Source organism: Lucilia sericata, unplaced genomic scaffold (assembly GCF_015586225.1).
Source record: "Lucilia sericata isolate MDLA Ls3-8-SP2 unplaced genomic scaffold, ASM1558622v1 Contig000575F_arrow, whole genome shotgun sequence".
Lineage (NCBI taxonomy): Eukaryota > Metazoa > Arthropoda > Insecta > Diptera > Calliphoridae > Lucilia > Lucilia sericata.
Window position 1 is genome coordinate 8426 of NW_023994583.1, and position 126575 is coordinate 135000.

The 126575-nt window shown below is 32.6% G+C and overlaps 5 protein-coding genes across 13 annotated transcripts in view; 2 read left to right on the top strand and 3 right to left on the bottom strand.

The window, feature by feature from the left end:
* Positions 1–22044: 22044 nt before the first annotated feature.
* Positions 22045–22948, bottom strand: LOC119606374 (splicing factor 3B subunit 4). Its single transcript, XM_037959808.1, has 3 exons — positions 22724–22948; positions 22133–22636; positions 22045–22055 (listed from the first exon to the last, which is right to left on the bottom strand). Exons 1-3 carry the CDS (start codon positions 22845–22847, stop codon positions 22045–22047), a joined length of 639 nt encoding a protein of 212 aa, XP_037815736.1. The 5' UTR covers positions 22848–22948.
* A 7674-nt stretch (positions 22949–30622) lies between these two features.
* LOC119606390 lies at positions 30623–37137 on the top strand. 4 transcript variants are annotated; one of them, XM_037959834.1, is made up of 8 exons: positions 30623–30758; positions 32621–32742; positions 32806–32898; positions 32958–33164; positions 33232–33567; positions 33963–34122; positions 34182–34409; positions 36890–37137. In XM_037959834.1, the coding sequence occupies exons 1-8, from the start codon at positions 30674–30676 to the stop codon at positions 36895–36897; spliced, it is 1239 nt and encodes a 412-aa protein (XP_037815762.1). In that variant the 5' UTR covers positions 30623–30673; the 3' UTR covers positions 36898–37137. The 4 variants fall into 4 exon arrangements, with proteins under 4 accessions (XP_037815762.1, XP_037815761.1, XP_037815764.1 ...); XM_037959833.1 differs by having other exon boundaries at positions 34182–37137; XM_037959836.1 differs by lacking the exon at positions 30623–30758 and adding an exon at positions 31790–31949 and having other exon boundaries at positions 34182–37137.
* Positions 37138–44647: 7510 nt separating this feature from the next.
* Positions 44648–84941, bottom strand: LOC119606375 (homeobox protein 5-like). Its single transcript, XM_037959809.1, has 4 exons — positions 84264–84941; positions 72301–73060; positions 70031–70883; positions 44648–44688 (listed from the first exon to the last, which is right to left on the bottom strand). The coding sequence occupies exons 2-4, from the start codon at positions 72898–72900 to the stop codon at positions 44648–44650; spliced, it is 1494 nt and encodes a 497-aa protein (XP_037815737.1). The 5' UTR covers positions 72901–73060; positions 84264–84941.
* Positions 84942–97573: 12632 nt separating this feature from the next.
* Positions 97574–119840, top strand: LOC119606378 (PTB domain-containing adapter protein ced-6). Of its 2 annotated transcripts, none has more exons than XM_037959813.1 (5): positions 97574–98289; positions 116102–116339; positions 116405–116838; positions 117853–118535; positions 118599–119840. In XM_037959813.1, the coding sequence occupies exons 2-5, from the start codon at positions 116166–116168 to the stop codon at positions 118832–118834; spliced, it is 1527 nt and encodes a 508-aa protein (XP_037815741.1). In that variant the 5' UTR covers positions 97574–98289; positions 116102–116165; the 3' UTR covers positions 118835–119840. The 2 variants fall into 2 exon arrangements, with proteins under 2 accessions (XP_037815741.1, XP_037815742.1); XM_037959814.1 differs by lacking the exon at positions 97574–98289 and adding an exon at positions 101246–101949.
* Positions 119841–126186: 6346 nt separating this feature from the next.
* The window catches only part of LOC119606379 (pyruvate dehydrogenase (acetyl-transferring) kinase, mitochondrial), a 25829-nt gene continuing 25440 nt past the window's right edge, over positions 126187–126575 (bottom strand). For all 5 annotated transcript variants that reach the window (XM_037959817.1, XM_037959818.1, XM_037959815.1 and 2 more), the window contains one exon: positions 126187–126378. In XM_037959817.1, coding sequence (XP_037815745.1) covers positions 126313–126378 — 66 coding nt within the window. In that variant the 3' untranslated portion in view covers positions 126187–126312. The remainder of the gene's footprint in view (positions 126379–126575) is intronic.

Genomic DNA, 126575 nt, shown 5'->3' on the forward strand with positions numbered 1-126575 from the left:
ACCAATACATCACATTTTGCATTGACGACAATTCTGCTTTAGCACAAAACGATATAAGTCTTCCTAAGTGGAATGTTAGGAAACTTAAAGAGGATAAATTAGTTGACTATATACTTAGAATAAAAGCGAGAAATTTAAGAACCCCAATAGAAGACAATGTTCAGTGTGCCGTAAAATCACTGACTGATATATTAACAAAGGCTTGTAATGTAGGAATGACGAGAGTCCAACCATACCGAAGCAAACCATCCGTGTACTGGTGGAACGATGAAGTGCGAGAGCTAAGGAGAAGGTGTTTAATAGCACGCAGAGAAACTACGAGAAACCATGACGATCTCACTCTTAAATTAGAATACAGAAGATGTCGTAAAGTGTTGAGAAAAGCCATTAAAAAGAGCAAAAGAAGATGCTGGCTAGAACTCTGTAATGAAATTGATTCAGATCCCTGGGGTAAACCCTATCAGATAGTCAGAAAAACACTAGGTGTCATAAAACCTATACCTGGAATCAAAGAACCAGAGTGGGCAAATAAAATAGTCGAAACACTCTTCCCACTTGACAAAGACAAGAAGAGTAGAGAAGAAGCATTACAACAACCAAATGGTTTCTACCCTCTAAGTGAAGAGGAACTAAAAATAGCAGCAAAAAAGCTAAAAGTTGGGAAATGTCCCGGGCCAGATGGCATTCCAAACATAGTTTTAAAATTAGTAAGCGAAACCTGGCCTGATTTGTTACTACGCACGTTTAACTTATGCCTAGCAACAGGAAAATTCCCCGCGAAGTGGAAAATACAGAAACTTGTTCTCCTGCGAAAAGGAGACAAAGCATTAAACGAACCAAGCTCATACAGACCTTTATGCATGCTTGATTCACTAGGAAAACTATTTGAGAGCTTAATACTCAACAGACTTACAAAACGTATAGATGAACTTGGCGGCTTATCACGTAATCAGTATGGCTTCAGAAAGGGAAGATGTACTGTTGATGCCATTAATGACGTTGTAAAAACAGCGATGGAATCTAAATTCGCAAAAGGTTTCTGTGCTATAATAACCTTAGATGTTAAAAATGCCTTTAACACGGCCAAATGGAGAGTGATATTAGAAGCTCTCAAACACAAAGGGGTGCATGATTATATGTACACAATAATAGCGGACTACTTGGATAACAGAATCCTACTGTATGATACAGATGATGGACAAAAAACCTACCAAATAACAGCCGGTGTTCCACAGGGGTCAGTACTGGGCCCTTTCTTGTGGAATGCCATGTATGACGGCCTGTTAAATATGAAATTACAAAATGGCGCCAAACTTATAGGATATGCAGATGATATTGCGTTGGTCGTATCACAGCCTACAGCTGAACTCATAGAAATAGTCACGAATGATAGTTATAGAATTGACAAAAGCCGGACTACAGTTAGCAGCAACAAAGACAGAAGCCATACTTGTTACAGTAAGGAGGAGTTTCGTTACCCCGAGGATCAGGCTGCAAGAAAATGATATTGTTTTTAAACGTAACCTATGTTACCTTGGTATACAGTTAGATGACAAGTTATGCTTTAAACAACACATCACTAATGTTAGAAACAAAACTATAAAAACCGCAGCATCACTGGCCAGAATAATGCCAAACCGTGGTGGCCCAAAGCCATACACAAGAAAACTAATAAATAGTGTCGTCCATTCACAAATTCTGTATGCAGCCCCAACATTTGCAACAGTGATGGACAAAAACTGTAGAGTAAGAGTGCTACAAAAACCACAAAGAATCAGCGCGCTAAGAATTATTTCGGCATATCGCACAGTACCAACATCAGCAGCTCTGGTGATTGCTGGGCTCTTACCTATCGACCTTCAAATAATAGAAAAAGATGAAATATACAAGGAGTTAAACATAATTCAATCCAGCGATATGAACCAAGCAGAAAAACGAAAACGAGAAGTGGACATAAAAAATAACGCTAGAACACGAATGCTGAATATGTGGCAGCAAAGATGGTCACATGAGACAACGGGAAGATATACCTACAATCTGATACCAAACATCAAAGAATGGATCGAAAGATCTCATGGAAATGTTAGTTATTACATGACCCAATTCTTGACAAACCATGGAGCCTTCAACCAGTATTTATACAGGTTTAATTTGAGAAGCAGTGCCAGTGGAGCATATGAAGAAACGTCAAAACATGTACTATTTGAATGCCCAAAGTGGATAAATGAAAGAAGGGCATTAAGCTCTAAGTTATGTGAGATGATTTCAGCAGATAATATAATAAGAATTATGCTGAAATCGAAGCAAGAGTGGAATCATTGTGAAAACTATATTAATGCAGTTATCAAGAAAAGATGCTTGAGAGTTCCGAACCTCCCACAATAGGAGGATGTAGGAATGAAAAAGAAAAAAACTAAAGAAGAAAATAAACTTAAACCACCCACCCTGATGAAATGCTGACGCGGTGCCGGGGTGGATTGGAGATGTCGTGGGGCCACTAGATGATAGGTTACTATCACTACGTCCAAAAAAAAAAAAAGATAGATAGATAGATAGATAGATAGATAGATAGATAGATAGATAGATAGATAGATAGATAGATAGATAGATAGATAGATAGATAGATAGATAGATAGTAGAGATAGATAGATAGATAGCTAGATAGATAGATAGATCGCTAGATCGCTAGATAGAGATCGCTAGCTCGATAGCTCGCTCGATCGATCGATCGCTAGCTCGCTCGCTCGCTCGCTAGCTCGCTCGCTCGCTCGCTCGCTCGCTCGCTCGCTCGCTCGCTCGCTCGCTCGCTCGCTCGCTCGCTCGTCTCGCTCGCTCTGCTCGCTCGCTCGCTCGCTCGCTCGCGCTCGCTCGCTCGCTCTCTCTCTCTCGCTCGCTCGCTCGCTCGCTCGCTCGCTCGCTCGCTCTCTCTCGCTCGCTCTCTCTCGCTCGCTCGCTCGCTCGCTGGCTCGCTCGCTCGCTCGCTCGCTCGCTCTCGCTCGCGCTCGCTCGCTCTCGCTCCTTCTCTGCCCCCCCCTTCGGCTCCTCGCGCCCCCTCCTTCCTCCTCTGTCCTTCTCCCTTTCGTCTGGCCCCCGCTCTCTCCTGGAAGTCTAGAGGAAGTCCATATCGTCTTTCAAGCTGTAGTATTTTAATGCCAGTAAACTTGTCATTTACAAGCTTTAAATGACACGAATTGTTAACGATATACAATTTCTTTAATATTTTCCACCATTGAATAAGAGTTTGATGGATTTTTCCCACTACTCGCATAAATTTCAAACACTTTTAACATTTCAAATATATTTAACAATAAAATTCCCAAATATTTCTTTCTTAGATCAACAATAAATTTTATACAAAGACTTTTTTTGTGAAAACTGATTGTTGAATATTTTATAAGACTGACTTTTTAAATTGACGTGCAGTTTTAACACAAAAAAGTCAAGCAAAACAAACAACCCAAAACTTCCTCAGGTGAGACAGTAAAGAAATGGAAAAAAAAGAAGAAACGAGAGGTTAAATTTGAACTCCCAATTGTTCGATGTCGACATCAACATCATCATCAAAACCAAAGCCAGAGACGAGTAGTTAAACCATGAATACAATTTAGTAAATGTGAGAGTGTGTTAGGGAGGGTGTTTTTTGGTTTTTGGAAACAATTGTCAAATAATGGTTAAAAAAGATGATATCAATGAAACCAACCACAAACACACAAGGAGCCACAAAAAAACATGCTCTACAATGGGTAAAACACAGATTTTTCTGTTTCTTTTTACAAACAATTACAAGGAATATATATAGTGAATCCTTCCTGACCTCCCCATTAAATCCTGTTAATTGTGACAAATGTGCCAGAACTTTTATGCAAAAATGTGCAAGAGAAAACAAAACAAAAAAAAAAATATGTTAAAAAATTCAACTTAAAACAACTTAATTTTGCAAGTGATCTCAAGAGGCCAGGTGACAGTAGTATTGCAACCGAAACAAAAATAAAAAAGAAACAACCAAACTTTTAACAGGATTAAATACAAGTATGAGAAAAAGTGGAAAGGATTTTATTCACCTCAGTTTGGCTGGCATTAAGTTGTATTTAAAACAAATGATTATTTAGTTGTTTTACGAGTAACTAAAATTTAACAAGTTACTTTTGTAGTTTTAATACTTTTTATTTTCACTTTTTTTTGTTTTCCAAGCGGTTAAACTAATAAATTTTGCGTTAAATAGAAATATGGTAGTAACAAACTAAATAAACCTTGTTTTACTTTTTTTTACAAAACAAAAGTTTATTTCGAAGCAAGAAGTGTGAAATTGGTTTTAGGAAATTGTTGTAACACAGGAACAAACAAATATAACTTCAGGAAGAGATTAGTTGTCACAGTAAGGACTTTAAAATTCACTTTGGGGTTTTTGTTTATGTTTTTGATTTAGTTTAAACTAGAGTTTATTTAGTTTTAGTTTCAGAAATTAAGTATTTTGCTAAAGAACAATAGTCCAGTCCAACCGATTTTAAAGAAAAAATATTTTACTAAGAATTAATATTCAATTATATCCTCACGAACACGGACATGTCTGAGGTAAATATCATATTTTTATATCTGTTTAAAACCAATGAATAATGAATATTAGATGACTCAAGTCACATCACCGGCGTTCATTCAAGTCATATGGATTAGAGTCAGTCTGACGATATTCCAGATTGAAATATCGAAAGGAGTTTATATTGACAAAATAGATACACTTTTGTTGGATACACTTTTAATGTAAAATCAAAGAATAGACAGAAGTCCGAGTACTGTACGTGAGTTATCAATCACGGGGTAAGCTTTAGACTTACCACTACTGCAAGGTCCTGAGTCCTGCAAGGAAATCGAAGCTGACAATTTTTGTAAATGACTGTAAATGGCTGAATAGGAATACCGTACATCCATCAACATTCAACTTATAATACAACTGAGACATTCACATCCTACTCGCGTAACCCGCATACATTGACTGCATTGATCTTGTCGCCAATTTTCACAATAAAAAGTTGGCGAAACACAAATTAGTGGATTCTGCGACTTAGTCCAAATGCCTTGACTTCAGCTTTAAAGTCAAAGAATGTCCCTTTATAGAAATTCGATTCTATAGGAAGATAGAATCATTGCAGGGACGGAAAATTTGTCTGTAACCATATGTATCCTATCGGAAGCGAGTTTAATTGTCTCTGATTCCTCGATATTCTCACACATCTCATAATATTTTACCATTTTTCAGAAAAAAATGTAACTGAGCAGTTGTCAAGCTGGGTGGGAGTCAAGCTCAATCTAACCCCGACAAAGGAAAAAGCAATCACTAGTTATCGACTCTAAGGGACGGACCCAACATCAGATGAAAACACCCTATTGATGTTATGAGGAATGTCATGTCCCTACTTACATTCTCATCATCTAAAGTCTCACCCCAGTGCATTTCTGGAATTCTTAAAGTCGCCCAACCACACTACTGAGATGGCTCTGTTGATCCAGCAACAATCACCGAAAAATTAAAGATTAAGGTATTAACAACTCCTCCAACATCTCAACCAACACTCCAACATCGGCCACCACAACCGTCAGGAACTTATTCCGAAAAATGTATATTTCACCGCGTATCAATCTTTTAACGCGCGAATTTGGGTTTAAACCACTGCCACTACGTGGATTCCGAAGGAACCTCAATCAACTGACCAGCCCGGACAAAGTGATACGTAGTACCAGATTATGTTGTGCTCTGGTTCGACCCCATGTCAAATAATTTCAAGGAAAGGCCGAGAATACATTTGATTATCACTAGTTTATAGTCCCGGCAGACTAGAGGTACTGGTAGCACCTTTATACCCTGGGATTGCAATACACCAAGATGGGGTCATTCATTAAGGAAACATGCCCCCTTCGTGAAGACGATTTATATAAGTTTGTCATTCCATTTGTAATTTCCACAATATAATTTTCCGACCCTATAAAGTATATATATTCTAGATCCTTATAGATAGCGATTAAGCCATGTCCCTCTGTGTGCCTGTCTGTTGAAATCAATTTTCTGAAGACCCCAGATATCTTCGGGATCCAAATCTTTAATAATTCTGTAAGACATGCTTTCAAGAAGTTGTCCGTCTGTGTGTCTGTCTGCCTGTCTGTTGAAATCAATTTTCTGAAGACCCCAGATATCTTTGGGATCCAAATCTTTAATAATTCTGTCTTACAGAATTATTAAAGTCTTACTGTCTGTCTTACTTTCAAAAAGTTTCCTATTTAAAATCAGCAAAATCCTTCCATAAATAACGGCGATATGAGTAAAAATCCGAGAAAATTTTTGGCATGCTTTGATAAAAAAAACAACAACAACATTGCTTATTGGGAAAAAAACGTATGTTAGGATGTGTGTTGGTTTCATTGCTTTGTATGTTTTGTTTCGCTATTGCTGAAGTAATGAAATAAAAATGTAAAAAACTGGTAAAGTCGGGATACACTATGGTGAAGAATTGCCATTTATTACCATATTTGTAGGTAATATTTACCATAGATAATTTATTGGCCTTTTAAAGGTATTTGAAAATAATTTATTATTACACTTACTAAATATTTTGTTTATTCAAACAACTTTTAAAGAAATTACTTACACAAATAGTAAAAATATTTAAAATATTTTCTGAATAAAAAAGAACTTATTTACACATTAGCAAAAAAACTATACTTTGTAGACTTAGTAATAACTACAATTTGTTTTCACTTAGTCTGTCATAATTGAAAAATCATTCATTCTATTTATGACATTTTCTCTCATGTAGATGGACAAAAAAGCCTCTAAATTGTTTTAAAATTCCTTACAGGTGCTCAAATACTATCATTTTCTTCCTTTTAGTACATATTTCCTTTATTTAATGACAGAAGAAATTGTTATAGAGCTCATAATTCATTTGGTATTTTTCATTACGAGCAATTAATTAATAATTAATCTCTTCAAGCTTCAACATGGTAGTGGAATCATCATTATCGTCATTATCTTTTAACACAGACACAAATTAATCATCATTTAATGTCACACAGCCTTAAAGTCAACTTGTTGGGTGAGTTAAAGAAGTAGGATAACTTCCGTGGGGTGGTAAGAACAAAATCCAAATGAGATTTTTACATTTAAAATGTTAAATAAATACAATTTTAAAAGTATTTGGTTAAGAGAGAAGAGCTATAGAGAGGTATGAAGTATTTTAGATTAGAGGATAGTTTTGGCAACAACTGCATGGACAAGGATTAGCATGGTCTGATTAGGACAGCAATATAGCTCATTGTTAGAAAGTGTCCATTCTTTCTAGCTGAAAGGTTTATTATTTTTTGTTTCCTACTTGGGTCCGTTTATTCAATACTCCATATTTTAACTGCGATACTGACCCATGCACTTCGTATTGGATCAAGTCCTCTCAGATTGTCTGTTCAAATTCACCACCGCCTGTTCTTATATTTGGTGTCTTGCTGGTCTGCCAACCCGATTTGTCCAAGAAAAACGAGAGCCATGTATCCCGGGGGTGTGAACATATCGTAAGAATCTACTGCGAGACAGAGTGCATCAAACTCTCATATAGAAATCCTATCTGTGTTAATAGGTGAACGAACAGACTAAAAGTGGTTTGAGCCTCGAGGAATGGAACATTGACGTTCTAATCGATGTCTCGTTTTAGCTACCATTAGCTATTCTTGAGAGTGATTACCCAGGTTTTCTCTATGCCTTTTTTAAATAAGCAGCCAATAACTTCACTACATTTCTTAATATCAAGGGACCAACAGCTGAAACTTAAAATAAAGAATTTTCCAAAACATTTCAGATTCGCTAGCAAAACGAATTGCATTTTAGTTTTCTTTTAAGTTTTAGATTTGTGATTAAGTTGTCATCATTTTTTGTAGAAATTCTATACTCCAGAAAAACCAGAAAAGCACCCAAAATGCAAACATACAAAAACACCAGTTCAAATATTCCATATGCCTCCGTTTACATTAAGTTTAGTAAAAGATGAAATGTTGTAATTTTGTCTTTTAATGTCAGTTACTGCCACTACCGCCACACTACTTAAATAGTAGTTATTCCTGCTGCCATTTCTTTTTTTTTTTTTATTTTAACCCAAAAACACCGTATAAAAAAGGGGCAAAAAAACACTCATGTGGTAATAAAAAATTCAAAATGGTCACATAAGGACTTGTCAAAGATCACGTACTCAATAAATATTGCTTATTCGTTTGGTTACAGTTATTTCTTTTTCATTTTAAATGTTTTTCCCTTCCAATCGCCGTTTTTAGTGATTTTTATGTGACATTTTTTTAAGTACGTCTTTTTTAACAATTGTGTCCTTTATTTTTGTGAAGTATTAAAAGTTATAGATTATTTTTGTGTTCTTTGAAGGGATTAGGATTTCTGCGAAAAACACAATTTAATAAAAGAAATTTATCATATTTAATGATGAAATCTTGAAAACATATTAAGCAATAAATTATACTAGATTTGAAAAAGTCAAAACATAAACTTCTAATTGGATTTCTTGAAACAAATTTTCCTAGAATTTCTTTCAAGTTTTCAGTAACTGATTTTCAAAATGTTATTTCTAGTCCAAATTGGAGTTTAGGCTATAGACAATACTATAGACAAGACTATAGACCAGACTATAGACAAGACTATAATCCAGACTATAGACACGATTATAATCCAGACAAGACTAAAGTCCAAACTATAGACAAGATTATAATCCAGACTATAGACACGATTATAATCCAGACAAGACTATAGTTCAAATTATAGACAACATTATAGTCCAGACTATAATCCAGACAATATGATAGTCCAGACTATAAACAAGACTATAGTCCAGACTATAGACACGACTATAATCCGGACAAGACTATAGTCCAGATTATAGACAAGACTATAATCCAGATTATAGACAAGACTATAATCCAGACTATAGACAAAACTATTGGTCAGACTATAGACAATATTATAGTCCAGACTATAGACAAGACTATAGTCCAGACTATAGACAAGACTATAGTCCAGACTATAGACAAGACTATAGTCCTGACTATAGACAAGACTATAGCCCAGACTATAGGCAAGATTATAGTCCAAACTATAGACAAACCTCTAGACCAGACACACTATATACAATACTATAATCCAGACAAGACTATAGACAAGAATATAGTCCATACTATAGTCTAAACTATAAACAAGACTACAGTACAGACTATAGACTAGACTATAATCCAGACTATAGCAAATACTATACTCCAGACTATCGACAAGACTGTAGTTTAGACTATAGTCCAGACTATAGACAAGACTATAGTCCAGACTATAGACAAGACTATAGTCCAGAGTATTGACAAAACTATAGTCCAGACTATAGACAAGACTATAATCCAGAGTATTGACAAAACTATAGTCCAGACTATAGACAAAACTATAGACAAGATTATAGTCCAGACTATAGATAAGACTATAGTCCAGACTATAGACAAGACTATAGTCCAGACTATAGACAAGACTATAGTCCAGACTATAGACAAGACTATAGTCCAGACTATAGACAAGACTATAGTCCAGACTATAGACAAGACTATAGTCCAGACTATAGACAAGACTATAGTCCAGACTATAGACAAGACTATAGTCCAGACTATAGACAAGACTATAGTCCAAGACTAGTCCAGACTATAGACAAGACTATAGTCCAGACTATAGACATTACTATAGTCCAGACTATAGACAAGACTATAGTCCAGACTATAGACAAGACTATAGTCCAGACTATAGACAAGACTATAGTTCAGACTATAGACAAGACCATAGTCTAGAGTATAGACAACAATATAGTCCAGACTATACACAAGACTATAGTACAGACTATAGAAAGGACTATAGTCCAGACTATTGGCAATACTATAGACAAGACTTATAGTCCAGACTATAGACAAGACTATTGTCCAGACTATAAAAAAGACTATAGTAAAGACTACATATGAACAAGAACATAGTACAGATTATAGACAATACTATAGTCCAGACTATAAACAAGACGATAGACAAGACAATAGTCCAGACTATAAACAAGACTATAGACTATATTATAAACAAGACTATAGTCCAGACTATAGATATGATTATAGTTGATGCAGACTATAGTGCAGACTATAGGCAAGACTATAATCCGTACTATAGTCCAGACTATAGACAATATTATAGTCAAGACTATAGACAAAACTATAGTCGTAGTGGCTCTCGGTTGGTTAGTATTCCAGTCTGGTAGACCGAATGTTCTTCGGATTGGTGTTTATACATACTTCTGTCAAACTAACATAGGCCAGACTATAGATAAGTCCAGAGAATAGGGAAGACTATAGTCCAGACTATAGTCCAGACTATAGAGAAGACTATGTACAAGACTGTATACTGGACTATAGACAAGACTATAGTTCAGGTTATAAATAAGACTATAGACCGGACTATAGACCCCACTATAGTCTAGACAATAAATGAGACTACAGATTAGACTGTAGTCTGAATTATAATATTGTTTACAGTCTTAATAATACCAGAAGTAGTAAAGATCTCGAAAAATAATAAATCGAAAATTAGTCTTTAAAGAAAGTAGTTTGATGTACATAATTGGTGCATTTTAAATATAATATTTCCATGTTTCTTTTTAACCAATGTCAAACTTAAACATTTAATATCTTTTACAAAAATATATTTAAAATGTAAAAACAAAAATGTATTTTAAATTCAACCATTTGGGGCGTAAAATCATAAAATATTTAAAACACCACAAGACAAATAAAATCTTATAAAAGCTAAAAAAAACTTACAGAAACAAAACTACATAAGTAGCTGAAAATATTTTTTATATAAATATTACAAAAAAAAAAATTAAAAGAACTGAAAATAATACACACTTGACCAACAAAAAATTACAAAACAAACAGGTGAAATGATAATAATACCATAATATATGAAAGTATGTTTTTTTTTCGTAAAATTTTACTAAAAAAACAATGAGACAACAATGCAATACAATAAAATATTATTGTTTAGAAAATAACAATACAATTACAAAAAAAAAGAAAATATTCTTACATACATTCTACTACACCCTTACATACTTGAATACATTTGTAGTTATTTAAACCAAAACAATGCAAATTGTTTAAAATTATGATCATAAACAAATAAATGTGTATGAATACAACAAACTACTTGGGACCTAAAAGATACATTAACACACACACACACACATGTTACTACTATTACCCACAAATTCACAGACAGACAGAGATACTTACATCCATAAATAAATATGAATACGTATTTGAATTCGTATAACTAAGTATATAAAAGGCTATTTAGGAAGACAAACAAAACACATTTTACAAAACACACAATCACATTTATTCATTCACTTGTTTTTATATTTAAGTTTTAGCTGTGTTTTGTTTTTAGTAGGCTCAAAAGTCCTTTTTTAGAAAATGTCCTTTAAAAGCAGTACAACACACACACAAAAAAGTGTTAACACACATTTTACCCACCAAACAATAAGTAGCAAAAAAAGGAAAAACAAGTTTAAAAGGAGTCAGTGCTTAAAAGGAATTAATTCATTTGCTTTAGTTGATGATAAATTTTAAAGTATCTTCTAACAGAAATAGATAATAACTTGCCGAGTAAATCCAGCGTTGATCTGGCACAAGTGAGATCGGCATGAAGCAGCAGGCTCAACGCCTACTGCACCCGCATGGGCCATGCTGTCCCCAATATATGCGCAGCATGCGGTCAGGGTCTCCATGATACCCACCACATATTCAACTGTCCAGCCCTACTTCACTTAGCCCAATGAATTTATGCACTAATCCTCTAGAAGTAGTCCAATTTCTTAATACAGAAACCCCGGATAAAAATTGTATAGTTTAAGCTGTTACAACAACAAAGAGAGTTCTCTAGAGTTTCATTGTCGTCTCCACCCTATAGGATCTTCATTATTCCGAGAGACTTTGTATGATTATCTCGACCATATTTTTAAATCTGCCCTGGTTGCATCGAATGGTTTTGCGTTCGTCAGGTTAACTATCTCCAGATCCCGTCCCTTTAGAGCTAATACATTCGCTCTTTCGTTGCCGACTACTCCGAAGTGGTATCCATATGATGTAAACTTTACTACTGGAAGAGTCTTCGGTTACAGCTTTCTTACAGTTCACTAGCGTCTAAGATTTAACCTTATCACCTTATATCGCTCTAATTGCCTTCTGGCTGTCGGTAAATATGTTAACCCCTGTAAGCGTCATATTTATTCGAATAAAATTTAGGTATTTCGTTATTGCTCGGATTGTGATTAGGTTGAAGGAAGTATATTTCTGTTTCTGCGTCTTCAATATAGAACCCCAGACCCGTTTTGTTCCCCAGTTTAGATTCATCCGGGTAGCAACGGATTGCTACGGTTATTTGCTCTTTACCTCTGCTGCTGATAGTATGTTAAGAGCGGCTGTGGAGAAAATGAACATCTTCGGTCGCCTAGCGATCACGACCTTTATTTGGTAGCGTCTGTTCACTTAGTTAGGGCGGCTACCAAATCCATCTCTCACCGATTTTCTTTTCGATGTCGGTTCGGGACTGTGATTTGGGTTACCTAGGCAACATAACCGTACCTTTCCAACGTATGTTCCCTATGTTAAGGGCAGCTGGAAAGTACAATCGGGTTCTGTCAGTCCGAATTTAGCGTAATTCTGAGGAGCAGCAGTGTTGTACCTGTGGTACAAGTACATATAAACTACCAAACCCTCCATGATAAGTAAAGATGTCCATCGTACATCGGGTATGGTAGTCGAAGATGCTACTGGGGTAGACAAATCAGGTCAGGTTTTTTACCAGACAGGACAGAGTAACCTCGGACGACAGTCAGTACAGCCTCTCTTAAAGGATTAAAGCTTTATGAGACTCATGAGAAGGACGTACGCATGGTGAAAAAAACGGACAGAATCCGGAGGCCCAGAAAATGTTAAGGGAGACCAAAAACAGATAAACAAGAGACCTGATAAAGAACGGAAAAGGTTGGCGGGCTACAAACGCTCTCTTAGGGAAAAACGTTTGCGGCGCAAACACACCTACCACATACAGAAGTATGAAGCCATGCTAAATACTATTGTTGGGGAGGTCTAAGACTGAACCAAACCAGAGCAGGCATGTGATCACATCTAAACACGTGACTCATGCCAACACTGGATCGAACTCATTCACCGTCTCGGAGAATCTTGGCATACAGTCATCTTCATCAAAGAAGGCCACGTCGGACCAATGCGGCACGACGAAGTCTGCTAACTGTCTGCAATCTCATCTACTCGAGGTGCAGCGACGGTTACCAAAAGTAAAGCAACCAGGCCTAGTATAAAGCGAAGTATAAAGAAAAGGGATATTCACACTGACCCTATCAAAACTGGGCTTTGATTGAGACGTAACACAGGTGGTCAAATATCACCACTTGTAGAATATGGAGACTGCTCTGGCCCACTCTGACAACGGATAAGACTAGGACTCTTTTAGTAAGAACTTGATTAGGCTTCTCACTGGTATAATTACTGGGCACTGTATGATTGGACATTTGTCGGAACATATGGGCTACCCACGTTATAGCTGTTATAGAAGCTGTTTGAACGAGGAAGAAGAGGAATCGGTACAACACTTTATATATGACTGCCCAGCCTTTCAAGAGCATAGACTACTCTATCTTGGTAGAGCCCATGATCTGGACTGTCTCAGAGATGAGTCAATAGTAAACATGATGGGTTTTATTATAAATACCGGCAAGTTTTCACGGGGAACGCAAGAACCAAATAATCAATGAAATTAGGAAAGGAAACCATTCTCTCAACATAAGGGAATGGCAATTCTAGGGGTATCACAATGGGCTACAAGGCCTCCGAGTGAACTCGCTAACTAGCGAGTAGCCCATGTAACCTAACCTGCTCTTATTTTCCGCTTGTCCATGACATTTTATCTGGGTTCAGAGTTTCAAAGTTCCCAATATATTATGTGACTCTGTAATATTTCCAAACATATATCTTTAATAAAGATTCTTTATAACATCTATTTTTAACCACCTATCGGAGGTACAAATGTTCCGATACGTATGAGTAATATTTTCATATTTTTCTATTCATTTCAAAGTTTCTATAATCTTATAAGAATGTAAAATTATTCCTTTAACAAACTGATGTAAAAATTGAGTGTGTTTATTATATTTAGTCGTTGTTGTATGAAATTAAGCGCCCCCTATAGACAAACAACGAATAAAAACAAAAACAGCAAATAAACACACAATAACATCATAACAAACACATTAAATTGTCTCAAAGCCATTTTTACAAGCAACTAAATATACAATACAATCATAAAAATACACACAGATATACGTTTATAAAAGTTGATTAGTACCCTGCAGTTCGGAGTGTTTATAACAAATAAGTTAGTATTATTTAGAAAAGAACTAACTAACTTCTTACTAATTATGTATAGTTATTCTAAAAAGGCGTTTCCTAGCAAAACAATTGATCCATTACAAAACAAAACAATACTTCACATCGATTTTGTAATAGATTACTTGTAATAGGTGGAATAATTACTTTGTAAGGTACTAGGCTTATATTCTACTATTGTCTAGATTACTTCAGGCACAAAAGTAGCAATTGACTTTCTATATAATTTACATTCATTATCAAAAATCGAATCTAAAATTAAAATAAGGATTTTCTCTCCGGAACAACCCGAGTTATATTCGCCAAAGATTGTGAACTCAGTTGGATCAGTCAAAAGTCGAACTCTAACAACAACATTTGATAACAATATTGTCTAAAACGAATACTCAGCGACATCAGCCGAAAGTTTGTTTCCCCAGGAAAGAACTATAGGCCACAGTCGAACTGATACAACATTAACAACATTTGATAACAATATTGTCTAAAAGGGATACATTGGCTCTTCAACAAACTGCTAGATACTTTATATGTTTGTATGCATTCCAAAATTATAATGGGTTATAAAAGAGACACATTTTCCATGCATTTTACAAACAAATCTACACATGGACAGACAACAACCTGTACTTGGGTTTTTGAACACTGAGTAGGGTACTCGCATGTTAATAGAAGTATTTTGTATGAACGTGTAATTGTGTGTGTGTAAGTTAATACAAAAGAAAAAAATTAAATAGCTAGTGGGGGTTTAATACAATAAACTTTTTTAAGATTTTATAACGCACACACAAACAAATATAATAAGGTGAAGTTTTTTAGACAAATCGTATAATGTTCTTCCGTATCGACTCTTTCAGCAGTTAAAAGTTTAAACCCATAAAATACAGAGCATTACCTTAGCGCCATGGATATTTTGTTTGGAGTACGATTAACCGGACTTCAGTATATTGCTGTGGATCTATCTTTAATCTCAAAGTAGTGTTTTAAGGTCTCTCGGCTTCAATTTTCTGCTTTTGGATAAATTTTTTGCAAATCTTTTCCCTCAAAATTACATAGAAATTACTGAACACAAAACCCTCGTCCAAAAGCTGCCATTTGTTTTGAATCCCGAGTTTTGAAGTTATACACCCAATATTTAATTTCGATTAGGATAACGAAGCATATCGAGAACTTAAACGATTCTGCTCATATCCGTTTTATTTTAAATTTTGAACGTTCAGAAACGTTAGAAAACATCACCCTAATGTGTATATCTTCTTAACTGTTAAAAATATGTTGCTTATAAAAAAAAATCACCAACAAGCAACAACTTAAAAAAAGACGCACTTGAAAATAAAACAAAAACAATCAAAAGTTTTTGTTTAAATTGTGAAAAAGTTGTGTAAGCAAACAAACTGTTACACACACACAAACAACGGTGACATTTTAATTACATTATTATTGGCATTGTTAAGATTGTTTTTGTTGCTACTGTATGGTTGTTAATGTTATTTGTTGTACAATGTTGAAAAATTATTAACATTTTGTTGCAATAAATTTTTTAAAGTAAAATTTTTATATTCACCACGCACCGATTTATGGTGCGTGGTGCACATTTTAAACTAACTGAAAGTTTAAAATGTGCAACTTAATTTCATAGCGACCACAGACCCCTTAGTCATTATAAAATTCTAATACGAACTCTTTACGGAAAATTCAAGATCCTCGTAAATTACTCTCTCCCGCTTAACAATAATACAAACAATTGTCGAGTCATTCTGGATTAAAAGAGCACTAAAACATAATCAAAAATGTGTAGAGATGAGCAATTAAAAGCTCTTCTAATGACACTGACACCCTTCGTACTATGATTAATGATTTTTATTTGTCTTGATGAATCGTTCCAAGGGCTAAAGCGTTACTTTCTATGGATATGCGACCATGCTCAATAGTCTGAAGGAATTTCCAGACAATATTGATTTATGCACCTCCGAACCATTTATTGATAAGCGCCATGAAATCCCGGTAAAAAGAGTTGCTACCAATAACTCTAGTCTGCCGAGACTATAAACTGGTGATAATCAAATATCTCCTCGGTCTATCCTTGGAATAACCTAACATGAGGTCAAAGCAGAGAACCACATAATCTGGTATCACGAAAACCGGTAGCCCACAGACAGAGTTTCGGACATTGTCTTTCTTCTCTAGAAGAAAATGTTGTCTAAAATTCGGTATATGTTGAGAGTTGTTGGCGAAACAACAGATACCCCACAGAGAAGTGACTGTGGGACAAGGCGTTGGAAATAAGTTGGTGTCTAGTGTATATGTTTTTCTCAATGAGAATTGCGATGGTTATGTTCAGGGTTTGCTCTCTGTTCATACCAGACTGTGTTCTTTGTGAGTAAGAACAAGTCCTCGGCATTCGTATTTCGGACAATCGATTACGTCTCTAGGTGCTGTTGCCGACTCAAGAGAACCCATCCATCTGTGTGCTTGTAAACGGATGTGATCGAAAGTTAAGCAACACGACAGCAATAATCAGAGATTAGATAGCTCGAGTAAAGTGCTTGTACGTGGACCCGCAGAACCATGTATAAAAATTTCCACCGGCGTGTATGATTCAGGGCAGTAGTGCTTACCATGTGGATGAAAAAGTGATGTTTTTGTCTCTCGGAAGTAAAGCAATGGTCAGATAAAAAAGTACTTGTACAGGGACCAGTAGATGCACAAAGTTGCGATGGTAAGTCGTCTAATAAGCTCACCCTGTGGTTGTAAAAGTACAACCGTGAAACAAGTGCAACACAGCATGTGTTCACTAGGTAGGTAGACCCTTTTTAGACTTTCGGAAAGATTAGTCCATAATGAATATCTGAATGATTCCTGCTTCAATGTACATAATTTGTTTGGATACGAATCATAACCTTGGTCGAAGTATACTAATATGCAGTTACTTCTCATTTTTGATATTACAAAGGGAATAGTATTGATGGACCCAAGTAAGGTAAACTTGCTCAACTAACACCAAACTAGGTGTTAGGTTAGGTTGATAGTACACCAAATCAGAAGAAATACATCTAGGCCACTATCGGGCCTGTTTGTTCACTGAGTATATTATTTTCTAATGTTCAGAAACTCAGTTTCCTGGACGTAATTCCTAAGAATTTTCCAATCAGTGTTTGTCAGGAATGATATTTCCGGAATAACATCACTTCCAAGATACTTGGATCTAACTTCGACGAATGCTTCACAGTGGCAAAGAAAGTGCTCCAGAGTTTCGCTGTCCTCTCCATATGCTCTACATTCGTCTGAATCCTCACGGCCAATTTTGTATAGATGTGCTCGTAAGCCTGTGTGTCCACTCAGAATACATACCATCATACTAACTTCAGACTTCTTCAGACTTGCTCATTTTGAGGATATTTCTCGTCTTGTTCTCATCAGGGTCACCCCATAGGATCTTTGTGGTTTTACCCACCGTTTCATTATTTCAAGAGGCCTTATGGGATTCTCTCAACCATATTTTTAATTCAGCTTTTGTTGCGTCAAATGGTTTTGCGTTCGTCAGGTTAACTATATCGAGCTCCCTTCCCTTTACTCCCGAGTGGCCTGGTACCCATATAAACTAGGTGTTAGTAGAGCAATTTGTCCGTGTAGTAAAGGTACAATAGGGCGACAATTTTATAAAAATTACCTTTTTTAGTGTAGAGAAGTCAATATTGTGGTTTTGATAGGGCATTCAAAATACCGACGGTGTTCATTAATGAAGGGTTTTAATTCTTTTTACGCTCTATATTACACTTGTTTTATAATTATTTAATTAAAATTAAATAATTATAAACATGTTCTCTGATAATATTGCTAATAAATAAATTAATGTTAGAGTTAATTATATGACCCCTTGCACCCTCTCAACAAATTTTATTAACCTTAAACATTAAAGTATGCAAATAAACTTGGTATTTGTAATTGAAATACTTGCCAGGAAAAAAATGTTAAGTAACCCGATCGTAAAAGTGGTTCCTATTTATTGCTTTAAAAGACAACTATTTAAAAAGTTCCTTTTTTATTCCTAACAACAAAAGTATATACGTAAGCGATTGTTTTCTGTGAATCTATTTCTCTGACTACTTTGACATTTTCTTCCATTTCATTAAATTTTATTTTAAAATGTTTTCCTGTAATTCACACATCGTTACCGCACGGATAAACGCGTACTTTACATTGTCTTGCAACATTCTTTGGTGTGTTGAAAACACACGACACCTTAACACACACACACACACATACACTTACATTCACATAAATGTTTAATACAATAAGGAAAAAATAAACATATTTCGACTAAAACGATTTCAACGACAATACAGACAGACACATTGACACAACCGAACAACAATTTAAAGGAATGAAAAAATAATAATGTATATAGTGAGACCAAACAACAAACTAAAGAAGACTTTAGCAAAAGTTATAGACAGACAGAGAGACAGACTTATGGTCGGTAATGACGACGATGACGTCAAAGACGGAAGGATAGACAGACGTTTAGGGAAATTTAAGGACAAAACCCCATCATACACACACATGAAGCAAAAGTCAACATAGAAATCAAAACAATAAAAACAACAAATGAAAAAAATCTACATAAAACAACAAATGCTAAAGAAGAAGCATAACTTTTGTTTTGTTGTCCTTTTTTTGTTGCTTTTTGTTTAACGGTTGCAATCATTTTCTGTGGTCTATTGAAAATCTGTTTTTTGTTTCTAGTTGCTGATGGTGATCATTTTTTTTGGTTAACCATCGTACGTATGTAAAGGATTTTAAAGGAAGAGTGTTAAATTTCTTTTCGTTATACACACTTTCCAAAAAGGGGTTTTCGACCCTACAGATTGAGGTGACAATTGACTCTTCATCCAATACACTTCGATTACAATTGATGGACAACTGACTCCAGATATGGCTCCTACTTAAGACAATATAACCTTGAAAACTGATCTTAATATATCATATTGGAGTTACATGATAAAGAAGGGTTCTATGCCCCGATTGGGGCCTCAGATAGTTGCCCAGGTCAATTAATAATCCCACAAATGCTATAATCCAGTTTGTGACATTACCCGACCTTTTGCCCTATGATGATAAGGACCAGATCGGAACCCGACTTTCTAACAACTGTCACAAATATTCTTACAGCCTTCTTAATATTCTGAAAACCTTTTTAAATGAAAACAGTGACTTGTACGACCTTTTGTCACTACAGCAAGGCAAACTTGCAAAAGCAAAAATGCTTACTAGACCCTATTTCCTATCAAAGATTTCAATTCCTTTCAAACTAGGACATTGATTTGTCCCTCAGTACTGCAAGACTTGTTTGTGTATGTGTCTTGCTTAAAAAAAATGTTGTTTTGTATGTTAAAAAAATATGTCACATGTTGCTTGTAGTATTATTTTAAACTTAATACTTATATGGGCAAATCTTAAGTTCTCAAATCTTCAATATAAGAACCGGCGAAAATAAGTATGTTTCTAAAATGGGACAGATGATGTTTGTAACGCAAAAAAATATTGGTACTACACCCACCTTAAAGTATACCGATCAACTCAACACTTTCTGAGTCGATTAAGACATGTCCGTCCGTCTGTCCGGCTGGCTGTCCATGTAAACTTTGTGCCCAAGCTACAGGCCACAATTTAGGTCAAATAATGTACCATTTTCAATTGACATCGTTGTCCTTGTGCCAAAGAAACACGTATGGTCCAAATTTTAGCAAAATATCTTGAAAATTGTGGCCTGTGGCTTGCGCACAAGGTTTACATGGACAGCCAGCCAGTCGGACGGACATGTCTTAAACGACTCAGAAAGTTATTCTGAATAAATAATTTTTAAAATATACTCATGGTGTAGAGTATAATACAGTCGGCCATGTCCGACTATAGTTTCCTACTTGTTCCAGCTCTATTTTTCGCCCAGTACTCATGTTTAAAGAAAATCACAATTTACAACATTTTCCTTGGAAAAAAGTTTATCCAAAGTTGTGCATGTGGAAAATCGAATCATTTTTCGGGGAAATGCGTAAACGAATACGGACAAGAATAGTTATACTTAGGAATACATGCTAGACACAACATATTTTATTTCATTGCCCTTCTCGATAAGACTCAGACTGAGATTATCTGAATTGTCCCAAATCGAAGCAAAATTAGTTTAAAGTACCGAAAGATTCTCTATGGGACCATAGGAATTAAAAGACCACTCAAATGTTTTATGATTGTTCTGGCTTAATCACGCTTATCCTATATAACCTATGTGAAAGATCAGCCACGAATTACTTTAGGGTCTATGTGTGTGACGAACTTTATGCTCGAACTTCCGTACAGCATTTACGTCATTTCGCCCAGAACTAATTCATTTAACACAATCATCCTTGGAAAAATGTTTTAACAAGAGCTAAGATTATTTGAATTGACCAAAATCAAAGTAAAATTAGTTTCAAGTACCGGAAGATTCTCTCTGGGACCATATGAGTTAAACGACCACTCAAATGAGGGAGTCACAATGGGCTTTTGTTCTCGCTTAATCACGCTCTTTCCATACAACCTAACTTAATCACTAATGATTACATTATTACCCTAATTAGTCGAGGTATTACTAGTCGCACTTCTGTAATTTAGTACGACTTTAAACGAAGACTTTTAAAACTATAATTTTATTGATCTACGCAGAACACTAAGCTTAATTTTGATTTTTTTTCGGAGCAATATAAAATCTCTCAAAATAAGCGACTAAATAAGAATAGGGCCATAGATAGTAAAATGCGTTTTCTCATTTTTTGACTAAATTTTCAGAGCTTGTCTCGGATTTTTTCCGTTATTTATGGATTGAATTTGTTGATTTTACAGACTTCTAGAAAGCATGCCTGATAGAATTATTGAAGATTTAGAACCCAAAGATATCTGAGGTCTTCAGAAAATTGACTTCAGTAGACGGAGAGACAAATATGGCTTAATCGGCTCTGCTATCTATAAGGCTCCAGAATATATACACATTTGGGGATCGAACGGAATGACAAACTTATATATACCCTTCAGGTCCAAAAGAAATAAAGTAATAGTAAAATCATATAAATTCGTATAATGTTTAATAAGAGATATAGGTAAGGAAAGAACCTGATTTGTATAACCTTTGATTAATATCTCACTTAATTAACACGGGATCATTGATAACTCCATTCCATTTTTAACACCCCTTTCGACGTTTAAAGCATTTTGTTATAATAAATTTTGAAATAATTTATCTTTCGAAATTAATTATAAGTTTTAAACACATGTTTTGCTGATGGACTTGTTTAAATTTATTAAGTATTTTCTAAATATATATTTATGATTAATTAAAAATCAAAGAAATTAAATAACATCATGTTCTTAGATAAAAGAATTTCAAAAATGTATACCAAAATATTTACAAAACAAATTTGTGACACAATTCTTATTTTGTGACAAGTTAAGCAAATATTTATTTGACAAAATCCCCCAAAACATGAAAAAAATTTAAAATAAATCTGGAGAAATTCCATGGTTATAGTACTTTTATCTTGAAATTTTTTATAAAAAAACTAAAGAAAATATGTGTACTTACTAACACCCAGAGGCATAATGGCACTTTGCATGTGACTAAATAACTGGCGATGATGGGCATGTCCCGCCAAACTGGTACCACTAAAGAAGAGATTCTGATGCAGAGCAATCTGTTGATGGGCATGAGGATGATGCGGATGAGCGTGATGATGGTGATGATGATGATGCGGGTGATGGGGATGTTGGGCTAAATGATGGTGAGGATGATGTCCAGCCATCAAGTGTTGCTGATGTTGTTGATGCTGCTGTTGCTGCATTACCGAACGTTGTTGATGATGCACCAGCTGCTGCTGTTGTTGTTGCTGCTGATGTTGGTGCGCATTTTGTTGTGACGACTGTAACTGTTGTTGTTGCTGCTGGGCTTGCTGATGTCCCAGTCCTAGGTGGGTGGTGGAGGCCGTGGGTAGAGGTGGTGGTACCGGTGGCGCTGTTGCTGAACCAGTTGCAGCATATTGCCGGGCCGTAGCAGTTGCTACTGCTGCTGCCGCTGTGGCCGTTGCTGTAGCTAAAATATGATGAGTAGTTGAGCGTTGATTTTGTACTGTATTTAAACTGTGTATGGAGGCGTGTACCGCCGATTGATAGATAATACCATTATTTGACATAGCCGTCATCGACTGATGATGATACATGGTCGGTCCATTCGGTTGGGCCGTTACCGCAGCCATGGCTGTGGCAGAAACAGGAGCCAACGGTAGAGAACGATAACCGGCCATTATTTTTTAAAAACACAAATTATTTCACAAAAAAAACACTTTCTTTTGCGAATAAAAATTAGAAACGCGTGTTTTTATTCACTTGGTAGCTTACATAATTGTTTAGCTAAACGATATTATTTAAATTTCTTTTTTTCAAACATTTAGTATTTTTATTTTTTTATTAAAACTTCTCTGTAAATTTAAAGAAAATAGGCTTGTGATTCGCCAAAACCTAAAAAACGTGCGACTTAACTTCAATAACACGTTTTATACAACTAAATATTTTTTCGTTACATTTCTTAAAATTTGAAAACATTTCATTCGTTTATCTTAAAACTAAGTACAAACTTAAGATACAGTGGGGAACAAAAGTATTAAACTTAAAGTTAAATTATTTGTTTACTCTTCCACCTTTTATAAAAACTATTTTTTTACTTTAAAGTCATTTCAACTAAAAATTAATTGTTGCCAGTGTTGTTATTTTTTTCTAATGCACTGTATTCATTATAATTTATATTCAATTCTCACAAAAAAAAGTTATTTTATTTTATAAGATAACAAAGATAAACAATAATCTTTGTATGCAAGTAATAGTGAAGATGATAATGAAGATGCTCATCATTATAATCTCTTATTTTTAGTTAGCATCTGTTAACCCTCTCTCATCAGATATAAATAACTGTCCCGTCAAAAGCTTTTTTCTTCTTTTTTACGGAAAATGTTGCAATCAAGAACTTGATTTTTTTTGTAATTAATAAACAAAAGGATGTGAATTGAGAAAACGGAAGTTTGGGGAAATAAAGTTAAGGGATCAATATTTTATGCGGATAACTTGCGTCGTAAGGTGGCTTGTCATAATTTTCATGGAAGTCCATTGACGTTGTGACAATTGTGACACGTCTATGGACATTAAACTCTGGGTTATTTCGACTCTTTGAAATCCATGGACTTTATCAAAATTTGCGTCCATGGAACCTATGACTCATGGGCATTATGATTATAATTATAAATGAAGTTATAATCCACTTCCAACTTGGTTTTCGCAACTTTAACAGCTTCGCAACTTTAACAGCTTGAAGATAAAAAACTTTCGAAAAAAGTCTTAGCTGGAGTGTGTTCCATTGTCCGGAAAAATTCTTCTAATGATAAATCCCAAGTATATATTTATCTGTTCGGCCTGGTCTAAGTCAATACGAGTATCACAACTTCTAGACCTTAACCCTATATTAGAATCAATAGGAATAAAAATATGGCGACCCTCGAGATTAAATAAATACCGCAAGGGGTCTGTGAAGAAAAAAAGGTGGAAACCCCTATTCTAAACTATAGCATAGTTAGTCTATTGTCGGGATCAGGGATTCCACCGGTAGAGACCAAACAGGTAAAATATCAATTATATTTCAAACATTTAAAGATCTATCCTAACAATCCTTGTAATATATAAGAGGAACATTCTTATCCTCTTGCATTTCTCATCTTTGTGGAAAGATCTGATGAAGTAAAAATTTCGGGTAATTGATAGACGTCAAACGGATTTCATCATCCATAAAATATCACTTGAACTCTTGTTAAAACAAGTCCCGCTATAACTAAGACAAATAATAACTGTTTGAAGATACAGTCTGGGCTACACTCATGTCTATAATATGGACTACAATATAGTATATAATTTCGATTATAGTCTGGACTATGTTTGAGTCCATAGTCTGGACTATTGCTTATAGTCTCGACTTTACTGCCATCGTAGATACGTTCATGATTGTGAGTCACTAACATTGGTTTTTAACCGCTCCTTTGAGGTTATGATAACTGATAGGAACCGGATTATAACGATAGAGTAGACCAAACAGGTAAAATATCTATTATATTTCATACCTTGTCTTTCTCATCTTCGTGTAAAGATCTGAGTAAGTAAAAAGTTCGGGTAATTGATAGACGCAATGTAGTCTATAATTTAGATTATAGTCTGGGCTTTATTTTAGTCCATAGACTGGACTATTGCTTATAGTCACGACTTGACTGCCGTCTATGTTTTGGATTATAGTATAGGCTGTTGTCTGAACTATAGTTTAGACTATGGATTATATCGTAGACGCGTTCGTGATTGTGGGTCACAAACATTGGTTATTAACCGCTCCTTTGAGGTTATTATAACTGACAGGAACCCTAGTGTAAACTATATCATACTTAGTCTATTGTCAGGATTAAGGGATTATACCGGTAGAGTAGACCAAGCAGGTAAAATATCTTTTATATTTCATACATTTAAAAATGTTTCCAAACAATCGTTGTGATATATTAGGGGAATTTTATTTTCCTCTTGCATTTCTCATCTTCTTGTAAAGATCTGAGTAAGTAAAAAGTTCGGGTAATTGATAGATGCAATATAGTCTATAATTTAGATTATAGTCTGGATTATATTTAAGTCCATAGTCTGGACTTTTGCTTATAGTCTCGTCTTCACTGCCGTCTATGCTTTTGACTATAGTTTAGACTGTTGTCTGAACTATAGTTTAGACTAAGGACTACATCGTAGACTAGTTTATACTTTAGAACATAGACTAGTATATAGTATGAACTAATATCTAATCTATAGTCTGGAATATAGTTATTGTTATACTAAAATATAGTCCAGAATATATATGTACATAAATTATAGAAATTTTTTATAAATTCAATCACTTCTATCATTCTTTTATTTATTTTATCAATTGTATTTTTGCTTCACATTTTCGATTAAAATAATTTTTTTAACAATCTCTCACCAAAAGATTTTAAATAAGTATAAAATGTAACGAAAAACATTGAAATCTTTTAAATATTTTAATGTCAAGATAAACAGTTTTATTTTTAAATTTTTCTTTTAACTTTTTTAATATTTACCAAAGAAATCTTGCAAAATCTTATCAGATAAATTTTAGAAAAAAAAATAAAAAAAATTATTTTATTCAATGTTATTATTGTTGCTTTAATATATAAACAAATTTCGTATTAAAAATGAAATGTCCTACATAAAAAATCCGAAAAGAGAGTGAGTGTAAGTGGATAAATAGCGAGTGCATGCCTCAAATAAGTGACACACATTGTAAGTAACTAAGACAAAGGTCGGCAACAAGAGAAAGCAGAGAAAACTTGGAAGCAAAACTACACGACTAGACAATAAAAACTTTAAATTTCTGTTTTAATCATAAGTAAATAACTGATTTCATTCGTTCCCTGTGTACTATAGAAGCCGAACGCCATATTAAACACATGTGTTTGCACTTCATGTCCGACTAGACGACATGAAGTGAAGGTAAATTGTAAATTTGTATTTATTTTTCTATAAAAATTTTGTTGTAAATGCCAACCCATCCATCCATCTAGTAGTCCATTCTTGGTTTATTTATTTTATGTGTTTTACTACTACTTCAGTAAATATTTATTTAGTAATTAAGTTAATAATTTGTTTTACATTTTAATTTTGGTTTCTGTAAAAAATGCTACTGATTTTTTTTGTGTGCGTTTTGTAACTGATAACCGAGTAAATATAAGAAATAATAAAGTTAACGTTTGTCAAGTCATTTTAATGTTACAAATTTTGTGGCTCCAATTTTTTTTATAAGAAAGTTAAATTGTAAATTTACAAGCGATTGATGATAATACAAATATGAAATTTCAATCGGAACTGGAACAAATTCAGCTGAAAACGGCGATTATTTTCTGAAGCTTATAGCGAATGTGTTTCATCGATTTAAACGGGCGAGAGATGTTTTGTTCTCTTCATAAGTGATGAATTTGACACAGAAGTCGAAATATCGCCAAACAGTTCGAAGACCAATATTTGGAGTCATTACTCCATGAAGGTTGTTTTTAAACTTAATAAAAGCTTACAAAATCGTTGCTAGCTACTTAAGTAGCAATTTTAAAATGATTGCGAGGAGAAAGATTCATCCAAAAGCAGAGAAATCGGATACCATATGAATTAAAGCCGAGAGACTTTGCAAAATCATTTTTGAACTGAATCATTACTTGCGATAGAAATGGATCAGTTACGATGAGCTAAAGAAATCTGACCAGACTATCCCAGGAAATATTTACCGCATGCAATGATTCGCTTGAAGTGAGCGAGAGTTTTGAATGACTCCAATGAAGACAATAGAAAAACTACTTGAAAATTACATTAGGGAAACATATCGTCAAAAGAACTCAATTCACTAGTTTCAATTTGCCTACCAATCTACGGTGACTTCGGTTTCCCTACATATGGTTATGCCGACGACCTTATCATATATACATATTACAGGGTTCGACGACAACCAAGTGGTGTGAGGAAAGTGGGCTAAAAATAAACCCCTCAAAACCATTCTTGTCCCATTTACTAGATTTAGATCTCTGGGACTTATCGAACAAACTCTAAATGGTGTTTTTATTAAGTTCTCGAAGGAAGTCAAAGACTTAGGGATCATTTCCAACAAAACCCTAAATTGGAACCCACATGTATTCAGTACGATCAATAGAGCCATTAGAGCATTATATGCCTGTCAAAGGCTATTTGGGAGTACGTGGGGTCTAAAACCGAATATGATCCCATGGAATTTTAATCTATATAAATAAAAAAGTAATATTTGTTCGTAAACTCAGCACTAAGGCACCTGATAGCACAAAATTTCAAATATCTGTTACTGGGATCTTGAGAAGTGTTCATGTAAAGTTTTAAATTTGTCCAACAGATGGTGAAGAAGTTTTAATTTTTAGTCAATTACCCCTAAACCACTAAACCGATTATATTAAAATTTGATGGGTAGAGTCCACATAGCTAATCATGGGCCTGCAATGCGGACCGGGCACCACTAGTATCATAATAAAGCCCATTTTGACTTATGCTGCCTTAGCCTGGTGGGAAAAGGTGGAACAGGCAACCACTCGAACTTCTCTGGACAAAATTTATCGTCTAATCTGTGTCTCTATTACAGGGGACATGCGAAAATGTCCTACCATTGGAGCTATTTTTCACATTCCACCTATGAATATCTTTATTAATAATGACGCTTGCAAATCGACAATTTACCTACCGAAATCGCTAGTCTATAAACTGGTGACTTGGAAGGGTAAATTATTATCAACGACACATATACTCGCGTTCATGATTGTGGATCACCAAAATTGTTTTTGGCCGCTCCTTTGAGGTTATGATAACTGACAGGAACCAATGGATCAATCAAACATGTTGGCAACAGCGTTCTGATCAAGTTTTGTTTACTGATGGGTCCAAACAAATAGATGGTGAAACCGGAGAAGGTATTTGTGGATCTAACTTCCAGAAAGCCGTTTTCATGGGAAAAAAATCCAGGCGGAAATCTACACCATTTTTATCTGTGCTATGGAGTGCGTGAGGAGAAGCACAAGAGGAGTATAACAAATACATAATGTCAGACAGTCAAGCAGCGCTCAAGGACTTACTATCATATGAAGTCAGGTCGGGTGTCGTAATGGACTATGTGACATCACTAAATGAATTGGGTAAATACAACAAATTAACTTATGTTAGATACCTGACCATGAAGGTCATTCTGGCAACGAACGTCCGGACTGCCTAGCAAACAGGGGTGCCCATCGCTCTTTTATCGGCCCGAACCATTCTTTGGCATCCCACAAGGGTATGTCAGAGAAAGATGCAAATCGTGGGTCGAATCGGAATTTGAAGCTACAACAGGGCTCAGACAGAACGCTTTATTAGGCTATCTTAGGAGAAATCTCAAAAGTTATTATCGCTTAACAAAAACGGTCTTAGAATACTAACGGGATTACTCACGGGACACTCAAATATTACCAATTCATACTATTTAACGCCATATTAAAGTTATGCAGATTTTGTGTCTATCAGGAAGAAACCTTTGAACACATATTGTGTAACTGTCCAATGCTAGGATTATGTCGAGCTGGAATATTGGGTGCTGCTTCACTAGCTCCGAAGGATCTATTCAACCTCTCATCAATCAAACCCGTTATTTTCATGCTTGAATAAAACCTGATATAGTAGACTTATAGACTGCATAAAAGATCCAAAACAGGGTCGTGGAGCATTTAGAGTAATGATAAATAAGAATAAAACACTAAAAATCTTGAAAAAAATATTATTTTTTTAACAATAAGAAAGTTTTTCTACTTTAAGGATATAATGATAATATACATACACACTTATTTACATACATTTAACAATATATTTACATACATATTTATAAATTTAATAAAATAATACAAAATACATTTAAAGCACATAAGGAATATACATACATATTTATATAAGTCTGTTTATGAATATTTTTTTAGTTTTAAGTCATTTATAAACCCTTTATAAAAATAAAAATTACATACATATAAATACATAATACACTTAAAACACATCGATTATAAACAATACAATAACAAAATTAAAATTTCTAGACATTGAATATTAAAAAATTAACATATACACACAGAAATATACACATTTAAAACACACATACATACATACTTGTAGACTTAAGTATTAAATTAAACTTAAAACAACTGGAAAATGTACAATGAATAAAGACCAAGAGTCTCTTAAAATGGTTAAATTGTTTACTAGTAGATTTTTTTCAATACAAATATTAAAATAACACAAATTTTTTTTCATTTCCGCTAGGAAAACTTTCAGTGCTGTAATTACTTTTTGTAATCAATTTAGTTTATTTCCAAATTAATTTTCCTTAATTCTTAGTAGAATATTGAAAAAAAAATTAAAGAATTTGTTTCACTTTCATTTGCAAAAGAATTATGTAAAAGGTTTAAATCCTATTACAAATTTGAATTAATTGAAAAATGCGAAATTTATAAACAAAGAACTTCATATCACGATTAATTGAAAGTAACTTTCATTAATAAATGTTTATGTAAAAAATCCTATTATAAAAGAAATATAATTCTCATTTAGTTTAAAGTATTTGTAGCATAACAGCACTAAGCTAATAATAATTCTGTAAAATAAATCTGTAATTTCTAAATGCTAAGGACACATTTTTTAAAAAGTTAAAATATAGCCATAAATATTGTATAGGCTTAGCGAAATATTGGAGGTCAAAGGTTATAAATATATATTTTTGGCGAATATCTCTCATATATTACGTCGTATACCCTGCCAGCAAATTTAAGTTTAATTTTGGATACATGAACTAACTAGTCTCTATTTAGGCTCAAAATTATATTCGTTAGCGCTAAATAAAAATATTTACAAAAACAATATACATTATTTTTTTAATTTTTATCCTATTTTTGTTAAAGTTTAGTTCGAATTAATATACCAAAAGGAAACGTAAATGATAATAATTAGATAGAATAAAAATGTACACAGAAAGAAAAACGCCGAAGTAAAATCAACTTTTCTATTCTCAATTTTAGCCACAAAACGAGCTTGAAAATTGAACTCCATTTTTGTTGCCGTTGGCTTAAAATAATCCAAAATCTGGATTGATTTAAAAAATTTTGCCTTTTATTACTAAAATCAACACTAAAACGCTCAAATTTATTTCAAAAAATGTAATTTTGATTCCAAAAAAGGATTAATTAAAAATTGATCAGTATTTTGATTGAATTAACCAAAAAAGGGTTAAATCAATCCCTGAGAGAAAATAAGAGAAATAAAACTTACTCTCTCATGCGCTCTAATAATCTTTTTATGCTGTTTTACATTGAAATCAAGTTACTAGTTATTTTAAAGGGATGAAATGTATCAGTCTATTTTGTGCGTTCGTTGAGTTCATTGTTGTGTTTCATTGTTGTGTTTTAAAGAATTTGTAGTGTTGCATACAATTTGTTGTTTTGTGTTAATTAATTAATTAATTATGGATGATCAAAACGATGACGATTCCCTTTTACAAGTGCTTCTGAAAAGCTTTAATTTAGAGGAGGCATATCAATACCTAAAAGGTAAGTAAATTTTTATAGAATTCATTTTAAGTGAAGCATGTTTGGGGTCTAATTTTGTTTCGGGATGGAAATTTTAATTTAACATTTTGTATAAAAATATTCACTTTTTGAGTATTTTTTAGATTTTAATGATAAATACCTATAAAAGAAACGTTAGAATAATGTATCCATCTAACATAAGCCCATAAACTTGCAACAATTTATTTTGGCGTAACTTTGTGTAACTGTACATATACATTAGGGAACCCAAAAAAGTAGTTAATGTTACAAAAAATTTAGTTAAATATAAGAACATGTTTTTAAATCTATTTGTTCTTGTGCCAAATTTGTTATCATTTTAAAAGACTTTAAAATCGCTTTTAAAGACATATAGGTATAATAAGTCCAAGAATATTCGAAATTATAATTAAAAAATGCATTAAAAGCGCCTTTAAAAGACCTTTCATGTGATACTAAATTTGTATTAACTTATAGGCTTATTGGGAATATCAGAAAGTTTTGTTTTTGGGCCACTCTAATATGCATACACCAAAAATTCCCTACTAATTTTAACTTATGCAAAAAAAAAAACACAACAACAACCTGCACAGAAATGCCACCATAAATTCCTTGCTTGGCAACATTCAGCATGTTCTATTTTGTTGAAAAATAAGTAAGTTGTTGTATTGTTGTTGTTTTTTTTTTTCCATAAGTTAATATTAGTAACGGCTTTTGGTGTTTAGGCAATTGAAGAAAACTACAACAACACGCTTGTAAACATTGACAAAAAAATCTTTAAGAAAATCAAGTAATAAAAAAAGAAGTAAAACTCTCTTGTTTATTCTCTTCTTTTTTCTATTGCGTGTTTGGTGGTGGTTTTTCTGATCTTGCTCTCCTCGTTTGAATGTGTTTTTTATGATGCAATATTTGCAGTAAAAAAACAAGTTCTTGTTGTTATGCACATCAAACGAGAACAAAAAATGAGATTGTAAGAAAATAGCAAGACATTGTAAAATTCCTTTGTGAAATGCGTAGTTTAGTTTTCATTTCTGTTGTATAATTTGCGAAGAGTGGTTGCAAAAATTTTAAGTTAGAGAATGTGTATTAAATAACTAAATGAATTGTTTAAAAATATTTTAAAAAATAATTTCATTCAAAACAAGTGGTCATAAAGAAGTTAATTATAATTAAAAAACTTAATTTTAAAAATATGTGAGTGAAAATTAAAAAAATAGTGAGAATTAAAAAAAAATAATGAAAATCTAAATTTACTGAAAATCAAAAAAAAAAAAAAATTATTGAAAAATTTCCTATTGAAGATATAATAACATTTATCTGCAGAAAGAACATTATCTTTCTTACAAATCTATTGAAAACAAGTAGAAAATTTTAAATTTTGTGTTTGTTTTCAATATATTTATAAGAAAGAAAATGTTGTTTCGATATTGTCAAACAAACAGTTAAATAAATTATTTTTTATTTGTTTTCAATTAATTTTTTTTATTTTCTGAAGTTATACTCCCTGTTTTACAATATCCATCAGAGATTGATTTTTTTTAAATTTTCAGTATGTGAACAAAAAAATACAATAAATAAAAAATGCAGAAAATAATTATATAAATTAAAATAACTAAATTTTTATAACATGTGGAAATTTATTGAAAACATTATCAAATTTTTTTAATTTTAAGAAGATATAAATTAATTTAAAATTTTTAATAAATACATTTAAAAAAAATCAATATATTGAAAACAAATAGTAAATATAAAAATTTCAATAAAATAAAATATAAATATGTTAAAAATTTTTAAAAACATTTTTTTAATTGATTAAAAATGTTTCTATAATGCTTTTATTAATAATGTTTTATTTATTTCTACAGCTGCTAAGGTAACGTACAAAAGCTTGCCATATATTCAAAAAGAAGAAATAAAAGAAGCCATACCACCTCTTGGCCTCCGAATTGAATTTCGGGAGAAGCTCTTTAAATGGAAAAAACAGCAGGTAAATCATAAAAAAATGTGTTATATACTTGATCGTATCATTTTATATAATCCAATTTTACAGTTCGAAATTGATGACGAAACGATTTCAGTCGATTCGAAGGTCGACAATTGGATGTCTGATGAAGGTTTCAGTGGCAAAAGAGTTTTAAATAAGGTATAACATATTTTATTCTATCATAATTATTATCCTTAACCGTGTTTATTATCGTTAAGTGTTTGATAGATATTTTAAAAGAAACGGCAGGCGGAAGGGCGATATTAGAATACAGAACGAAAAAGCTAACTATCGATCAAAGGGATTTCCTTATAAAAATAATAGTTGAAGAAGTTATGTGCAGCCAGATTATAATAAGAGTTCCAGATTTTCCGTTATTGGTAAATGAAATAGTCTCGATATTTCCATCAGAAAAAGAAGTTCAGGTGACTAAAATAATTTATCAACTTGAGAAAACATTGTTATAATTAAATTTTTTCTTTAAATTTTAAGGGTTATTATTTTATTTCAAGAGGCTGTAAAGGCAGTCCAAGTGGAAAGTTATACTTTAAGTATAAAAACTGTCGCCGTAAACGTGGAATATTTGATTCCTCTGTGTCCAGTCAAGACGAAGCAGAAAACACATCAGAGCATATAGATGAAGAGATAGATGAATCTGTTGCTACAGCTTTTAAAACATCTTTAAATAGAGATTCATCAGATTGGGCAGATGTTTGTGAGAAATGGAAAAGAACATATAAAATACGTCGCCGGGAATTACAGAATCTAAATAACATCGATTTTCTACAATCATGGCCCAAACTATGCCATGCGAAAGCTTCCGATTTGGTAATTTTTTTTTTTATTTTTTAATTATGATTTACTTATATTTTTGATTTAACTTTTAAAGAAACAATTTCTTTTGTATGTTTACTAATTTATTTTTCAACAATATTTATTCATGAAAAATTCCTTTTAATTAAGGCCCGTATTTAGAAAGAAGAACACAAAACAGTATTTGAATTTTTTTTTTTGAAAAATTCAAAATATTAACAATTGTTTCCTTTACTTCTTTCTGAATACAGGCCTAATTATAAACCTGGTATCAAATAAATGTTGAGAATTGTATTTCGGAATATTGTTGAAAATTAAATTTAAAAAATTATGAAAACATTTTCTCATTTGTAAAAAATTTTTTTATTTAAAATAATAAAAAAAATTTATTTAAAATAATATTTTTACAGATAAACATTGATTTCGATTTTTTGTACTCTGGAAAAAAATTAATGCTTTTTTCCAAATGGGAAGAGTTTAAAAATAAAATGTTTGGATATTATGAAAAACACATAGTTAATGAAGTGTCGAAACAACTAGTGACAAAGGCGAAAGAAAGTGAAAATATAGGTAAATTGAATATTATATTTGTTCTTAAACTAAGGTTGATAAAAATTATTATTTTTCAGATTATCAAGATTTTATAATTACAATATTATTGAATTCAATATTTCAATCTTCCGCCCGTTTTAAAAATAACGACGGGAAAAAAACGAAAAAGGTCACCATATCAGACTCGGAGGAAAGTTTTGTCCTCCAACTACCAACACTCAATGATTATAAAAGGAGAGTGGAGGATATAATAAATAAATATTATTCAGCCGGTTTGACAGTCCAGCCGTTTTTAATTGTGGAAGGTAATGGAACTGATATAAAAGGATTTTATATATATTTTGACAAAAATTTACTTAAATTTGATTCTTTTATTCAAAGTCTCGATGTTTGTTTTAAAATATTTCAAGTACTTTCATTAAAATACCCAATAGCATGTGAACAATCTTGGTTGTTTATTCAAAAATACTTTTTTGAAATTAATACCAAATTTGATTCTTATTCATCTAATATTTTTTCGGTTATAAATTATTTAAACAATTGAGATATACAATATGTATATCTGTTTCAAATGTAAAAAAACAATTCAGACACCAACACTATTAATTATACACCTTAAATCAATTCATTTGTTAACTCGTCAATCTTTAAAAATTATTTGTATGCAAAATTTTTGTAAACAAACTTTTACCAACTTTTCCTATTTTCGTATTCATTTAGAAAATGTCCACAAAAATGATTGTTTACAAAACAATCCTATATCTTTTAAATCAAGTCATTTTAACGATTCTTTTGGCATGCCAAAAACACAATCTGCTCCTACTTCTGTTAAAATTAAGCAAAATCTTCCATTCAATCTGCAGGAATTAAAATTTAAAGCTCTTGATTTATCTTTAAGCTTATATAATAAGAATTCAATGCCTAGAAATCATGTTATTGAAGTTCAAAACTTAGTAACTTCATTAGTTTCTTCTATAGCAGTTACAATTAGTAGTTTACTTGAAGAAGGTGAAATTAAAAATGATTTAAACACTATTTTGAATTTTTGCAAAAGACCTTTTGAAGATATATTAACGGAATATAAAATGATAAAATTGTTGAAAAATTTAAATTTATATGAAGACCCAAAATTAATTGTTATCGACGAAAAAATCACTGAAATAATATTTCACGGAAATCCCACTTTAGGACCTAAAACATATTTTGTTATTATTATGCCTTTACGATTTATGCTTAAATCGATTTTCGAAATACCCAATCTTCTTAATGAGACTTTGGAAAATATTCGACACAGCTTATCAGACGAAAATTTTAGCAGTTTTGCAAACGGAGAAATTTTTAGAAAAAAAATGCAACAATTTCAGTCTGATATAGTAATTCCATATATCTTGTACTTTGATGATTTTCAAATAAACAACCCCCTTGGAAGTCATACATACTCCATTTGCGGTTGCTATATACATTTTCCGTTAATGCCAAAATATCTTCTATCACAGCTTCAGTTTATTTTTCCGGCTGCATTTATATCTACATCTAATCTTAAAGAATGTGGCAATGAACGTTCCTTTAGCTCTCTTGTAGAAGAATTAAAGCTGTTAGAATGTGGAATAGAAATTACTGTGGGTAATGAAATTCGTAAAGTTCATTTTATTTTGGGTTTAATAGTTGGCGATAATTTAGCAGTTAACAGCATTTTAGGCTATGTTCAATCTTTCAATGCAAAAAGATATTGCCGCGTTTGTAGACGAGAGAGGTCTGAAATGCAGTTTGATGCTTGTGAAATTAAGGAAAACTTAAGAAGTAGTATTACTTATGAAAATGATTTAGTTGAAAATAATTACAAAGAAACAGGTTTGAAGAATTCCTGCATATTTAACACCTTAAAATACTATAACGTTTGTGAGAATTTCTCATTCGACGTAATGCATGACATATACGAAGGCGTGTGCATGTATGATGTTTGCAAGGTTTTATTTGCGTTAATAAACGACAATATAATATCATTGAATACTATTAATAGTAGAAAAGAACTCTTTACGTATGGAGAAACAGAAATTGGAAATACTTCTGGTCCTTTAAGTCTTGAGCGATTAAAATCTTGTAATTTAAGAATGACAGCCAGTGAAATAGCTTGTTTTATTCATTTTATACCATTAATGATTGGAGACTTAGTACCTATTGATAATAAACATTGGCAAATTTTACTTATTTTATTGGACATAATTGATATGTTGTTTATGTCAAAATATTCTCTAAATGACTTAGAAAAATTTAAATTATTGGTAAACAAGCATCATGAATTGTACACAACTCTTTTTGGTACATTAAAACCTAAACACCACTTTCTTGTGCACTACGCAACTGCTATACAAAAATGTGGTCCTTTAAAATATTTATGGAGCATGCGCTTTGAAGCTAAACACAAGGACGCAAAAACCTATTTTAACAGCATTACATCTCGGAGAAATCCATCATATTCAATATCAATTAAAAATGGTTTTAAATTTTCTAAGTTTTTAATAGAACACAAAACAGGATTAAAACCAATTTTTACGTCACGTCCTACAGATTCTAAAATTTCGACACAATATTTTGATATTATTGACGAAATACAAGAAATATGTTCGGAAGGATATGAGTTATCTGATGATTTGACATTTAAGGGCACACATTATAAACCAGCATATTATTTAGGAATTGACAGATTTGAACTAGGAGAATTTGAATTATATAAAATAATATATATAATCATAAGTAATAATAATGAAATTTTTTTAATCTGCAGGAAGGTAACAATTAAACATTTTGATACTCATTTTAGAGCATATGAAATTGGTTCGATAATAAATAAAACACTGATTAAAAATATAAATGAATTTAATACACCTCCTTTACACTTGTATCCACTTAATAATGGAAAAACCTACATTAGAATTAAACGTATATTTTAATAAAAATATTTCCTCTTAATGTATCATACTATTATTTAAATATGTTATTTACATAAAAAATAAAATACGAAATATATTAAAACTAAACCATATTTTTGTTATATGTACATTATATTGAATGAATTTAATATTAAAAAAAATAATTTTTTCGTTTATTAAAAAAAATGTATGATATTTTTGTTAAATGTATATTATATTGAATGAATTAAATATTAATATATTAACTTTTTTGTTAATTAAAAAATTAATGATTCTTTTGTATAAATAAATATTAATAAATATAAAATAAAATATAAAAAACTTATTTTAGTTTGGGATTAAATCAAGCGCTATTTGGGTAAATTTGACATTTTAAATGATCAAATCAATCAATTTTAGGATTAAATCAAGCGCTATTTTGGGATTAAATCCAGCGCTATTTGGGTAAATTTGACATTTTAAAAGATCAAATCAATCAATTTTAGGATTAAATCAGGCACGATTTCAGGATTAAATCCAGCGCTATTTGGGTAAATTTGACATTTTAAATGATCAAATCAATAAATTTTAGGATTAAATCAAGCGCGATTTTAGGATAAAATCAAGCGCTTTTTGGGTATATTGAGATATCAAATGATCAAATCGATCAATTTAAGGATTAAATAAAGCGCGATTTTGGGATTAAATCAAGTTTAAAATGCTTGAAACAATCATATTTTGGATCATTTCGATCTCATTTTAGTATGGATTCGAGATTAAATCAAGGAAAAACTGTTTTAAATCAAATATGTTTTGAGATCACTTTGATCCTATAAAGGTTTAAATCGCGCTAAAATCAGCACTTTCGTGATTGGCTGATTCTAGATTGATTCAATCATTTTGCACTTGATTTAAGCCAAACCGGGATTACCGTACTATTGAGACCGATATGGATTGATTCAAGCCCGGATGGCTTGATTATTTTTTTGAGTGTATAAAAAGAGCACTTTTTAATACACTAAGGGCCAATCTTTAGGTGAAAGATTAGCGATTAAATTAAAATTAAACTGAAGCACGAAATGAAAAAGTGTAAACAGCTGATGCATAAAATTAATACAATTTGTATAAATATAAACATTAAAATGTTCTATTTATTGATTAGTACACAGAGAAAACAGATTCGTTGTGGTAACCGAATTTGTTTCCAATCGAATTTAGTCGGTTCCCACAACTATCCCATAATTCTATTGGGATGACTGAAAAATTCGATTGGCAATATAGAATATATGGAAATCATAATAGTTTCAAAATGAAATTCGGTAATATAAATAGAAACTAACAGTATTACTACTTGAAATATTATTTATTATACACAGATTTGTGGATTCTATTTGTATACAATAAAATTTTATAAAATATAAATGTTTACAGATAAAAATAATTATAAAACACTTCTTGCATCAGATTTTGGGATACATTACATGCCTGACCTTTATTTTTGTCGTAAAAAGAGATTTTCCTTTAGTTTTTGCAAAACATTCCTTTGGATGATTTGAAATTCATTGGAGATTTGGATTCCTTGCTTTTATTCCTGCAAACGCATTAAAAATCTTAAAAGCAACTAAGTACAAACTTTATTTTATGTTGAACATTACCTTTTCACCTAAATCCTTTAAAATTAAGCCGCAATTCCGTTTATTTTTTAAAATATTTTTACATAATTCACAATTCTTTTATTTTCTTTAATAATTATTTTTGTGAATGTCAACAATCGGTTGGAAACATCGAATTTATTTATGTTCTTTAACCACAATCGAATTTTTAAGTATTTATAATTGATATTTAGTTGCAATGAAGGTATGTGGTTTATTTGACTCAAAATTTTCGCTTTAACAAATTTTTCGATTACAACTACTAATATTTAGAATTCTTAAGTTTGAATGCTAAATAAAATTCTGCTGTATTTACTGAATTAATAAAAACCATTTCACAAAAGATACAATTCGGTTGAAATTACCAATTCGGAAATTTTTATAGCCATAATTTGATTACAATCATGATTTTTCGGTTCTTAACATAGAAAATCACTCATATTTATAGTTTTTTAATATGAGCGATAGAATTTTAATTAACTTTACCAAATATTTATAATGGAAACCGATTTCCTATCGATCTGTTTTCTGTGTGTATAAATTATGGACACTTCAAAATAATTTTTTTTTTTGTTTTAAATATAAGTTTGCATTAACTTTCATATTAAATTTACAATTGTCTTCTTCTTTTTTATAAAATATGCATTGTTTTGATAACAAACAGTGACGTTTTCTGTTGTTTTGTATGGCAACACTGCGAAGTTTAATCTTGTACTCAAAAACAATCAAAGGGGATTAACATAAGATTAAATTTATTTTTAGATTAACTAATCTGATTATTAATTGGCATTTGATTGCCATCTCAAAAACCCGCTCTAACAAGATAATTCAATTCTTGCTCACAAAATTTAGAAGAAGAAGTGTTTGAATATTTCAGTAAATATATTAAGTTTATAGTGATCAGTTGTGTAATTGTGAAATTTTGTATTAAATTGTGTTTATTTAAAATTTAATATATAAAAAACATAAGTGAAAGATTAGTGAGTATAAAGCAAATTTAAAACAAGTAAGAAAGTATAGTCGGGCGTGACCGACTATATGATACCCTACACCAGTTATGAATATTAAATGTGATTTATTTTTCATAATAAAGCATTTATCTTCTATTACCTTGTTCCGATACATTTAAGCAATTTATGGATGAAAAAATAATTTTCTGAAAGAGGCTTTATAGGGTGGCTAGGGGCAAATATGGACCAAGCCCGATAAAAATTTGTAAATATATTTATATTTACATAATATTTTATTGTGCTGAATTTCATCGCGATATTTGTGTTTATAAGTTAATTTTGGACTTTCAAGTAATTTTCAGAAGAGGACTTTGTATGGGAGCTAGGGTCAAATGAGGACCGATCTCAATGAAATTTGGCAAGGTCATCAAGGCTTGTATAAAACTTAGTTGTTCCGCTATCAATATACAGGTATATTTAACATAATTATGAGCTCAGAAGCCTTTTTCGGGGGGTTCTGTTGAATGGGGGCTAGGTGAAATAATGGAGCGATTTCAACCATTTTCAATAGGCTTCGTCCTTGGTCCGAAAAAAGAGTGTGTGCCAAATTTCATCCAATTATCTTGAAAATTGCGACCTGTACCTTGCGCACAAGGTTTACATGGACAACCAGCCAGACGGACGGACGGACGGACAGACGGACATAGCTTAATTGACTCAGAAAACGATTCTAAGCCGATTGGTATACTTTAAGGTGGGTATAGGACGAATATTTTTGTATGTTACAAACATCAGCACAAACCCAATATACCCTCCCCACTAAAGTGTTGTAGGGTATAATAATTCATAAAGTAAAAGAAAAGAGAAATAAAGAAAATACATTATAAAGTCGCTTTTATGACATAAAAGAGTGTAAAATTAGAATAATTACCAGTTTCCCTATTGTTATGACAAAACTGGAAATGTTTCTAATTTTACACTCTTTTATGTTATAAATAAATGACATAAAACTGAAACGAAAACGACTCATCAAGTAAGTATCATACAGGCGGAACAGTTTCTTACGAACGGTGTCACTTTTCATTCACTCAGATTATACAAAATTAGATTATTTTTAACTTTAAGCTCTCGCTAATGATAGCCTAAGAAACAGAATAACTTCCTTCCCCTTTATCTCAGAGTCGTTATCTGACCCATAGTACAATTTCCGTCTATCCCCAAGGTCCGATATTTCGTAATTATGAATCTAATTTAAACACAATTACTAAAAGCTAATAAATAAAACGTTTTATCACTACTTCTTCATTAGCTTTTTAATTTAACACGGTGATCACATTGGAAACAAGTCCTTACCACGCTCGATTACAAATAGGGAGTTAAAAAAGTACTTGCAATCTCGTTCACAAAGAAGTTGTTGAGTTTTGTTTTCAGTAACAAAAAGAGCCATGCTTTGGTTTGTTAAACAAATGTTCTACTCACAACAACACTGGTCAGCTATTTGATTCAGCGCTAAATATTGGGTTTCACAAAAAAATTTAATTCTGTTTTCTTTTTTGTAAAACACAATTCTTAACTCGCAATCAAATAAAATTTGTGTTAACTAAATGACAAAGCAAACAAAGAAGAGTTCTATATTCGGCTGTGCCGAATCTTATATAACCTTCAGCGTGATGTGTTAAAAAACAGTCAGTACGAATTTGTCTAGGTTCAATGTTATAAAAAGTTCAAAAAGTACCTTTTGAAGAACGAAAAAGTACCAAAAAGTATCCTTTTATAGGTTCTCACATTACCCAGGGGTGTAATGCAGTCGTGATCGACTGCATTTTCTCATGATGTTACTCAATACGAAACGAATCGAGTTGTTGCTTCAGTGTTGTAAAAAACTTTAATAATAACGAGATATTAACAAAACTCATATGTTTCATTAAAAATAAAAAATTTAAAGCTAATTTTTAAAAAGATAATTTACATTAAAATATAAATATGGAGTTTAATTGCAGAGAGGAGTATTTAATGCAAAATATAATATTCCAAGTGATATGTAAATACAACACGAATGTTTGTTTAGTTATTAACTTTTATTTATTTGGCAGATATTGGCTGTATTGATTGGACCCATTTTGGATTATAAGCATCTTTTATTAGTGGGTCACAAACATTTAATTTAGCAGCAATTTATTCCCATCGTTGCACTGTACAAACAAAATTAAAAATCTGTATTTTCTGAATTTGGATAAATAAAGGGTTTTTCAAATGGACGTTTCATGAGAGAATAGCGAGAAATTCAAATATTGGATCATATTTATACCCTACGCCACTATAGTGGGGAGGGTATTATGCGTTTGTGCTGATATTTATAACACCCAAAAATATTGGTCCTACACCTTCCTTAAAGTATCCGAATCGGCTCCGAGTCGATTTCGCTATGTCCGTCCATCCGCTTATGTGTCCATATAAACCTTGTGCGCAGGCTAGAGGTGGCAATTTTCAAGATAAATTGATGAAATTTTTTTGACCCAATGACAAAGCCTATTATGTTAAATGTTATTGTATATCTACAAAAATCGGCAATATTTAGTTTTATACAAGTCTAAATGATACTGCAGATTTTCGTAATGATCGGGAATCATTTGGCCCTAGCCTTTGAAAATGACTTGAAGGTCAAAATTCACTTATAAACACTAATATCACGATGAAATTCTGCATAAATAACTTTAATGTAGACCTAAATCTCTGCTTAAATAAATAACAATTATTTTACCACATAGAAATCCATATTTCAAAACTTAAACGTTTCATTATGAAAAAACTTCTACTTCTGTAAAAAAAAAATAAATAAAAAACGGCTAGAAGCTTTTGAAGTTTTTTTATTGATAAAATTTAATGGAAATATTTTCCTAAATATAGTTCACATTATTTTGTTTAAAGTACATTCATAATTACGGAAAGTTTCCCTATTGTAGTTTTTAGATAGACGGTCATCACACTATAGCTCAGATGTCAAAATATATCAATGAATATAAGCATTTGTTGGCAGCTCATGATTGAAAGAAAACTTTACAAGAAGTCTTTGTTAAGGTTACGATAATGAAATTTGTATAAAAATGCACTATAGGTCGGAAATTGTTAAATCTTTAGTCAAGATATAGAAAAGGTTATTTTCTATTAAAATTTTTATAAAATAGTAAACGTGATATTTATATGCCACAAACTTATTTGACATTTGACCATCAATATATCGATTGGCGCACACGGGATCAATGATGAATTTTTGTCCCATAATTAAGGCATCAATACGAAGATAAGAAGAATTTTTTCTCTGTTCTTTTTCCCTACTGATTTTCCTGGCCGGTACTGATTGCCGTCATCATGAATAATTTTTAATATTTCAAAAAATATGTTATTTTTAAATATTCAAAAAATTCTTACAAAGATTTAAGATTTGTATGAAAATTATGCACTTTTTATAAGAGAATTATTTTTGTCTTTTTTCACAAAACTACATTTTGTTTTTTTTTAATTATAGAGCTTCATTTTGAGTTAACAGTCACTTTAATTCGTTATTTGCAACGAAACAAAGTCCTTATTTGGCAGCACTACAGGCTTTGATATTTTTCGAAAACTTTTCTATTATTTTAAAAAAGCCTTGGCCATAACCGATAAAAGTTCAGTGATTTAGTTTTGTAAGTGAAATATTTTGAAAACTAATAAAATTACAAAAATTTATAAATTTTTTAAAATTTAAAAAAAAAACACATATAAAAGAGACTCTTGAACTTTGAATATTATTTATAAAACACATTTATAAAAATATTTAAATAACACAAATTTGAATTTATAAAAATGTAAAAACTATTTATAAAAATAACTTAAAAACATCGAGAACATGTATTTATAAATATAATTATGTAATAAACTATTTTGTAATAGTTATTAATTTTATAAGATTTTTTTTGGAAAAACAACATTTATTTTAACAAAAAAATAACATTTATATATTTTATTTTAATAAAACATTTATTCAATTTAACAACATCGAGAAACACATTTATTTAACAACAACTTGATTAAAACTTTTTATTAAAAACCTTTAATTTTGATTTATTTTGTTGAAATTGTCACAAACACTTTGCAATTTATAATTGTATCCATTTTTGTTCGAAATTTGTTTATTTTTAATATTTTAACGAACCGAGCGTATAATGAATATTTAATAGCGGATAATTTTTATTATTTATGTTACTCATACGATCCGTTACACTGTTAAGTGAGGCAGGCGTTCTTTTTCTACAACAAAATGCCGAAGTAAGCGAACGCATTAAAAAACGTGCTGCACGTGTGGCTAACGTTTAGTAACTAAATCCTGTTTCTTTATAAATATGAATGGTAGTGCACATGTGTACATGTGTGGGTATCTGTAACTGTGTGCAACAACATCATCCTGGTTATTAAAAAAAAAAAAACAACACACAAACAAAAAGATTCTCAACTGACTTGCCATTCGTGGCCAAGTGAAAGGTATATATGTATTGAAAACAACAACGACAATAACAAAAGCAATAATACATAAATACAACAATAATAATAAAAATTCAAGAATTCGGAAATTTTGTAGGTTTCCCTTAACAACCAAGAGAGAAAGACAGAGAGAAAGAGTTATAAATTTTAAAACTAAAAACAACAAAAACTGCCTTTGTAACAGCAACAATAATGAACAATAACAACAAGGGTTGGGGGCAGGCTTATAGGCAAAAAAATTAAACAAAAAAAACTAAACAAAAAAATTAATTTATTTTATAAACTAAATATAAATTGTTTAAATAAAATATAAAAATATTAAAATTTTTCTTAAAAACAAATAAAATTTGTTTTAATTTCCTTAAGAAACTTCTCTTTTGAAAATTTCCCCTTTTTTACAAAACAAGTTGCAACCTTTTTATTTGTTGCTCTGTACGTTTGTATGTATGTGTTAGTGCACTAATAGTTTTTGTTGTAGTTTTGCATTTCTTTCTATTCCTTAGCAAATAATTTGTTATTGTTGTTGTTCTTCCTTCTTCATAACACGATTGTCATCTTTAGTTTCATTAGTATTAGTTAAAAATCATTTCGTTTATTTCGTTAGTGTGTTCGTTGATTTCTTCGTTTCAGTTTATTTGTTGTAGTGCATAATTTTAGGGGTTGCTGTTTGATTTGTTCGCCAAACGAAAACAGTGACTTGCGCATTATTTATCTAAACCAGTAGGAAAAAAGCGCGCCTAAAATAATTTAAACCTTCCCCTAAATAGAGCAAAATCCGAACAACAACAAATATAAAAATAAAAATAAAAACAAGCAACAATTTTTATGAACAACCAACAACAAATTGTAAATAACAAAAGCACGTGGTTTTCATTATGGTTTTTTGTTTTGCTCCCAGCAAACATGCACGTGATTTCGGCAACTTTGTTTACAAACAAACCATTTTATAAAGAAATAAACGTGGTTTGTAACGTGTAACAATAGAGAATCTCTTTGGTGTTAAATTACACGTCTCATATTGTCTCCATTTGTGTTATAAATAAATAAAAAACAAAGAATATCTTGCATAATTGGAAATTATATGTGAAAACCTTTTAATGTGAAGCAGATTTGTAATAAACCCTTTATGAGTGGGGCCTCTTTTTAGGCATAATTATTATTTTGTTTTCTGATTACTGAAATTACAACAAAATAGCCAGTAAAATTCTTTAGATATTTTTTAACAATTATTTGCACGTATTAACTGTCCTTGAAGAATTTCAAATATTCAAAAATTTTATTCAATCGGATTATTTCAGTTTGGGATAGGCCATAGATCATGCCTGTTGTGCATTCCTTTACTTGCAAATGTTGGTGTAAATAATCTTATATAGTGCTTTGTTCGTCCAATTTTTTCTGTCTTCTGAATGCAGTTCTTTGAAATTTACAATATTTGCAAAGCATATTACATCCGTAGTTTAATTTTGACGAAAGCCTGGCAATGACAAAGAAAATGTTCCATAATTTCTTCTCCACACGATCTACATTTGTCTAAATCCGCTCGTGTAATCTTGTATACTTGTGTATACCAAATTGGACGTGCGGATTCAGACAAATGTAGAGAATGTAATATACCGATTCACATAAAATTTGGTAGATACTCGTAAGAGACTTACTAATGTCAAATTTCATCGCTCTACTCGTGTTTTGAATCCAGTAAAGAGCGTTAAAGTCATTTTCTGAAGGGGACCTTATAGGAGTGTAGGGTCAATTATGGACCAATCCGCGTAAAATTCGGTGGAGAGATTTTGACTCGTAAGAGATTTACTAATGTCAAATCAACGCTATACTCGTACTTTTAAGCCAGTTATATAGGGGTCCTATAGGCGGTAGGTTCAATTACAGACCGATCCACATGTATAATTGGTAGAGGGATTTTGGCTCGTAAGAAACTTATATCAAATTTCATTGTTGTGCTCGTATTAAGCCAGTAATGAGAGTTAAAGTCATTTTCTGATGGGGATCTTATATGGGGGGCAGTGTCAATTATGGACAGATCCACATAAAATTTGGAAGGAAGATTTTAGCTCATATGAAACTTTTTTTATGTTGAATTTCATCGCTACACTAACACTTTCAAAACATATATCCCCGTTAAGGCTGTTTTTGGGGGATCTACTTGTATGGAGGCTATCCGAAAACATGGACCGATAATTCCCATTTTCAATATCAAACAAACCTAACCTATAGAGAATATTTGAGGAATTCTAGCTCATTCCGGACTCTATCACGTTTTCAACATACAGACAGGCAGACAGACGGACATGGCTAGATCATCTTAGAATTTATACATACTTTTGGGGGTCTATGATCAATATATCGATGTGTTACAAACGGAATGACAAAATCACCCCACTTTTTTGATGGTGGGTATAAAAATCGAATATGGACTGTCATAGAGATAAATCTGAAGATCTGAAGATTCACACTACTTCAAAACCGATTAAACTGTATAAAGGATACTTGAAAATTGAAAAAAAGAACCTGGATCAGAAAAGAAGGTCTAGCAGGCAATGTAAGACGAACAATTGTTTCGAGGATCACCAAGGATTTCCATTGGAAAAGCAGCTTGTAAAGTTATATGCTCTGATTCTTTTGTGCACAGAGCCAATTTATTCGCGGCATATTTATTCTAATCCAATTTGAGAATTCCGTTATTTCTCTGGCTAGGTTTGTGATAAGGTAAACGGTAATATGTTCCTGTTTGTCAGGAAGTTTAGAGCCATCCATGTAGCAACTCCTACTGGTATTTGCTCTAATATTCCACTTGACCATAACATTCTATCTGGAATCAGTGTTTCAAAGTTCACGATATATTCTGTATCTAGTGTGCGATGGGGCACGACCGATGTTTGTGTATAACCTTCCAATTTGTTCAGCGTACTATATAACCTTCTTGAATCAGTTCGCCTAAAGTTATGAGCAGTTCGGCTATAAGTACCGCCTTATATATTATGTATGTTTGGATGGGTGAAATATCTTGCAACGTTTCCAGAGCCTTGATCGACGTAGTGCTCATGACACACCTTATATCCAAGCAGCATGTACGCTGAACTCCCTATAGTAGTTTGATATTACACTTTTTGTCCAAACTGATGCATATGTATGCTACTTAAATCTGTCGGTAACATCCGAGGAAACAGGGTTCTATATTATTAGCAATTTTCATCTTTCTTATGAAGAGACAGATTTCAGCCTTCGTCGGGTTAATATTCAGGCCTCTCGGTTGAGCACAGCTTAATGCCGTATTCAGAGACCCTTCAGCCCTTCTATACAAGTAATTTGGATACTTCTCCCTTAGAAGTACTACGACATCATCTGCATAGCATATAGGGCCCTCAGGAGAATATTATTCCTAATAGTTTTCCTTGCAGTTGACCATCTATTCCTTATTATCACGAAGAGACACGAATCTCGAGAGTTTAACGTGAACACCTGCCATGACGTTAGACCCCATGTCAAATCATTCCAAGGAAAGGCCGAGGATACATTTGATCATCACCAGTTTATAGTCCCGGCAGACTAGAGGTATTGGTAGCACCTCTTTACTCCGAGATTGCAATACACCAATATGGAGATTTCATCAAGGAAACATGCCCCAGGAAGGGGAGGGGTCACGAAGAGACCGATCAATATGAATTTCCTATAAGTATAAGATCATTAATTTGTACTTTTCCAAAAGTACAACCATTTAGGTTTAACCCTAGCCATGAGACTACCCCGGTGACTATATATTTTAATATGTTCTTGTCCTAGGAGGAAGTCAATCGTTATTTCATAGATTACAAAGAGAAACTCACAAGATAGTCCGAAGAAGCCAATACAAAGCAATGAACTTGTTCGCTCAATTTTTCTAAGTTTCTATTCTCTAGATTACTTGCGGACAGTGCAGTCTCCTCTTTCGCTTACAAATGGGATACTAGATTGACGACCGTCTTGACAAAGAGTACATTCGTGACAAAAAAGCCAACCAAGTAGATAGATGCCAATAAACCATTAAATTAAACTGTTTGATTTAGGATGAACTCTGTACTAGACACCGAGTTCCTAAATAACATCATAATGTGCTGGAAGGCTATTGCCTTCGTATAGGTTCCAAGATTATCTTTTCTTTATGAATTCTGTTCATGAGCTTTTATGGGGAACTAGGACTTAAATAGATCATCTAATGTCCAATTTAAATAGAAATTACAATAAAAAATATTTTTAAATAAAGACCGAAATTTACTTTTAGTTGATATAATGTAATGTTACTTAACTTCTTTTGTCTATACTATAGACTCCATAGAATAGTTTAGTGTCTACCAACACACTCGGTAGGTGGTAGAATCTATGTGTAATCAAAAAATTCCACACACTCAACTCATCATTCAATTGATTTCTATTTCATTAAGCAGCCAAACAAAATTCATGGTTTAGTTTAGGAATTTGCAATTAATTTTATATTAAATACTACTGCTACTACTATGAATATATAAAGTAAAAACACAATGCATATTTAATAATGTTAATATGAGAAATTTTACTAAAAATTTTTAAACAAATTAATTTATTTGTACTGCCATTATCACAGTGGGGCAGAATGGAAATTTTTTGGAAATAAATCTGGCATTTCTAAACGGCTGATCCGATCGGGATAAAATTTGGCGTGAGCGTAGCCAAGGAGTATTCGAGTTTAAGTTTTGAAGATGAACCCTGCAGATGCCCCAGGGACGGCGCTGTGGCGGCTCAAAGTAGGGTACCTACGACATGTAAAATTTTTAAACTCGTGCCATTTTTTTGTTTTTCACCCAAATACAAAGATTTTTATATTTTGTGAAAGCGCTCGACGAGATCTTGAAAAAATATGCTTGGACATACTACTTATCTCTTATAATATCCGAGTTATAGGCATTTAAAAATTTAGTGATACAAAATTTACCATACCTTGGTCCGCCTTTTTTTGAATACCGGGCGTAATTTTGGACCAAATGGACTCAATTTTTTCTTGTTAGTTAGACAACAAAATATCCAATCCAATCCAAATTTTAGATTTTTGGCGTTTTTTTGCCAAAAATGTGTCTTAACTCTTTTATTAATAAAATAAAATTTTTATTAAGAACATATAACAATTTTATAGTTTTCTAAAAGGTATCTTTACGCAGAACGCTTTGGCGTAAAAAACTTGTCCTATTTTTTGAAAATGTTGCCACTGCGTCCTTCCGAATATGACCTATTTTTTATCAAAACTTCAACTTTGGGCGACATGTTCTAAAATCCCAAAGCTGGGATCAGAAAACTGAAAGCAGTTTTGGAAACCTCAATATGTTTTCTATTTACTCCAAAAGTATTTTCCCAGCCCTGAAAGAAATGTGGATCCTATGGGCAAAAAAGTAAAAAATCCCATTTTTGGGATTTTCATTCCTATTTTTGGGAATTGCGGGATGCCCTTTGACCTTTTCAATTTTTTTTTTGCATATTCTTATTTGAAATGACAAATTTAACAAGCGTTGAAAATTTCATTGAGTTTTGTTCATAAATAAAGATTTTGTCATATATTACATATTTGTTTAATTTCTAAAACTATGATTTATATCAAAATTTTAATAGGATCGCAGATAGCTACAACAATTTAGTCCATATTTATCCCTTAATATCATTTTTTAGTTAGATATGGAAATTCTCGACCCTTTACAAAAAATTTCAAGCCAATATCTCAATTACATTCAAAAATATGTTCATTTAAACCTGTGTCCTTTAATTTCATCTTTTTCATATTTTAGTATTAAGTATGACAGCACATATTTAAATCTTATATTTACCTATTTTCTATTTGTTTGCTTATCCTTATAATTGAAAGGTCCTATTATGCTTAAATTTTCAAAAATTTATAACTATTTTTTACCTAAATTTTTTCGACAGATCATTTCGTTCTGTTTCGTTTATGATCATGTAGGTAAAAATATACAGGTAATGATAATTTCGATTCATTCACTAATAAGAAATATCAATGACTGAATTACAGGTTATAGTAATATAGTCCTAAATGTTAATAGGTAGACAATTCGTAATTTTTTACTTTGGAATACCTGTATCGGAAATGACAAGAATTGGTATATAAGTAAACTTCTCAGATTTTAAGTACCATATTTAATAAATCTACAATGAAGATTACATTAAAGTACGAAGAGTTGTGTTCCGTTTTATGGAGTATATCTTCAAAAGGGCCAGAAAGAATTGAAGACATTTCAAATTATATAAAAACTACATATAGTAGAAAAGTAGACAAAACAGGCATATCAAAAATTGAAAACTTTTTAAAACTTTTTGATGTAAAAAGTAAGTCTGTGGATGGAAATCAAAAGAAATTCCGATTAAAATTTTGTAGTTGGATGGAAACTACTACGGAAATCTCAACTTACAACACATCAATAGGAGCGCCTTGCAAGTCATACGAAGACTTATGTTCAAGGTAAAAAAAAAGAGGGTCACACAAAAACTTTTTTCAATCTCAAATGAGGAAATTGCTGATACATTTAACGAAATGCTGAAAAAGGAAAACCAACATATAGATGTCGTTCATATTGCAACTATTCTTCCTAATGCATCACCAAAACGACTTAAGCGAATTGTGGAAAGTATACCAACTCCAACATCATAATCAAATTTTACTGAAGAGGAAGCAATAGCGCTTATGTTGGAACTGGGTCTCAGTCGAAATAAGTACCAAATATTAGGGAAAGCTCTGCATGAAAAAGGACACAATATATTACCATCATACAAGGCGATCCAGGAAAAAAAAACAAACTATCCTACTAAATCAACAAAAAATAATGAAGAATTGAAAGAACTGAGAGCTGCGGAAAAAAGCAGAATCCAAGAAGAATTTAAAGTTCAGATGGGATTAAACATCGACAAACCACTTTCAAGTTGCGGTAGTACAAATGACGGTAATACGTCGAGAAGGTTTTTTCGTGATTTTGAAATTACTTCAAAAATAACTGGAATCGACAAGGAGTTGCTTCGAAGAGTTAAAAATTAATGAAAATCGATTTGGGGAATACACATCTGAAATTTCTAAATTACTTGTATCTCTGTATCCATGGAGGGAACTAACACCAACAGTACACAAAGTATTGTGTCATGGTCAAATAATAATTGAATCGAATATTCTTCCACTTGGAGAGTTAACAGAAGAAGCCCAGGAAGCGAGGAATCGAGATTTTAAGCATGTTCAACTATTCAGCTCAAGAAAATGCTCCAGGCAATCACAGAATGAAGATATTTTTAATAGTTTACTTCTATCTTCTGATCCTGTTCTTTCAACTATGCGAAAAAGATGGATTTGTTATGAAACTCTATCATCTCAAAACAAGGAAGATTTAAAGGACTTATATTACCTTCTGGATATGTATACCGATATGACAGATTATTTTATAGAAAATAAGTAGTGTTAGGAATTAACTATATAAGTAGGTTGTAAGAATTAATTGTATTATGTTTAAGATAAACAGTTCAAATAAAAAAAGCTATTATACTAACTGATGATATTGTATTAAATTGTGTTTTATATTTCGGTGGGCGGGAAAGGTGATTTGTGTGGGGTGATTTAGGTGTTGTTGTGCGTAGCTCATAATAAAATTATAATTTTTTTTATTTTATATACAATATTATAATAAAATAATTAACTAAATAATTTTTAAAAATTGTCCAAATATTTTATTCAACACCAAATGTATGTTCTGTCATACTTAATACTAAAATATGAAAAAGATGAAATTAAAGGACACAGGTTTAAATGAACATATTTTTGAATGTAATTGAGATATTGGCTTGAATTTTTTTGTAAAGGGTCGAGAATTTCCATATCTAACTAAAAAATGGTATTAAGGGATAAATATGGACTAAATTGTTGTAGCTATCTGCGATCCTATTAAAATTTTGATATAAATCATAGTTTTAGAAATTAAACAAATATGTAATATATGACAAAATCTTTATTTATGAACAAAACTCAATGAAATTTTCAACGCTTGTTAAATTTGTCATTTCTAATAAGAATATGCAAAAAAAAAATTGAAAAGGTCAAAGGGCATCCCGCAATTCCCAAAAATAGGAATGAAAATCCCAAAAATGGGATTTTTTACTTTTTTGCCCATAGGGTCCACATTTCTTTCAGGGCTGGGAAAATACTTTTGGAGTAAATAGAAAACATATTGAGGTTTCCAAAACTGCTTTCAGTTTTCTGATCCCAGCTTTGGGATTTTAGAACATGTCGCCCAAAGTTGAAGTTTTGATAAAAAATAGGTCATATTCGGAAGGACGCAGTGGCAACATTTTCAAAAAATAGGACAAGTTTTTTACGCCAAAGCATTCTGCGTAAAGATACCTTTTAGAAAACTATAAAATTGTTATATGTTCTTAATAAAAATTTTATTTTATTAATAAAAGAGTTAAGACACATTTTTGGCAAAAAAACGTCAAAAATCTAAAATTTTTTGAATTTTTAAATTAAAAAACGTATATTTTTGGATCTGTAAACAATATTGATCTGAAATTTTTTGTATATTATTGGAAATTTTGTTGTCTAACTAACAAGAAAAAAATTGAGTCCATTTGCTCCAAAATTACGCCCGGTATTCAAAAAAAGGCGGACCAAGGTATGGTAAATTTTGTATCACTAAATTTTTAAATGCCTATAACTCGGATATTATAAGAGATAAGTAGTATGTCCAAGCATATTTTTTCAAGATCTCGTCGAGCGCTTTCACAAAATATAAAAATCTTTGTATTTGGGTGAAAAACAAAAAAATGGCACGAGTTTAAAAATTTTACATGTCGTAGGTACCCTACTTTGAGCCGCCACAGCGCCGTCCCTGGGGCATCTGCAGGGTTCATCTTCAAAACTTAAACTCGAATACTCCTTGGCTACGCTCACGCCAAATTTTATCCCGATCGGATCAGCCGTTTAGAAATGCCAGATTTATTTCCAAAAAATTTCCATTCTGCCCCACTGTGCATTATCAAACTTTGGCATCTCTAAACAAAAATATTTGTATGTTAGAAAACGTTCAAGTGTGAGTATTTGAGTTGACAAAATAGTTTAATAGCTTAAAATAATGTTCGAAATTATTTGAGTTTTTTTTTTTGCGGTGTGAGTATTAGAAAAGTTATCAAAAAATGTCATTAAATGATAATAAAGTCATTATCATTAAATATTAATGATTGGTTATTTAGTTTCTGGTAACAATGGCTTTTAATACAATGTTTTTGTAGATTATAACTATAATAGAGGATTTAATGAATTTAAAATAAATTTGCAATTATATTATAATAAATACTGTGAGAGAGTATATAAAAGAAAATTAAATTTTTTTAAAATTTTAATTTTTAATGTGGGAAAAATAGTAAATTGGAAGGAGTTTACTTAAAATTTGGAGGAACTGAACGCAGATGAAATATCATAATTAGCCGGAACTTTTGAGCAAATATCGGTAGGAATCCCTTGCTATATGGATCGCTCTAAAGTGGGAGCTAAAACAGGACTGCAAAAACTCGGAAACCAAAAGCACAGCACCAGTTTCTAGGTGGAATATATAATAGATTGGAAGTAACAAGCCAATTAGGGCAATATCAGTAGCTAAGGTTAAATATAAACCCGTATTGTACTTTAGATATCCAAAACCAAATACTCTTCCAGTAGAAAGATCTGATGATCGGCAACGAAGTATTAAATGAACTAAAGGAATTCAATCTGATTAATGCGAATCCATAGGTAGGTAGAACCAGTAAAACGATACATTACAACAACAGCCGGTTTTACGTGTCGGTAGGACCCGAATTATTAGTCCAAGAGCTCTCAACTCCAGCAACAACCATACAATTTTAATTCTTGCTGAAGTAGTGAGTGACGGAATTACACCCGACCATAGTTCTGCAATTTAGGTGGAAGTCTTGTTTAAGCTGTTGTTACCTCAGGAACCTCCCCGGACTGAGTCATCAGCGAAAGTGGCCGGGTAATCGTATCGCTCCTAACTGCCAACACCAGCGGCGAAATTTAACGGCGTCATAAACAACAACATTATCATTAGCAGAAACAACTATCAACGCTAACACCCTCGATTATACTCCAGTGACCAGTGGTAATGTTGCAGTTCAACTGTAACCGCCTCCAAAACTATATTTCCGAGATAACTCGATACATTTACCACAACAACATCGTGGTCAGGGCGGTCCAGGAGACCGAACTGACGAACGCTGGTATAACCCGCTGTCCAGCAGAAATTAGAACGTTATTAGAAGGAGATATGCGTCTGGTTCTATGGGACTTTAAAGCCCATCATCAGATCCAGCACTCTGGTTAAGCGATAGACACATTAAGCATGCTATAAAACTATTGGGTCAGTTCGCCTAAAGTTTTGAGCTGTTCCGCTATAAGTGTCACCTTATATCTTATGAATGCTTCTATATTATTAGCAATTTTCGTCTTTCTTGTGAAAGAAAGATTTCAGTCTTCGTCGGGATAACATTTAGGAATCTCGGTTAAATCAAGCTTAAGACCGTAGACCTTAGACCGCTTGCATAGCAGAAAGGTCCAAGTCTCGGTTGTTAATCGTGATCCACCCAATTTCGATGGAAGTCTTGATTGAGCTGGTGTCACCTCAGGATCTGCCCCGGACTGCGAAAGTGGCCGGGTAATCGCATCGGTCCTAACAGCCAACAGCGGCGGCGAAATTTAACGGCGTCATTGACAACAATTTTGTCCCGTCTGCGCCCTCCCGCATCCAATTGCAGCAACAACTATCACCGCTTACACCCTCGATTGTAGCCCAGAGACCAGTGGTGATGTTGCAGTTCAATTGTAACCGCCTCCAAAACTATATTTCCGAGATAACTCGATACATTTAACACAACAACATCGTGGTCAGGGCGGTCATCCGCTCTGACACTCTGCTTTAGTGGAAGTCACATTAACGAGTGCTGGTCTGGTCAGCAACCCTAAATGGAGAGCAATAGTTTCTATATGATCAGAACTCTTAACCAGAGGTCTGATAGTCAATACGTATAGAATTCACTGAACGCATCTTAAGTGATCTGATAGTTCACTCCACAATCCCCATGCAGATGAACTTCCTGGAAACCATATGGTTGAATATCCATAATGTGACCGCACTTTAAAACAGAATGAGGTTTAACTTTTACAACAACAACTAAAATAATATAGGGTGACCCTAACAAGAACAGGACGAGATGACACCTAAGAATGGCTACGTCCGAATTCTGAAAAATTTATGAATTCAGCTACACAAATTTGGAACAACGAATTTAGACAAATGCAGGGCATGTGGAGAGGACAGTGAAACGCTGAACACATTCTTTGTTTCATTTAAATTTGAACCAAATATCTTGGAATCGATGTTATTTCAGATATTACCTCCCTCAGGAACTTTGATGGGAAAATATCAAGGAACTACATATAGGAAACTGAATTTCTGGAAACTGGATGATAATACCTTTCATATATCGCTATATAAGGGTTTTCCACCAATATTTTTCTCTCAAAAGAAGCGCCCAACAGGCCTGATGATACATCTTTTTCGGAACTTCCTCTATATGGGAATTAAAACGAAAATGTCGACTCATTAAAATTGATAATGGTTTAATTAGTAACATTGACAACTTGATAGCTAAGATTCTTATAATTTCCAAACTTAACAAATACATTTCCCCCAATAATTTCCAATTAAGAAAAGACCATTTGCAATCAATTATACGACTCAGTTTTCATTAATAAATTACAAATATATAGTTTATACAAAACATTCACATCCAAAAAAACATATTTTTTTGCCAATAAATTCTTAGGGGAATTCTAGCAATAAAATAATATATGCAATTCATAGAGATAATCTATCGAATAACAAATTATATTGATGTTAGTTGAGAACCAAATGAAAAAAAATACAAGTTCATCTTGGCACTACAACGTATGTACATATGTATGTATAATTTTTGGCATCAAACTTATAAAATTGTTAATAGTTCTATCTTCATGCACACAAACAACAAAATTTCAATTCACTTGAAAAATGTATTGAATTTTTGAAGAAGTCTAGCAAGTGGTTCTTAAGAGTCAAGAACATTTGTTGGGGTTGCACAATACCAACAACAACAACAGCAATATGAGCCAGCCGCCTTGAGGCATATGAATGAATGAGTAGATGATGATGTTGATGTCGAAGTGTCGACAACATAGATGTTGATGTCTTGGTTAACACCAATAAGTGTAACAACAACTATAATAACAACAATAACTAAGATTTTACTAAATATTCAACTTTGTCGCGCTGTGATAATTCGACAATCGTGAACAGTTATTTTTTTGTGCTGACACCATGAAAATTTTATACAAAACAGAAATGGAAATAGGAAAAGAAAAAAACTATAGTTGAAAAAAATCTGTAGAGATTATTTGTGGGTGTGCAACAAAAAAAAAGAAAATTCATATGTACAAATTCATTTCTATGCATGCATGTGTATGAATGTAATTTTTAGAAAATCAGATGCGTTTTGAAACTTTTTCCAAATGGAAAATTTTCTATAAAAAGAAAATTTATGGAAAATTTTCTATAAAAGAAAATTTATGGAAAATTTTCTATAAAAGAAAATTTAAGGAAAATTTTCTATATAAGAAAATTTATGGAAAATTTTCTATAAAAAGAAAATTTATGGACAATTTTCTATAAAAAGATAATTTATGGACAATTTTCTATAAAAAGAAAATTTATGGACAATTTTCTATAAAAAGAAAATTTATGGACAATTTTCTATAAAAAGAAAATTTATGGACAATTTTCTATAAAAAGAAAATTTATGGACAATTTTCTATAAAAAGAAAATTTATGGACAATTTTTTATAAAAAGAAAATTTATGGACAATTTTCTATAAAAAGAAAATTTATGGACAATTTTCTATAAAAAGAAAATTTATGGACAATTTTCTATAAAAAGAAAATTTATGGAAAATTTTCTATAAAAAGAAAATTTATGGAAAATTTTCTATAAAAAGAAAATTTATGGAATATTTTCTATAAAAAGAAAATTTATGGAAAATTTTCTATAAAAAGAAAATTTATGGAAAATTTTCTATAAAAAGAAAATTTATGGAAAATTTTCTATAAAAAGAAAATTTATGGAAAATTTTCTATAAAAAGAAAATTTATGGAAAATTTTCTATAAAAAGAAAATTTATGGAAAATTTTCTATAAAAAGAAAATTTATGGAAAATTTTCTATAAAAAGAAAATTTATGGAAAATTTTCTATAAAAAGAAAATTTATGGAAAATTTTCTATAAAAAGAAAATTTATGGAAAATTTTCTATAAAAAGAAAATTTATGGAAAATTTTCTATAAAAAGAAAATTTATGGAAAATTTTCTATAAAAAGAAAATTTATGGAAAATTTTCTATAAAAAGAAAATTTATGGAAAATTTTCTATAAAAAGAAAATTTATGGAAAATTTTCTATAAAAAGAAAATTTATGGAAAATTTTCTAGAAAAAGAAAATTTATGGAAAATTTTCTAGAAAAAGAAAATTTATGGAAAATTTTCTATAAAAAGAAAATTTATGGAAAATTTTCTATAAAAAGAAAATTTATGGAAAATTTTCTATAAAAGAAAATTTAAGGAAAATTTTCTATAAAAGGAAAATTTCTGGAAAATTTTCTATAAAAGGAAAATTTCTGGAAAATTTTCTATAAAAGGAAAATTTTCTATAAAAGGAAAATTTCTGGAAAATTTTCTATAAAAAGAAAATTTCCGGAAAATTTTCTATAAAAAGAAAATTTATAAAAAATTGTCTATAAAAAGAAAATTTATAAAAAATTTTCTATAAAAAGAAAATTTATAGAAAATTGTCTATAAAAAGAAAATTTATGGAAAATTTTCTATAAAAAGAAAATTTATTGAAAATATTTTATAAACAAAAAAATTATGGTAAATCTACTATAAAAAGAAAATTTGTAAAAATTTTCTATAAAAAAAAAATTTGTAAAAATTTTCTATAAAAAGAAAATTTTTAAAAATTTTCTATAAAAAGAAAATTTATAAAAAAATTTCTATAAAAATAAAATTTATAAAAAATTTTTTATAAAAATAAAATTTATAAAAAATTTTCTATAAAAATAAAATTTCTAAAAAATTTTCTATAAAAAGAAAATGTATGGAAAATTTTCTATAAAAAGAAAATTTATGGAAAATATTCTACAAAAAGAAAATTTCTGGAAAATTTTCTATAAAAATAAAAAGATAAGAAAATCTATCCTATAAAAGAAAATTTATCGAAATTTAATTTAAAAAAAAAAAATTCTTATATTTCCCTCTTAAAATCATACGCCTCTGATTGCCCTTTACAACTGTGTGTGACATAAATTCTTAACGCCTTATGTTTTTCAAAAAAATCAGAAGAACAAAAAAAAACATTGAGACAATTGAGTTCTTTTTTGCCATCACTCGAAATAAAATGTTGCTGATATTTCAATTGTCTCTGCTGGTGGTGTTCAACAAGATGGAAAACATGATAAGACTTGTCCATATTTTACAGGCTAACACATACTACTGAGTATTACAATTGAGTAATTGTTTTAAATCCTTTGTTAAATATAGAAAATCCAAGAAAAAATTTAAACTTTATCTAGATTTAAATAATTTTGTTATAAAAATTTCTAATGTTTTTATTTTAATTTATAATGATATTATTTTGTAAATGTAATTATAATGAAAAAGTTAAAGAATTATTTGAATGTTTTTATTGATAAAACTTTGAGAAAGTTATGGTCTAAAAAGCCCCGCTCGCCTTAAAATACCAATAAAATACAAGAAACCAAAGTATGTTATCATTTCTTTGCTCGCCGAAAGAAGCCAAATAACCTTCAAACATGAAAATTGTTTTATTATTTTAAATAAATCATCAAAAAAAAAAAAACTAAAAAAATAACACGGAGTTAAAACTAAAATTATAACAAATAACAAAACTAAATGAAAGAACAACAACTAACTAATTTAGACAAAACAACATTGAAACTAGACCATAGATCGGCCCATAGAGAACATATCGCATACAATTAAGCATTCATGTTGCGGTTTGTTAAAAACTTAATTTTTAGGAATTACATTTACATTTCTGTTGTGTTATTAACTTATTGTGATCGGCCCCTGGCTGATATAGGTGTCGAGCGCTAATTTAGTCGAATGCAAACAAAAAATGCATTCTCACGTGTGCTTGCAAGTGTGTTTCCTAAAGTTTCTTCGTTCATTCATGTGGCTTAAACATGTATGATTTGAATTGTCTATTACTTAAATACACATATACAGTGGACCTGGGACTTAAATCTAAATAAATCTTTAAAAAATACTAACTCTATTATTTTCTTTAAAAATAAGAAAGAGAGTTATACACAGCTCTACCAAATCTATGCCGAAACCATCAAAACATTTCTAGTAACTTTGAAATGAATTTCGGAAAGTGGCTCTATATATGTATATGAACCTAGGTCATAATTGATCGATCATTGATTCGGACCTTTCACCACGATTAATTCATATATCGATACTAAAATGCGTATTAGGGGTTATACATATGAGAAGTAGGGAAGTATTATGGACAGATCTAGATGAAAAAATTCTTGCAAGAAAATGATGGTGTCATAATCCTTATATTATACATCGAGTGACCCGGAATTATAAATACTACTTTAACCTATTTAGCTGGTTCAAAACCAAAATATATTTCTTTGTTTTCAAAAAGGTACAATTGGCGTCTTTTTGTGCCTAAAACTACAGGTCAGAATGAAGGCAATACCTTTCCTTAACACAGGAAAGGTGTTTCAAAACTCGCGATCTAGAAAATTATTTCGAGTACTGATAGCTTGGTCTTTCGGTCTTCGTCGGTGGATTAAATCTCGAAACGTCGCGTATTGAAATTTATATGGAAATATTTGCATTCTACTATAATGGTATATTCATTGAAGAATTTGGGACAAATATCTCTTTTAGACTCAATATCAGCAATGAAAAGGCGGCGAAGGGAATTAAGTACTATCAGATATCTAATAGGGATATCTGAATCTATACTGGCAGACCATATCTTGAATTGTAATTGGAAATAGACCCAATTTTGTGTCGTTCCTCTTCTAGCCGTTAAGAACCATATTCCAAATGGTCAATGATCGCAAAAGCTTTCCTGGACTATTACTAGATCTTTATGGCCTAACATGGATATGCTAAGATAATCTTATCTCATAGGCCTACAAAGGTCTCACTTAAGTACCTTGATATCATTGTGTATTCGGCATTTATACCGGACTCTTATACAATGATTTCTGTAGGAGCTGTCAGATCTATTTTCTACGCGACTGTCCTGCTCTATATGTAGTTCGGAAGGGAACAATGATCTGGGCCTATTACTGAGGTCTTGCAAACGTTCACCTAGATCAGATGATCAAATCAGATGATCATCATAATAGGTGTGATAATAATCACACTAAGTAGGGATGTAAAACTCCTCTATTTCTATTCAGTGGATTCACTTGATCAGTTTCCACAACTTATCAACCAGTCAGCTTATCGTATCGTGTCTTCTCTCTAATGTTCTAAGTATTATTTTCTCTATTTTCTTACAAGCCTTGAGACCTTTGGACCCAAGTTCATTGGTATTACTAGTGTATTCCAATAGCCTGATGAACCTTACACCTAAAATTGTCAAACCAAGTGAAACTCTGTTTAGTGCATGAGAATGCTGGATGGAAAAGCAATTGCAAACGAATGAAAAATTTAAGAAACGGGAATATACTGTTTCCAAAAAGTATAAAGGAATCTCCCTAGCCGCACGATACCGAAAGTTATCGCCGAATGAGCTAGAAAAGTCAGTGGTCCCCTAATATTAATAATATTACCGGCAGAATAGCCAAAATGCTCCTGGCCCTATCTTTCACAGGAAATGACCATGACAATCGAGGCCATTGAAGGAAGTTCCTTTACACTTCATTCTTTTTCTGGATTATATGAGCTGCGTATAATTACTGCAAAAGTTGTATAGACTAATATTTATCGGTGTAACATTCCTTTATGATCTAGACTATCTCAATCATGTTTCACTAACGAATCTGATCAAATTTGTGAATTCTAGCAGAGACTATAGAATTCACACGATCGCCCTAAATATGAAGGAATCAATGAGCCAATTGGCAAAAGTCGTGAAAAATAAAGTTATATTCAACTGATCATAATAAAGTTAGAAATCAATTTTGTTTTTAAGAGTTTTCTTTGGGGAAATAATGGATCTATACCAACCAGCTTCAATTCGTCGTTGATTCTTGGTACATTAAACATGAAGAACCAAATTTATGTTGAAATATCTTCAATATTATAAACTATTCCTTAAATAACAAATGGACGAAGCCACCGTAAAAAGTGATTCTAATTTAGATGCTTTAGTTTTAGTTTTCTATACTATATAAACATCAAAACAAATACATATTTCCCTTCTCCACTTTCTTTACTTAGCTCCACCGTTTAAGTAACGTATTTGTGCATCCATCTAAAATAACAAGAAAAAAAACAAAATAAGGCGAGATACCATTAGTTAGTCAAATGTGTGATACCACCGTCATAATGTCTAGGCACGTTTATGGGCATAACTTTATTTCTTCTCCTTTTTTTCCCAACAAAAAAAGGAAAGCGAGAAAACAGTAAAGAAAAAATTTGTTTTCAAGCTTTTCTTCTTTTTTGTCGATGTTTTTTTTTTATTTTAATTTATTTTATTAGCTGGCAAAGTGCATAATGGCTTATATGACGCCCATACACAATCACCAAAAACTGAATGTGGGAATGTTGCAACTATATTACCTTTAGCCACGGATAACCGAAAAATAATAGAAGAAAAAAAGCAACACTATTTTAAACAAGAAAAACTTTTAGACAAATGAAAAGAGAAGCAGAAGAAGAAACCTTGTTAAACAAATTTTTTAATTTCTTTTTATTTTGATTTTGTTAAACTTTATACTCCTGCTATCACTTCCTCAACAAGCACACTTGCCCATCTATTTAGTTGGAGTCAAACTAAAGGAATGAGCAAAAAAGCTATATTGTGGTAAAATAAAGTTTTGCATGTTTAACGAAAGGTTTAATACCCTAAAGTGAATTCTAGTTAACCAGATCTAAACCAAAAAACTGTTCATAACATTATCCCTTAAACAGGCCCAATTTCTTAAATTTAATATTGAAATTTTTGAACTCTGACCTTTATTTTCTAAATTAATTTTACACTGTCCTAAATTTCCAAATAACATTTTCATTATATAATAATAAATAACAGTTCCATTAATGCCATTGTAAATGCTGTAGGGTATTACAAATTAAAGCAAAACAACACCTCCTTCCCTTATATAGCTACATATTTTTTTCCCACCACAACTAGGAAGAGAACAGTAATTCAGGAAAATGAAAAGAAATACAAAAATATCAACCGACAAAATGAAATACAAACGGAAAAGCATTTTGTTGGATCCTGGTACCAGGTATAACACAATTGTCAGTTAATTAGAAATCACAAAGCTTAATTTGTACATGATTTTCTTTGTTGTTCAGCACCAATTTTTTTCGGTTGGTGTTTTTAAAGAAGAATTTATAAAGGTATTTTTTTACGATTCCATTCTTCATTAAGTTTTTTTCTCATTTTTCTCTGTTTGCTGTGTGAATACAAAAAAAAAAAAACAAAAACTTGGACAAACACGTAACATTTATTTGATATATTTTTATGAGGTCGTGTGAATTTGTTGTTGATTTTTTTTCACTCTTCTTACAATTTTATTTATATTTTTAAGTTTTTCGTTTTTATTCGAAATTAAATCAATTAACCCATTTCGTTAAAATATATAGAAGATACAAAGTTGAAAGACATTACATTGAGATTTTTTTATATGTGGTGGAAGAGTGTTAGGTGGTACTTTATTCAACAGTGGAAAAGTGGAAATAATAAAGAGCCTGTGGTTGACATGCCTTTTAAATGTCATCCCAACCTATTATGTCTGCTGATTCCTGCGAAATCGTCTTAGATTCAGAAAATTAGACTTATTTAAACTGTATCGCATTGTTCATGGTCCCCTCCTACAAAAGGTAGACAAGTCTATCTTAGGGCAGCCTACCAAGCTTTAGTAGGACTTTCCGAATTAGCTTACAGAGAAAGACTTACTGCAGACACTGTCCTTCAAAACGATACAATCTCTGTCAAGAACTGTAATGGAAATTTTTTATTCATCAGTTTGCCTAAAACACGTACTGTCCGGGAATTATATGTCGAGAAGTCGAACAGTTTCGCACATATCCCAACTTCAACAATATATGATTAAAATGTTTTCCTAATTACAACTTCAAAAACAATTGACGATTTAATGTGGGCTATAAGAAGACATTCGGATCGTCTTTGGATGAATCTTTTTCACAATGGGATATTCATATTCCTCTGGCCGTAAAATGATCGAACATGATCAACGAATAGGAGTCAAAAAAGAGGAACTCAAATGGTTCATTGTTTTTGAAACTCTTTGACACTTTCGTTATTACAGAATTGCAGAATATTCCAAATTTTTTGACTCTTTCCTTTAAAGAGAAGGATCTAGTACTTCCACTAATTATAATGCGCAATTAACGGATCGTCTTTGGAAGAATCTGTTTCACATTGCGGTATTTATATTCCTCTGACCATGAAATAATCGAACATGATTAACGCACCTGAGACAGGAAAATGGAACTCAGATGGTTTCCATTGGTACACAATTGCAGTATTCTACATAAGCCACCCGGGGCATGTTACTTAGGAGTTATTGCAATCCCAGGGTAAGAATGGCGCTACCATTATCTCTATATAAACCGGGGCTATAAACTGGTTATTAGAATTCTCTTTGAATTAAGTTTACTTGAAGTCGAATCAAAGAATATATCTGATCTGGTACCACGGAAATCAGTGGCTCGCAAAGCATAGATGCGGACTTTGTCTTGTTTCGGTTACTGAGGAGGTCCCTTCGGGTGCACGTGTTGGGTGTGGTTGGACCCAAAACGCGGAAATAGAAGGTTGATTTAAAGACTGATGCACGGTGAATTCTATATTTCAAGAAAAGTTGAGTGCAGTTGCCCGAAAAGACAGAATAGTGACTGAGGGGCTAAATGTTGGGAATAAGTTAGTGTTAAATTAATAAGATACAGAATAGTCCGAGGTAAATGGACCCTGTCATACCCATATAGTCATATGAATGAATTAAATAAATGAGTCCAAACGAGGAGTACGTGTAGGGGAGATATATTGATTCAAGAATTTGGAATCAGGATTACTTTCTGTATCGGCCGAAATATTCAGCCCGAAATATCGGCCATAAAAAGAACGGTAAACTGGCTCTGGTATCTGTTATCGAACAGAGATATTCTAATCTTTACTGACAGTCAAGCTGCAATCAAGTCAAGTATATGTATATATCAAGACTAGTTCAGGAATCCCGGACATCCTTTAACATCAAGACGAGACATTCAAACATCGTACCCGTATGGGCACGAGGACACGGGGACTCCACAGGTAACTGTATCGCTAACGAACTCGTAAAAACAGGTTCACTATTGCCCGACTCGGACATAGACAATTTCTGTGGTACTCCGATAGGAATATACTAAAGACTCATAGATAATATTGTTTATTGACAAAGTTTGTATTCAAACTTTCCCAGGCAAGATGGAGGAATGAACCAACTTGTCTTCAAACGCGGAAGATATGGTTAAAGCTCGACCACAAGCGCGGATCATCTTCTGAAACATATCCGATCCCAACTCAAAAAAATAGCTGCCATCATAGGACACTGTAAAATTTGATAACCATGCAAGACTGTAGAAGCTGTCAAGATAAGGAAGAAAAGTGATCAATTTAAAATCTTATATCTGTCCTAACATCGATGTCCCCTAACATCGATTTCTGGCGGACACCTCAGAGTTATCTGGCATTGCGGTTGGTTTAGTGGAACATACTCTGACAGCACTAAGTCTAAGACGTTCTATTCTTATTTAAGCATTCCCTCCCTCTCTCTGCCTCTATCTTTTTTTAACATCTAATCTCTCCTTATATGTTTCACAAAGGGTCCAAAAGGACCCACGTGCCTGCAAAACCAACCAACCAATGAGTCGGATGAATGCCCTGGGTTGAATGGTGATGGATGTACGGTATCTTATTCAGATGAAACCATAGAAATTCCCTTGTTTGTCAGGGTATATTCAGGGCTGGTTCTGTTCATAACTGACATACTTGGATTATTTGATAGATTCGTATTTCGATTACCAATGTTGCAGAATCAAACACAATACTGCGACACAGTAATGGAAATTGAAGCTATTAACCGATCAGACTTCAAATATAACATTTCATTAACATACAACGACACAGTAATGGAAAATTGAACCTATTGACCGATTTCAAACATAAAATAATGTCATTAATAATTTTTTTCCAATAATAAGGAATTACATATGGATGCAAAACGGAACACCTTTTAAATATATTGTGGAACGTTCACGACAGCATCATCTATAGGTTTTCAGCTTTAAAATTTTACTTAAACAGCTTTCAATTTTTACTTAATTTTCTATAATCTTCATAAAATTCCAAATTTGAATTTTAAAGTTCATATGTTTAAGGTCATTTCTTCTTAGTATTGAAAATCTCCAAAAAGAAATGCTAAATTCAAACCCAACCAAGCAGATTTTTTATTCTCCCTCAAGGGAATGTTTGTATCTTAAATACAAAAGTAGCCAAATAAATTCATTCATTCATAGATTCAGTCTTCCTCTCCTTTAGACTATGCATTATTGTCGATGTGCATACTAAAATAACTTAAAAAGAAATACAAACAAATATTCAATTGAAATCCATCGATGAAAGAAGTCATCAGTGTTTGGGGTAGATACGTTTCAACACTTATAAGTCAAGTGTAAAATACAACATGCATTTGTGGCACAGATAGAGAACTCAACTCGCACCACTTGATCAAAAAACACAAACATGTTAGAGACGAGATTCGAGAAAGTTTGGTTAAAAAGTTAAAATACAACAAAATAGTACAACTAATAAAAATAAATACCAAATACAAAATACTAACAACAATAACAATATTAAAGTACAAGTATCCAAATAGCCCAAGGATATAAAAATACATTTTTTGTTGTTTGTTTATTCCTACATACGTACAAACAAGTATATCCTACTGCCATCAACAACTACTTAATATGAACAACAGTTTGCTCTTAATTTTTTTATTATTTGCCATTTTAGCCAAAATAATAAGAAGGCAATAACAAAATCGAACCATTTCAAGTTGAGGAAGTGTGTGAGAAACAACGAATCTTATCGAAATTGTTTAGTTAAACTTCTACAATGAAATAATCAAACGAAAAGTGGAAAAGTTTTTCGTTCAGGAAGACAGTGGAGAATGAGTGCTGTGTGTATTTGTTTATTTGGTTATGTGTGATGGTTATAATCATTGAAGAAATCAAGCTAATGAGCTTACGTTTTCTCTTTTCTATTTTTTGCCTTTACGAATTAATCACAGTGGGTCAATGGTATTAGCAAATGTATGGCATACTGCGCTACTTTGCCAGTGCTCTGGTGGAAATCGAACCTACGACCTTCGTTCTATCAGACTAGAACACTGACCACTAACCTTCCGGAAACCACAGATAAGTTTGAAGATTTAATTTCTTCATTTCTATCAAAATTTCTACAAACCACTTTACTAACTGTACTTCACAAACTAGAAAAGTTATACGGTATGTGGTCAAGTTCCCCTAGATTTTTACATATTTTCCAACTGTAGTACACTCTGTTTATAGAATATGAACAGACCAGGTCTCCGCATTCTTGCGTCTTAAATATTTTAATAATTCGAATTGTGTATTACTTATCTCTTAGCTCACAGCGTCTGTCTAGAATATAAAGAGCAGCTTCTTCAATTTCTTTATTCCGACACTAAATGCAGTCTTTTCTTTAGGTCAAAGTCGGCTACTTTGTGTGATATTATATTAACGCAACCATCAGCGCCCAGCTCCTAGATAGTGTATCTTTCGGTTTGTAATTCCAAATTTTATTGATACATACATACATATTACAAATCCAAAGATGGCTTACACTAGAGCGAAGTGAAGTGTGAGGAAACATTTACTACTTTTGTTGAGGTCAGGCCAACTTAAACCACAACTAACCCGTATCAGCACTGCATCGATTACAAACATCAACTTACGGACCCTTAATTGACGGTCATCATCTGAGAAAATCACATCAAGTTCCTTGATGATCCTTGAGCCATAACAAGGCCACTTCCTCCATTTAAGAATTATTAGTGTCTGGTAAAGGTCCTGTAATGTGACCTAGAGTAAAGTCGAACGCATTCGTCTGAGGAAATCGTCAATGGAAACTACCAAATCAAGTGGCTATGAAAAGACGATCTTGGGGTCACTTAATGACGAACTTGCTCATAACGAAGATGATTTAAAATTGCTGCATTTGATGGCGCTAAATGACTAAAGCATATCAAGAACATGGGATGCGCTAAAGAGGGATATATCTAAAAAACAACAACAAAGGAGTTGGCATACTCTGACCCAAAAGTAGAATGAATGAGTGTCGAAGTGCTATAAGTGAACACCTGCGTGTTGGCCTAATTTCACGGTGGTCTTTTTCACTTACAGGATGAGCTTTTGTGACGACTCACCAACGCCCCTTTGTGTATCTAACACGCGGATGGCAATTTTTGTAATGGTTCTGCCGGGCCATGTACTAGCGCTTTGCTCATGTACTCGGGATATCTAATATAACTGCCGAGATGCAAAAATGTCACTTCTGTTTACAACAACGCAGATGGGTTCTGTTGATTCGGTCACAGCACCTAGAGACGTATGCAGTAGACCAAAACACGAATCATTCAAATAAGCTTTGTTCTTACTCACAGAGAACACTGTTGTAAATCTGGTATGAAAAGAGTTTTCCCTAAACATACCTAGACAGGGAAGGAAACTTCAATGGTATCACTTCTATAAGATACCTTTCATCCATTGCCATTTAACCCAGCACACTTCCCATTCATCTGACACACTCATAGAGAATAACATCCGCCAGATTCACTCTAGGTATACGGACGGGGGATGATCCCTGTACCCCTACAATCATCCTGTATTTAACACCAACTCATTTCCAACGCTCAGTCCCACAGTCACCCCTCTGTGGGGTATCTTTTGACTTTGGCAACAGCACCGAACTTATCCCGAGTTATGGATTTCACCATGCATCAGTCCTTTAACCGACATGCTCTTTCCGCGAATTTGGATTTAAACCAAAGCCACTACGTGGATCCCGAAGGATCCTTAACCAACTTACCAGCCGGAGGCAACTGGGCATCCTTAGTACCAGATTATGTGGTTCTCTGGTTCGACCCCATGTCAAATCATTCCAAGGTAAGGCCGAGGATACATTTGATCATCGCCTGTTTATAGTCCTGGCAGACTTAAGGTATTGGTAGCACCTCTTTTCCCCGGGATTGCAGTCACACCAAGATGGGGTCAAGGTAACACGCCCCCGGAGGGAGGCTCAAAAGTAGAATATAATTCGTCCCTTCGACTGAAGGATGTAGAAACTGGATAAGCTATTGAAACCACCAAACTAATTCGCTATCATAGACCACAGTCAACCTGAGAAAAATTTCTTGGAGACGGTACTTGATGGCGCCAAATGATTAAACGATGCCAAGAACATTAGAACTGCTCACGAGGCAGCATATTAGTTTTACTTAGAAACTGCATCCGAGGTGATGGCGAACTCTGACCCAAAGCCCATTCCAGAACGACTGGAAGATATGCCTATATCACCCATTCGTCGATCATGTTCGATATCGTGGTCGAATCGTGCAAATTAATCTGCATCACTGCGAACCACCAATTTATGACTTGCATAGCTTCCATGGATGACTATTTCGTTTTAACCTAAGAACTCTGTCTTGTACCCGGCTAGGATCGAGTCATTCTGTCCCGAAATTATTTGCATTTTTTCCCAACAACTAAGGTAAAATAAGGAGCTTTTTGATAAATCAAGATGTAAAAGTATTGGTGATATAACTTTGATAGAGATGAATCCCATATCCATGATTATTTATGTTTATTATTAATATTCCTACTTTTTAATTAAACCAAATAATCAAAGTTATGCCCCACTGTTTAATATTTTAACAAAACTACGAAGAAAAATCCACAGACAAGCGTAATAAGTACCAAGTGGATAAATTGATTAGCAGTAGACTTTGTTTTTAGTACATCCTCTCTTTTATTTTTTCTATTATTTATTTTATTTTCGTATTTTTTTGTTAAATAAAAAGTGTCGATAGATGTGCTTTAAATATGATGAAACAAGCATTTAATTTCATACTAATTCTCGAAACAAACACAAAAACACACACAAATAAAAAATCTTTCAAATTCTAGTTGTTGTCATAAATTTTAACATTGGACATGTTTAGAGCAAATAAAAATTTAAAGAAAAAAATTCAACTTTTGTCTACAACAATAATACATAGAGTTTGTAAAGATCCCCTTTGGGGTTTTCAACCTGTTATTTATACCTTTTCTTTGTTTATTTTAAACTATTTTTAAAATTTCTATACGATTTTTGGACTTTTTTTGATGAAAATATTTTGTTGGCCCGTATTTTTTTATTTAAAAAACATTAAAAACTAAAAAATGACCAAAGTATAGAAAATACATTTTGTTTGGAATTTGTATAATTTTTATTTTTAGGAAAACTTACCGCTCCCATGGGTTTTGAGCAAGCCCGGTGTTGTTGTTGCTGCTGTTGCATTTGCTGTTGAGTTTCTTTCATGTTTCAACTGGATATCAGCCAGAGTTAGATGTGATGTAGTTGTTGTTGCTGCTGTTGAGCTGGCTCCTGCTGAAGATGAGACTGCTGATGTTGTTGTGGATGTTGATATTGTTTCCGAATTATTACCACTGAGATTTACACGTGAAGAATTATGATTTTTATGAACATTATTGGCAACATTATTACCATTGTTGTTGTTGTTGCTACTATTGCCATTTGTCAAACGCAAATATGTCGTTGTAGTTGTGGCATTTGTTAATTTACTATTGTTATTATTGTTGCTAGTTGTTGTAGACAAATGACGTTGGCCAGTTGCTGAAGCTAAAATATCACCCAATTTGGTTGTGGTAGTTGTAACAACATTGTTGTTGTTCGATGCATTTGATTTTTGAGACTTTTTGGTGCGAGTAAATGTTATAGTGCTGCCGCCTTTAGTCGTGTTGACACCAGCTGTCGTTGCAAGTACATGCTGTTGACGTTGCTGTTGTTGTTGTTGCTGCTGTTGCTGTTGAATGGAGGACAAAGATGATGAAGATAAGCTTAGTTTATGTTCGACCGTTAGGGATGTGGCCAAAGATGATGAGGAATTCGATAAAGATGAGGTAGAATTGGCACCTGATGTTGTTGCTGTTGCTGATGAAGATGAATTGCGTATGACTAGGATAGACTGGGATTTTTCTAAACGCTTTAATGTTTGCAACACAAATGGTCCTTTATCATCGCCAGTTGCTGCCGTGACCGTACCAAAGCGATTGCTATCGGTGCTTAAACTGCGTGAAGCCTGAAAATGTATCAAAATATTTAAATTGTTTAAAAAGGAAAAATTCATTGAATAGAATTTTAAAGAAATTTCAAGAAAACGCTGCAGAATCTGCGAATTTAGCACCATCAAATGCAGCAGACTTATCGCTTTAACTATGTACGACTAACTCCGAAGGACAGATATTCACTTGCAAATTAAGTCATCTGTCCGTCTTTGGTTTATTTGAGAGCTTCTTAGATGAGTCTCATTTATAGTCATACGGACAACGGACATAGTTCCGTTTATTCCATTTCAGACTTTAACAAGGATGATACTCAACATCCGGCAGGCGTATCTTGGAATACACAATATATTCGCTTATACATAGGTTAGGTTAGGTTGATAGGAGGATGCATACTACATCAAATCCGAAGAAATACACCTAGGCTACTATCGGCCCTGTTGTGCGCTCCTTATCATGAAAAAAAAGGGAACTGAATGAATTATTTTTCAGTGCTCAGAAACTCAGTTTCCTGAACGTAATTCCTAAGAATCTTCCAATCAGTGTTAGTCAGGAATGTTATTTGCGGAATAACATCACTTCCAAGATACTTGGAAGAGACGAATGCCTGCAGTGGCAAAGAAAGTGCTCCAGAGTTTCACTGTCCTCTCCACATGCTATACATTCGTATGAATCCGCACGTCCTGTGTGTCCACTCAGAATACGTACCATCATACTAACTTCAGACTTGCTCATTTTGAGGAGATTTTTCGTCTTGCTCTCATCAGGGTCACCCCATAGGATCTTCGTGGTTCTACCCACTGTTTCATTATTCCAAGAGGCCTTATGGGATTCTCTCACTCATATTTTTAGTTCAGCTTTTATTGCGTCAAATGGTTTTGCGTTTCTCAGGTTAACTACCTCGAGCTCGCTGCCCTTTAAAGCTATTACATTCGCCCTTTCGTTTCCGACTACTCCCGAGTGGGCTGGTACCCATATGATGTGAACCTTACCTCTGGGAGTGTATTCAGTTAAAGCTTTTACATATATGTATATGAACTTGGTCTAGGTCTAAATAGAGTAATCGAAAAACTATCAGTCAAATGTTAAATACTATTTGGGTGGTAGCGTAACAATACTTAAAACCCCTCACTGTGCCCGAGGACTCCGAGTTCTATGGCAACGTAGTTTATGAGACACTAAAAGAGATTCTTTTGTGATTCCTACAAATACGAACCTTTTCGGAAAATTACAAAATTCTACCTTTTCGATCATCACGCTTAAACGGAATGCAATTCATCACTTAAGTTGATGAAGCACTAATAGTGCTTCCTTTATAAATCCCACAAACTGAAGACTTATACATATTTGATCGATTATAATACTTCTGGCGTTTTGACGTTTTATAAAGTAAATTACGAAGGTTATGAAAATAAACATCATTGATATACTTACATTCTTAAATAGGAATGGTCTTTCCGTTCCAGATGTAACAGTGGAATTCGATTTTTTTAATTGTCCCGACTGCAATAGTACGGTTTCCAATTGACTAGCATTAATGGGAGTTTGTAATAGAATTGTATTGGTTTCCTTAGGGATTGTAACGGCTGTATTTGTGGCTGCTGTTGATGATGACGACAACGATGATGATGACGATGAGGATGTGGTTCCACTATTGCCAATGCCAACATTGTTAGCAATTAAGGAAATACTAGTTTTACGTGCAACAGTTGTGGTTGAGGGCAATTGTGTTAATGTGGCCACGGTGGCTTTTTCATTTTGTTGCTGTAATTGTTGCTGTTGTTGTTGCAATTGTTGCTGCTGTTGTTGTTGTTGTTGCTGTTGATGATGTTCACTGAGAAATGTAAAGATGTCCTGTTTATTTTGTATGACAATTTCACCATGTTCATTGCGTGAACCACGCACAACAATTATATTATTGCCTAAATGTTGCTGATGATGTGTTGGCTGAGTTTGCAATTGAAATTGCAAAGATGATTGTGATACAGTTTGATTTGTTAGCTGTTGCTGCTGCTGTTGTTGTTGTTGCTGCATTAATACGAAATTTTACTACTTGTTGTTATCGTGTATTAGCATTTGTTGCTGCTTTTGTTGTTGGTTTTGACTTTGTTTTTTGCCACTTTGCTACTGTTCAAACTTAGTCAATCAATCGAAATTGTAGACGACAACAACCGACATTAAATTGTTGTTGAAACTGTAAAGGGAAAGATAAACAATTTTATATAAATTTCTTTCTTTAAGGCAATAAATCATTGATCATGTCTTTGAAAGGAAGTATTTAATAGAAAAACTACAAAACAAAATAATAATAGAGAATATAAAATTTATTGTCCAGAGTTGAGAAGGAGTGAAATCGTATTTTGTAAGTGCGTTCTACTTTGGGGATCTTTTTGAAAGAACGTCCCCGGTAATGTTGTTGTTCTACTGCGGCTGATAGTTATTTTCTAACCGATATTATAATTGAAATAATTTAGGTCGGTAGGTCGTAAAGAGAGCTGGAAAAACTGTGCCAACTTGCTGGCATATCTTTGAGGCGCAAATGTTAATTTTCTTACTGGAATAATTGGATTCTTAAGAGCAGCGGTTTGGAGTGCCAGGAACAGAAGCTAAGTACGACCTTTTCCAGGGTGAGCTAGAGACGACTCACCAACAGCCATTTCTGACTTGCTAATTTTCAAATTTCGTACATGGTTCAACCGGTCAATGTATAAGCATTTTATCCAAAACTTGAGTTATCTAATCCCTGACCATCGTTGCCCCAGTGCTTTGCTTTCGATATGCAAAAACATCACCTAGAGACAAGTCCTTACTCACAGAGAACGCACAACGGTAAGTTAAGTATGCCCAAAGTCAGTCATAAAAGGTACCTGTTTCCGTGGTACCAGATAAGATAGGTTCTCTGGTTCATCCATCAGTTCATAATCCAAAGTCAAGTTCTTACTCACCGAGAAGTCGGGTATGAATAGAGCCAACTATAAAAAGGTACATTTGACGGAACCAGTTCATAGTCCCAGCAGTCTAGATTGCAATCATATCAATTTGGGGGAAGTGTATTAAGGTAACATACCCTGGGGATGGAGTGCCAGAACCAATTTATTTCCTCAATAACCGCAATCGTAGGTATTTTAGTTTTTGAATCTGTTATATACATATATATATAGCCACTAATGTCTTTAAAGATCGGCAGTTGATATAACGTTCTCTGAGCTTGAAGTCGATCAACGTCTGATGGAACGAACGTTGCAAAAGCTTCGAAAGAAACTGTCTATACAGCAACCCAAGGATTTCGGAGCAGATAAACTTTTATTGCGTTTCCGAAAAACGTTTGTTTTGTTGATCAAAATTGCTAACTTTTGAAGGTTAATTGTAATTATTTGTATACAGAGACACCCTGGTAGTGATGTTGTTGGAGGTAGAGCATCATCCTCCTTATGGCAGACCTATTTTTTATTTTGTGGTAATACGATTCTTGACTTCTGAACTCAACAAGGGCATGTTGCTTCATAGAAAGTGCACGATCTAGTTTTTGGCATTGTTGGGGAATGTGAAGTTAGCGATGTTGTTGATCAGCATCGAATGAATGTCTTGGTTAACGGCGATTTGTCAACGCACCACGTTAACACGGTTGTTGTTAATTGAGGTCTGTGGGGATCTAAGCTAGGGATGTGGTTGTGCTATTTGCTTCTCAGAAGGCATGTTGGCGAGCAAGAAATGCTTCTTCGGGGTTGGTACATGATTCTCCTTGTGTAGTGGGTTTGTCTGATTTAATAAAGGAATATCTGCAATCACCAATTAGTTAATGAATCGAGAGTTCTTCCATACATCGGGAATAACCAATTAATGAAAAGAGAGTTTTGATGAATTAAGAGTTCTAGAAGTTGGGTGAGATATTTCAGATCTATTTCTTTAGCATTAACATGGAGATGTCCTAAGAAGCTATAGCTTTTCAGCCACATATGTAAATAACATTAACGAATTCATTCATTTATTGATAACTTTTAAAATTTCAACAATCAACTTTTAACAGCTTGTCTCGTGTCGTGTTTTTTTGTTAAACAAACTACAACAACTTGTGACATCTAGTGGGTTGGAATACGACGAGTGCAAGTTGAGTTGATTATAACGTCCCTCCTTTTTGTCAACTATCAACTATCAACAACTTCAATTGATATTGTTGTCGTGCACATTGTTGTCGGTCGGTATGCAAACTATTTATTGTCATCAACTTTGTAACATTTTTAAGTAAGCGAACAAGCGTATAAGTCAACATGTTTTTTTTTTTGGTTTTTGCTACTGTTTCTTGTTTTCCTTTCAATTTTCTGTGTCTATTTAAACATGTAATAACATTGTTGGTATTTTAATATTTGTTTTTATTTGTTTGCTGGTCAATATGCGGCCTGGCCTTCAGGCTATTTTCAATTCAAACAAACAAAACGCCACCACACCATACACCATTCATATCTTCTTTGTACAAAAAAGAAAAATATAGCAGCGACTCAACGAACGAAAGAAAAGAAAGATAAACCATCTAAAGGGTAAACCAACCGGAAATTTATTACTTCATATTGTCATGTACTCGTGTACTTTGTTGTATATTTTTGCGTTTAAAATACCGTCACTGTTACGAACGTTATTTCGCGTAGATATATTTCATCCATTCATTCTCTCTTTCTCAGTCTGAAACACACACACACACATACTTAGGCCGTTATTTAAAGTATAAATGTTAGATGTTGTTCATTTATTGAGTTTTTAGAAAGACCGGGACAGGAATGACAATGACATCCATTGTAAACACATTTTCCCCCTCTCCCCCCCCATAAGTTTTAGAAAGTTTTTATTTCCTCGGAATATGAAAAAAATTTAAGAAAAACAAGCAGTATAAAGTAGCAAAAAGCAAATATATCAATGAGATTTTTTAAAAGCGAAAAAACTGTGTGTGCCAAGAGTAAATCCAAATTGACTTTAAATTGTTCAATAGTGTGTTGGAACAGTGTGATAAAAGTGGACAAATTTGATGATTCCAATAATATATTATATTAGACAAAATTCTCAACATATTAGTGCGGGAAAAGCCGAGCTGTTGAGATCAATAGCAAGTCAGTAGCCTACGGAGTCCATGAATATTATCCACAGACAAGCCAATCTCAGGATATGTTTGCATAAACAGGCATACAGTACTCGAGGTAGGTGCTTAATTTTTCCAAAATTTAAGTTTCGATGTATCAGAAAGCAAAAGTGAGTGGTGGCTGTCTTCCGGCCGGAGTTCAACGATTGGGTTAGTGGGTCAACCTGTGAATTGTTAGGACAGTGGTAAGACGAAGTAAGGCTGCATTACTTTATAACTGTTCCCCCATGGAATGTTACCTTGGTGAACCACCCATATCTTGGAGTTGCAATACCTTTAGTTTATTGGAACTGAAAGCTGGAAGATTTAAAAGAACATCTATTTTATCTGGTACAATGTGAGTCAGTAGCCTACAGGATTCGTCCTGTACTTTCCATTGGATAGTGTCTTTGAAATACAAGTAGTGGTTCTGGTTCAAAACCCAAATCGCTGTATGATAATATTGGTTAAAGGACTAATACACGGTAAAATTAAAAATTCCGTACTTTTACCGAGAAAACTGACCCTTCACTAACGGATACTTTTCTTTACGAATGTGTCGAACAATAAAATTGCGTGATGGACCAAGGTATGTTCAGGGTTTATTCTAATCATACCAGACATACCGCAGAGTTTCCCTGTGATGATGTAGTTCCACAGTGAATTTGAATTGTCTTCGAGGAATGCTTCAAATATGATCTGAAGATTACCGGACATAAAGCAACTGGTCTGCGTTGGTCAGATATCAGTCATATAACTCAAGTACCAAAGCAAGGCACATGTAATGGACCAACGTCAACTATTTCCACCTACGTGTTCATTTTAATAGTCAAAAAGGGACCGTAGTGGGTCGTCTTTTTCTCACTTTGAGGTTGACAAACTAACACTGTGCTATATGGCCTTATGCCAGCTACTACGAAGAGCAGTGGGACTTCTGCAATAACAGTTAAGATAGCTATGTAGAGCTTCTCATCAAGTTATTTTGAGCAAAAAAATTCCCCCCGGGGCATGTTACCTTAATGATTTTCCCCATCTAAGTGTTATTGCAATCCTGATGAAAAGAGGTTCTACTAATACCTCTAGTTTGCTAGGACTTTCGAACCACATAATCTGGTATTACGGGAACTGGAGCTTCTTTGTCTTATACTGGTCATTGGAGAAGTGCCTTCTGGGTGTCTATGGTTTGAACCTAAACTTGGTAAAGTATGTAATTTGGAATAGGTTCGGTGCTGTTACCGAAACAACAGATACCCCACAAAAAAGTGACTGTGAGACTAAACATTGGAAATGAGTTGGAGTCAAGGGCCTCTCCCACCCATATACCTAGAGTAAGTGTATCAAATCTTCGACTACGACTTCTTTTTCTTGTGCAAGAAGTTGACCAAAAGTATTAAAACTAATCAATGCCAAACCCGCCGTTTTTTAACACGTGGTGACTTAAGGAGAACCAAAGTAAGGAGAACCATAGTAGTCTGAATTTCTCTAGGGTAACAGCAAAAATTATTCATTATAAAATATTATCCTATGCTATTGCAATTATAAAATATTTTTCTTCCAATCCCACTGTAATTGATCCCATATAAAGGGAGAAAAACACAATAATGGTTTTGTTTTTTTTTTTAGTCTTTTGACAAAACGACAGTACGCGACAAAATGCACTTCATAGTTGAGTTATGCCCAACAAGATAATGTACGACAAGGACATTGTTTGGGAGAGAGCGTAGAACACACGTACCCACACACACACACACACACTCAAGCTTACACACATTTCTAAATCTAATACGCTGTAAAAATCATTACATGAACTTAAAAACACGTTGCTCTACTACGACTACTACTACGGAAGGATAGTCCTCGTATAACAACTAATAGTTGTTGTCGTTGTTGTTGTGACTTTATTGTTGGTCAACAACATCTAAACAACACCAACATACAAACAAACACCAAAAACAAATAAAAACATGTAACGGAAGAAATGTTTTCCTTGTTACTGTTACAATTTTTAAAGTTTTTTTTTCCTTGATTCGTTCGAAATGACCATTTACTATTTTGAAGGGTGCAAGTGTGACGGTGTGTGAGTAGTGAGAGCTATATGGAAAGTCCTTTCAAAATATATGAACTGAAAATAAAAGGAATATATAAAATCATTTCTTAGTAGTTATAATTTTACGTCTGCCCTCGTTTGTACGCTTATTGTATGCGTTTAACGATAACAACAATAAAAAACTCGTTCAAACACTCGGACACAACAAATAAACGGCCTTAAAAGTCAAATGGCAACAAATGTTAAAAATAACGACGACATCGACGACCACAAGCAACTAACAAATGACAACAACAGGACAATAGACCAAAACTAGAAAATATTTAAAAAGTTTCGCACGCTTACTACTTAAAAACTCCCTGCAGTTCGGGTTAACTATAACGATTGTATGTACCATTTAGGATTGCAGAATTTGCTGTGACTTTAAGATTGTATTTCAGAACTTTTTAAACTGATACCTTGACATCTTTTAAAACTCCTGGGCTGTTCCAAAAAATGGAACATGTGTGCTGGGTTTTATATGAATACTAGACGCAGTTGTGTTTTCCTTCTACTCTCCGTTCTTATGTGAGTGAGAGTGGTAGAAAAACAAGTAGCAAAATAAATAGCCGGGTCTATCTTTATATCAAGTGCAAAAAAACGACATATTTATTGCGCTTTGCATACTTCTTAGGCGGCAATCAACAACAATAAGAACAAAAACAACAATAAATAGTCAACAACAAGAGCAACAATTTACAATAAGAGAAACGCAATAAAAAGTGTGTGTGAATTATGAGCCACTAAAAATAGTGTCGACATTACACTTGCAAGACGGTCGCAATGTGAAATATCAAAATTTCAAAGGTCTGTATTTTCTTTAAGGGCCTCATTAAAGACTGTGTTATGACAATTTTCGAAAGTGATTAGGTAGTTAATATTGCTTATAAGCTTAATGACAAGGTTGATCCATTATACTCTCCTATCACATACCAGCATCATCTCTCTGTTGCCCAAGAGTAACATGAGTACTAAGACAGTCCCACAAATCTAACCAGACGGAGTCCCGGGTTTAAACTCAGCTCAAGTCTCCGACTATATATCCGTTATGAAAGGATTAAACCTTTACGAGGCCAATGATTAAGTTCTGTTTATGGTAAAGGCTCTGAATAAACTTCGTTATATAAGGTCGTTGAACACACGAGATTCAGCATCTTTGAGTTGCCAGGAAAAGCGCTTAAAGCATTACGTACCGAGGAAATAATTAATGTGTGAAGAACAGAGACTGATCAGAATAGATATTGATTGTATTGGATTGATTACGATCAAGAATTCACTTCATCTATAAAGTATTGAATGATACCAAAAAAAAATAAAGATGTAAGAATCAGAATTGATTCCGAATCTCTCTGACTTCTTCATCCCTATCAAGGTGTTATCAAATAGGTCTTAGGAATGATTGGATTATGTTATATATCCAGAACTGTGCCCTTGTGATTGCAATTAGCAGAGAGAAAAAGGAAATGACGTGCTCATCGAATCAAATCTAGGCCAACTGAATCAGTTGACTCATTGGACCATCTATCTTCAGCACTATTATGCTGATCAGAATCTTCCAACATGATCCTCAACTTAGAAAGTGTTCAATCACTCATACGAATATTATTGTCAAATGTAGTTTATATCTCATTGGAAGATTGCCGGTTTTCACGGGCATTACTCTGCATTTCGAAGCGAAGGAAAAAGGTTTCAAAATACAATATATTTGATATAAAATTTCGAACAATTTTTGAATCGAATTACACAGTAAGCCATCAGGATTGCCTGGCTATCAGTACAGATTTGAATATTCCTCCTGTATATTCTATAGAAACTTTATATTCAAGATTCATGTATTCACCATTGAGTCTGGATCTTTGATCCCTTATTGCTTAATTTGTATGTGCAAATAAAGGGCCCAGTCATAGAAGGTAAAACTTCAGTATTGGAAGTTTGCTTCTGAAAGCCATTCGAATGCAGTTGCCAATATTGGAGAAGGTGTTACAACACTTCAAATCTTGGAGTGATCACTTAAAGATTCCAGCAATTCTTTAGTGCAGATGTATAATCGGGCGATACTAACTAACAAACATACTTTTTAAATCACTTGATTCACTTCAGAAAAGTTCTTTATATGTAGAGTTATTCTTGAAATTATTGTAGTCGCGAAGGACGCCAAACGTCAGAGGAAAGCAAATATAACACTTGTACAAATGCTATATGAATAGAACATATGTATTTGTCCACTGCATCATTCTTAACACGAGATTTGTACTTTAAAGGATATAACTTACAAGTTTGAAAATTATCTTGCCTTTGAAAACCCGCAAATAAATTTGGTGAATAGGAAGCGTCAGTATAATACGCTGTTGTAAGATAGTTGTCCAGTCTTCGTATGATTATCACTACTTGAGATGGTCTGTCTGAACGTGCAAACTCGTGGCCACAATATTGAGAAACTAAGAAAAAAATATAATGATGAGGGAAATGACAGGGGTGTTGACCTAGGAATAAGGACAATCAGGACGTCACGGTTGAGAAAAGGTAGTCGAACAGTGGGAGTCGGACCTGATCCTTAGACATTCATGCCACAATTATTGGTCATGAAAGAAAGTATCTGGCCTGAAAGGAGATGAACTCCTGATGGTATCAATTGACTCCTTCAAAGGTCCTTCAAAGCTCAGACTAGATCTAGAATCCCTAGATCAATTGAAATAGAGTATGTTGAGTAAGAAAACATTTTGTTTGTGAAGTCTATTGAGGACAATATAATAACGTGCCAAGAAAGGAACAGATTTTCTTATCTCTCATTCTGTCAGAGACGGTGTTTATGCCGTTTGAAGCAACAGATTCACCTGGTAATGAGCACATCAACATGGTATATCATAACCAATGGGGTTCTGAACAAAATGTGTGAGTTACAACATTATTATCTGTGAATGATCTAATCAATAGTCCATCTTTTAGTCTTTTGATGTGAAGGATAAAAAATCCTTCGCATCAAAAGAGCAGAGATTTAGAAATGCAAATTCTAGAACACTGAATCCTTGTCTAACAAATATGGTCATTTGTATGTATATCTATATCATAACATCTTACATCCCAGCTCCCTTTCTCACCTCATATAGCCACCACAGAACATTGAACCTTTTATGAATTAACACAAAACTTTGTCCAAATATTTTAACAATATCAAACAGATTTCTAGATGTAAATATTACTCATTTTACCAAAAAAAAATTGAAATACGAGCGAAAAATGCATCGAACTAAAATGTGCGGGTCATTTTTTTTCTAATTAGATACGAGTCCTCTACCAAATGTGCGCCTGTTACATTTCATTTTCATTTATTTTTTCTACTTTATTGTCATTGTTCCTATTCCAAAAAATTAAACAAAGAATACGAAACATACTGAACTCAGAAAAATAGAAAAAAAAATTGTATAAAGGATTTCTTTTTGAAAGGCACTCATGCAAAGGACAAATATTATACTCGTACAAATACACACTTATATTGTATATGGACATGTTTCCAAAAGCAGTGAATAAAATGCTTTGTCTATATGGTGGACAAAATAAAAATGGAATCTAATCTAATGTACAGAAAAGTACACATACAGATAGCAGTGCCTAACTAACTCATACCAATAATAAAACTTGCAAACCATGGACAGACTTAAATACAATTGCACGGATAGTCCAACGAGCCGTTAGACAGGCATAATTTAGAAATATGATATAGTTGCTTCATGCTCCATTTTTTATGGTTGGAGGTAACTTCTATCATCTATATTTTTGGGGGGAAAGTTTGCATAGATTACACATATACATATATCTATGTATAAGTGCTACAATGTTGTGACGATCATATATATGCACGCATATGTTTAGTTTTATGGAATGGCCAAAGACTACATGAAACAAATATTGCCATTATTGTCATCATATGCCCAGCATAGAAATATTTATATATAGTACATATTTAGATTTTTTCCAAAGTATGTATAAAAAATATGTAATGTATAAAATAAATATTAAAGTGATTTTCTTTTTCTAACAGCTTCCATGTGGAGCAATATAAAATTCTTTTAGGTGACTATTGATATTAAAAGTTATAAATCATTTGTATATAATTGCCAGTTTACAGTGGACATTATGATGTGATAAAGAGAGGACTCACAAAATAATACAAGTTCTTTATTATTGATGATATATTATATTTTCTGCCAAGTGACACGTTAGTTTATTAAAGTCTGTATCATAAGACAAATATATTTGAACTTTCAATTATTGATTTATGATGTTAAAGGGTCTTATTCATAATCGATATTTAAATTTGTAGAAATTTTTGAAAAATTTAATATTTTGTATAAACTTGCCCTATAAAACCCTTTAAGACTCTCAAGCGCTGCTTGTAGCACAGCTTGATGTGATAAAACTAGCTTGTTTAATAGTTAAAGTAATGCTATTGGGATCGATAACGAAAAAGGTGGTACTATACAACACGAGTTGTACGCGGCAACGCTTTATAGACTTCTGTCAAACAAAAGTTGATTTTTAGCAGGCTTGGGGGTAATGGTTACATTTTTAATTACAATTACATTTGAAGTAATTGTAATTGAAGCTATACTAATTGCAATTACATGTAGATGTAATTGAAGAACTATTACAAATTATAGTAATTAGTAAACTTTAATTACAATTACATGTAATTAAAATTGGGGAAATTTCAATTACAATTACAAATAATTATAAGGGGATATTGTTTAATTAAACATTACTAGCAATAGTAAATGACCATATAATGTATTACTTTATGTAATTATAACACTCGGAAAAGGTTCTGAGATCTTCTACACTACTCATTACAGGAGCTTTACAATTCTCTCAAAGGCTTTGTTCAATATGCTCAATTAGCTTCCAGTGGATCTTCTAGTCAAAGAAATAGATATGTGCACTGCAGTCAGACTGAGCTTAACTGGCAAATGGAAGGTTTGTTGCAGGGTTCACCAGAAAATCTTGGATCTTCTACCGAGATCCCAGCACGCTGTTGATTATTGCATCAAGTAACCGTCACTATTGAGGCAATTCCGGAATTGTATCTCTTCGTAGTCTCAAGAATCCCAACTTCCCTTGAACAAATGTTTCCCTCTGAAAGGGGTTGGTGGAGGCATCTTCTTTGAGGAATTTAGAATTAATATATCTTTCAGAATCAATGATGACTGCAGTATGACTATAAAAGAGATATCAAAATTTATACTGATAATCAAGCTGCTATTAAATCCCTTACTAGTGTGTTTGCCCCATCTAGACTTGTCCATTAATGCCCGACGTCTCTCAATGAGATGACGAGACATTCGAACATTACCCTTGCATGGGTCAAAGGACACGGGAATACGTATAGCAATAACAAACGTCTTATCGCGCTCTTAAATTCGACAGAATTGGTGTGAAACTAAATTCTCACCAAGTTGGATGTAATCATTATAACACGTCTCTACTCTACGACAGATATAATATCCGTTTCCTTCTCCGTTGACTTTCCTTTCCTGACTCCTCTCTTTCTACTTCTTTTTCCTCTATTTCTGTCTTTTTATTCTTCTTATAAGTATTCTTACAAAGAGATCAACTTCGGACCCAGGTGAAGCCATATTTCTTTCTGGCTACCTGTGACAACATAACCTAATCATCTTCACGAAATAAATAGCAATGACTAAAAAATAACTTTTATATAAAATAAGAAAAACAAAATTACTATTCAATATTAATTTCTTTGCAAATTATTTATTTAATTTTTCATAACTAAAAAGGGAAATCGGATTTAGCTTACAAAAAAGTTATTAAAAACCGACCGGTTTCGATTACTTCATATTTTTGACTAATTTCACAAGTAGTATTTTTTGTCATAGGTATTTTATTTATGAATATATAAATTCCGCTATATTCATATATTTCCTATTAATTATAAGTATATTAACAATTTTAATTAAAACTAAAATAAATTTAAATCACCTTACTTCTTTCCTAGTTATTCGAATAATTTCTTATTTGTTAACCCTAAACTTCCACTAAATATTTGATGTAAACAAATGAAAAACGGCGTTAAATTTTTACCACCAACTCTGTACTCTTACTGACAAAATTATTCTCATACGATGAGAGATAAAGAATCAACAAAAATAAGAAAAGTAAATAAACACAACAAACACAATAATAAATAAATACCTTTTTCACAAAACACCTTGGCCCTTAATCAGATCAACCACACATATAAATAAATCCAATTGGAAATTAATTTACTTTAACTTTTTTTTAATGGGAAAATTTTAATTTTCTTTCTTCTTTGCAAAATCAATCAACCAAAAACATTTTCATTTCCAAACCATATGAAATCATAAACAAAACTATTTTTTGTTTCAGGTTTTAGCAAACAATTAAACACTTTTTCCTTCTTTTATTTATTTGCACGCGCTTATTTTTGGACTGTTTTGGTTTTTTATAAACGATTTTTTCATTATTTCAGGTCAACAATATGAAGGGAAAAAAATGTAAACAAAATACAATATTTTTTAACAGCACACACGACGACGCACACACAAACCCGTGAACAAATATACTTTGGCAGTAGCAGCAGCGAGCCTGCCTCTGGTCAATACGAAAAAAAACCAAAAGAAAAAAATTCACTGAACAAAACGAAGAGTGCAAAAATTTCGATGAAAACACGTGAAAATCAACGTTAAATAAACACTTTTCGAATGCAGCATGTGAAGTTGAAATTGTTGTTGCACTTTTTAACCGAAAACTTCTGAAATTTTTAACTGATTTAGAGAAAAATTTAATTAAAAACGAATTCACGACAGCACTAGCTAGAGCTTATTTTGGAAATTATTGAATTTTCATTAAACTGACAGCTGGTTGCAAACAATATTGCCACTGTCATGTAAATGCCAGTGGCGGAGAGATGCCAGTCTGCTGACAAGCCAGTGCACAATTGTTAGTGCAGACAACAACCTAGAATAGAGTGTTTCGTAGTGTTATTATTTTTGGTGGAATCTATTGTTTAAAATTTAAAATAAAGTAAATTTAAGTTTTACACAGTGGATTGAGTAATTTTAGCTTTTAAAATTTAAATAAATAATTTTTTTAACTTTTTAATCATTGCAGTGGGATTTACGTTTGTTGCCAAAAGTTATCTTAGCTTTTGTGCTAAATTTCCAAAATGATACTAAAATATATATTAATTAATTTTCGTTTATAAAAGTTGAATATCCAAAGATGAGGCTTTTTAATTATATATATATCAGCATAGTCCAGAATCTTAAACAACTTCGATATTAAGGACTGATAATCTTCAGCTGTAATTTTACATTCTGGATACATTAAAAGATTCATCAAGAGCTTTTGCTGATAACCATCTTGTGGACTGCTTCTTCCATCGAATTGTGTATGTAAGAGGTCACGAACCCTTTACTGTGATAAGTAGTTATCGGATGTAAGGCAGGGGAGGTGTACATTATCCTACATTAGTGAGGACAACTTTCTAAAGTAACTTTCCCTTTATAGCAAGTACATTCGCTCTTTCGTTTCCGATTATACCCGAGTGGAATGTAAATGATGTAAAGCTTACCACGGTCTAAGACTTAACTGATAACCCCCTAATTGCCTTCAGGCTTTCGGAAAAATATGTTAATGTCTGATGGCAACACATTCAATCTAATCTAATCTAACTAAGAGCGGGTTTTTGAAATGGCAATCAAATACCAATTAATAATCAGATTAGTTAATCTAAAAATAAATTTAATCTTATGTTAATCCCCTGTGATGTTTTTGAGTACAAGATTAAACAGTGTTGCCATACAAAACAATAGAAAACGTCACTGTTTGTTATCAAAACAATGCATATTTTATAAAAAGAAGAAGATCATTGTAAATTTAATATGAAAATTAATGAAAATTTTAATTTAATCGCTAATCTTTCACCTAAAGATTGGCCCTAAGGCATTCCGTGATAGAACAGACTTCCCCATGGAAATTAGTGCTGTGATTGGTAGACGGTAGTATAACTCGATTTCCCTGTTTTGTAGATGTAGGTTCCCAGACCCGTTTTGTCTCTCCCCTTAGAGCCCACTTAGAGATTTTATAACCAGAGATTCCCGCAGAAATTTGCTCTAATGTTCTTCTTGACCACGATCTCCTATTTGAGTCACATTCCAATTGCACATAGATATCAGTAAGTGACACTTCTTATAAGCATTTCAATCGGAGGAAGGTTCTATAATGTTTCTAAAGCTTAGGTTGACGTAGTGCTCATGGCAACACTTACACCCAGGCAACATGTACGCCGAATTTCCTGTAGTTGTATTATGTTACACTTTCTGTCCAAAGCAGTTTACCTGATTATATAAACGTAAGTTAGATTTGGGGTCCTTAGAGACTATAAAATCTTGCCAGTGGTACAATGCTCAAAATCAGATTCCTGGCACAATTTGTAATAATTAGTAAATGGAAATGTAAGTTTTCTGCCTGTAAACAAATGTTTAATCATCAGAGCCAAAGTAGCTTTAGTTAATTTAATTTAACTCAGCTTTGTCTAGAGTAGGAATGAAAACACCCTAATGTTTATCTCAGACGTTTCATGTTTCATTTTAAGATATTCCGAGATATTTAACAATCCTATTAAAATAGTAACATTACTTAATCTGAAAACAATTAAAAAATATTATAATAAAATTATTAAATAACAAAATTTTCATTTTGCCATAGATCGTCTTTCCCTTGTGAACTTCTCACAATTATGCTCTCAATGTTTTTGCTATTAGCGGACAAATCTGAGATGGTAAACTCGGCTCAATTGCACTTTTTTTTAGCTACAATTCGAATGTGAAAAGTGTCTTGATACATCAACGAAAATTATTATATGAAAATATTTGTTAATAAAAACAAAAAAACCTATTTCCTTATTAAAGTATTAACGCCTGGTGTTCAGAAATTCAGTTTCTTGGACGTAATTCCTAAGAATTTTCCAATCAATGTTCATAAGGGATGTTATATCCGGAATAATACAAAATATGTGCATCTAATATTGACAAAATACTGGCAATGTTTGCTCATTCTGAGGAGGCTTCTCGATCTGCTCTTGTTAGGGTCTTTATGATCTTTATGGTTCTACCCACTGTTTCATTATTTCAAGTGATCTTATGGGATTCACTTGCCAATATTTTTAATTGAGTCCTCGTTGCGCCGAACGGTTTAGCGATCGTCAGGTTAACTACCGAGAGTTTCCTTCTCTTTAAAGTAAGTACATTCGGTCTTTCGTTGCCGATTATTATATGATAAAAAGCTTACCCCTGAGAGAGTATTCCGCTCGACCATGACATTCTATCTGAGATCAGTGTTTCAAAGTTCTCCACATATTATGTGTCTGGTATGCGTTCGGATACTTCCGATATTTGTGTGTAGAAGGTGGAGGATTTGTTCCGCCAATAGCGAGTCTCACTAGTCTTCTCCTAAACTTGCACATAGATCCCAAAGACAAGATATATATTGTTGTCTAATGGGGTCTTCATATAGTATCAAAACCTTTTGGACTCTCTAAGTCAGTTTCCCTTGATTTCCTTGAACGCGATGTCTTGATCTTCAAGTCGTTGGTAACGAGATTCAACAATGCAATACAAATTAAACTTAAATATGAATCTAGGTCTACAGAGGGGAATAGAAGTTGTGAGTGGCGATCTGTGATTGCAGTGGAGAGATGATGACATTTAGTTTCTCCATACTTTGCAATAGAACGACGAAACGTAACGATCACTCTCTATGATCAGTCTGTAGGAGAGCCATAATAATTCAGTCCTTTACATCACGACTAGATGTAAATTCTGTTAAATTTAAAATAATTTAAAAATTTTACATTTCAAATAAAGTGATGATATATTTTGTATAGAAAAATATGTTCTGGTACCATTATTATCAATCAAAGAAGAGAAAATTTTTATTTTGTAAATTCCATTTAGTACCATCGCTAGAGCAAAAAATGCATTAAAAAGTGATGTGAGTACAATCGTACAACTATTTTTGCTCATTGTAAGTAGAGAAGAAACTAAATAAACGAATAAATAGTACACATAGTAAGTAGTAAGAGTAAATAATAAATAAATGAGTCAAAACGAGCTTAAAAATATTTAAATACTGGATTATTGTTATTAGTGTTGTTGTTTTTATAACTTTTATGTTTTAGTTGTTGGTGTTGTTGTTATATTGCGAGGGTACCAGTCGGTGCCAGTGTGAAATGATTTTTTTCGTATTTCTTTCCATTATATATACATTTATCTTATTATTGTTGTTGTTGTTGTTATTTTTCTTTGTAATCGCATTTACTCTGTATGCAATGTATTCGTTTAATTTTGTTCATTCATTCGTTTGTTTGTTGTTGTTGTTGTAGAGTTAGATTACACAGATTTTCTTACTGTAGTTGCTGTTATAAACATTTTATTTGAAAAACAATTGTTGCGAACTTAATGTGACCAACTAAATTTTTTTCTAAAACAAGGTTGGGGGATTTGTATGAATATGTGTACATACATATAGAGGTCGTAGACCCACAAAATTATTTATACTTCGCATCAGTCTTCGACGAGTCAACATTCAGTCGTTGTCGTAACGACATCTAGTTTAATCAAAGAATGCCGGGTGTCTCTAAATAAGATAGAGAGACGCTGTAGGATAATGCTAATATGGGTCCCAGGTCACAACGAATACCAGGATAACTCTATCGCTGATGAATTAGCCAGGAATGGCTCGATGATAGATGATGAAAAAACTGTACGGGAAAGCCCAATTCAGCAGGTTCAGTGAAACCACCTGTCAGATCAAGTCCTCTCAGGTCAAGATTATTCATAGCCTTCAGTAATATGTCATTAGCACTAATGCCAGAAGACTGACTACTAAAGAAGTAGTCATAATGAAGAGAAATGTGAGCCAGAGATTGAGAACAGAGGGCATCACTTTGGTGCTCCAGAAAGTGTCAGGTGTGGAGGAGCTTTCTGGCATAAACCTTAAGAATCTACTCAACTTTATCTGAAAGTAGCTCGCAACTTATACATCTGTACGATTAGCATAAAACTGATCTAAGGATTGGATAAGGCTATCGGTTTGTACGTTAGAGAGGGATGTTGTATATCCCGAATAATATCGCCCCCAAGATATTTAGATTTAATTTCGACGAAAGCCGGGCAATGACATGTTTCCTCTTCACATGTACTTATGTATATACGTAATAGCATACGAGGAGGCTTCTCCTCCTGCTCTCGTTAGAGTTACCCCATAGGATTTTTGTGGTTCTACCCACTGCTTCATTATTCTAAGTGGCCTCATTCTGTAGCCCATATTTGTAATTTATTTTGTCCAACATTTTTGCGTTCGTCAGGTAAACTGCCTCGAGTTCCTCTCCTTTTTAGCTTTCGTTGCCGATTATTAGCGAATAGCTTGGTACTAATATAAGGCAATGTTTATCTTTGGAAGAGTATTCAAATTCAATTTACACATTCCGTTATTACACGGACTTCTGTCTGCAAACGAGGGTTTTAACTAGGTAGACTATTTCCTTTTTGGGTTTTTAATCTAGAACCCTAGGCCCAATTTGTTGCCTAGTTTAGAGCCATTTTCATTTCAAAGTTTCACTGTCCTTTTCACATACTAGATGTACCAGTAATTCTGTGTGTCGACTTAGGATATGCTTCTCGTCTCAATATGATCTTTCTGGTTCTAACCACCCTTACCCTTATGGTATTCTCTCGTCCATATTTTTGTTTCAGCCTTTGTTGGGTCCAATAGTTTTGCGTTCGTCAGGTTAACTGCCTCAAGTTCCCTCCCCTTTAAAGCATTTACATTCGCTCTTTCATTGCCAATTATTCCCGAGTGGCCTGATACAAATATGATGCAAAAGTATTTATTCTAATCTAATTAACAAAATCCGTTTTTGCACGGACTTCTGTCTGGAAATTAGGGTTGCGTTTAGGTAGACGGTTGTATATTTCTCTTGCTGGGGTTTCAATGTATAACCCCAGTCCTGTTTTGTTGCCAAGTTAAGAGTCATTCATGTAGCAACTGTTAAAAGCCGTTCTACATATGTATATATGTTTCAATGAGATGTATGTATACATACTGCCTGCATTACATATAAGGAGTCTAGTAATGACTTACTTTTAATCTATTATATTAGTATTATTTTCGTCTTTGTCATTTTGTTTTCGCATTTTGGTTGCGAATTAACGACTATATTTCACACAAGGAGAAAACAAAATTGTAAACCATTATTTGATCGCGTCGTCGTGGTAGGTACTTAACTTCCTATCTGTAAGCGAGCGTTGTAAGTAATTGCCTCTAATAGCATTACCGCTTTAAAATAATGAGTTAAATTACGCCTTACTTTTCAATGTTAGTTTTTGCTGGGCATATTTCTGCTTGTAGCTACTGACAGAAAAGCCACTTTGGGGTCATTTAAAGTTAAGTCGGTCACCTTTAACTTAAATATGCAGTTAAAGATTTCAAATATGCTTACGTACGTTACGTATCTTAAGTATGTGTTTTTTTTTTTCTTGCTTGTGTGTGAGATTCTAGTTCGAATTCATTTTTTTCGCTTAAAAATTTGTTAGATACACATTCAGATTAAATGAAAATGTGTATTTGCTAGATGATCATGATGATGATGTTGATGATGGTTATATGTATTTGTATAGTAGTTTAAATAAATTTAAATTAAATGAAAATAGAAAGAAGTACAAGTACTTTTTGTTCATTCATTTCGGCGACGTAATTATGATTTGACTAATAAATGGTGGATGGCTGGACCAAGTACTTGTAGGTACGAGTATCATAGTATAAAGTGGGTGTATTTTACAAATATTAGGTATCTATTTTTTTGTTATTACAGAGAAATATTTTTGTTTTCGAAATCAACAACGAAAAATTAAAGGCGTTTTTGTGGCGTTTTTACAAGTTTTTCCATAAATTAGTACATCGATGTAGTACATGGATCCATGTAGTTTCCATATCAACGGGCGTGAGGTTGCTTGATAAGTTTTTTTTTGTAGTCGTTGACATTTAATGAATATGTATTTAAATAATTTATTTCCAGTATTCATTAGATAAGCATATTTGTTGTTGCTGTTGTTATTGTTGTTGTTGCAATCAATCGTTCTTATCTCGTTCTCGTATTGCAGTAAATATATTTTTTATTTTCTTTTGTAAGACAACAAATGCAGATGACGTCTATTTTTAGCACAATTTATTTATTTATTTAATAGGGGGTGGTACATCCCGGGGGGCAGTTGGTTTAAAGGGGACGCGTGAAATAAAATTCTCATCAACAAGTGTATTTTTTGGTCGTTGTTTTTTTCTCCAAATAGAAAAAACGTGACTTTGCTGCGCCTTTAAAATAGTCACGTAAATTGTTATTTTTTCTTCTTCTGCTGTTGTTACTTATTGTTTAATTTGAATTTAAATAAAACGATTGGAAAACAAAACATCAGCAATAGCAGCAACACAAATTACAAAAAAACGACAAAAACTTAAGAAATGTGTATGTGTGTTTTTTTAAAGCTTGCATTAAAAATGCCAACACGTTTTATTACTGACTTACTACTTACAGTCGTACTTACTTAGTTACTCATTGGCTTATTTGCTTGCTTACTTGTGTTTTTTAAAACATCAACAATTGTTACAACTTGTGCTTCCACTACCTGTCTAAGAGAGTAGATGTGTGTGTATGTAGTTAGTTAGCGATAGGCCCTGAGCATGTTTCTTATTTCAATTGAATCGTTTAAAAGTGGAGAGTCGAACATTCGGAAAGTATTCAGCAGATAGATTTATTTTTGTTTTGTTGACTTGTATTAACCCACTATTAGTTTGGAGTACTCGTAATGTGCCTTTATTACAAAAACTGTTTAAGTCTCTAAGGTCTTTCTAGTTCGAGTTGTAGAATATTTGTGGAGACTGTAAGCTAATAGTTAGTTAGTTTGTTTGTTAGTTAATTAGATAGATAGATAGATAGATAGATAGATAGATAGATAGATAGATAGATAGATAGATAGATAGATAGATAGATAGATAGATAGATAGATAGATAGATAGATAGATAGATAGATAGATAGATAGATAGATAGATAGATAGATAGATAGATAGATAGGAGATAGATAGATGATAGATAGATAGTAGTAGATAGATAGATAGATAGATAGATAGATAGATAGATAGATAGATAGATAGATAGATTAGATAGATAGATAGATAGATAGATAGATAGATAGATAGATAGATAGATAGATAGATAGTAGATAGATAGATAGATAGATAGATAGATAGATAGAGATAGATAGATAGATAGATAGATAGATAGATAGATAGATAGATAGATAGATAGATAGCTAGATAATGATAGATAGATAGATAGATAGATAGATAGATAGATAGATAGATAGATAGATAGATAATAGATAGATAGATAGATAGATAGATAGATAGATAGATAGATAGATAGATAGATAGATAGATAGATAGATAGATAGATAGATAGATAGATAGATAGATAGATAGATAGATAGATAGATAGATAGATAGATAGATAGATAGATAGATAGATAGATAGATAGATAGATAGATAGATAGATAGATAGATAGATAGATAGATAGATAGATAGATAGATAGATAGATAGATAGATAGATAGATAGATAGATAGATAGATAGATAGATAGATAGATAGATAGATAGATAGATAGATAGATAGATAGATAGATAGATAGATAGATAGATAGATAGATAGATAGATAGATAGATAGATAGATAGATAGATAGATAGATAGATAGATAGATAGATAGATAAATAGATAGATAGATAGATAGATAGATAGATAGATAGATAGATAGATAGATAGATAGATAGATAGATAGATAGATAGATAGATAGATAGAAGAGTTTATTAAAGATAAGTAGATTGGTTAGTTGGTTATCGTGGCAGTTCACTTTGTACAAACATTCACAGTCTTAATTAAATATCAATATCAAAGATTTAGACCTAATCATTAGATAATAATTAGCAAATTTTTCAACTCTTTGGATACTCTCCTAAGCTTGATCGTCTTTTTGTTAGTGACACAATTAATAAAAAGTATGACTTATACTGAACTTTTAGAAATTCTCGATTTGCGGCAGCGAAAAAAAATCAACAAAACAAAAACCCTATTCCTCATTACCATTAAGATACTATTATTAAACAAAGTACATACATCCTCAAAAAAGGGTTAATGAACAAAATAACGATTAATTTATAAAATAAAACTGAAAATGCATTAAAAAAAGGGGTTTTTGACATGTTTTACGACTTCAGAAAAAATCTAAAACAAGAAAATAAATACAGAAAAAATTATATTTAAATAAGATTTTTTTATTTGATTCAATACAAAATTCAATGAACTTTTGGGACTAACAAAGAATATCAATTGGGCGAGTTCATTTTATTATTTTTTTGTTTCTGCTGATTAAAATATTTGGGACGGGTAAAGTGGTTAAACAAAAAAATATACAAATTGTAAAACAACTAAAAAACAATGAAAAAATACAGGCGTCAATGGTGGTAATAAATAAATATCAAAAAACAAAAACAAAATAAAGAAAAAATATTAATACAAAAGGCTAATTCACATCATAACTCAAACTGAAAATAAGATTTTTTTTCAGCAAAAAACTTAAATTGTTCAACAAAAATTCACAAGATTATAAATTGTTTATAACATGCAAGTGTATTGTTGTTATTGTTACAATGCAACAAAATATTTTCAGTTCCATACCAAAAGACCAATAACAAGAAAAATACCGAAAAGACGTCAAGAAATAGCAACAAAAAAAATGACATTATTTCTTACAACATCAGAGACATACATACTTACAAACATACTTTTGTACATATCTACTGACATGTGTAAAGTTTTAAGTGCACTTAGAAAACAACTACAAAATAAGAAAGAGAATTAAAAAAAAAAAACATTTATTATAAATTTTTAATATTTGTTGATTACGAGTACATCCACATATTTCGTTAACTGTAAATATAAAGCAAAACAAAATCTTTAATAAACAAAAGAAAATAAAAAGGAAATTATTACGCACTTTCCGTCAATTATTGAATTTTTCATTCAAACTAAAGAAATCTCTTTATTAAACGTTTGCTGGTCTTTTCTCCTCACTGCGCCGCTAACTTTTTACTTTTTCTCTCTGTTATTATAACTCTCTTTGGTTTACTTTCTTTCACATTTTAATAGTGATATTTTGAAAATCTCTTTGTTGGATAAATGTAGGTATAAACAAATGGTTAGTTTTTTTATACCCACCATCCAAAAAAGTGTATACTGAATTGGTCATTCCATTTGTAACAGATCAATAATGTACCTACATAAGTATAAATATTCTATATTTATATAGTCTAGCCTATAGTCTTGTCTATAGTCTAGTCTATAGTCTAGTCTATAGTCTAGTCTATAGTCTAGTCTATAGTCTAGTCTATAGTCTAGTCTATAGTCTAGTCTATAGTCTAGTCTATAGTCTAGTCTATAGTCTAGTCTATAGTCTAGTCTATAGTCTAGTCTATAGTTAGTCTATAGTCTAGTCTATAGTCTAGTCTATAGTCTAGTCTATAGTCTAGTCTATAGTCTAGTCTATAGTCTAGTCTATAGTCTAGTCTAGTCTAGTCTAGTCTAGTCTATAGTCTAGTCTATAGTCTAGTCTATAGTCTAGTCTATAGTCTAGTCTATAGTCTAGTCTATAGTCTAGTCTAGAGTCTAGTCTATAGTCTAGTCTATAGTCTAGTCTATAGTCTAGTAGTCTAGTCTATAGTCTAGTCTATAGTCTAGTCTATAGTCTAGTCTATAGTCTTAGTCTATAGTCTAGTCTATAGTCTAGTCTATAGTCTAGTCTATAGTCTAGTCTATAGTCTAGTCTATAGTCTAGTCTATAGTCTAGTCTATAGTCTAGTCTATAGTCTAGTCTAGTCTATAGTCTAGTCTATAGTCTAGTCTATAGTCTAGTCTATAGTCTAGTCTATAGTCTAGTCTATAGTCTAGTCTATAGTCTAGTCTATAGTCTAGTCTATAGTCTAGTCTATAGTCTAGTCTATAGTCTAGTCTATAGTCTAGTCTATAGTCTAGTCTATAGTCTAGTCTATAGTCTAGTCTATAGTCTAGTCTATAGTCTAGTCTATAGTCTAGTCTATAGTCTAGTCTATAGTCTAGTCTATAGTCTAGTCTATAGTCTAGTATATAGTCTAGTCTATAGTCTAGTCTATAGTCTAGTCTATAGTCTAGTCTATAGTCTAGTCTATAGTCTAGTCTATAGTCTAGTCTATAGTCTAGTCTATAGTCTAGTCTATAGTCTAGTCTATAGTCTAGTCTATAGTCTAGTCTATAGTCTAGTTTATAGTCTAGTCTATAGTCTAGTCTATAGTCTAGTCCATAGTCTAGTCTAGTCTAGTATATAGTCTAAAGCCTAAAGCAAGTTCGATCTACTACAAAAATTTTAAATATTTTTTTATAACATTTATTAATTAATTTATGTATTTCTTTATTTACATATTTATTTTTTATTTATTTATTTATGTTACCAAAGTGACAAGGCTATGTTGTCAAACAGAACATTGCGTTTTCGAAATGACAACGATTAGTTGTCGAAATCGCAACGATATGACACAAAGCGTAATCGAAATGACAACAATCCGTTGTTGCGATGCGTTGTCAAAATAACAACTGTAGTTGTCAAAATGATAACTGGGTTTTATTTAAATTTTATACACATTCCTTGTCTTAATGTTAACAAACGTAGCATTTATTTATACGATCCTAGCTCAGATGCCAGAATGGCATCCACAGTGTTTTCCGACATTAACTGCGTTTCTAACCTTGTTCGTTCATTTTCAAATTTATGGCATACGAATATGACATGTTCTTCCTTTTCACCCAAACCTGGATAGACTGGACACTTCGGCGAGTCATCGTATCCAAAGCGTTCCAGGTAGATTATATATCCTCCATGTCCATTTAGAAACTGTGTGAAATGGTAATTAACTTCGCCTTAGGTGCAGTTTACCCATTTTTCTATATTTGAAATCAAATTGTAGACGAACTTCGTTATCTTTAAGGATTCACGATATAGTACATATACTCATATTTTATAGGATCGAAATTACAACGCTATGAAGATAAAGGGTAAAAGAATTTCGCCCATAAACTCTCATAAAAAGGCAGCTGTTTCTAAATTTAACTTAATTATCTAACAAATATATTCTCCTCCCTATAACTGATACAAATAAAGATATAAATAATAATTGCATTATTGAATTATTTAATATTTCCCCTTTAAACTCCTACACACTCATACATGATGGCGCTGATATTTGTTTATAGAAGAAAATTATGAAATGCGTCCACAGAATTTATTAACTAAATTTATATCTATTAAAGCAGGGATTTTATTTTTTTGTTATTTTAAATTAAATTATAAGTACTTTAAATTGATGAGAATGGACACTTTAAATTAATGAGAAATGATTTATTATACAGTGTATCTCGTATTCACATAATGATGCCAGACTTTAAATTTATAAAAATCGCTTATTTGATTGCAGTCATTAATTATTAGATTCAATAAGAGAATAGCCTTCAAATTAGACGTTATTACTCTCTCACTCTCTATTTTATACAGAAGCTATGATCTGTCAAAATTGTGTGTAGAAGAGCACGGATGAGATCGTCTAAACGCAATATTTAATGAAACCATTACACAGAGGGAAAAGGAAATACATATACACGCCTGGTACCAAATTGACACCAAAGAGTTTATAATTGTTTAAACATCCGTTGTCAAAGTATATACATACGTACGACAACACTATGTACTGTTGCTATGCAACGTTGTTCAGGGATGTATTTTTATTTAAACACATACAAGAAATGCGAAATAGCTGTTTTTGTTATTGTTTTATACCAATCGTGAAAACATAAAAGATATAAATCATACGACTTTTATTCTCTTTTTTGTCATACGGATGGAATTACATTTTACTTTTTCATTAAACTTTTGCAAATAAGTATTTTTCTAAGTGCATAAATAAAAAAACGCCTACAGTTTGATTAGTATGGCAGCTCCTAATAACATACAGATAAGGAGAGAATACAATTATTCCCTCTCTTATTTAGCTGCCACTGTTAAACATTCACACACAGTTACTTAAACTTAGTTTAACATCTCTAAAACAAGTCCTAGCAAAAGGATTAAAAAAAGTATTCACAATAAAACCGGAAAAATTACAAAACATTTCAAAATCGATATTCAATTTGAAGTTCAAATAAAAATCACAATTATAATTTTTCACTCTGCTCTCTCAAATGGTGAGCAAAAGTTATAAAAAAAAACATTTGAATAAAAAACCGAACACGACTAAACAACCACCAGCATCTTTAATGAAAAAACACCAGTCAGGCCCCAAACATAAACGAATATTTCAAGACTTTAGTCAGTCTCGTTTTGACGGTTTACGGTGGTGATCATTCATAGTTCTGGTTTAGATTTCAATAATCACAACGCTGTTTTATCGAAGACTTGTTTTTCGTTTTATATATTTTTTTCTTTATTTTTTTCATTTCATTTAAAATTTATTTTTTGTTTTTATACTACTGTGATTCATAAAGCACTTTGTGTTGTAAAAAAAGTGCAAAGACCATAAAATTAAAACAAAAATAAAAAAAAAACTACAACAAAATAACTGGTTTTTTATACAATTTTGAAAAAAGAAAAATACAAAAGTGCAGAAGAGTTTCAACAGCAACTGAAAGAAGAAGAAAAAAGAAGTGTCTAGAAGTGCGATTGAAAAATATTTTTATTAATTTTTTAAATATCTATTATAAAAAATTAATTTTAAAAGAAATATAAAAAAATAAATATTAAAAATTACAAGGTTTAATTGTGTTTAAAAAGTAATTGATGCAGCTCATGCTTTTTTTATAGTAAATTTAAATAGAAAATAATTTGTAAAATTTTTAAATTAATGAAAACTAACAACAGCAATAACAACATCATCATTACGATCAGTTAACTTGAACCAAAACCAATTTAATAATAATTACAATAAATTACACTGACAGTGAAGAGAGTACGAGATCGTGCAAGTGTATCTGTGTGTGTGTGTGTACGAACAAAACAAAAGAGAGTGTAAGTAAAAGTACTTAAGAGTAAATAAAATGTATCTAATACTTTTTTTGAAAAATGTGTTAATGAATTTTTGGTAAAAAGTACTTTTTGGCTTAAACGATGTGACAGCTTGTACTGAAGTAGTGAAAAACATTACATTTTATTGATCACACCTCGACAAAAATGAACATTAGAAAATGCATTTTTCCGAACATATTAATAATGCCGAATTTGATTATATTTTTGTAGAACCAAAGAGAAGTACGAAACAAATCAATCTTTCGGATATCTAACTTCTATAATTTCACTAGATCCTGCCGAAATTAACTATCCAAAATCGTCTAACCACATTTCTATATTCCTATATGGTTCACTATAGAACTAGCGATTGTACAAAACAAATCAATCTTACCTACTATCGAAATGGACTACCGAAATTCTTCTACCCATATCTCTTACAGGACTGAGTTGATAACCCTTAATTTACAGCTTTATACATGAAAGCGGAACTCCAACTAGTCAACATTACCCGGCAGATAGAATACCTCCACGACCATTAAGAGACGCCCTGCATTTAAAAATGATGGCAAATGTCGTACAGATATATAACTGTTACATAACATAACATAATTTATGGGCGTCATCTTATGAAATTCACTGCATTTCGAAAAAGATAAAAATGGTCGCCTATCCATTACATCAATGCTATGCTTATTCACGGAATTAAAATCATCTTAATGAACACAGCACTTGATAGTTTGCTCCGCAGTGAGCCTGAATTCATTATAAACAAAAGTTACAAGGATCACTGCGGCGATTCCAAAAGATTCCTTTCGCACTTTTTATGATATGGCGACATACATGCATATAATGCAATAACTTCATTTGATGCTGTTTGTTTTGATGTTTAAGACAACTCACAGATACTTCGCCATGTTCTAAAATAACTCACAGATACTTCGCCATGTTCGAAAGGTTGAATCTTGTGCTTTTCCAGAATTTTTACTAACATTACTCCTTCGACTAAGTAGGGTTAGTGCGGTTTCCACGCAATGACCAACAAATGTACCTTTCTCAAGGAACTGCCATTAAGTGATGACTGGCCTGCAAACACTGTCCTTTGGAACGTTACCTTAATGAACTTTAGATCATCTTGGTGTTATTGCTATCCCGGCGTATAGAAGTGCCCCAATACCTATAGTTTTTAGAAACTAGTGGGGTCATTTGACTTCTGGTCCATTCCTTGGAGTCATTTGATATGGAGTCGAACCAGAGAACAACATAATCTGGTACTACGGGGTCATCATAACTTTTCGGAATACGTTTCTGTCATCGTTCCTAGATTCTTGGAACGGTAAAAGCCACAATATAGGCTGTGGAATAATATATTGGAAATGAACTGATAATACAAAGATTGAATATTCGGATGTTGGTTTATGCCAAGTAGATGTTCCGTTAATCTTTTATATATACGTGATGTTCATCATAGTTGTATGTGTTCGGAGTTTAATCTAACCATGTTTGATTTCACACAGTAGGTCCTAATGGCAAAGGAATAAAAAAAGTCTTTATATGAAGTCCGAACTTCAGTCTAAAAATTACATCCCTAGGTGCTGTTACCGACTCCTTGTCAGAGTATGCATTAGGATCGGTCTCATTTACATCTGACATTCCGCAACGGGACTACTATGACAAAAGATTAGATAGTTCAAGTATTTAAGCAAAGTGTTTCTATATTAATCAACACAGTCACTTAGGGGTGATTAGTGGACCGTCTATAATCGACTCAGTGGATGCAAAAGCATTATTGGCATTCCTCTCCTATGGGATGATGCGATCGCAGTCTATAATGACGGTTTAAAAGCTGCTATGGTTTCTCGGGAAGATCCTAAATTTAGTTCTTTAGAATTTCCAATCTGTGTTTAAAGGGATAATATCTGGAATTACACAGATCCCAAGATATTTGGACCTAATTTATTTGGAAAGGAGTATGTATACAATATCAGATCCGAGAAAAGTATACCTAGACCGCTATCGGCACTATTGTGCGCTATAATGTTCAGAAATTCAGTTTCATGGAAGTTCTTGATGTTCTTGAGTGATATAATGAACATCACTCCCAAGATACATATACATACATACATATATTTCGATTCTAATTTCGACGCTCTACAATCGTCTGAATCCGTTCGTCCAATTTTGTATAATTGTGCCTGTAATCCTGGCTTTTCACTCAGAGTACGTACAGTCATACTTACCAGGACCCATTTTTGGGATGCTTCTCATCCTCCTCACCATAATTTAGCCGTTCCTTCGATTGGGATTTTTAGATTTTGGAAAGTTAATTTTATTACAAGTAAACGATGAAGTTAGACATGGAAATGGTACTTTTTGTTGCGCTGTAGCGCCAAAAATACTTGTTGATAAAAAGGTGAAATTAAACAAAAATAAGTAGAAATAAATATTTGTAAAACTTTGTGTAGGGTATTAAGATAGTGGTCATGAACAATTAGACTTTGTTTTCTTAACAAAGAATTAGATGAAAAAATATGCATTACATTCAGTGTCTTCAATTTAAAGATTATTTAATTTAAATGGACTTAAAAGAAAGATTTAAGAGAAAATAAAGAGTAAATTACCTTAACAAAATTTCTTTCTCTCTCTCTCTTATTGATTATTGTTTTGTGTATTTTCTTCATGTACTTACAATATTTTCCTAACTGCATTGTAGCTGTTGTTGTAATGACAGTGCCGATCGGTGCCAGTTTTGCCAGTCAGGCAACCAGCAAACCATACCGTCAGCCCAGCTCTAGCTTGCCAATCAAGTTTTTCTTTATTATTATTATTTTTGTATTTGTTGATATTTCATTTGTAATATGTTTGTATACTGTTGGTGTTGTTGTTGTTCCTTTTTTGTATTAATATCAAAGCTAAGCTTTTGTTTAAGTCTCTACTAGTTAGCAGCTGTTCGTCATCAAAGTACGTCGCGACGCCGTCGTTTGTTGATCGAAAAAAACAAGTATTGGAGAATAAAACAAAAAAGAAAAATTGGAAAAAAACACACACTCATAAGTTGTTGTTTTTAATGGTGTTTTTTTTTTGAGTAGACTCCACCACGAACGAATGAACGAACCAAGCAACAACCCATCCAACCAGTCAGCCTGTTGGTTAGTCAGCCAGTGATTTAGTACTCTTTGTATGTTTGGGACCGCGAATACAACAATCGTTGTTTGTTTTTTCTTGTTTTCAATATTTTGGATTTTATAAGCCGTTGTTTTTTCTCGATTTTGCCGATTTTAGCTATTGTTTTTTGCAGTGTTTTTTTTGTGTGTTTTAAATAAATAATTATACAAAGCAAATGTTTAAATAATTAAAAAAACTATTTTTGTTTTTGATATAAAATTTAACAACGAATTTCTTAATCGAAAAAAGAGTAGAGAAAAAGTTTTTATAAAAAAACCATATAGTGTTTCAGTGTATAATTAATTGTGCTAAATATCATATGATTTGTTAAATAAACCAACAACAACAACAAAAACTCAACACAAAAAATATATAATACATATTCAACAAATATTGGCTTAAACAACATTTTTAATTTGGCTTACATACACGGCTATAGTAGAGTGTTTTAAACAACAACAAAAACAGTAACGTCATTATACAACTCGTCGGAAAAACGTAAGTTAAATACACTCATACTTGTTTGCCATCCGCCCGTCCGTCCGTCCGTCCGACAACCATACATCCATCCATCCATCAACTTACCATTTTTGTATTTCGTGTGAAAATATTCAGTTTTAAAAATAGAAACATTTCAAAATTTATTGTGATCAACTTGGAAAATGGTGCACATTTTACCAACAATTCGCAATGAATTTAATAACAAGAGTTAGTTGCTTTTTTAGTGGTGTATTTGTTGCATGTGACTCGGTTACTCGTTTTATGTGGTAATAATACAATGTAATGGAATGTCTAAAAATGTTTAGACTACATTCTCATTAGAGGAGAATGCATGTACTAAGTGAGCTACATACATGCAATGTACATTAGAGCCATGGTTCCCAAATGATTAACAAAATATTTCTCAGTGCTAGGTTCTGTCGCATCTTATGAAGTTTAATTTCTACTTCTCCTTACCTTTCTTTGACTTACAGTATCAGTAGAAGAATTGGAAATGATCAACTATATGTAATTTTGAACAACATTTCGCTTTCATAGGATACCGGCAAATCAGACAATCTAATAGAAATTTTACGTTCGATTTTGGCCAGAAGTTCTTCTAAAATTAGATGTTGTTGGTATAGACCAGCTATTTAACATAACCTATAAATTGATAATAAATTTCAATAATATGCAAACTTTCTTAAAGCGTCCATGCTATAAAGTGATGGACAGACTTTTCAAATTGTTAAATAATTGCGTATCCAATTTCACTCCTATTGAAGAAATGTCAAACGCAAAATACATCGTTTCATCTTAGCAATTGTTGTTGTAATAGTTTAAATTAAACAATTTTAATCCGGGGGTTCTGCATTAAGATCCAAGCCATGAAATTAAGCTACTTCTACTGGATTGGTGAAGTAGGATTGGATTGAAGATGTGGAGGATATTATGGGGACCCTGACCACATGCTGGGCATAAGTATATTAGATTGCCAGATCAACTTTTCATGGCGTCGCCATGAATTACGTTCAAAGCTTCAGTATGCCAATTACGATTCTTGCACATAACTTCGCATGCTCTCCTCGTATACATGAAGGTTTACCTCCATCGTCCAGGTGGTGAAAAGTGTTGCTGTAGACTTCGCTGGGGATAATTTTAGTTTACATCCACTAGATCGCATAGCATAGGACACTGCCCTTTGGTAGTACTTACCAGTTCTCCACTATAGTTGGGTGAATCATTTAACCCTTTTGGTTTTCGTAATGATAGTGTAAAATCATCTGTTGTCCATGATTATTCGCGGATTAAACATCTCCTGTCTTAAGTCACCAAAAGCTAGACAATTACATAGAATTTGCTTAGTACTTGGAAGTTATTGCCTTTGTGGCTAGTGACACCATCAATGAGGTTTCTAAGATAGGATCTAGACAAGTTTAGGTCAGATTTTCATGGTTTCTAAAAATATGAATTTATTTTACCACCTTTTGTTAGCGATTAATCAAAGTTTGTCTGATATCGTAGCTAAACCCGTTCACTTGGTGGAAATTTCGATACTGAGCTAATAGGTAAACAGGGTTATTGCCTTTAATGTATCCTAGCAGAGTTACCGACGAATGTCTCGCTATCTCTTTGAGAGGTGCTCGGCATTATTGAGAAAGTTTCCACGTAGTTTTCAATGGATTTAATAATTGCCTTTATATCAGTAAGTATGTGGATTTCCCTCTTAGATATCCCATAATACTCCCCCAAGGTCATGTTACCTGCAATCCCATATGTATTGCAATCCCGGGATAGGTGCTACCAGTAACTCTAGTCTACCGGGACTTTAAACTGGTGATGATCAAATGTATCCTCGGCCTGTCCTTGGAATGATTTGACATGGGGTAGAACCAGAGCACCACATAATTTAGTACTACGGGTAGCCAGTTGCCCGCAGGACTTTGTTTACATCCACTGGCTGGTCATTTGGTTGAGGTTCCTGCGGGATCCACATAATGGCTGTGGTTGGGCAACTTTAATACACTGGGGTGAGTCTTTAAATTATGAGAATGTTCCTCATAACATCAATAGGGTGTTTTCACCTGATATTCGGACCGCCCCTTCTATCGACTCTCACCAGTGATTGCCTTTTCCTTTGTCGGGGTTAGATTGAGCTTGACACAACGTCCCCAACGGGACTGCTATGGCAAGAGATTGGATAGCTCAAGTACTTGAGCAAAATGCCCTGTACAAAAATTGCGTTGTGAGTGGTCATAGAAGCTCACCCAGTGGTTGAAAAAGAGCACCGTAAAATAAGGCCAACATGACAGGTGTTCACGTAAAGCACTTCGACATTCATCCCATAATACTGGATATGTTCGACAGTAACGAACAGTTTTTATATTCAACTGTTCCGAGAATATACCACAACTAACACCTACGTGTGTTTTTGATCCGCCGGTGAATATATGAAGTGCACTGGAGGCCATTAATATAGCTTGTTTTGTCTGGGATGTTTATAACCAATTGTGGCGTAGTTTATGGTTAACTTCATATTGAGGACTTTGGAATGACTTTTTTGGCATTTAGTCTCATTGCAGTATTCGCTAATGTTAGTGACGAAATGTCACGTGGTGCCCAATTTAGAATCGCTACTTATATTTGTAATTTTGGAAATTTTTATGGATCTTTTTTATAAATTGATCATTTAAGATCAGTATTATACATATCTATATTTTTTGCTGATGATAATTATTTACTTAATATTTAATATTTTAATTGCCATAAATAAACAAACTGTTTTAAAACAAAGTCATTCCCATGTATTAAAATTTCTTAGAATACATTATCAACAAAATCTTAACTAAATATTTAAATTCTGGGAATTATATATTTATTGAGATAAATATCAAGCAACAAATATTACTTGTATCTAGTTTAAATGCTGAATTTAATGATTAATTTAAATTTATTCAAGTGTAAATTTTATTTTATTTTTGTCTAAAAAAAGAGAGAGTTTTCCTTTTTTTCTGCAATTATTTCGTTTTAATCGTGAATTGTAAAATAATTTTAAATTAGATTTTCTTAAACTTTGTTTTCTTAATTCGCCTGGTTTTTAAATCCATGTATGTGTAACAATCTAGACACATTTTGAATATTAAATAAAGTTACTTTAAAAGAAGAAGTAGAAATAGGTATAATTTAACAAAGAATACCAAATAGAAACATTTATAATTGAATTAAGTAACTCAAGTAGCTAAACGTCAAATAATTGTAGGAGAGACGGACAATAAAACGTCGAACGGACCGACATTGACTTGCTTTCATGACTTGTACATGAAATGATAACTTCACACACTGTTCCCAATTTACTATAAAGAAGAGTATCTATCTGTGCATGTTTGAGAAGAAACAGTAGTTAAAATAGATTAATTCATTAATGTTTGAGTGTGTCATTAATTATAATTAAGTAATTTGTATTTTGTCAATTTAATTATATTCATATGTATGTAGATGTTATTTGTCAGGTTTTACCTTGAAGATTTAAAATAATTAAGTTTTTTTTTTTGCTATTTTGCACAGTGGTTATATGATACAAAGTCTAAGACAATACTTAATAAACTTTAGCATGAGCAAATACTTATCCATCACGGAAGACCTATGCATTCTATTAGAAATTATATAGTAGACCAATCATACGTTAATAAAAACGCATACAATTTATATTTAGAAATTAATATCTCTACACAGAGGGAAAAAGGAATATACACGTCTGGTACCAAATTGACACCAAACTGTTTATAATTTTTCAATACCATCCGTTGTCAAAGTACATACATTGTTCGTACGACAACACTATGTAATGTTGACAACATTGCAACAATTCGTTGTCGAAATCTAAATTTTATACACATCCGTTGTCTAAATGTTAACAAACGTGGTATGCTCAGTATTGACAAACAATCCATTGCCTATAGTGAGCTTACCACGTTTGTTAACATTTAGACAACGGATGTTTATAAAATTTAGATTTTACTGCTTAAACCACGGAGTCCAAGGACCAAATTATAATTTTATAAAGAATTGAGCTGTATCCACTGAATCTGGACTCAGAATTTCTTTATCGCAACGGGTTTTCCAAATATCGTGTGATAATGATTGTAAAAACACCGTTTTTGATATATGAGACGCAGAATTTCTTCATCACATCAGGTTTTCCAAATATCGTGTCATAATGACTGAAAAACCCCCTTATTGATATTTATAAATTTTTTTGTCTCATGCTTTAAGTTACAATATTTCGATGAAGAAAGAATATATATCTGAAGTTAAACTTTTATTTTAAAGTCGAAAGATTAACATTTAGCGCTAGTATAACGAATCAAATATGACCAAAAAGGATTCGTTACAGCGCGAATATAGAATAGGGGTATATAGAATAAGAGTCAGAGGGTGGCTTCCCAAAATTTGTCATATTGGGCCTAAAATTTGAATAAGAACGAGTTAAACCACATTTATTAAGTGAATGAGACCGAAAAAACTTGGTCCTAGTTTTGAATTTGTCCAAAAATAAGCAGAATTGTTACGTTCTTCTTTGAACATATAAAATTTAAGACATCAGGACAACATTTTGCAATTTCTGAAATAGTGATTATAAAGGTTTTTTCCTTCCTTATGTGAATCAGATTTGTAGTATAAGAAGACGTTACCATTGAAAATTTGCAATCGAAAATATTAGAAATCGATGTTTGCGGCCGTTGTATGGCTTATAGCGCCGTCCTGTTGAAACCACTCATTTTCAAACAAAAAGTCATTGATCATGTTGCGGTGACGATTTCTAACGCGAGCTCCGGTTGCGTTTTTAAAGAAGTAAGGTCCGAGATGCCAGAAGTATGGAATATGTAATGGAGTCTGTGAGTCTCAATCCATATTTCGTTGTTAACAAGCACAAAATGAGCCTCATAGTTGAACACATAAAAATCGCGAAGGTGCAGGTACATGTTGTGCGAATCAATTTCAAACTAAAATATAATTCAGGCGTCAAAATATACAAATGTCAAAAAGTGAGCGCAATATTACGTTCATTTGACAGTTAACCCTTTCGTAATAACTAAATAGTAAGTTTATTGAATCAATTCTTTCATAAAACTGCAAATTTTCTTTGTCTGAGGTCGGTACGGCATTACGCACGTTTTCCATGTATTAATATATCCATATACAGGGTCTTTCGTCACAATGTATACAAATAAATATGTTGCACGTAAATATGTATTATAACATACATTACTAGTAAGTACAAATATAAATGAACAACAGTGATTCCCTAACTTTTTGGCTCATAAATCTTAAATTTTTTCACAAATTACATATTATGAAGAATGTTTTTAATATATATTTTAGTAAGATTTTAAAAATATCGATATTTGTTGCAAATTGTTAAAATTTACAGCCATTAAAGTCGAATATTGAGAAACTCTGCTGTATAGTAGTTACTAGTTATATAGTACGTGTATCTGTACTCCATTTAATGAGTAATGTACACATGGTAGATACTGTAGTAAATATTTGTACCCTTTAGTACCCAAGTAAATTTACTATTGTTATTATTTTGTACATTTAAATTTTTTGGTTATGAATTTGTGTCTTTTATTATTATTTTTTGTTTTTGTTGTACAAAGTATTGTTTTGTTTAATTTAATTTGCTTTTACTTTCGCTTACACATATGTATGTATGAATGTACGTACATATGTATGTACTTACCGTCTACATTTTGCAATAACATTTAAGTTAATATTTGTAATTTATTATTGTTATTTAGTTTTGTTTGCGGTTTGCTTTTTACCTTTGTGGTTGGATTTTTATTGGCTTTTTATCTTGATGTAGGTTTGTTTTGCGAAATTTCATTAATTTTTTCCATTAGGTATTGTTTTATTTTTTAAATGTCGAAAAAAAAAAAAACCAAATGAGTTAAACAATTTATTGCTTAAAATCTCGATAGAACAGACGTGTCAAAATGATTTCGAAAAAAAATCTAACCTTAAATGTTAAGCTTAACAAATTTTGTGAGTTTTGACACTTAAAATCTAGAATTATTGTTGTAGAAAGGTTATTTAATGTATAAAATAAAACAATTAGTCGGGTGTGTCTCTAGAGGTGTAGTAGTTTAAATAATAAGAAATGTTATAAACAACACTGTGCTACAATAATAATCTAAAAACTTTAAATTAAAAATCCAAGCCCAAAATGCCAAATTATACGCTCACCAAAAATTCCCTTTAAAAATCGATTGTGAAATATTGAGCCTTTATATAAAAGGGCTTAAACCAAAAACCAGTTAGATTTTAGGGGGTATATTATCAGATCCGAAGAAATACACCTAGACCACTATCGGACTTTACATGGAAAATGATAATGGGAAAAACTTTATATAATACTCAATGGAGATATTATCGATATTATTTTCCGAAACATACATATTTTCCTGGACATAGTTTTTTGAGATTTCCTAATCAGTGTTTCTGGGGGTTGTAATATCTGTAATAAAATCGCTTCCAAAATGTTTGGATCTAATTTCTGATCCTTCTTGTTATGTTTCAATAGGAGCAACTTTTCGGGAGCCTTGGTCGACGTAATGCTCATCACCCACAAGCATTACTCCTAAGAACTAAACTCTGTCGGTCGCCGGTATTTTCTTGGCCAGGCAACAGGGTTCATTATACTTAAGAATTTTTGTCTTTCTTGCGAAAAGACAGACTTCATTCTTTGCCGGACTTCAATCTTTGAGCCCAACTTATGACTATCTTCAAGGCGTCTTCCTTAGAAGTACTACGAGATCTTTTGCTCTCAGCCCTTTCTCAGTTGTTGTTGTAGCAGAGATACGTGCAAAGTTGTCCATCCTTGGTCGTTGTTCATGGTAACGAATCCATTCTCAGTAAAGGTCCTCGGTTAGTAACCTTAAAGTGGAGAGGACAAAATTACCCAGGTAACCTCGATATACTTCCCCCATCTTGCTATTCGGTGGTAAAGAGGTGATAATAGTACCTCTAATCTGCCAGGAATATAAACTGGTGGGGTCCTCCGCCTTTCCTTATAAGACAACAACCTCCCAGTGAAGAACTGACTGTGTTGCTAAGCGCTGGGAATGGTTTGGTATCAAGTGAATAACATATGGAATAAATGATAAATGAATGATAAGTATCTTATACAAGTGACACCATTGAATTTCCTTTCCTTGTCAGGATATGTTCAGGGTTTATTCTGTTAATACCAGACTTACCACAGTGTGACCTCTGGATTCATATTTCGGTCTACCGATAACGTCTCTAGGTGCTGTTGCCGAATCAACAGAGGAAAGTGATATTTCTGGATTCGTATTTTGGTCTACTGATTACGTCTCTAGGTGCTGTTGCCGAATCAAAAAAGACCATCCCATCTGAGTGGTTGTAAAGGGAAGTGATTGCATCTCTGAAATTAAGCTTATGTACTTGAGTTAACTGCTTGTACGTGGATCGGCGGAACCATGTAAAAAAATTACCACCTGGTGTTCTTTGCAAGGCACAAAGGGGCAATGGTGAGTCGTCTTTAGCTCACCCTGTGGCAGGTTTTCACGTAAAGCACTCGACATTTATACATCTCTCGACAATTATTAATCTGTTCCTTAGCAATAGTTAATCCTCTGGTCAACATGAAACTGGTCTAGGGATGAGCAAACTACTTGTACATGGATCGGCGGAAGCATGTAAACAAATTGCCACCTGTGTGTTCTTTGCAAGGCACAAAGGGGCGATGCTGAGTCGTCTTTAGCTCACCCTGTGACAAGTATTCACGTAAAACACTCGACATTTATACATCTCTCGACATTTATTCATCTGTTCCTTAGCAAGTAGTTAATCCTCTGGTCAACATGAAACTGGTCTAAGGATTAGATAAGAAGTAGCTGTGTTCACGTTGTTAAACGCGACCGGAAGAATGGAGGATTATCGGTCGATAAGGCATTAGCATCGCGTAACTAGATTTTCCGGGTTTGTGAATTAATATTACCCCTGTTGTATAGACAGTAAATATCTTCGACAGAATGGAAACCAAATCCGTCTGCATCTGTAAAATTACCGGAAAATTTCCATATAAATTAATTTTTGAAACTTAATTAACAAAAACACATACATACATATAATGAAATTATATCATTATAAATATGAACACAATTAGGTTTTACCAAACAATTTGAATATAAAAAATATTCTTTTATTTTTTTAATGGTTTCTTCTTGATTAATTGTTTGTTAATATTCTTTTTATCTGCTTCCTTTGAAATATTAAAAATTATCTTAATGTTTGTTTGAAAAAAAGTTTTTTTTTTTTTTTTTAATAAGCGATAATTTTTGCTTCAATTAACCGGAAATTGAAATTGTTTGTCTTGGTATTTAGCTCACAAATTCAAATGCATTAAGATTTTTAGATTTTTGTGTTTTTTTCATTTCCTTTCTTGATTTTTTATTGGTTTCGCTTTAAGATTAATTCGGAAAATGTATGTTAATTGTGAATGTAATGTGTAAACTATTTAATGTTGAATTTATTTTTAAATTTAATATAAATTTTAAAATTAACGGAGCATTAAATTGTCATAAAATTAAAATAATATATCGTTTAAAGGGTTCCAACTTATAACTGGTGTTGAACTATAACAAGCCACTCTCCTTGAGTTGAAAAACGTCTTGATCCTAAAGAATGAAAATATCCCAAGCAATACGTCTGATATTTTTTTGCTTTTTGCTTACAAAAAAGGAAATTAATCCAACGACAATACAATGTTTTGTTTATATGTGTATTTTTTGTTGTTATATACTTTTTGCCACTTGTATAATTACATAAAATTTGTGGGAAAGTTTCATCAAGTCTCAGACTGGGAATTATTTTTATTTTAATTAATTTTATAATGAAATCTATGCACGTAGTTTTAACAACTACCATAATTAACAAATTAAAATAATTGTGCATATACACTTAAACAACAACAAATTTTGAATTAAAAAAAAAAATAAACAATAAATAAATAACTCAGTAAGTCAGTCAGTCAGTCAGTTAGTTCATTATTTTACATACGATTACAGACAAATACGAGTAGAAATTGAAATTGAAAATTTCAATTATCACGCTTCCTTATAATTTATTTAAATCTTTTTTAATATAAACAAAATTATTATAAATATAAATAAATTGCATAGAACAAACTGTCTTTGTTTCTGTTCATTAATTATTTAATTTAAGTTTTTCTTAAGTTAAAATATAAGTTTTTTGTTATACAATTTACGAGTATAAATTAATAAAACAGTGTTATTATCGTTAACGTGCACATCATTTCTTGACAATTTTGTTGACAATAGTTTTCGCGTTAGAATTATCACGTTATTAAATACTTATTTCTATTGTGTTTTGTTTTTTCAAATTACCCCGGTAATCAAGCAACATCTTAAATAATTAATCATTTTTTTGCGCAAATGTGTTTAGTTTTCCTTTTGTTTAAAAATACATATGGAGCCTTTTTTTATAAGCTAATTAAAAAAAGATTCATTAATTATTAAAATCTTGTAGGAAATATTCCAGTCATTATTGCTAAAGCTAAAAATAAATTACTAATAGCTACAAAATGTTTCTTTATTTTGAAAGGTTGTTATTGATTCAAAATGTCTGAACTTATGTCTCGAACCTCTCTGTATTTATTAACACGATTAATTCATTTCATAATGTCTGAACTTATGGATTGAACCTTTCTGTATTTATTATAACGATTAACTCATTTATGATGTACTGTACTTCATATCGATAATAATACAAGGTGGCGCAAAAGTAATCCCCCTATTTTGCGATTGGCCCCTAATGTCAGTTCTGTTTTGACATTTGTGTAGTAAACACATGCGAAATACACGTTAATAAACAATGTTACGCTACACTGCTCCAGAACGCGAAATATTGCTGACAATTTATTTGACCAATAATCGGTCGGTGACTTTGGCACAACGTGAATTTCGTCGCAGATTTTCTGGCCGTCCAACGCCTACTAGCCGCTCGCCTCGAAGAGACTGGCACAACATGAGATGCTGCCAGGTATGGCAGACCCCGGAGTAGCCAGAATATTGCTGCTGTAGCCGAGGATGTCATGGAAACGCCGTCGACATCGACCAGACGACGTGCCACGCAAATGGGTATCAGTCGACGGTCTTTACAGCGAATTTTGGTACAAGATTTGAAGATGTTTCCGTACAAAGTCCAGACGTTGCATCAGCTGTTAGCTGCTGACCGCCAATCGCGTCTAACATACCCTCAAGCCATCCTTATTCACCACCAAGAGGAAGATGATTTTTCATCATGATTTGACCGCTCCAGACTTGTTTTTGTGGGGCTTTTTGAAGTCGCGGGTTTATGTCAACAAGCCTCAGACTCTTGCAGCTCTTAAAGACAATATCCGTCAAGAATGTGAAGAATGTGAATGCCGGAAGTTTTGGCCAAAGTGATAGAAAATGACATAAAAAGGGGTCAAATACATGATATCATATTCTCGACTTGATGTAAAAAAAATTAATAGACCAAATAAAAATAATCCGCAAAAAGAATCTAAGTTTTTAATTTTTTTTCAATTACAGCCAAAAACATCGGAAGTTTACTTTTGCGCCACCTTGTATGAAAATAAGGTTAATTTTCGGTACAGCAGCTTTATGTGAGCTTAGTTCAATTACGGACTGAACTCTGCAGAATGTGGGAAAATAACACAGATCACGAGATTTTTAATCCAGAGTCCAAAGTATTATTTTCATGTTTTTGAAATATAGTGTCCTAAAGTTTGAGACTTTTTAACAGCGCGAATGCAGCTCTGTTATACATTTTTCATAATTCTAGATACCATTACCTAAAGCTTGAGACATTGAATTTGCTGAGATATCGTCCGTTGAAGTTTTTGCCAAAAAATAAAAGATATTTTTGTATTTTTTATCAATAGTTGTTTCGAAATCTCGAGGAAGGTAGAAGATATACATAACTCAGGTTAAGAATTTCATTTTAAAGTCGACCGATAGGGCATTTAGATGACATAATAGTTTTTATAAACAAAGATATCTTCACGGTTTTATAAAGTTATCTTAAAAACCTGATGTGATGGTTAAATTTCATCAGAATTTCTACTATTTTAAATTTTAAATTAACTAATGGGTCATAACTTAATATCTTGTTTTTTCAATATATTCCCCGTCTTATCTTTTGGCGCATGAGTCGGCTTGCCATAAGATTTAGAAACACATTAGTACAAACTCATTTAAGAAAGATATATCAAACTTCAACTCGTTTCAGATATGTTTTTATACCCACCATCAAACACTGGGTCGTAGACGTAGTAGACGTGATAAAACCCAAACGGGGGTTAGGTGGATGAAATCTTTTCCTAATATTAAACAAGTAAGAAAGTATAGTCGGGCGAGGCCGACCATATGATACCCTACACCAGTTATGAATATTAAATGTGATTTATTTTTCATAATAAAGCATTTATCTTCAATATTCCCTTATTCCGATACATTTAAGCAATTTATGGATGAAAAACTAATTTTCTGAAAGAGGCTTTATATGGGGGCTAGGGGCAAATATGGACCAAGCCCGATAAAATTTTGTGAATATATTTATATTTACATAATATTTTATTGTGCTGAATTTCATCGCGATATTTGTGTTTATAAGTTAATTTGGGACATTCAAGTAATTTTCTGAAGGGGACTTTGTATGGGAGCTAGGGTCAAATGGGGCCCGATCTTTATGAAATTTGGCAGGGTCATCAAGACTTCTATAAAACTTAGTTGTGCCGTATTTTATCGATATATCTGTATATTTAACATAATTATGAGCTCAGAAGCCCTTTTCGGGGGGTTCTGTTCTATGGGGGCTAGGTGAAATAATGGACCGATTTTAACCATTTAATAGGCTTCGTCCTTGGGTCAAATAAAACGTGCATGCCAAATTTCATCCAATTATCTTGAAAATTGCGACCTGTACCTTGCGCACAAGGTTTACATGGACAGCCAGCCAGACGGACGGACGGACATAGCTTAATCGACTCAGAAAACGATTCTAAGCCGATTGGTATACTTTAAGGTGGGTCTAGGACGAATATTTTTGTATGTTACAAACATCAGCACAAATCCAATATACCCTCCCCACTAAAGTGGTGTAGGGTATAAAAAGTTGTTGACGGATGACTATCTATCTAAATAGTTTTTAACTGGCCGATAAAAATATTAAGTTTTAGTTCTAGTCGCATATTCCAATCATTTCAATCAGGTGGCCCAATTTTAAGTGGGATTCTTCTGATCCCATTAAAAACAGAATATTTATTACCTTACTGCGATGGATATTCGGCTTTGGCATTGATTTGAATTTGGCCGGGCTCCATATTGGACTTCGAATTGTCGTAATGGATTACATTAATACTTCTATACATAAACTACTCTAGTTTATGGTTCCCCCGGGGAAAAGTGGTGCTACCAATACATCTAGTCTGTCAGGACTATAAATTGGTGATGATCAAATGTAGCCAAATTCGCGGGGAGAGAATGTTGGTTTAAGGACTGATATATCCTATGCCATATATGTTCGCGGGGAGAGAATGTTGGTTTAAGGACTGATATATCCTATGCCATATATGTTTGGATTCTCTCTCCGGTGCTGTTGCTGTCTCAACAGATGTCACTGGGTGATGGGACACAGCAACTTATGCTGGATTCCTGAACCCGTTGAATATCTCTTACTCTTCGCGTAGTAGGGCGCCAGTATTGGTTGGGGAAGGTTGACACTTGGTAGTTGCCTGTCATTCCGTAGATCGTTCTTTATGGTCTGAGAATGGATGGGAAAGACTTCTCTGTCCTACAGGAGTCTAGTACTGATTTAGTAGACCTTTTACTTCAGGGAAGTTCTCGGTACTGTTGTCATCTCAACAGGATGCATATTGTTTCATGCTTCGTTGGTTGATAACCACCATATCGGGGCAATTATTCTTTGTCACATTATCTGACATACAGATGGATCCTGATTTATTAGCTGGGTACTTCGGTTTACCAAATGCGTCTCTAGGTGCTGTTGCCGAATCAACAGGCCCATCTCATTAGTGAGGTTGCGCGGGCTTTAAGAGGTTAAGGAATGCACTGGAATGGGTCATTAGTTAATAGGGATTTCATTGTAAATATTCTTTCATGACATCTAAAGGTCAACTTCCGGTATAATGGAAGATTGATTTCACCTGATGATGGGGTTGTCTCCCTTTCTATTGACTTTAGGCCAGTGAATTGCTGGACTGTCATTCCGCAACGTGGCTACTATGGCAAGATATTCTATAGCTAGAGTGTGAATTGCTTTTTCCTTGTAGTGGTTTGCATTGGGATTGATCCCATGGTGCCTGTCATTCCGCAACGGGGCTACTATGGCAAGAGATAAGACAGCTAGAGTACTTCAGCAAAATGCTTGTACATGGACCGGCACAGCCATGTACAAAAATTGCCGCCTGAGTTCTTCATAGAAGGATTCCGGTGCCGCGTGGTAGACCGTTCTCAAGTCTACCAAGTGTAAAAATAAGGCCGTTAAGGCAGGTATTCACGTTAAACACTTAGACATTCTTTATTTTATGGTGTTCAAAGTCAATTTCACCAGCATCCCGATTTGTTACACAAAATTCGAGATTTTCGAAGCAAAAATCTGTACAACTGTACGAACTGAAAATAAATGACCGATGTTTACCCTCCAAAATCTTATACAAGTTATTGAAGACACAATTAAAATTGTTATTGGTTTTTAAACAAAATTAGTAAAGACGTCAATACAATTATGATTCAAAAAATGACGGAATTACAAAAAATTAGTATTAAACAAGATTTTCGTTTCACTGTTAATATTTAGCAGTAAAAAATTTAAAAATACTACATTTTATGACGAATATTAAAAGCTGTTTTTGTAATTCTTAGGAAGGAAACTTGATTTTGTGGCAAAAAAACATAAAATGCGTTTAGCTATAAAAATATACTATTAAAATTAATTGGGTGCAATGAATATTGAGGCAGTTGATTAAAACTTTAGTTACTTTATTTTTCTGAACTAATGCATAATTATAATATTGCTACTTGTTTTAATGTTTAATTAATTTTCAATTTCTTTACAGATATCTTGGAAAAAAATCTAAACCAATTTTGCTGTATTAAGACCACAACAGAACACAAAACACCATGTCACAGCTTAAGTTTTGGAACAAACAGAATAATAACAGTAAAACTGATAATAGCGAAAATACAGAAAATAAAAATGGCAGCGCCACCAAGGAAGAAACCAAGGGCGGTAAACGTAATTGGTTGCATACGCCAGAAGCTTTAATCAATGGTCATGTAGTCTATCTAGTCAAGGTAAGTTGTGGAAAACTACAAAAATAAATGTCTTTTTATATTTAACTTTGGTCTTTATTTTCTAGTTCTCTGGCAGTCTACCAGTGGATCAGCCCAAGGGTATTGAAGTTGTTAAGGACACCATACGTAAACTTCAATTTGCCCAACAAATGAAAAAAGCCGAAACGGGAACTCAAGAAAAATTCAAAAAAGTTGAAATCACTATCAGTGTGGATGGTGTAGCGGTGCAGGAGCCGAGAACACAGAAAATCTTACATCAATTCCCTTTGCATAATATTTCCTATTGTGCTGATGATAAGGGTGTCAAGAAGTATTTTAGTTTTATTGCCAAAACTGTTAAGACAAACAGCGATAATATGACCAATGGCCGTGGCAGTAGTCCGGATGGCTCCACGCAATCATCGTCAGAAGAAACACATGAATGTTTTGTATTCATTTCCAATAAGTTGGCTTCCGATATTACACTGACTATTGGTCAAGCCTTTGAATTGGCTTTTAGGTAAATATTTTCACTATGAAAAGGCTACTAGTTTGCCTTTTCAAAAGACCACATATTCTAAAAGTTTTAAGTGAATTGACTTGTCCATAGGCTAATCAATTAACAAGTCAAACGACTAGTAAATAGACTACAACATAGACTAGTACATAAAATAGAACATAGACTAGTACATAGACCAGTCTATAGACTAGCCAATAGTATTGTCAAAAGTCTAGTCACAATTTAGTACATACACCAACCAATAGAATTGTCAATAGACTAGTTAATAAACTAGTCAATAATCTAGTACATAGACTAGTCTATAGAATGGTCAATAGGCTAGTTCTTAGACTAGTACATATACCAACCCATAGACCAATACAATAGTACTTAGACTAGTCAATAATCTAGTACATAGACTAGTCTATAGAATGGACAATAGGCTAGTTCTTAGATTAGTATATAGACTAGTCCATGGACTTGTACATAATCAATGTCAATAATCTAGTATAGGCTAGACTAGCCAATAGAATTGTCAATAAACTAGTCAATAGAATGGTCAATACACTAGTTCATAGATTAGTATATAGACAAACCCATAGGCTAGACAATAGAATAGTAATTGGACTAGTCAATAATCTAGTACATAGATTAGTCTATAGAATGGTCAATAGACTAGTTCTTAAATTAGTACATATACTAGTCCATGAACTTTTACATATAGTAATACGTAGACTAGTCCATAGATTATTTATAAAATAGTTAATAGATTCGTCTATAGTCTAGTCAATAAAATTGTTCATAGTTAATAGACTGGTCCATAGTTTAGTCAATAGACTATTTTACAGAGTACATATACGTGTCCATTCAAGACTACTAGATAAATGATGAAATAGACTATGAGCTCGAACCAAGCCCCCTTCTATTAAACTCTGTAAAATTTGGTCTATAATTGACTCTAGAAGGCACTAGTACTATTAGGACCCCATACTTTTTTAAGTAACATTTCTTAAATTAACTCTTCCATCTTTTCAGAAAATACATTAACACCGCAGAAAAATCGGAACTAAGCAAAGCTCAACAACAAATCACAGACTTAGAGAAAATCATTACGATTTATAAAAATCGTCTGCGTGAATTGGCTTTAAAAATACCCAAAAATGAAATGGATACCTATTTATTCCGAGAAGGCATTAAGGATATCGTTGAGGTGCCGGTGTCTACAACACAAAGCGTAACAGCAGGTGATTCCACCAATTCGTCTGCTCTAACAAATGGTACTAATGGTCTTAGCGACAATAACAATGACAGAGCTTTGCTAATCGATACTAACTCCTGTAATACATCATCGAAAATGTCCACAACATCGTCAGCATCATCGACATCATTTTTACCCGCTGTACCACCGCGCAACTCAATGCCAACACAATTGTTAACGAAAAACAATAATCAGAAAATGGATGAATTGTTATTGAATTCAGATTCTGATAGTGATTTTGATCCGCGTGCAGAAGAATCGAATACAGATGGTAATAGTACCGGCAGTGGTGGTAAAACTATGACCAATGATTTATTTGGTTTTGAACCCTCAAAATCCTTTGGACAACAATTGTTCTACAATAATAATGATAATAAATTTATTAATAACAATAATACCAGCATCATTAGCAATAATTCCAATAACAGTTTTAGTGAATTGACCATAACGCCACCTTTATGTAAGTATTGTATCAAATTATGAAAATTTTTAATTTTTAACAATATTTTATATGAAATTTCAGTGGCTCCACCACCAAAAGTGTCAGCTTCACGCCGTAGCACCTCGGTTACCACACCCACAGCTGCCATCACTAACAACAACCACAACATCATTAGCAATGGCAATATGGCCGATCTGTTTGGCTCTGACCCCTTTGATACGGCCGTTACTACAAATGGCACCAGTATTTTTCAAAAACAAGTTAGTAAAATGTCCGTAGATGATTTCACTTTGGAAAGTTTGGATCCCTTAAAGTAATTGAGTTGTGTTTGAAATGAAAATATTGTTATTATTATTTAAAATAAAACCCTATTTCCTCTGCCTCCCCCTCCCCTCATCTTCTATGAAACGAAATTATATTTTAAGATTTATTTAAAAAATAAAAAAACCTAAATGAATATGTAAAAAAAATGCTTTAAACGCTACACTTTTATAATAAAAACTATTACTATTTATATGAAGAGAAAAATTATTACTAACTAGGTAAAAGAAATTATTGTGAATTATGTGAAAAATGCATTATTTTAGGAAAAAACAGTGAGTAAAAGATAGTAGAAAGTGAAATGCGGTAGAATTCCATTATGTTTCTAGGAGGAACCAGAAAAAGTTTTTGCCTTAACCTTGAGTAGTAATCAAAATGACCCTGCTTTACCCTTTTAAATACTTCTTAATTCACTTTGAACATCTATGCATCGAAATATTAACTACCGAATCCGAATGGAATGTGTGAAAGGTTTAGCACTTAACTAATAATGCCCCATAAAGGTTTTAAACTAATTTATACGGGTTTCTTCCGATATGTGGTTATTACAATCCTGTTAACAAAATGGATTAGAAATTAATCGATCATTCTTTGAAATTTATCAATTTTTTGACATATCACGGGACCAGTTAATATCAAAACAAAGACGTTTTACTTGTGCTATATATTCATGTTTATATTGTTTATATCTAAGGAATGTAACTCGCTAATAATTTGAATATAATCACCTTTTTCTGAAAATGGCGTAGTTATTGTAGGTGAAACTGTTAGAAAGTCTGATCTTTAAACATTTTTAAGACCTTCAAAGCTATATGATTAATTTCACAGGATCTAATAACAAGAAACTTTAAAACTAATTCTGAAAACATCCAAGACACTCACTGTAAAAAAAAATTTGTTAAAATAAATTCTTTAAAAAAAAACAATATTGTGCATTATTTGTTATTAATTTAAAAACTAAATAAATAAAAATATGATGTAAATAAAAATTAAAAAAAAATGTTTTATTATATTATTACTTTTTTAATATTTTATAAAACTTTTTTCCATAAAATAAAGTGCAGCAGTAGTTGAAATATTATTTATCTAAATATAATAATAAAATAAAAACCTAAAGAAAACTTTAAATGAAATTTAATTATAAAAAAAACTAAAATAAATGTGTATTGGAATTAAACAAAAATAAATTATAATCTTTAAAAATGTCTATTTAATCATTTTAAATTGAATTTTAATTAATTAATAATAAATTAATTAAAGTCTTTTAAAATAACAAAATGAATTTAAATAAAAGTTAATTATATATAAATGTATTAATAATAAATACAATTACATACATATATAATATATAAAATAAAAAAGATATGAAGTTTTAAACATACACATACAATATAATTGATAAAAATCATAATTATTATTATTAATATTTTGTTTAACTGTATAAATGTTATTTAGTTTAGTGATTTATTATTATAATTGTATATCTTTATTATTATTATATATTATATTATTATTATTTTTGCTTGTTTCTATATTTTTATTAATAAACAAATTAATAAATAAAAAATAACTAAATAAAATTAAATACATATTTAGTTTAGTTTTTTTATATAATTTTTATACCCTTCACCTTCGTGAGAAGGGTATATGTATATAAGTTTGTCATTCCGTTTGTAATTTCCAAAATATAATTTTCCGACCCCATAAAGTATATATGTATATTCTGAATCCTTATAGTTAGCGGAGTCGATTAAGCCATGTCCGTCTGTCTGTCTGTCTGTTGAAATTAGTTTTCTGAAGACCCCAGATATCTTCGGGATCCAAATCTTCAATAATTCTATCAGACATGCTTTCGAGAAGTTTCTTATTTAAAATCAGCAAATCCGTTCATAAACAACGGAGATATAAGCAAAAATCCGAGACAACCTCTGAAAATTTCATAAAAAATAAACAACAACAACACTGCTTTGCCTTTGTATTTTGTTTTTGTTTTTTTGAGTATTTCGTTTCGTATGTTTGGATGGCTGTGTGTTTCATTGCCTTGTGTATATTGTTTTGGTTTTCTTGGTGTCAGCGTTGCCAATTTAGCGCTTTTGGCGCTAGATTTAGCGCCTTTTAACAATCCAAAAGTCGCATTTTTTCCTCTTAGCGCTTTTTTGAAAAAAGGCGCTAAATTAGCGCTTTCTTCAAGAAATGAAAAATCTTTTTAATAACATAAAATTATTCTAGTTTAACAATATAGATAAAACGGAATAATTTTAGACAGTACTCTGCCGTACAAATTTATTAAAGTTCTTTTTCTAAACTTTCCATATTATGAGTAATTCAAAGATCTTTTAGTGTGATGAGTTATTTTAAAACTTTAAAACTAAAATAAAAAATATTCACTTTCGCCAAAAGAATTGAAATTTTTTCTTCTTAAATTTTCATTCAATTCGAAGGGAAAATTGATTTCGTGAAATTCCACAACAGTTGATTTTGTTCGTAACAGCTTTTTATTGATCAGAAAATTCTATAAAAAATTCACAACAAGGAAAGTTTTTCTCGTCAAAAAAGTTAAAAGTTGTAAATTAACTTAATTTTAGTTAGGTTAACTTGAACTTGAATTTAAATTGCATTTCGTGAAAACTATTGATATTTTAATGTGAATAATACAAAAATAATTTTGATAGCACAAAGTTTGACTCACAAAAATTTAGCATTATTTTTTTATAACTTCACTGTGAAGGAAACAATTACTTGACGATTACTTCAGTTTTTTTTCACAAAGTTTTGGCTCTTGGTATTTTTGGAAATGAAGAGTTTAATTAAAATTTATTATGGGGAATTTCAAAAAATCTCTTTGACTAGTTATTGAGATCTTGATCGATGATATCAATTAGTCATTGAATAAGAAAATCGAACATATTTGTATTAACCTTAATTTTTTAAATTTCGTTCCCGAATCAAAATTCCAATTAAGGAGTAATTTTTTTAATAAACAAATTTTAGCTAAATACTATATTTTTTAAGACTGTGTAAAAATATAATTTTAGCGCTTTTTAGTGCGTTTTGAGTGAATGGACGGCGCGTTTTAGTATACAATAGTTGACAACACTGCTTGGTGTATTGAATTTCGTATGTTTGGATGTCTGTTGGTTTCATTGCGTTGTGTATTTTGTTTTTTTGAGTATTTCGTTTCGTATGTTTGGATGTCTGTTGGTTTTACTGCCTTGAGTATTTGTTTTTTGTGTGTTTATTTCCTTTAGCGTTGTTGTTGTTCATTATGTTTTGCTATTGCTATAATAATGATATAGTCGGGAAAATGAATTTTTAAAACACTATGGTGAAGGGTATATAAGATTCGGCTCAGCCGAATATAGCACTCTTACTTGTTTATACTCACCAAGAGCTATACCATTCATCTTCGTGAGAAGAATGTATAAGTTTGTCATTATGTTTGTATTTTCTACAGTATAAAGTTACATGTATGTAAATATTCCGAGTCCTTCTAAATAGTGGAGTCTATATAGACATGACAGCATGTCTGTCCGTATGTTTATTAAAATCAATATTCATAAAACCCCAGATAGCTGCAAGATCGAAATTTTCAATAATTTCATTAGACACGCTTTCAAGAAGGTTACTATTTAAAATCAGCAAAATTGATTAGGAAATAACGAAGATATGAGCAAATTTCCGAAACAACCCATGAAAATTTTACGTTTTTTTCTCATTTTTGATCAATTTTTTTCAGAAACTATATATGTCATAAAAATATGGGTGAGAGAATCCCATAAGGCCTCTTGGAATAATGAAACGGTGGGTAGAACCACAAAGATCCTATGGGGTGACCCTGATGAGAACAAGACGAGAAATCTCCTCAAAATGAGCAAGTCTGAAGTTAGTATGATGGTACGTATTCTGAGTGGGCACACAGGATTACGAGCACATCTATACAAAATTGGCCGTGAGGATTCAGACGAATGTAGAGCATGTGGAGAGGACAGTGAAACTCTGGAGCACTTTCTTTGCCACTGTCAAGCATTCGTCGAAGTTAGATCCAAGTATCTTGGAAATGATGTTATTCCGGAAATAACATTCCTGACTAACACTGATCGGAAGATTCTTAGGAATTACGTCCAGGAAACTGAGTTTCTGAACATTGAGAAATAATAAATTTTTTTTCCATGAAAAGGAGCGCACAACAGGACCGATAGTGGCCTAGGTGTATTTCTTCGGATTTTATGTACTATACATCCTCCTATCAACCTAATCTAACATACATATGTCAAAAAATTAACATGGTTGACAATTATTAGAATCAAAATTTCATATAGCTTCCATACAAATTTACATACTCCCAGAAAATGGTTTTATTGTTAATAACTTCCTTTAGAATATTGGCATTACCACAAAATTTTGCATAATTAAAATATATTGGTCATAGTTTCCATTTAAAGTCCACATCCGAAAATCACTTAATCGTAAATAACTCATGAATTTATAATATTTTTACATCGAAGGAAGTTTGTTCCATTTACGGACGATACGTCTGAAGAATAGTTTCTTTGTAATATGTTGATGGTTATTGTGTGAATGTTGAGTTTGTTGGTTGGTTAACGTAATAGTTCACTGCGCGCGAACAGTCAAGTAGAGTCGTTTTGATTGCACCACTCCACTCGTCAAATGTAGTATTTTATTATATTAGATCCAGACTATAGCCGTGAGAAATCTCAGGATATCATTAAGCTTAGTCACAGATATCTCATCAAGGTTAAATATAAAGTAACTGCCAAGAAAACGGTTTCTCTTAACGGCTAGAGCAGGGCATTCACAGAGAAGATGGAAGACTGTTTCTTCCTTTTCCTTGTCTTTGCAACTGCGAGTGTTCATTGAAGGGGAGCCCAAGCCGACTTACATGTCTGCCTAGTAACCAGTGTCCTGTTATTACCGCTATCAACTTCGATATATCCCGCCTACTTCAGTTTATAAGGTGTCTTGTGCGTTTCCCATTGAAGAAGGGCCACAATAACTTGGCGCCTTAACATGTGTCTACATAGGTTATTTCATCTATTATTAGCCTTTTGAAAAAAGAATATGAGGATACTGCTCTTGATAAAACCTAACGGAGTTGCTACTGAAACGGCATTGGAGATACCAAGAGCAGATCCCGTTCTGGCAAGCCCATCCGCCTGTTAATTTTCATAATAGTCCCTATGCGTAGGGATCCAAACAAGGGTAATGTCAGACAGGCGACCCCGCCTTGGTAGGAAAGTAGTAGTATAAGAATTTGAGAAAAATTGAGAGTGCCGCTTAACTATCGACAAAAATTCCTATGTTGGCGCGAATATTCAGGTCATCTAGTACCCTAAAGATTGACATTATAGCAAATAGTTCAGCCAGAAAGACACTGCAGTTGTTGGGAAGATGGTAAGATATACTTTTCCCTGCTTCTTCACAAAAGACACCTTGACCAACACCGCTGTTCATTTTAGACCATCTGTAAGGATTCCACTTGCTCCTGGAAGGAACTCTGACTTTGAAAACTTTATCGAAGTCTGTGTGTGGGGATTGGATCAAGATTGGAGGTAATAGGTTTAAAATCAAGATTGGAGGTAATAGGTTTAAAATCTTAGCGTGCCCATATGTTCTTGATCCTCAACTTCCGGATAAGTTAAGCCTCGCTACGCTGCAAGCAGATATCGCCATTATATGCAGATCTATTGGTAGAACTAGTCCTTCAGAAGTTCTGATGGACTAGTTCTTATAGCATCTGTTATCCCAATTCATACTGATCTCAAAACTTTCTATAGATGATCTACAACAAACTTTTGTTGAGTGTGTTCTTGATGAAAGATGTTCTGATGATGATCAATCAAAAGTTATCGGTATCGAGGACATGAAGAACACATTTCAATGTAATACATATGGAAAAGTAAAATACACTCCACGTTGCGACGGTACACCGATACTGTATGCAGACGAATTTTTCTAAAATAAACTTCGTAGCTCCGGCCTAAACATGAGTTGTATTCAATGTTTGGTCTGTTCAGACCGTTATAAATGACCGAGACAACAAAATCTGCATGTGTTTGTTCTTTTAGATGCTACATTGACTTTTTCGGGAGTTAAAACCGATCCTATTCAGAGGTTGTTACCATGTCGTGGTTGGGTGATTCATTCATGTTTTGTCTCAAGTCCATTGCAGATTTTCTTGTCATCGGCGAAAGAGTAAATAGTCAATGAAGGTCGTGTATGAAAATAAGAAATAGAGTGGTAGATAAAACAGAGCCTTGCAGTATCCATGATTTAATCTTTAACTTGTTTGACGAGATCCCATATATGTATATATGTATAACAACTCGTAAAGTTCTATCTCTGAAATAGCTCTAAATAAATCGAGATAAGTTATTATCGACACCAAATGCAATTAATTTTGATAGAAATTAACCATAGCACACTTTACTTCTGCGAAAATAGTAAATGGAATGACATCAACTTTCCAAATCTCCCGTATATCGTTCCTAAATGAGTTGTAAATATTTGAAAAGATGAGAGTTGACCATACTTTCCACAACTTTAGACAGTGCTGTTCAAAGTGAGCGACAATTTTCTGGTGTTTTCTGTTCTTCTTTTTTTAGAATTGAAGTTACATTAGGAATCTTCCATTACATTAGCATTCTTTACAATGCCGAAAAGATTAGCAAATGGGCGAGCTTAATTCGAAGATCACTGCTTCAAAACCCCTACCGGTATGCCATCTGGTCCAGAAAGTTTTACTTGCACTAGGAATATTACGAAGTCACTGCTGGTGCGTCTTAGTACTCTGGCACAAAAAGATCTGACTTCAGTTTGTTCGATTTATATTGAGTCAGATTCTGAAAGCTTAATCTCTTCTTGGATGAAATGAGTAGTTTCATTTCCAGCATAATTGTATTTATAACCATTTTAATCGACTACGCAATTGGTTCTTCGCGCCGGAACGACTCAGAGTTCAACGGCCAAGGATGGTCAACACAGCTACAACAGCAACGCACTTTTACTACATACCGAAATAATTTAAAAAAATAAAAGTCATAAAACGAACGATTTAGATTTTATTAAACTACGTACAATTTAAATGTAATTTAAAGGTATTTATTTGTAACTTACACATACATATTACATACTAAAAAATAATAAATATTTTGTGCCGTTAATCAATAAGTAGAATAACTCTAGTTAATACGAGTGTATATTTTGAATGTTAGTAAAAGGATTCTCTTCAGTTGCTGTCGCTTTGTTGGATTGATTGATTCTAAAAAAAATTTGATTACTAAATTGTACCGAATGTGTCAGTTATTGTTGCTGTTGTCAAGGCTGATGATAGCCGATGGTGTATGATGATAATGTTGCTGCTCTCTGGGCGATTCAATTAAAATCCTTTTGATGATTTTAAGCTCCTGCTGTGTCAATGTCGCTGTTGCTAATCATTTGATGGTGGTAGTATTTTTCATAGAAAATCATTGAAGCGTTTGGGTGCTGAAGCATTCATTTGACGGGAACTCATATCGGAACTCTAGAATTTTATAAATTTACAAAAGTGTTTATAATTAAAGAAATGTGTTTGTATGTTGGATAAAAATGGACATTTACATGTGCATGAAATTCAAAATCCTTGTACTGATTTGATAAACTATGGGTTGGAAACTAATGGTTTAAATTATGAAATATTTAATATTGAAATGCACAGTGGGTAAGTAGAAAATTCTAATA

What these genes read in the sequence shown, in the direction of transcription:
- LOC119606374 (XM_037959808.1), bottom strand. Translation starts at nt 22,847, where the DNA reads ATGGCCGGTTATCGTTCTCTACCGTTGGCTCCTGTTTCTGCCACAGCC. An exon ending in GACGGCTATGTCAAATAATG is followed by an intron (nt 22,637 to 22,723) that starts GTATTATCTATC and finishes ATCATATTTTAG; the next exon opens with CTACAGCAACGGCCACAGCG.
- LOC119606390 (XM_037959833.1), top strand. Translation starts at nt 30,674, where the DNA reads ATGGATGATCAAAACGATGACGATTCCCTTTTACAAGTGCTTCTGAAA. An exon ending in GCAAAAGAGTTTTAAATAAG is followed by an intron (nt 32,899 to 32,957) that starts GTATAACATATT and finishes ATTATCGTTAAG; the next exon opens with TGTTTGATAGATATTTTAAA. An exon ending in CATCAGAAAAAGAAGTTCAG is followed by an intron (nt 33,165 to 33,231) that starts GTGACTAAAATA and finishes TTAAATTTTAAG; the next exon opens with GGTTATTATTTTATTTCAAG.
- LOC119606378 (XM_037959813.1), top strand. Translation starts at nt 116,166, where the DNA reads ATGTCACAGCTTAAGTTTTGGAACAAACAGAATAATAACAGTAAAACT. An exon ending in GCCTTTGAATTGGCTTTTAG is followed by an intron (nt 116,839 to 117,852) that starts GTAAATATTTTC and finishes CCATCTTTTCAG; the next exon opens with AAAATACATTAACACCGCAG. An exon ending in GACCATAACGCCACCTTTAT is followed by an intron (nt 118,536 to 118,598) that starts GTAAGTATTGTA and finishes ATGAAATTTCAG; the next exon opens with TGGCTCCACCACCAAAAGTG.
- LOC119606375 (XM_037959809.1), bottom strand. Translation starts at nt 72,900, where the DNA reads ATGCAGCAACAACAACAACAGCAGCAGCAACAGCTAACAAATCAAACT. An exon ending in GACCATTCCTATTTAAGAAT is followed by an intron (nt 70,884 to 72,300) that starts GTAAGTATATCA and finishes ATACATTTTCAG; the next exon opens with GCTTCACGCAGTTTAAGCAC. An exon ending in GCTCAAAACCCATGGGAGCG is followed by an intron (nt 44,689 to 70,030) that starts GTAAGTTTTCCT and finishes ATGAAACTAAAG; the next exon opens with ATGACAATCGTGTTATGAAG.